At 35.5% G+C, this 144,179-nt stretch overlaps 1 protein-coding gene across 2 annotated transcripts; it reads right to left on the bottom strand.

The window, feature by feature from the left end:
- Window positions 1–24,393: 24,393 nt before the first annotated feature.
- MSR1 (macrophage scavenger receptor 1) lies at window positions 24,394–89,431 on the bottom strand. 2 transcript variants are annotated; one of them, XM_063077460.1, is made up of 9 exons: window positions 89,329–89,431; window positions 86,840–86,953; window positions 80,853–81,262; window positions 77,401–77,587; window positions 71,563–71,643; window positions 67,657–67,737; window positions 60,464–60,517; window positions 34,326–34,514; window positions 24,394–24,527 (listed from the first exon to the last, which is right to left on the bottom strand). In XM_063077460.1, exons 1-9 carry the CDS (start codon window positions 89,429–89,431, stop codon window positions 24,394–24,396), a joined length of 1,353 nt encoding a protein of 450 aa, XP_062933530.1. The 2 variants fall into 2 exon arrangements, with proteins under 2 accessions (XP_062933530.1, XP_062933531.1); XM_063077461.1 differs by lacking the exon at window positions 34,326–34,514.
- Between the last annotated feature and the right edge of the window lie 54,748 nt (window positions 89,432–144,179).

The following is a 144,179-nucleotide window of genomic DNA, read 5'->3' as shown; positions in this document are numbered from 1 at the left end:
CAGACGCTGCCTGCATTCCTTGACTCAGGGCTCCCTTGCTCTGTCTTCAAATCTAGCAGCACAGGTTGAGCCCTTGTGTCACTCCGACCTCCTTCTACCTCCCTCTCCAACTTTTAAGGACCTTTGTCCTTACATTGAGCTGACAAAGATAATGCGGGTTAGTCTCCCAATTTTAAGGTCAACTGATTAGCAACTTTAATTTCAGCTGCAGCCTTAATTCCCCTTTGCCAGATAACATAACATATTCACAGCATCTGAGAATAGGAATGTGGGCATCTTTGACCATCTTTACTTCTGTCTAAACATTCCAAAATTTCTCTGAATTATTTTTAGGTTCTAAGTCACCTGAGTAAGCATAAACATTACCTGCAAGAAGCATTTTCTACTCCCTGGTTTCAATGGGTATCCTTCTTGTGTCCTCCTATAATAATCTTTGGTGCCCTTAACACTTGCATATATCATACTGAATTTAAGCCAGCCACTTCCTCCTACCTGGAGAATTCTTTCTTTCAAAATTCTTAGTATTCAACTCTTTCAGCAAGCTGTTATGATATGATTCCATTTGCCTATTTTCATTTCAGTAACTCCAGTAGCTCAAACAATTATTTTTTTCTCTTTGTTTTCTAATTTTCTATGATGCTTATGTCTTATATAACTATAAATACAAATATATTAATTTAATATTTTTGATGTCTGAGTTCTTGTGTACCTATTCTACTCACCTTTACTTACCTACTAGTTTTTAAGCTTCTTTAGGAAAAATGCAATTCTAAGTTGTTACTCCATAGTAGTGTATCATACATACTTGCTACCTGTTAGGCACCAAATGCAGGGTGACCACAGTCATGTGCTTCAAAAATACAGTAGTGAGACAGACATAGGATAAATATTCCCACTTCAAAAGAGAGAAATGGTAAGAAAAGAAGGGGTGATTGACCTCTAGCAAGTCAAACTAGCAGGGCAAACTGCATGAGATCTTAAGGCTTGAGAATAACCTTCTTTGACTCAATGCTCTGCCTTCTGGACCCACTGGAGTGACAACATCACCCCAACAGTTCAGTGGGGCCCTGCTCATGCCTCAGCTATGCTGGGTGGGGATACCATCCCCAGGGCTCTTCTGTGAACCCCCACCCTCAAAACTCCAGGCAGCCTATTCTCATGACTTTTATTGGAGACCATCTGACCTGTTGAAACCTTGGCAGTTGCCCTGATAATCTCCAGATCATCTTTGGGGCCCTTCCTCCCTTTTCCTGAAGGATAGTTCATATTTCCAACATTCCTTCATTCTGTCCCATTTTCTGTTTCCTTTAGTCTCAGCTGTCAGTGTTTCTGCTGATATAATCTCATCTCTATTGAAATGGCTGATCAAATCTGGGATTTGCATCTTCCTATAAAATGGGTGGTCTGTCACACCCTTAGTGTTCTTCAAACTCACAATCTCATTTTTATAACATAAACATGCTGAGAATTTTTAAAAATCTTTAAATTCTAATTCCTTTTGGTGGAACAATTCCATATTTAATTCATTTCTCTCTTCTCACATTTTACTACAAGCACTCAGGAAGAACCAAGTCTCTCCTTCAACATTTTGCTTAAAATTTTTCTCAGCTGAACATTTCATTGCTCACAAGGTCTACTTTCCACAAAACACTAAAACACCAACACAATTTAGCCAAATTCTTTGCTATTTTTTAACAAGGATGTTTTTTCTCCATTGTTCAATGACATGTTCCTCTTTTCTGTCTGAGACCTCACCGGAATCACCTTTCTAAGTTCCTTAATGGTAACATTGGCTTCTTCTAGCATGTGACTATAAACTCTTTCAGCATCTACCCATTACTCAGTTCCAAAGCTTCTTTAACATTTTTCAGTATTTGGTATAGTAGCACCTCACATCTTGATATTACTTTCTGTCTTAGTCAGGTGGGGCTGCTGTAAAAGAATACCATAGACTGGCTTAAGCAACATTTATTTATCACAATTGTGGAGGCTGGAACTGGGTTTCAGATCAGCTTGCCAGCATGGTCAGATTCTTGGTTATGGCTCTCTTCCTATGTTACAGATGCTTGTCTTCTTTTTATAGCCTCAAATGGTCAAGAGCGGAGTCATCTATCTTATGTTTCTTTTTATAAGGGCACTAACCCCATTTATGAGGGCTCCACATTCATGATTTAATTATCTCCCAAAGGCCCCCCTTCTTGCCTCCTAATATCATCACATTGGGATTAGGATTTCATCATAGGAATTTGAGGGCAGGGAACACAAACATTCAGTTCATAACACCAGAAGAGTTTCTGATTCCTATAATATCGCTTCTTTGTGGTGTCTTCCAGACTGCAAATAGTAGAAGGAGAGAGAGAGAGAGAAACATTCAGAGGGAGATTTTTATGAACAAGGCTTATGAGTGGTGGATATTATTTCTTCCCACATTCCTTTCGTCAGAACTTGGTAGCATGTCCATATCTATATGAAACTGCATTCCTAGGAGGAAGACAAACAGATTTGGTAAGTGTTATTTTTCTTTACCACAAAAGGAAAGAGATCTGTTCCTATAGTCACACTTCAATTGTAAATAATTTATCACATAAATGCTAACACAGGTAGGGTTTTGTAAAAAAGGAGGTCTGAAGATATCTGGAGAAGTGATAAGTTACTTAAAAAATTTCTCTGTTCTTCTCTTATACTTCTTATAGGGCACATCATAAAGGAATTAAACAGCTGGGACAGGGGAAGGGAATGGCAGAATGGAAAAGGAAGGCTGGAAACAGGCATCGGAAGGATTTCTGACGACATTCTGTTTCTGTACTGCTATGTGTTCTTCCTTCTATACAGAAGATGTAAGGAGTCCAAAATGATTGTTAACATCCATATGATAAAAGTCAATGCTTTCTTTTTTTTTTTTTTAACTTTTATTTTGTCTATATACATTGTGGTTGATTATTGTTGCCCCTTACCAAAACCTCCCTTCCTCCTCCCTCTCCTCCCTCCCCCTCAACGATGTCCTTTCTGTTTGCTTGTCGTATCAACTTCAAGTAATTGTGGTTGTTATATTTTCTTCCCCCGCTGCCCCAGTTTGTGTGTGTGTGTGTGTGTGTGTGTGTGTGTGTGTGTGAATTTATATATTTAATTTAGCTCCCACCAATAAGTGAGAACATGTGGTATTTCTCTTTCTGTGCCTGACTCGTTTCACTTAATACAATTCTCTCAAGGTCCATCCATATTGTTGCAAATGGCAGTATTTCATTCGTTTTTATAGCTGAGTAGTATTCCATTGTGTAGATGTACCACATTTTCCATATCCACTCATCCGATGATGGACATTTGGGCTGGTTCCAACTCTTGTTATTGTAAAGAGTGCTGCGATGAACATTGGGGAACAGGTATACCTTCGACTTGATGATTTCCATTCCTCTGGGTATATTCCCAGCAGTGGGATAGCTGGGTCGTATGGTAGATCTATCTGCAATTGTTTGAGGAAGCTCCATACCATTTTCCATAGAGGCTGCACCATTTTGCAGTCCCACCAGCAATGTATGAGAGTTCCTTTTTCTCTGCAACCTTGCGAGCATTTATCGTTCAGAGTCTTTTGGATTTTAGCCATCCTAACTTGGGTTAGATGGTATCTCAGTGTGGTTTTGATTTGCATTTCCCAGATGCTGAGTGATGTTGAGCATTTTTTCATATGTCTGTTGGCCATTTGTATATCTTCCTTAGAGAAATGCCTACTTAGCTCTTTTGCCCGTTTTTTAATTGGGTTGCTTGTTTTCTTCTTGTAAAGTTGTTTGAGTTCCTTATATATTCTGGATATTAATCCTTTGTCAGATGCATATTTTGCAAATATTTTCTCCCACTCTGTTGGTTGTCTTTTAACTCTGTTAATTGTTTCTTTTGCTGTGCAGAAGCTTTTTAGTTTGATATAATCCCATTTGTTTATTTTTCCTTTGGTTGCCTGTGCTTTTGGGGTCGTATTCATGAAGTCTGTGTCCAGTCCTATTTCCTGAAGTGTTTCTCCTATGTTTTCTTTAAGAAGTTTTATTGTTTCAGGGTGTATATTTAAATCCTTAATCCATTTTGAGTTGATTTTAGTATATGGTGAGAGGTATGGGTCTAGTTTCATTCTCCTACATATGGATATCCAGTTATCCCAGCACCATTTGCTGAAGAGGCCAATGCTTTCTAAATGAAGAAGAAGAATGAAAGTTAAGACCTCCCACGGACAAGTGCTTTTGTAAGCCAGACACTATGGTAAGTGCTCGCTTTCATTAATGCTTTTAACTTTCACAACAACCTTATGAGGTAATTTTAATTAGATCACCTTTACAAAATTGAAATTGAAATTCAAGGTTTCAATGGCTTATCCAACACTACATAGAAAAAACTAGTGGAGCTAGGACTAAGTCCTATGTCAGTTTTACTGCAAAGCCTTGTACTTGTTCTGGTGATATTGGGAACATTGAAGCCATCATACTTTAATGTAATCAATAATATGAATACACACCTCGTTTGGAAAAGAATAAAATGCTATTATCTTAATAAAATTATTTACCTTAAGAAAGAAACTTTTGCATGTTAATAGGTTGTATTTAGTAATAACCAAATTACAAATAGTCTACAAGGTGTATTTCACATGAGGAATTTCTAAGAAAATGAAGAGAAGGATTTGAATACAACAGCAAAGAAAGGAAAGTTTTAGGCAAATTCAACACTTTCTTCACATGAAAGACTTAAAATTTATCAAGAGAAATGTATTGCTCTGGAATAAATAATTTTTATCCGTTTATATATATATTCTGAGATAATATTAAATGACAAAATCTATATAGATTTGTAGGGATCATTTATTAAAATGAATATCTTGACTCTGCTTTATTGCACCTTAAATTACAAAGAGGAGGAATTGAAGGAAATTGGTATACAGTTCCACATGAGCCACATTTGAAAAATGAATCCTTATTAACATATTTAGCCTTGTCTATTCCCCAGAGCAAATTTCAGAATAATTCTTTTAATTTTTTGAAAAGACTTGTTTCTGAGTCAAAAAATAAAAACTATTCATGGCATTTTTTAAAGACAGTAGGAAGACTTTATTCGAGGGAGGCTACTAAGGTGGGGTTTTATAATAGGGAAGAGAAACCAGGCTCAATTCTGGATACAAGGAAAAGTGAGAATTTATAGCTAAGAAGCAAGAGTCGGGATGGGGTTGGGAAGGGTCAGTGGATTAAAAATTACTAAAAGAAAACATCAGAGGAATAGGTATTCTGGCTAAATTGACCTAGCAAGATTTTTGCTGAAGTCAGGCAAGAGTGATCAGACGTCAACTGGGGATGGTGGGTGATGAGGAACCTGATTAGATACGGACAGTGATCAGATTTCAAGGGTGGGAGATTCTGGCTAAACTGACTTAACAGGATTCAGGCGAAAATTGGACAATTCGGAAAAGAACAAGGAAGTTAAATGTCAGTGTCTAGTTGAAAGTGCAGAGGAGCCTGCCAAGGAGAAAATCTTTGCTGTTTATCAATATGATGATAGCAATTCTTGCTTCTTTAACAAAGAGAAAGGTTGTATAATTGTATGGCGTTTCCCATCTGAGTTTACTGAAAAGCCAAAATTCAAAGACATAAAATCTAGGACCAGATCTTCTGAACAAAATTAATTTCGAAGGAGCAGAATATAGATGATCTTTATTACTAGAAATATGTCAAATAAAGCATGACTAGATATTTCAGAGAAGGTTGTAAGTAAAGCCCTTAGTCTAAAGCATAAGACCTCAGGAAAATAAAACCTCATTTGGTTTTTCACTTCCCTGAAAGACTTATAATGTAGGAAAAAGAGAAAAATATGACAGAAAAATTAAAAATCAAAGTGAGTGAGAAACAGAAAGAACATAAATGTTTAACTTAGATTGAAAGACCAGTGGGAGCGCCTAAAAACTGGGATCGCCAGATAAAATATAGAACACTCAGTTAAAACTGAAGTTCATATAAAGAACAAGTTAAGATTTAATATAAGCATGTCCTAAATAAATACTCTGTGGAACATACTAGAAAAATTAGTTATTTATTTTAAATTCAAATTTAACTGGTCATTCCATGTTGTTATTTGCTAAGTTTGGCAACCCTATTAAGAACAGATCCGTAGACTATATCTCATTTTGATTACTACTGTTGAATTCTTATCTCCCATGTTTACATTTTAGTATGATGTTCTCATTTAACCTTCATTTGTAATCATTTATTTCTGACTTCACTTGGCATACAGAATTTTCTGGGTGTTATTGCCACGGGATTAACATTTTTGTAAGCATTTAGTTAAATACTTGAGCTTAGCTGCTTCAAGAAGAGAGCGCATAGTTTTACAATGTGTTATGCACAGATAATGAGTTTTAATGGTGAATGTGTTTATTGAAGGCAAAGAGAGTATTAAATGTGTTCTCATGGGTCAGTGATTACAAATTGAGGAAGGCTTTTCCAAATCCTCCCTTCCCATTCTATTTCATTTCTCCTGTTTTTTCCTTGTCTATTCCTGATTCCTGATCTATCCCTCTCCACCCTTTATTTTCCTCCTACCCCTTATGCTGAGCCAATGATTGGTGCCCCAGTGTACACACCCTGTTGACCTTTTCTGGCTGCTTCTCATTAATGTAAAATGGCCTGCAGTCAAAGCAATCAAGGTCTCCAAAAATGCAAAATTCATGACTACAACTGCTGCTTTTCAGCAGAGGAACTGATTACAATGTCTGTTGGTTTAAAGTGTGGGGGGAGGTCTCCCCTGATCTCAGAAGCTAAGCAGGGTCTGGCCTGGTTAGTACTTGGATGGGAGACTGCCTGGGAATAACAGGTGTTGCAGGCTTAAAAGAAGAGAAAGTGTGGGAGGAGTACACACAGAGAAAAGCATATATGATAAACCTCTTCGAGCTAAGTTTGCTTTTGAACTGTGCCCAGGCCCTTTTACAACAAAGTTTAGCTTGACCAAATGTTTTTTACCTATATGTTACCTGTAGTCTCTGTCTCTACCTCACAATTTCTAATCTCTTTCAACCTCCATCCCTATCACTCTGCTCCAACTACTGCCACCAAGTCAACAAGGATATACTAGGTCCTTGAATCCAAAGGACACACTTTAATTCTTATGTTTTAACCTTCTGCAGTATTTGACCCCATTACCATTCCTCTTTCTCGATACAATCACCTTCAAATACTTTTTCCTTTAAAATTTGTTTTGAAATAATAGAAATTACACAAAAGTTTGAATAATAACGTGAAGAGCCCTATGAGACGGCCACCTTGAGAGTTAACAAATGCAGTTAAACCTCTGTACATCTCCTGACTGTAATCCTCTCCTTCACTCGTTCCCTAAATCCTCAATTTGGTGTTGACGGGGTTCAGGAATCTATCTTTATTTTCTCAACTTGATCATAATTGTATGTATCCTTAAGTAATTTATACTGTTGTTTGAGTTTATTTAAATTTTATATAAATGGAGCTAACCTATGTCTTTATAGCAGCTTTTGTTTCATTGCTACTGTTTTTAAGTCACTACTTAATACTAAGTCAATGTTTGTGAGATTTATTCATGTTGGTATGTATAGCTCTAGATAATTTCTTTTTCAAGTGTATTTATTGTTTAAACATACTGCTGTTGACTGCCCAAAAGATGACCTGAAAAACTTGATCAAGCAGAGCTTATTAGATTTATTGTAGCAAAGGAGAACCCAAACTGACACAGTCTTAAAAGTGTTTCAGAAGGGAAAAAGAAAAGGAGGCTATTTACAGGGTTTTAAGACCATGGCTGGGTGATTTTGAGTTAAACCTTGCAAGGCAGGAAAGAATTTAGGTGTCTGTTGGGAAAATAGAATAATTTGGTCAGGGCCCTCGCCTCAGGTCTGGTTGGGTGTGGTTCAGCATTCATTGTAAGCAAATGTGTGTGTGTGTGTGTGTGTGTGTGTGTAGTTAGTGCACATGCATGCCAATGTATCTTTTTAGTTTTGTTGCTATTCTTGTGTTCTACAGAGAGAGAGAGAGAGAGAGAGGGAGAGAGAGAGAGAGAGGTAGAGGCATTTTAGCGAAGCAGGCAGGCGGGCGTCGGCCTCGTCTGCCCAGCACAGCCATGCTTTCCAACCTACGGCTTCCAAGGACCTTTTGGCCGGTTACCTAGCTTATAGACCTGTGTGAAAGGGGTCTGGTGACCCAGCCTGGCATGTGGAGCATCTGGGGACCCCGCCTGGCCTGTGAAGGGTTTGTGACCCAGTCTGTGAGCAGGATTACCAGTGGGTAAAAGAGCCCGACAACTGGCATGGTTATGGTCGAGTAGCTTTGCAATTGATGTCACGAACAGGATTAAGAGCTAGAAAATTGGCGCTGTGAGCAGGATTCTAGCCACCTTAGCAGTAGCACCACAGGGTTTAACACAGAGAAATGAAATAGTGTTTGAATTTTCACCATAATTTTCTAAAATTCATGTTTTCTGTTGATTGTTTTCATTGTTACTACAAATAATTCTGCAATACCATTTTTAAGATAGAAAGCTAAAAAAGTTTGATGATTATAAGGAGTGAGCATTTTAAAAATTACTAGATAATAATAATTTGTTCTACAAATAGGTTGTTTTAACAAATTCCCACTGGAACCTTAAAATTTCCTTTTTTCTCAACATCCTTGCCAGTACTTGCAACTGTTAGACTTTTTAAATTTCTCTAAAAGTTGAGTGATATTTTATGTGGTTAATTTGCTTTTCTTAGTTACCACTTAATTTGCTCTCTGTCTATTGCCTATTTATACCTTTTGTCAGTTTTCTATTGAGTTATTTGTTTTTTCTATATTGCTTTTAGATTCTATAGTTTTAAGGAAACCAATTATTTTCTGATTGTACGCATTACAAATATTTCAATTTTTTGACTTGTCTTTTCTTTCTCTGTTTTGTATATTTGGATTTTTGTAATATTACTTTAATGTAGTAAAATATTATAGTGTGCATATTTTTGCCCCTTTCAAGAAATATTTTTGTACAGGTAAATCATACAATATTCTCCTGTGCTCCCCCCCCCCATTTGTACAGGTTGGTTTTAAACATTTACATCTTTAATTTGCCAGAAATTGATTTTTGCTTGTGATATAAGTCAGGAACTTTTTCTTTCCATGTATGGATGACTAATTTTCTCAACATAATAATTGAGAACATCTTTTCCAAATTTTTATCATATAGCAAGTTTCCATACATGTGTTGGTTCAGGGTTTAAATTCTAGTCCTTTGCTCTATTTGCCTATTTCAGATTAATACCATCCTTTTAAGTAGTAGAGTGCTGCTGTGGATTGAATGTCCCTCAAAACTCAAAAAAAAAAGCTTGACCCCCATTGTACCAGTGCTAAGAGGGCGGGAAGTTTGATGATGGTATTTGAAAAGTGGGGCCATTAAGAGGCGATTAGAGTGTGAGGACTGTGCCCTTGGGAATGGATTGATCCATTCATGGAGTAAGGGGTGTGGCTCTGAGGGCTTTATAAGGAGAGTGAGTGAGGTTAGCTCTCTCTTGCTTTTGCCGTTCTCACCATGTGATATCCTGCATTGCTATAAAGCCACCACCAAGAAGAAGGCCCCCACCAGATGTGGCCCCTAAACTGTAGACTTCCCATCCTCGAAAACTGTAAGAAATATATTCCTTTTCATCAGAAATCACCCAGTTCTAGATTCTCTGTTATAAGCAACAGAAATGAACTCATATAAGTGTTATGGTATTTTGACACTGGAGAAGCAAATTTCCCCATCCAGTTCTTTCTTCTTTGAAGGTGTCCTGTGTTTTAGTCCCCCCCCCTTTTTTTTTTACTTCCATGTGCTTTTGGAGACAGTGGACGCAGCTTGTTAAGTTCTACTAAATCAAACAAACAAATAAAAACAAACAACAAAGAAATTTGAATATCCTGTTGGCATTTTAATTGGAATTGTATCAACTCTAGATCAATCTAGGAAAAACTGGGATATTTTTGTTATGAAATCCAGTCTTTCTTTTCATAAGCATGGAAGCTCTTGCTACTGGTGTATAGCTTTCTTAATGTGGGGGTGACCACGACCATGCACTTCCCTGATCTCCTACTGTAGAGAGTTCAGATACTGATGAAGGCCCCAGTTGCTGGCCCCTGGATCTATCACCATGTTCAGGCAGCTGATGTGGCATTGTCTCCAGGCTGCTTGGAGCCAGCGATTGAGCACAGCAGGAAACTAATGCAGATCCATTCTTGCTTAATTTGAGTATCCTATGAGAGGTAACTTTGGCTCAAGGATTCTCCAGCAGCCTGGCAGAAACTTTCTTAAAACTGCTTTATGGTCTGAGGCTATTCCTACCCAGCCCTCCTCCCTTGCCCCTTTTCTTCCACAGGTGCCAGGCCTGCCTCACAGTCTAAAGCTCCCCCACTTTCTTCTCTTTATCCTTCAGATGTTTCCTCTAATAAATTTTTTTGCATTTGTAATTATGAGACAGAATAGGGGTAGGCCTGTGATCCAAAGTGACTCCATTTTCCCCACAGAGGACACTTTGTTACTTTTCTACTCCTCAGTCATGAGACCCCCCTGCCCCCAGGGAACATGATTACCCCATAGCCTGCCCTGATAAAATAAACTGAGATAAGAGGGGAACACATATTTGCTGACTTGCAAAAACACTCCCCAAGGCTCCTTTACTGTAATTGTAAAGATAAAGTTACAGATTAACCTTAAGATCCCTCTAAGAATTTTCGTGTGAGCAAAAAGCTTCAAGGTGACTGCTACAGTGACGCTCCTGGGGTGAGAATAATGAACAACACCACCATCTTGGACCTACTGAGCGGATCCCTTTCCCTATGAAAGACCCTCGACAGCTCCCCTTGGGGGTCTAACTTTCCTATAGCTACCCCCGTCATACATATGTCTATCTCCTCTTTTAATAAAGCTTCTGCTTTACTGCTGGGTGCATTGTTCATTTCTATGATTTTGGGACCCAAGAGCCTAATTTGGTAACCATTAAGTCTTGCTGTCTGCTTCCTGGAGCACCCAAACACACCCAATGTCTTCTGAAAGAATTTTATCATTTTCTTCCAAAAGTTATTTTCAGATTTTTGTAGGGCTTTTAAAAAATATTTAAGGTTAAAAATGTCATGACTCTTGATTACTCTTGGGGTAGAGAGATTTAATATAGGAACCAGCATATATCTTTGAGTACTTGCTTAACTCATGCTATTCCCTACCTAAAAGATGTAGAAAAGAAGCAGAAAGAGAAACAATCATAACCGTACTAGGTTAGACTGCCTGTGGATAGATGGAACCGCAGTGGCCATCATCCACCATACTCACATACCTAAGATTTAGGTTGCAGGGGTAACAAAGAGAAAATAGCAGGATGCCTGACTCTGCCTGCAGAAAGGGACCCAGGAACAAGCTCAGCGGAGTCACTCAGCAGGTGAGCTCAGGAATGGCATATAAATGTAGTTCATACCTGGCACTGAGAAAATAGACTTCCAGTACCAGGCTCTTGTCTTCACAACATATTGGCCTCTGGTTTTGGATTTTATCTTTGGGACACGGATCCCGTGGATTATGTCTCTGAGATTTTAGAGGTGGCGCTTCAGCAATACCCAGATACCTAGTCAAGAAACCATTGCAAAGTAACAAAGCATACAAGAGAAAACTAACACGAACCCCTAAGTAACAAAGACCATTTTTAAAAGCTTGGTGGAGAAATATTCAATGAGTTTATTCATAAATCTATAAGGAGAGTCAAGAATGAGTAACTTCCTCTTATAGTCAAAAAAACCTTTAGTCTGAGTATCAACCTAACCGTGAGACAGGATGTTCTGGAAGAACTTCCAGGCAGAAGAAAGGAACGATCGCTTAGACTGAATCGCTGCCTCTGTTAGGTTAAGCTGGGACGCGGCAGTGGTACCAGCTCCTTGGCTCCTGTGTGGTGCTCTGCTGATGGGCTTCCTTCCTGCAAGGCTCAGCAGCTCATCGAGTCCCAGTGCTGAATGGTAGGATGCCAAACTGCTCACCCCACTTCGGGTGATTTAGTTCATCCCACTTGAATTGTGTCCCAACTTTGCAGGCTTCTAGGTGGCCCAGAGTCATCTGTGTTTGTTCCATTTTTAACACCAATTCCAGTTTTCAGCAGGCTCTATCCTCATGCTAGTCCCCTCCCTGCTTCCCCTTTGGTCCAGAAGTCTCACCTCATTATTCATGAGTGAATATCCCTCATGCTGATCACTGGTCTGGTCTTCCAAAGACGGTGACAAAATACAGCACCTAACATTTAGTGAAGCTCCCATGAGCAAGGCCCTCAGATTACCATGGTTCTTTTTGATAACGATTATTACATTAATGTTATAATAAGGCCAGAGAGTATAAGGAAGGTTAAATAATTTGCTTAAGGTTATACATCGAGTAAACTAGCTAAATTATAGAGTCGAGGTTTGAACCCGGGTCTTCTGGACTTCTGATTCTGGGTCCCTTCCATTGTGCTATTTCATGTACCATGGCATGCACTTACATTTCCCACTTCTGTGTTCAACCCACAGTGTGGATAACCTTGTTGCATCATTTCAAGGTGCCTCAGTGCAAAGTGTGTGAATGAACTTTGATAGATCTCTCTCAACCAGCCCTCCCTATGTCACATTCTGCTGTGGCTTGGGAGAGGGGTTATCCTTTGTCCTCCCTGCACTGTCTTATTAACGTATTCTTAGATATTACAAATGCTAGAAAACCAAGAGCTTTCTCCATTCTATAATGTTTCTTCTTATTTCTAGTTCCTTCTATCTATTTTCATTGTATAAAAGCTATTGGCTCTGAGATTCTACCACTTTTATTTAAGAGAACACTCAGCTATAGAACACATTTTACAAATAATTTACTGTATTTTCAACCTGTCTTTTATTTAAGTTGTAAATTGTTTTACATTAGCTTTAGTTTATTAAAATGTGCTGTGAGAAGTCAGACAATGTTCAGGGAGCCCAGTTAATATGCCCTGGCACCAATACTCAGGGAAGGTTATGACTCCTTGGCTAAGCAGATGCTTATGTCATTTTAAGTCTTATTTTAAAGTTCAAAAATAAAATTATTAATGCACAGAGACATCAACATAGTTCTTAGACAAAGGGTATGATAGGAAAGCAATGAGTGATTCTTTATATGAACAAATACTTTTTTGTGGTCCATTAACAATTCTGTGCTTGAGCTAGTAGTTATTCACATTATCTTCTAAATGGAGCATTGTTAAGAAGCACTGGACTGTAAAATTATGTACTACATTATCAGCAGAATAAAGTGATAAAAGAGTTTAACTGCTTTCAAATGATAGCTGGAGAGATACTAAAGGATCAATGAGTTTGGTGCATAAGATGGATAGAGAGTGGGTAAAGAGAGCTCTATCTCTTCTGAATGCTGAATGGGATACATAAAAAGAAATATTTCAATTGGGTCCAAATAATAAGTGATGATACTAGAAATTGGGGTAGAGGAGGTTGTAGTTTTCTTAGTGTCTCTTGAGAAGATCAGGGATACAGTTAGGGTTTACTGGACCACAGGACCAGTCTTGACCAAAAGGGAGAGGGTATTGTCATAGACTAAATAGGACCATAAAACCCCATCCAGTGGGGCAGGGTCCCAGGAAGTCTTCTAGGCTAGCAGGGAACTCCTATGATGACCAGGCACTGAGGCAGACATCCAATAATTTGGTCAGCTAATTTAATAGAGTAACTGAGAAGTCAGTGTTTTGTGGCACAAGGACACTCAGAACTCTCAGGAAATGGGATGGACACCAGGATTATAGCTGCACGAGTGATCTGAGATTGCTCCTGCTTGGTGGGCATTGGGATTGGCCCAACTGAGTCATTAAGTAACAGGGCCTATTTATTTGCTGAAGCCTTCTGAAAAATCTGAATTATCGACTTAGTACATCTAAAACCTGGGTGACTCTCTGTTCATCTCTTATTTATAAGTATATCCTAATCAATTGTGTTTTCCCCCAGAGTACCTAGAGAAATGCTTGCTTGTTTTTAGTTGGTATAAATGTATGGTGGTGTTCTCTCTTTGAAACTAACCTGTAGGATAGGGGAGAATATTATGTTAGGTTCTCAAAACAGGTCCTCTTAGAATGCTGCTTCAGGTAAATGTGTGTTGGTGGATTTAGAGGAGGAAAGTAAGACTTCTCGGCCAAGGACATAGTTAAAAAATAAAATTAAATGAAGATCTGTGATGCACAAGAAATTAACAGGCATTTGGGGGAAAGGTTAGAGCCTGAGAAGAACGAGAAAGAGTTGAGGAAAATGCTGGGAAACGAAGGGGAGTGAGACGGGCCAGTGAGGCACTGCCAGGGGTGAGGCTTCAACAACAGGGTGCCGAACATTTGCTTCTGAGCTGTTTATGTTACTGGGAACTTACCTTTCTCTGAACCCTCAGGCTTTGTGTTTGTGATATTTTGAGCATAATGGAATTTGGGGGGTTTCCACAATGAGGCAATGCAGGAAGAAAAAATAAACATAGTCTTGGATCCCTAAGATGAATCCTGAATTTAATTCACTCAGTAGAAGCAGGAATGGGAATCCCAGTTGACCAAGTAAAACGTCAGTTCTCACTGGTCAGGTCGGTAGAATCCTGGCAAGGCTGAGAGGGACCTAGATTTCCCTCTGCTGGTGGGGAATCCAATGTCAATTTAAAGGATTTGTTCATTTTACACGACATCCAGTTCCAGACCATAACAGCAAAGAGAAATTCTCTACACATCTTATCTTCTCACTTAATTCAGGATGGATCTGGCATTTTAAAAATCCAGATCTTAAAGATCTGCTGACCATTACAAAATCCTTCAAAATAATGAATTCCTTACATTAGCATCCTATTGCATAACTTCCTGTCCTAAAAGTTCATTTAAAAAGATTCTGGGGCTGGGGAGCTAGAATGTCAACACACAAGACTTAAAGTGAATATGTAGAATTCTGTCCTTTCTCCTTGTTACTAAAGCTTTGAATGAAATCTCCATTAGTTTTGTCTTTCACTGCTGAGAAATTCTTTCTAAATGACTTCTTATAGAACGCCAACATTTAAAAATCACCTTTAATTCTTCTAACATTATTTTATTGATTTTTAAAACCAGCCTATAAGTATTTTCATTGTCACCATATACCCATGTGAAAAGACTGATGCTCATGGATTGATACATACAAAGGGTAAACTTGTGCTTGCTGGAACCAGCACCAACCTCACCTCTTCTGGCCATGAGATGGAAAGAACAGGAAGTATTGGCAAGTGAGGGGTGAGTCCTGCTGTCACAGCCTGTGCCAAAAATTCTTTTCCTAAAACTTTCCACACTGCACTTTTTACATACCTTGCTTAAGAACCTCAAAAAAAAATATGGAAATGAAAGCAGTCTCTGTTACTAACAATGCTTGCACGTGGCAATGTCATACATGAATTATACAATAAAGCAAGGTAATTATGCCAAAGTGATTAATCAGAACTATGAAGAAACATAATATTATTAACACATATTAAAAATTCATCCTACACACATGTATAATTTTGTAGTCAGAATTAAACCAAGCCAGATTCACTGTAAAGTCTTAAGGGCAAAATAGAAACAAATTTTCTCTGCCTCTCTTTCATCTTTTCTTCCTAGACTGCAATAATAATAATAATTATAATATCAAATTTAATAATTAGTGTTAGACTGCCCAGCTTACACAGTTTAATATCAGAATCTAATTCTATCACAACAGTGACACTGTGAGATAGAGAGTCAAGGGGTAAATGTCCTATTTTAAAGATGAAAAAACGTTAAGCATAGAAAGTGTCATTGGCTGGCCAACTTCACGCTGCTCATCAGGGGCATTGCTGCGGCTCCCATCCAGATTTTGTGAGCAGCTCTAAGTTGCTCTAGAGCAACAGTGTGACAGAGAATCGCTCTCAGCTAAACCAAGCCCCATTATCAAGCTGGCATTATGTCCAACCAGGCCCTAGAGCCTGCAGATGACCAGCTTTTCCTCTAGTCAGTCACCGGTAGATAGCACCTCCCTTTCTGCAACTTCAGTGCTTCCCAGATGCCTCTTAAATCCAATTAAAAACTCCTGAGCCGGTGTTTTCAACTTCTAGCAATTGGTTTGTTTGTTTTCAGCTCTTAGTGATCTACTCTGTTAAAGTTTTTGTTTTTGTCTTTTTCCTTCCCTATTTTGTGGGATGCCAGCTGTTAAATCCTGTTGCGGCCCTGTTTATAAACACCTCCTCTGTGCCAAACCACATTCTCCTCCTTTAGATCATAAGCACTCCAAAGAGTGGTCCAAGCTTCTTCCTTTTTTCTCGCTTGTTGTCCACTCCTCTGTCACTTTCCACAGTCTGACGGGGACATCGGTGTGCTGTGTCAGATGCTGGCAGGCTGGCTTCATGCGTAACTGGTTTGCATTAAGACCTTGGCAGGCGTTCTTTAGGACTGGCCAGCTTTAGTTGAACAGCTTTTCAATTAAACTCTGGGCCTTTTCTGAAGTGAGAAGGGAAAGTAAAGACACAGTGATATAGGAGAGAACTGATGGAAAGGGAGAGAACTAAGGGGACTGAACCTTTGGAAGGCAGGAGGAGGTCGATTCATCTGGGGAGTGTTGGTGCCAATGCTTCTTGGTCTGAGATTTTTGTCAAGGCTCCATTCAGGATCAGTCTCTGTGAAAATTCCTCTTTCTCTTTCCTTTCTTTTCTTTCTCTGAACCTCTTTGGATGCCTAGAGCTGGCTGACTATACTGGGCAGGACGAGTAACCCCAGGCAGCCTTGGAAATGTCCCCCGTCTTGTTCGTTTATGTTTTTCAGTTTACAAGACACTTCCTTTGCTAAATTAGACTAAGCTGATTCACACAGCATTTTTCTCTCCCTAAAGATCTGTGTAAATAAAAAGTTCAAGCTACACAATGAACGTTCTATTTTAATTTACAAAGCATTATCACATTTTTAACACTAATAAAACTGTGATTTGTGGGTGTTTCAGAGTCATGTCAACATGAAAAGAACATAATCTGGAAAACAAAAGCAACTTTGAAGTGTAGTCATCCCTCAGTACCCATGGGAGATTGCCTCCAGGACCTCCTGCAGATACCAAAATGTGTGGATGTTCAAGTCCCTTGTATAACTTGGCTTAGTATTTGCATATAACCTACACACATCCTCCCATGTACTTCACATTATCTCCAGATCACTTGTAACATCTAATCCAATGTAAATGCTATGTAAATTGTTGTTATGCTGCATTGTTTAGGCAATAATGACAAGTTAAAAAAGCCTATACATGTTCAGTACAATTTTTTTTTCCCAAATATTTTCAATCCATTGTTGGTTGAATCCATGGATGTAGAACCCACAGATATGAAGGGCTGATTTGAATTCAGTATCCTTACTTGGGTTAACACCATCAAATGTGGGAGGGTTAGTAAATATTAAGGACACTTGAAAATTATTAACTTCAGTCTTGTTGGTAATTCATGTTTACCTCTGGTCCTCACAATCCTGAATTAGATAGGTCATATATAATCATTCCCATTTTACATATTAGGAGACTGAGGGTTGGAGGTTAAATGACTTCCCTACAGAACAACCAGCCATCAAGAGGCAGAGCCAGTTCAGAAATATGAGGGTACTTCAAAATGTTTTTTAAAAAGTAGAATTAAAAGATAATATGAGTCTTTCCATGAACTTTTTGAAGACCCCTTCTATAGGTCTTCCCCCTCCTGCTTGGTACACGGACCACATCCCATGACTTGCACATGTATATTAGTCAGACTTTCATGGAGAAGGCACTTGGCAAATAGTGATGCGATGTTTAAGTTTTTATTCTCTACAAGAATAGCATAATCCACAGCTGTATCACAAACATGACAGTTTTTCTCAATGTTAATGATGAGAAAATAATAATTAATATTACCATTACAATTTAAAATGAAAGATATAACACACGGTGTTCTAGCATCAGAAATGCTTGTTCTTTTGGTTCCATGTGAATGCAAGTCAACCCGTGGGATGGAGATCTTCCCCAAGTGTAATCTGAGTACAGAGACACCGGTAGGAAATTTTTATAGGATAGATTTATTTTCTTTACATTTCTTGACTTCCTTACTACCTGAAATATGGATTGGGAATATTTTTAAGTAGGAGGTGAACTTTAAAATTTGAATATTAGGATAAATATAGTTGTCTAATATTGCTATAGACCCAAGAGCCTTTTCCTTCAATTAATTTGTTATCTCATTGCTTCAGTATAAGCTCTTTAAAAATATCACAAACTGACCTACCTTTTAATTCAAAACTTTTGGCCTATAATGAAGAGATGATTAGCAAATTTATTATTCCTTGGAGTTTCTTTTTTCTCCCTCCTTCCCCTCCTTCCTCCTTCCCTCTCTCCCCTCCCCCTCCTTCCTTCCTTCTTTCCTTTACTCTGAACTCTCCCAGTCTATCACCTCCACCCATCTAGTTACTCTGGAAGCTGACTTCAATCTAGGACATGTTAGTTCTTGGGGATCCAGCAGGCCTTGACTTCCCTAATAGGTCCTTATTCAGAATAATAGCTGTGTTTTTACTTTATTCTGCCATTGAAATTTTGGAGTGGGATAATTCATTGCAATTTATGAAAAGAAAAAAAAAAAGAAAAATTTATGTGAGTAATTTTAGCAGTCTTTTTAGGGAAATAATGTAAGCATGAAGCATCAAAGATATTTTTGTGAAAAAAAAGTGAAGTCTTTTACAGGAAGTTTGATTGAACTTATTTGGCCCTAGGGAGGTTCTTAATGGATGATTAACAAATGCATTTCAGTCTTTTTGTTTTTCCTAAAGTTATTCTAGGTATGTAACTCTAAAATTTTTTATTCTGGAGACTCCAAAGAGCTTTAAGGGTCACATTCAATTCTAGAGGTATTAAAAATAATATAGTAATTTCCCTTTTTTCTTTGTATGTGACATTTTTATAGAAAAAACTAAAGAACAATAGTTTAATACTTTAACTCTCTTAAAACCTGGGCTCATGTGTTTCAATCTCAGCATATGTTGCCTTCAGAAAGCACAGTTCAGCAGCCAAAGTAATTAAAAATAATTCTAAACTTGAAGAGACTCTAAATAGCCAGCTCACAGGTGTAATTATTAAATGCCCTATTTTTCCTGTCTATTTTTTTGCTTATGGCTTGAAATCCACAGTAACTCTTCCTTTCTTCCCAGCTCATATGGGGTTCTTTCTTGCCCTTTGCTCTCCTCTCTTTCCATTTCTTTGTTGAGTAAATCAATTTAACATCTATCCTCTTTATGGAAAAAAGGAAAAAAAAGCATTCGCCTTTTCTCTTTGTGCTTTCTGAGCAGATGAAGAACATGGTCCATGATAAACCAGAATAATGTAGGAAGAAGAATGCTGGAAAATGTATTTCTAGCTTAGCTACATGGATGAAAAATAAATCCACCACTGAAGTGAAGGAGTCAAAGAAGATTTGGCCTAGCTGTTGCAGGGTTTTTTGTTTGTTTGGTGCTTTTTGCTTTGCTTGGTAGTGTGAGGGAGGGGTGCTATGGTTTGAATGTGTCTGCCAAAGTTCATGTGTTGGAAATTTAATCCCCAATGCAGTAATGTTAAGAGGTGGGTCCTAATAGGAGGTGATTAGGTTCAGCCCCCTCTCATGCTCTCTTGCCTTTCTGCCTTCTGCCACGGGATGTCACAACAAAAAGGACCTCACTAGATGTGCGCTCCTTGACCTTGGACTTACCAGCCTCCAGAACAGTAAGGAATTAATTTTTCTTTATAAATTACCTAGTCTCATGCGTTCTGTAATAGCAGCACAAAACGGACAAAGTCAAGGGGGAAGCTGAGAAACACTACTACAATAATTATTTTGTAATGTATCACTTGTTCAACTCAGCTTTATACTTTTTGTTTTAACATTTAAAAAAATTTTTTTATTGATTATACAAATTCATGGGGCACAGACCTGACCCTCATCACTTGTTCCCAAGATGTGGTGATCATATCAATACTATCGGCATGCCCACCACCTCAGATTGCAATAATTCCCCTTGTCCCCCACCAAACCTCTACCCAATCCCTCTCCCCACCTCCCCCATTTTAAACAGTTTTTGAAACTCTAGAATTCCTGTGAAGTAGCTACAGTGAGAGTTTATTTATTTGCCCCTCCCCCTGCTGTATGTAAGTCTTGTAATATCTGACCCATAGAATTGCACTTAAGAAACAAAATATATAGAGAGAAGATTACTTGCCCATTAACACCTGTACAAGCCCATGGGAGAATCAAGGCATCATCAGCTTCATATTGTTTTGAGTTAATGTCTAGAGTCCTTTTAACCTAAAGAACTTCCTTTAGCATTTCTTGTAGGGCAGACCTAATGGCAACAAACTCCCTCAGCTTTTGTTTATGTGGGAATGTCTTCATTCTCCTTTATTTTTGAAAGACAATTTGCCAATCATAAAATTCTTAGTTACCAGGGCTTTTCTTTTCTTTTCTTTTCTTTTTTCCTTTTTGTTCTTTCAATATATCATCCAAATGTCTTTTGGCCTCATCATTTCTGATGATAAATCAGTTGTTAATCTTATTGAAAATCCATTGTACATTACAAGTTACTTCTCACTTCCTGCTTTTGAGATTCTCTGTTTTTATATTTTTGGTTTGATTATAATGTGCCTTGGTGTGGGTCTCTGAGTCCATACTACTTGGAGTTTGTTGAGCTTCTCGGACTTGTAGATTTATGTCTTCTGCCAAATTTGGAAATTTTTGCCCATTATTTCTTCAGATTTTTTTCTTGCACTTTATCTCTCTGTTATTTCTGGGATGCTCATAATGTGTCCCGACCCGCGGGATATTCAACACAGACCCTGGAGGGGGGAGTGGGAATTGGATGGGACAAGAGACGCGAGAAATGGAGACAAGACAGTATTCTGATCAAGTCTCATTTATTAGCCAGAAGGTCACAGCTTATATAGACAGCAGGAGGGAATCAGCAGATAAGGAAGTATGCAGATGTTTTCTGGGAAAAATCACAGGGCAAATCGTTCCAGGAAATGGAACATTTCTCAGCTATCTAAAGCAAAGCAGCAGTGATCTACGCCTAGGGCTGTGCAAGCAGTAAGGAGAAAAGGGCAGAAAGGTCACAGCATTTATATCTTTAGTGTCAGAGGGCTATTGGCAGGGCTTCATGACCCTGGGCAGGCTATGACTGGGCTCTTTGGCCCCGGACAATAATGTATATTTTGGCTTACTTGGTGATGTTCCACAGGTCCCTGAGGCTCTTTTTACTTAGGCTCTTCAGTCTTTTTTTCTATCATTCAAATTCAATAATTCCAATTGCTCTATCTTCAAATTCATGTCAAATTCAATGTTGTAATTTCCCAAATAAACTCTCCCCAGCTTTTGCTACTAAGCCTTAAACAGCCTATTTATATTTCAAATGTAATAATTTGCCCCAGACATTTGAGGGTTGTTATTTCATCTTGCAGTGTTTTAAGCAATACCCACTGCTTTTCCAGGCTAAGTTCCAAGTAAAGTAAAATGGAAATGAATGCCTTGCATCAGTACTTCAGGTAGTTTCTCAGACAAATTAGAATAAGCATACACAATCTTTGTAGAGAAGGTCTTCTCTGCTTGCTTTAGAACCAGGGATGAGTGGTCCAAAATGGGAATGCAGGCTGCCATTGCCTCAAGACCAAAATTGCTGCTGCATCCAGGAGGGGTTAGGGTGAGGGCAAGTAAAAATGTCACAGAACTTTCCTGCTGTTTAAAAGTTGCCTTTTTCTTGAACCAGCTGTGAACTCGTGATTCTTTTCCAGAGTCCTGACAAAGTTGGTTCTGACAGTTTTGACTTGTTTTACAATATTTCTGCAAGGGAATGAATGCATGGAGCTGCCTACTTTACTACTTTGGTGATGTTGCTCTCCTTTTGTTTTCCTTTTTGTTTAAGTAAATGTACTAACCAATAACCTATACCTAAAACAAGTTATTTTTTGAGATATTAAAAGTTTAAAAGTAAATTTAAAAAATGACATAAAGTTCTAAATATAAATTACTGTGTAAAGCAAATAGCTAATAAATATCAGAAAGGAATACAGTATTCCATTATGTGATGTGGCCAGAAGACTGATGTGATTAAAGAAAAACACTTAAAAATTTATAACCTAACATTCACTAAAGAACAAGTGGAAAGAAAATGTGTAGTTAAAAAAAAAAAAAGAAGGCCATATTACGGTTATATGCTTGATAAAAAGTCATATCTAGTGCCAAACAGATACTTCTCAAATTTCTATTTTCTATTCCAACGTATTAAAAAATGTCTTAACATAAACATCTCCTAATTATACTTTCTGAGGAAACACTGTTAATTGCCTACCTGACTGACATTTACTTCTCCCTCCTTTCTGCCAGACCTTGATTTTGTTTAGTTAACATGGGTCCTTAAACTTCATGGGCCTTAAGCCTCTCCAACTCTGGAAAGTGAATAATGCTTATTATTGTAACCCAAGGATGGTAAGTTTGTTTTTCTTGACAGTGATTGGTTTGGGTGCAAGCATCACTGCCATTCTGATCACACATGAATTACTGAGGCTTCAAATGTTCCATTTCTCTCTCAATAGTAAATATTATTATATAATTTATAATAGGCACATGCTTCAATACAACACTTTACCTAAGTACAGACTACCAAGATTCTTAAGTTTTGAAAAAAATGAAAGTTTTCACTTGAAATTATTTATTCAGGTAATTAAGGTGAAATATGTTTGCTCTGTAAATGTCAACTGTTATTCTCCATTTTCTACTGCTTTTTTCTTTACTTTTTCTTCTTTTTTAAATGCACATTTTGCATTTATTTTGATGTTACATGGCAGACAAATAAAATGCATTGATTCTGGTCAACTGTTTGTGTGTGTGTGTGTGTGTGTGTGTGTTTACTAAATCACAAACAAAGTTTTGCTTCTTGAAGGAGCTAACACAATTCACCATTCCAAAGTAAATTAATCCCCCAAATTATGTTGGCACCATTAAGTTTTTTTCTAGACTGGACTGAGCTTCGTAGATTATCACTGTTACAAATAGAGTGTTTAGATACTTATTACAGATACAACTATCTATACATAAGTGGGAAATCAGTATCCATGTATGCTATAGCAATGTAATATTCACAGCCCATAGTGACAGATTTCAGACATCTCATGAAGGCCGATAATGTACAGCCAGGGTATGAGATAGTCAGTCTAGATTCAGAATTCATTCTGTTACCCACAAAATTACACTGCCAGAGAAAAACACCTCTATTCAACAGGTAGAAGAATGTAACATGATAAAATTACATTTTCAGTAGGCAATTTCCAATAGTTCCTTATTCCAAAATATGTATGCCTATGGAAGTGAGAGAGTAGTGAGTCTATTACTTGGTTACTTTTTGTACAATGAGACTTCAGCATATAAAAAATGCTTAAGCCTATGCTTTTGCTTATCACTATTAAAGAAAAAACAGTAGGGCAATTCCATAATAGTATTATTTTATAGTCACATGTTCCTATGAGTTGGGCATAGGAAACTTGAAAATTATAATCAGATTAGATTCAACTGGGCTTCAATAGCAACTACTGGTGTTTCTGCCTTCATATGTAGACAACCACTTTCAGGGAACTGTCACTGGGTTCCAAGGTGGCCTTTCACACTCTAGGATATGGCCCTAAAGATGGGATGACTATTGCTAAGAAACTTCTTTTGTCATATTCAGAGTATATTGGGTTTTCTCATACATCCTGTTTTCAAGTAACTTCATGATTCAATAAAACAACTACATTTTTCTATTTGGTCATTTTAGCACATTATCACATAAAATAAGTTCCCTGACCCACCATGGTCAAGACATATCATTAACATTGTTATCTGATATCCAAGTTATTATACATTCAGAGGTCATAATATCTGGATAAGATTTTTTCTTTAAAATGTGTGGATTGGATATTTTGCAAACTAGGCACAAAAGAAATCTTCCCAACTCTCTCATTATTCAGAAAGTAATTACAATCAACTAAATAGCTTATAAGGAAGACAAAAATAGAAGATATCATAAATTGTAGCCAATAATTGGTATGTGTTTCCATTACCACTGGCCTTTGTGATCTAGAAGACGTAAAACTTCATACATTCAATTCAATACATAAATCATTATATTAGAAAATTTCATTTAAAAGCCTAGAGAAGTTAAAATTGTTTAAATACAGACATATAGTAACTAGGAAGGTGTTCAATATGTTTATTCAGTGATTTAAAGATATTCTTTTCTTTGGACAATATTCTTAATCTCTTAAATATTCATTAAACTGATTTTAGTGGAGCAAGGTAACAAAAATCATTTTGCAGCAATGATTTCATAAACGTGAATGAAAATATGATACATTATAAATTGCAAGTGACTCCAGCATCTTCATGGTGTGAACAGGTTCTCACACCCCAATATCTGATCTTGCACTCTTCAATAGATGATTCTCTCCCAAAACAAGATACATCATTCAGCCATATTGGACCAGTACCTGCAATTATCAAATACAACTACATTAGTAATTATAGCTTAATGTTTATGTTTGAGTGAGACAAAGTTATTAATTCATTCACTTATGAAACAAACAAGCATTGATCATTATCTACATGCATGTACTATGCTTTCTATTAGGCTTCAAAAATTAATCCCCTGCCTCAGAAAACTCTGCACTCTGTTAACATGTAAGCAACTAAAATGCAAAGTAATAAGCTCAATAACAAAGGTACACACACAGTTTTAGGAAAGCACAGATTAAAGAATGATTGGTATTCTCTAAGGATTTAAGAAATTAGTTTTAATAATCTAAAAATAAAGAAAATAAGCTTTAATAATAATGGACATATGGTAATTATTTGATGATCTAAGTGTATCTTTACCATCACAAGGTCTTGGGGCATATCTGGAATGTAAGGTATACTGCAGGAAGCAGAATGCGAAAGCATTTTCCTTCCTTTCTTAGTGTTCAGTGTTTCTCAATTTAAATGTGCTTGGTTTACCAGATATATTATGTATTTTTAATTAGACTAACACTAATTCGATCGACAAAAGGCTTACGAACTATCCTGTAAGGAAGCCATGGATTGAGAACATTACTAATTGTAAGCACAAGCAAATAATAAGAAAACATCAGAGCCAACACATTCTCTTTGACTGAGCTTTTCCCCAGACACATTACAAGGAAAAATAACGGCTGTCAGCAGTAGGCTACCTAGCAGATATTTAACCAAAAAAAAAATAAACAAATTAAACCACCACTTTTCAGATAAGGACATCATTTTATCAATGAATAAGAAAACTGTCTTTTGAAAGGAATTCATGCCATGAAAGATAATTTTAAAAAATTAACATTTGGAAAGGTTTTTCTGATACTCTTGAAAGATTTTGTAAGTGTGTCACCTGTAACAGTTTTTCTTCCTTTTACATTTAAGACATATGAAAACAGAGCCTTTGAAAAACTTCTAAATGAATGGTTTCATAGGGTTTTGTTAAATATATAAAATTGCAAGTCTTCTGATGAGTTTTTAAGAACATTTCATGCCATTAAGGAACCCAAGATTTGGTAAATTTCAACAAAAATCTTTACAAAACTGGTGGATGGTAAATAAATATCTTAATACTGTAAGCATAATCAATAATGCATTTCTTAAATTTGGATCAATATATTGTTGAAAGATTCTCTTCCAGTCACAAGAGCTGTATAAACCATATTTAGAAAGAACTCCAACTTAACAAAATTACAATTAGATAGGAGGAATAAGTTCTGATGTTCTATTTCACAGTAGGGTGACTATGGTTAACAGTTAAGTTTTGTATATGACTTCATAATAGCTAGAGGAGAGACTTTTGAATGTTTTAGCAACAAAGAAATGATAAATGCATGAGGTGATGAATACATTAACTACCCTGACCCAATCTACAATATATGTATCAAAATATCAAATTGTATCCCATAAGTATGTACAATTACACTGTGTCAATTAAAATAAATTAAGAAAAAGAAAAGAAATAACTTCAACCTAGCAACAGACCTCTGTGTAGCTATAAAATAAAGTTTCAAATGAAGACTTGATTTTCAAAGAGGCATATAAAATGACATTACTCTCACTGATTTTTCAAATATTCTTTGAGCTTGATAAATAAAATATAACAATATAAGGTTGCTAATATGCATAATTGTAGAGTAGTTGTGCATATCTAAACAAATTAGCAGATATCGGTGGTTTTGTAAATCATAATGTGGATAACACTTGAGCTAATTTTAAAAAAATGGATAGAGGCTTTGCAAATATACAAAAAAAGCATTTCATATAGTAGGAGCAGCATGAAAATGCTTGATGTATTAGAACAATTAACAGTCTCCTGGCAACTAAAACACAAAGTATATTAATGAGGGGAGGAAAACTCATTGTAAAGGTTGGATAGAAAGCTTGGGCTATGTTATAAAAATTCTTGAATTTTATGTTGTGAGTCCCCAAAGTAAATGACATCATCAGATCTATGTTTTAGAACTGTATGTCTAGCAGGAGTGTGGAAATTGGATTGAAGAAGAATAAATCAGTAAGTCAGAAGAATGTTTAATGGGTATATATGTAGACATTTTCTTTAAAGACTCACGTTTTTATTTACTCGTAGATCAAATAGGATATTTTGATTTTCACATATAAAATAAATTGGTACATTTATTTAATTTTTGAATAATCTGTGCCTTCACTAGAAAGATCCAAACATGAAACAAAGTTGTATTTTACTTTGCATTATCAAGGTAATTATAAAATTGTATTTTTCATTTACTGTAATTATATTTACTTTGTCAAAGTCCCAAACAGTACTCAAAAACACAGGCAATAATAGCAATTGTAAATTAGTAAAAGACTACTCCCATGTTAACATGGAAGGAAGCCAAAGCCCTGGGGCATTTATAAATTGTATTTATTACATTTATTGATACATATAAATTGTATGAACGAACAGAAGTGAAACTTTTGGTGAAAGCGGTGGTTCTCATAATTTGGGGAGCACAGAATGCTGTGGCTCTGTGGCCTCTGTACCCAGGGTACTGTGATGCTTTGGCTCTGTATTTTGTAGACCTAGTCACTATATTTAGATTCCTGCTGTGCAGAATTTTTATAATTCAGAAAGAGAATTGAGAGTGAGAATCTTCCCAGTCGCTGCAACACCAGCTGGGCCATCCTAATGGGGCAGCACAGGAGAAAAATTATTTAGCCAATTAATAATTGACATGCAAGCAAACATACTTAGAAACTACAGTAAAGGAATTCATGAATGTTAGGGTAGCAAGGCTGAGGTAATAATGACAAAAATTTAAGTCCATTCTTTCAAGAATTTGATGTTTGCCTGGAAACCTTGAAAGGACTATTGATCTATTACCCTCTTGAATCCTCAAATAACCTTAAAACATTTAAGTGTCATTATTGTGCCATTTTACTGTTAAGGAAACTAAAAATCAGAGAGAATAGGGAAATCTGCCAAGGTCACACGGCATTCTCACCCTGGGTCTGCCCAGAGCTAGTGACTTTAATCAATGATTTACTGCAATCCCCTGCATGATTAGATTCTGTCATTCAGCAAATCTGTTTTGAGTGCCCACATGAGGGAGAAAAACCAAAGTCCGTACTCTCTTGGGTTGACCTCCTAGGGAGGGCTCATGTTCTAGACAGATGAAGTGATTGAAGTCACATATGCAATTAGTGGCAGAGCTGATACTTGCATCTAGAACCTCTGTGATGCCACTTAAAACTTAAAACTTAGTGATATTCACTGGCTACATACATGCCCCAAAAGAGTTACATGAAATATTTTCAAAGATTTGTTGTTTTATTTTTATATTAACAGATCCAAGACTATAGAGCCTAAGGGAAAAATTTATTTAATAACATATTTCCCATCTCTTTCCTATTCGTTTTCTGCTTTAAAAAATTAATGATAAGGTAGCATAATATTCATAAAATTTTAATCCTCATGAAAACCTAACAGATAAAAAACAAATTTGTTTTTATTTCTTTAGATAATAGCTGTTACTCAAGGATTTTTGTTGTTACTGTTGTCTTTAGTTTTTATGTTTTGCCTCTGAACTTTCTATTCAGTGGGAACCTGTGCAAAATTGATGTGCATATTTTAGATATGTTTTTATTCTCCAATCCTACCTCTCTGTCTCTCTCTTTCTATCTCATCCATCTACCTATGCATCTATACATCTATGGTTTTCTTTACAATTTGAGGGCTGTAGGGAGGATGAATTGACTGATTTTGTGTTTCTAAGAACAGAAAATAATAAAGGTGTTGGCCATGGCTTCTGGAATTTTATGAGCTTGGTTTGTGATGCTTGAGAGTATACTTCATAGATGACACTACTTCCTCCTAAACTCTTCAGAATAAAGACCGATATTAATACTTCTTTGGGTAATTTAAGTATCTTTAATTTTATCTTCAGACTACCACCACCTTTACGGGAAAGAAAAGCTAATCAGACTTCATATATTGGCCAGATACATAGTAAAGTGATGAGGTTTGAGATTAGCTGCAAAATAGATAAGCGGAGAAACAAAAATCACGAATGATTAAATAAGTCTGAATGTATTTTAATGATAGTGAAGAAGTCTAGAGGATGTCACCCCGAAATATTGTTGTTATGCTGATTATTTAAAATTAAAGGCACCTGGGGATCAGCAGATGCTGGATGAGGCTTTTCTCTGAAGTTTCCTTTTTTACCCTAAAGACCGGATCTACCAAAGACGAAAACAATTGCCTTCAGTCTTACTGAAATTTCATTAACCAAGGAAGTTTAAACTCAGATCACGGAGGAAGAAACTGAAAATCAAATATCACACCTAAAGCCCAGACAGATATTCTTCCAGGCCATTGTCTGTTCTTTGGGCCCATTATCTCCCCTAAAAATTATTTACTACCCCTCTAAAATTGCCCGTGTCTCACACTTGCCTTTCCCCCATGAAGAAGGGGTTGAAAGCTCCTGAACCTCATTTGGTTATTGGGTTCTCACCTCCTTGTGATGTCCTTCCTGTGCATCTTAATAAATTTGTATGCTTTTTCTCCTGTTAATCTGTCTATTTACAGTTTATTTCAGCATACTTAAAGACTCAAACCTTCAGAGGGAGAGGCAAAGAATCCCTTTGCATGTCCTTTAGTCATGGCTGGGTGACATAAATTTGTATCACTTTTAAAGGGACTTGTGAACAGCTTCTTTGAGAAAAACGTGTTCTGAGTCAAAGCTGGAAATGCCACAGGAATCAGAATAGAGAAGATTGGGTAAGCACAGACTGCAGTTTGGATTCTAGTTTCATGGTTCTGGAGAAACCACTTATGTTTCTTCAATTTTATCATATGCAGAACAAAGGGGGTGGGGCTGAAATAGCTCTAAGATTTCATCTGCCTCTAACATTCTAGGATTCTAAAATCCTGAAGAAGCACACTCTTTAGAAATGAAGTTCTTAAGTATAAAGAACTTAGAAGAATATTCTATCTAGTGGAAATAGAGTAGTATGAGAGCCAGAGTAAGGCCTGAATCTTGACCCTTTCCCCCACCACCACCATAATGGCTACGTAAACTTGGGCAACTTTGGTGACCTCTACTAGTCATACTTATGGTATAAAAGCTGGGGCCATGATATCTATTTCCTACGGGTACTGTGAGCACCAAATGAGATATACAATAAGTGCTTGATAACAACACTATTCCATGCTTAGTGTTGTGTTTGTTACCATAAGCAACAAAACAGATATGTTATGAATTCTATTGGCTCTACATTACCTTCCTTAATACCCACCATCCAAACATTTACATTTTAATACTTCCAATGTGCAGGGAGCAGTATGTAAGAATTTGAATTCTGACAGATTGATATATTTTATTTATCTTTGGGATTATTTTTACTCCCATTCATTAAAAGATAGTTCAGAGGTGCAGATTTATATTTCTTGATTGTCTTCTACTTATTCCTGCATTTTTCGAAAATTCCACTTAGAAAATGGATCATGGAATGTAAAAGTGGTAATAAAAAGCAAAGAATATTCAGCTAAGAATGATTAAATGATGGCATTTATGTTTAAAGGTTTTTTTTTTTTTTTTTTTTGGTTTGGTTTTCAGGTTTGAAGCTTCAACCCTATGAAATTAGGAGAAGATGATATAGCTACTCCAGACCCAGCTTTTACTTCCTCCATCAGCAACCATATAGACTCGGATGGAGTCTCAGATATACCCGGAGGTACCACCATTGTCTGATAAAGCTTATCCACGTTTGCTACAGGGAGACCGCAGGGACCAGAGGTTGCAAAGCCTGGATAGGGAGAGAAAAGTGGTTCCCTCTCCCCTCCCTGCCCCCTGTAATGACAAACACCAAATGCCTCTCAATGCTTCCTCAATTTAACTTGTTTTGTCTACTCAGAAAAAATGAGCAAACGTTCTACTTTATGCAAAAGGTACATCCAAATGAAAGAACCTATTTAAACAAGTGTGCTTTAAGCTTTAGTCCTATAAATCATTTTGCTTGCAGCTGCAAAACTAATTGTTCTTAAAGCTAACAAGGATTATCTCTGGTAAGCCAGGTTTGCTATTTTAAAACCAGAAAAGAAAGGGAGCCTACTGTGTCCAGAAAATTATATTCTTTCTGTAATGAAGAAATTATACAAAGGGGATGAATTTAATTTTTAAAATTTTTGTTTCAACTTTGCTAATTATGTAGAATCTGATTCTTCTTACTTTTCTAAAAGAATAATAAAGAATTCAAACTTTAATGTGCATGTCTCTCTTTCCCTCCCCTACCGATCCACTCATATTTGTAAGTTCTCTTTCTCTATTCTGTATTCCAAATAGCTTTTTCTTTTCCTCCCGAGTGAAACTGTAAATTTAAGGTGGAGGAGTGGAAAAATAAGGAGGAGTTTAAACAGATTTACATAAAAAGATTGTTCACCATGTCTAATCCCAAACCAGATTACAATGTAAGTCTGTTTCTTGAAATACAGTGTCTCATGGAGCAGATCATGTAATTTATTTTTCAAAATTTTGTTCTTTAGATAAATAACCTTGCTTCTATTATTTCTTTCCCCCAGCTCATCTTGCTTTACTATTTTAAAATTCTCATAATCATTCTTCAGTTGTTTGGTGCCAAACTCTAGGCAGAGAGCTGAAACAAGCACTGGGTCAGTACTGAGTGGAGCATGCAATCATGAGAGTTGCTGCACAGTACGCTCCTCCCCTCAAACCATTGTACGGTGCAAATCATACTTAACGTTCTGACCTTTTGAGTATCATCAGTGTCACTATATAATACGCTGATCTGACCCTTCTATCTTTCAAAGAGAGTAGCAAATAAACCTGTAACTATATAGCTCATATTGCTCGTATGGCCTCTAGCAATACTGTGAGTGGGGCTTTGCAGCGGGCACTTTCCACGTGCTAGCTCGCTTAAGAGTCAACAGATCTGCTGGGTTGGTATTATTCTCATTTTATTGGAATGGAAATTGAAACTCATGAGATATAAGTACCAGACCTAAGGTTTCAACTTGCATGTTCTTAGTTGTAAAACTCTTCATCTTTTCAATTCGCTTCACTCGGTGCCCAAAAATGTGAAAGGAAAACCGAGATACTGACACACTATGTTGTTTTATTGTAATAAAACTCTGGGACAATGTATAGAATCACCAACTACCATAAACCATAGCCTCATTAAAAATTGATACTCCGATTACCAAGTAGTCAGTTATGTCAAAAGAACTTGAGACCTGTTTCCACAAAGCTAAGTAAATAATTTCACGTTGAGACTAAACTCAATCTTTTCATTCCTTATTTAAATAGAAAACATTTTCTTGCTAGTACCTCGGGGTACTTATTTCCTTCCTTCCTTACCAGTGCTTTAGACCAGACATTGCTAGCAATATAAGCAGAAGTTAATAAGAGCTTTGAAGAAAGGATATTTTACTTGTGAGACAAGGCCTTAAAGTTAATGCGATCTTAGACAACGCTTTCCAACTGTGTGTTTCTCACCTATGTTCGGAACTTTAATGGAAAAATATCTTTGAAGTCCATGGTAAAGCTTCATACTCGGAGAGGAGCTAAAGTTCGGGTACAATGTCTTGTTTGCTTTTATACCACAGGCTGTATTTTGCCAAAGCTTGTTAGTTTTCCCTGAATTAATGGACATATACCACTGTGGTTCTGAATTTGGTTTTCTCTTTGCAATAGATGAAAGGTTTACCTCATGATATAAGAAGTTAGTAAACTTTACTACTGGGCTTGCTTCTTAAGAAAACAAAGCTAAATGCAGAGTTGTAAGCTACGAAAGAACTTATCTTGATTAAAGGTATTTTAGGGTATTTTTCTTTCTTGGGACTGAGTTAGTTTGCATTGATTAAATGACCTGAACAATTGGCAAACTCTGCATTTTATTTTCAACAAAGGCATACCCTGAGAACCCAAATCATCCAAATACTGTTATTTCTAACACTGAAGAATTTTTAGCCATTTACCAAGTGAATAAGACACCATTGAAGAAAATTGTACATCCTCTATTAGAACTGCAGCTATCCACTTCATAGATGTTAACAGTTATTTGAAATGTTTTATGCAATTGTGTATTTAAAATAAATAGCCTTTCATTCAGTAGACTTTAACTATCGTAGAAACAGATTCTCACCCCATACAACATTGTGAAAACTCAGACTGGCAGCTCAGTTTTGCTAAATGATTAACTGCATCATTCGATTTTCTAGTAACCAAGACTTGGGGGATTTTTTTTTTTTCTTTTTCCTCATCTCTGGGAAAAAGAGAAATCTAGCTATTGACCTTGAAAACATTTCACTTTGGCTGGTAAGTTTTGCAGGTGCAAGAACGATTTTAGGATCATACTTTTCAACATGAGAAAAAAGCTCTGAAGGTGTGATAGAGATGGAAAATTTGGAAACTCCAAAGATGTACTTGGATCTATCTATTTCCTTTGTTTCCTCCTTTCAAACCTTCAATGCACAAGTTAAAAACTGGTGGCCAGGGGCTGGCTCCAGGTTCAGAAACTCTGCACGTTACCACTCTCTGTTGTCTAACATCCAGTCTCTTCATGAAATTAAATCCATCTCTTAAATCTGGTATGGGAATTAAATTAGGTAAAGGAAAAAAGGATATAGATAAGATTATCTGGAAATTCTGCTATTTGATCTCTATAATTTTACATTGAATTTCCTCTCCATTTTGCCAGCTTGCCCATATATATCTGGAATAATAACACTTATGAAATCAAGAAGATTATATCTTTTTTGTTGTCTATATCAACTTCAGAGAAATCAACTATCAGATTTGAACAGTAGGAAATATTGACTAAAATTTCTGTGTGTGTGTGTACGTGTGTGTATAGTGAGAGAGACATATATATGGCTGCCTTTTCCTAATCTCTTTATCATTTGGAATTGAAGCATTTGTATATGTTTAATTATACATAAAACTTATTATAAGATGCCAACTTAGAAAAAAAATAAGACAGTAAAAATTTCATGGGTGTACATTCAAATGTTCTGTACCCTATAAACTCTCTCCCTAGCCCTTTTAGTACCTTCATAGAACAGGTTACTGAGTCATCTAAGTGAACATACAAAAACATATATGCAGCCGGAGAGTTATTCAATGTTTTATTGACCTCAAATAGAGAGAAAAGTAATTTTTCTCTTCCCTTATTTCATGCCATGCTCCTTAAAGGAGGGTAAGCCAGAAGTGGCAGGTGTAGAAACATATGCAATTATTTCTTTCTCTTTCATGGTTTTTCACTGTCCTTTGAGAACACAGGTACACCATCAGGGATGAGTAATATATCTTATTCCCATAGGACCTCATGGTGGGCAAAGGTGGGCACCCTCCTCTCCAGTTCCACAGAAGAGAGAATACAAGTGAGCCTAGGGTATTGCCAGATTCCCACCAGATCCGACTGTGAAAACTCAGCTACCCAGGAGGTGTCACGCCTTGTCAATAACTCGCTTGTCCTGTTTCTCTTGATCTGACTTACCTATCACTCTATTTTCCTCTGTGTCAGTATTCTCCACTGATCGATTGATTCTAATCTAAATTTAAACATTACACATTGTCTGAGAGCAAATGTCATTTGTTTATAATAACCCTTTCTTTTTATTTCTACTTTCCAGGAAAGGCCACTTAAAAAATCCTACACAGAATTCTTTCCTCCTATCTTACATGTTCCTGTCTGTATTTGGTTCTATGTCATTAAAGAATGCCTACATTTCAGTTTTTGAAAAAACAAGATTTTCTTTAAATTACCTTGTCCAAAATAAGCGTTCAGGTAAATCCCTTTAACTCCTTGATATCCCAAACTCTTACAGATGACCTCGCCAACATGCATTCCCCAGTGATCGTCACAAATTGTGCCCCATTGGTCATTGTGCAGTATCTCCACTCTACCCTCATGAGGGCCGCTGCCACCCACTAGTCGAACTCTTTTAGGTTGGTCTGTAAAAAAAAAAAAGCAAGCAAGGGTTAATTATGTATATATTTTTCAAAATCCTTTTTTCTTTTTTAAAAAATCATCTGAGCCCAATTTTTCAGTAAGTTCAATTATTGAATAAATATTAAACTTTCTAGCACCACCTATTGGTAAAGAGTTTAACTACATGCATTGCACTTGTAAAATCTGAAGAGCAAAATCTTTTCTATTTTAAAATATGTATTAGTTATACATTTGGGAACACTTCAAAGATCATGTTCCAATGACTTTAAAATTCAACAGCTACAAGTTTATTAATTTTATATAGATTTTTCATACTATTTAGAAAAGTTTATAACAAAATGATTCAGTATTTTCTTGACACACTAACACAAAAAACACAATTCAGAGACATTCAATCGTATAGAAATTCTATAATATCATAAACACAAAAATAAGCAACCAAATTTCATTTCTTTTACCAAGAGAAACAAAGTTACTATAGCGATAACATTCATTTAGAAATAGCAGGGATATTTCTTGTTATGAGGCCCCTGGATTTTATCCCAAAGTTTTGCATGTGTGTGCTTCAAAAGAATTAATGAGATAAAAAAAATCATACAATTTTTTTCTGCATTTTGAGAAATGACTAAAGCAGTGGACTTTACAAAGAAATAAATTATATATATAATTATTAAAGTAATTTTGTTCAATAATGTCTAACTAATTAAAATTGTCATATATACGATAAACTTTTACAAGTCTAAAATCTTGATCATGCTACAGAGAAATTTACATAAATATAAAATGTCTCTTTCTTACTTTTAAAAACCAATATATACTTTTTGAACCTGGGGACTGATAATAAAACTTTGCAATGAATACTATAAAAACAATTCACTTGGAGTATCAAAATTCTTTAACAAGGCTGTACTATTCCAATAAGTACTTACCATGTGGCTGATGAAAAGAATGAAAAACAGAGACAGAAAATATTTTTTAAAATTTAGTCAGTGCTAAATAAAAATAATAGTCTCTAATAAATCATAAAAGCCAATGACTATAGTTCTATTTAAATATATCCTTCCAAATAGAAGCCTGAGGGACACTATCATATAAAAAAGCAATTTGTAATTATCACAACAAAAATAACTCTAACATGAAAATGGAGTTTTAGGCGATGGGTTTTCAGAGCTCAGTTAATTGACGAGGTACTCAGTAACATTTTTTCCCCCAATTCAAGTAAATTTTGTTGAAACAGTAATAACATGTAAAGAAAATTGACAATGTTCTGTAATACAATGAACTGACTGATTCACTCAGAAACATAAGAAGGTGGCTTGTTAATATATATAATAATTATAATTATTTTCTTGATTCTTCCAAAATATAATTCAGTGCTAAATACTGAATTAATGTAATCAGACCCCAGTGCAGAACGCATTCTTCACCTAATAGGCATAAGTTAAAAACACTTTAAAAAATGAAAATGGTTTGCTATTACAGTATTCAAACTTTCAATTACCCAGTAAAATACCTAGGTGACCCAATCATTCACTGTAATTGCCTAAGAAAATGAGAAAGTATAATCCAAGAATGTATTTTGTAAAGTCTTTAAACATTAAAGTCATGTTATATTTACTAGTGTCAGGCCCAAATATATATCCAAGTCAAATATATATCCAAGCATAATACACTTATCATGCATGCAGTGAAAAAAAAGGCAAATTCAAACCTTTGATTATATGAGCCTGGTTGTCTTATTGCACAAACAAGCATATGTAAGCATTCTCACTGTGCATTCTTTACCTCTTACTCCTCCCAAAATGTCTTTAATGAGCCTTGCTTGTCCTGGAGCAGTAGTTCTCAAACTTTGTCATGCAGCAGAACCACAGAGTACTGGCCCCACACTCAGTTTCTGATTCAGGAGATCTTGAGTGGGGCCAATAATTTGCACTTTTAACAAGTTCCCAGGTGACACTGATGCTGTTAGTCTACGGGCCACACTGAGAGGCACTAACCTAGAAGATTGCCTTGTATATTTAAAAAAGGAGGCATGCTATATCAGGAACAGCTGCTGTTGTTTATACAATTCTTTAATTTCATCTATCACAAAGAGAATGGCTGCCAATTTTTTCCAAACCCCCGATGTTCATGGGATTCTTAGGGGGGATAAGTTCCTGATTCAAATTCTTTAGGGCCAAATTTGTTTTGGGTATGCCTATGCATACCTGTCACCTGAGATATTTTTCAATTACATGAAAAAATGCTCAACATCACTAGTCATGAGAGAAATGCAAATCAAAACCACACTGAGATATCATCTCACGCCAATCAGACTGGCCATTATTAAAAAGACCAAGAACAACAAATGCTGGCCAGGATGCGGAGAAAGGGGAACTCTTCTACACTGTTGGTGGGACTGTGAGTTAGTACAGCCACTGTGGAAAACAGTATGGAGGTTCCTCAAACAACTATGGATAGAACTGCCATACGATCCAGCAATCCCACTCCTGGGCATATACCCAAAGGAATGGAAATCATCATGTCAAAGGGATACGTGCACTCCCGTGTTTATAACAGCTCTATTTTCAATAGCCAAGATATGGAACCAACCTAAGTGTCCATCGACAGATGACTGGATAAGGAAAATGTGGCATATATACACAATGGAATACTACTCGCCATAAAAAAATAATGAAATTCTGCCATTTGCAGCAACATGGATGAGTCTGGAGAAAATTATGTTAAGTGAAATAAGCCACACAAGGAAAGAGAAATACCACGTGTTTTCACTTACAACCGGTGCTAAGGAAGGAAGGAAAGAAAGACCAAAACAATATGTTGAACTTTCAGAGGGGGAAAACAAACCTAAGGACACTAGAGATGGGGGGAAGGTGGCTGGGGGCAGGGGGTGTTGGGGAGGGATAAGTTGGGTAAAGGGCATAAAAAAAATCACAATTTGTAATAATAATGTGCTTATAATAAATAATAAAAAAATACAAAAAATAAATTATGTGGTGATATTGGCACATTTTCTGACTACACAGAATTGCCAAAGAATAACATTGTAAAAAAAAAAAAAAGTTTCAATTGTAAATCAGCTGTTGACAGGTGACCACGCCACACACCGTGCTGATCCTGGACCATCTCGGAACTAATACAGAGGAAAGAGGCGGGTTGACAGACTCATTGAAGAGCTGGCATCACACACCCTTCAACTGCTCTGTTTTGGTGATGGAGAAAGACTCATTTTGTCACCAGCCACAAAGCATTCCACACAGCTCCAATCAGCATTTTCTTTTTAAGACTGCAGATCAGAATTCTATCTGCAGAATTTAGCCAACTTATCATTATATGGATGTCCATGGTTTCTTTGGCATCAAACTAACATTTAGTCAGACAATATTTTTACCATTTGGGAATTTTTTTCTTGTACCTAAAAATTTCAGAAGAAAGTAATTTATGTGTATATATATATGTAATATACACACACACACACACACACACACACACACACACACATTTTTTTCTAGATAGCTATCTTAATTCTCCTCTTAATTTTAATATTGTAGATTTTTTCCATATTCAAATCTGATAAACACAAATAAGCATTAACTGTGTGCCTACTAAATAACTCTCTTATTAATTATTACTTTTAATTGGCAAAAAAACCAGAAACAGAAACCAAGCTAACTTAAACCAAAATGAAGATGATAACGTATGTTAAGGGTCATGGGATGTCCCAAGCCACCCAGGGGTGAGATTATAGTTTGGCATCTAGAACAGCTAAGCCAAGACTCGAATCCACTCAGGACCCTCCTGCTTTTATTTAAGCTCCTCTCTGCAGGTTCCTGGCTATCTTCGTTCTCTAGTCCACATGACAGAACATGTCTTCTAACAGCTCCTAAATTTATATTTTACAGTCCCTTTCTCAGTGACAGTAGTAGTCTCTTTCTCAGTGGTGGACTAACAGTTCTGACATTCTCCCAAATTTATATTTTACAGTTTCTTTCTCAGCCACAGATTCAAAAATATCCAGGGAAGTCCTTCTATGGCTCAGTTTGGGCCAGATGACCATCTATGAACTAAATAGTTTGGGCCAATAGGCAGGGTCACTTGCATGAACATGGCATTCCTGGAGTGAGGGTGGGAAAGCATTTCTTCGTTGAAGAAGAGTTTTGAGCAGACAAGTCCATTCCATAAAGGGTATTTTAATAATCCTGGTGTATTTATGCAATACTAATTATGCTATATGTTTAGTCCTATGTTCTTTTTCATATCTATGACTGTAGATAAAAATTTAGGAGTCAGATAATCTGGATTTTATTTCTGCCTCTGACACTGTTAATACGACATTGGTAAACCATTTAATTTTTGTGGGACCACATATTTCAACTGTTACAAAAAGAAACTAATATCTACTCTTAGTTGAATACATTTAAACACAAATCTCTGTATCAGACACTTTCCTGGTGCTGTGGATTGATTGAATTGTGTCCGCAAAGTGCATGTACTAGAAGCTTAATTCCCTCTGTAACTGCTGAGGGTAGGAAATCCTATTATGGTAATTGAAAGGTGGGGTCTTGAAGAGGTGATTAGATTGCAAGACCATGTCATAGTGAGTGGATTAACAATGGTGATCAAGTGAGTGGTTCTGGGAGCTTTAAAAGAAGAGCACGTGAGAGGTTAGTCTCTCTCTGCTCTACCATTTTCTGCCATGTGAGATCCCTAGGTCACTATCATCATCACCAAGACATTCACCAGCTGTGATCCCTGGACTCTGGCCTTCCCTCTAAAACTGTAGGCAATAAATTTTGTTTCTTAAAAATCACCCAGTTCCAGGAATTTTGTTATAAGCCAACAGAAATGGACGAATACACCTGGGTTCCAGGAATAATTTGACTGAAACATGTATTCTGCCTTCAAGATTCATGAGGTTAGTATGACATTTAGAAGAAATAATGCATTCTTTGTTTGGATATTTTTTGGCTGCAGGCTGGTGTGGGGATCTGAACCCTTGACCTTGGTGTTACATGACTGTACTCTAACCAACTTAGCCAACTGGCGAGTCTTTATAATGCATTTTTAAAAATTTTGTACAAACAAAACATTTTTTGGTTACAACACAGTGCCAGTAACATCAAGGTCAAGGGTTCAGATACTCAAACAAGCCATCCACTGAAAAAAAAGAAAAAAACAAATATAAAGTATAAAGCTTTTATTTTTATAAGTTTTGAAAATTTTGAGGTTTTTATTTTGTGTTAAAAGTAATGGAATGGATATATTATGTCTGTGATATTAATCACCTTTTTATATGTGTGTGTGTATGTTATATATATATTTACTAATTCCCCATTTAATGCTTATCCTTCTCAAAGAGGAGTTATGAACCAACTGTGACGAGAGTCTGCAAATAGACAAGTCCTGTGGTTTCAGTTGGCCTTTGTTATTTCCAAACATGATTTTCTACTGTTTTGGAGGGACTCTTCTAGACCACTGGTGAGCAAACTACAGACTGTGGGCTAATTCCAGCCTGGAATCTCTTTTGTAAGTAAAATTTTATTGGCATAGAGCCATTCCCACAGTTTATGCATTCTCTATGGCTGCTTTTAGGCTACAACATCATAGTTGAATAGTTGTGACAGAGACTGTATGGCATGCAAACCAAATATTTGCTGTCTGGTCCTTTACAGAAAATGGTTGACAATCCCTGGTATAGTTGCAAACACAATAAACTGTAATGATAGAGGATTTCAGTAGGGTATCGCCTGCCAAGTGACTCCTGAAACAAATAAAGCCATGATTAATCTCTGCTCACCTCTCCAGTTTGAGAAATTCTCCACCCCTATGTCCCTTGGTCTTTTTGTTCCAGTTAAATAACTAGTCACATTTTCCAAATAAGCCTCACTCTTCTTTAGTTCTAGGGCTTTGGTCCCTGTCTGGAGTGCTCTCCTCACCTCCTCCCCCTCACTTCTCTACCCTCAATCCCTAGGTTTGCATGGGTTACCATTTTCAAGCTCCTATAGTGCTACTGGCCTATAACAAAGCACTGTAAACTTGTTCATTTTCCCCAAGAGACTGAGAGCCTTGTGATTATCTTTCTAGCCCCTGATGGAATGCATGTTATCAGTAGTCACTTGATGAAGAGTTGGAGTGTGAATGAAAGAATGAATGAATGGTGAGCTCCTCTTGACTGCATTACGTGAGTAGATTAAACTGGAAAATGCTTAAAATACCAAACAACAATTCATATTTTACAAGTCTCTAGAGGAAATACAGTTTCTACATGTAGAAACAGAGAAATCATGAGGGAAAGATTGATTTAACTGGTATAGACATGAGTCCTCTATGGGAAAAACCTACATGGCTGGCTACGAGGCCTTCCAAAGTGGGAAGGTTTGGTGGGTGGGTCTGACCAGAAGCTTTGCACATTCCAAAACCTGATTTTGTTAGCTTAAAGAGACGACCTATCTCTTAGTGGCAGGCTAATATTAAAAATAATCTTGGGACTAAATGTCAATTCAATTTACAATGAAAAGTATAATTGTCTCAAAAACTGGGATATTTGGGCCGAGCCCGTGGCGCACTCGGTAGCGTGCTGCGCTGGGCGCGCGGCGACGCTCCCGCCGCGGGTTCGGATCCTATATAGGAATGACCAGTGCACTCACTGGCTGAGTGCCGGTCACGAAAAAACGACAAAAAAAAAAAAAAAAAAAAAAAAAACTGGGATATTTGAATCTGCTTGACAAGGCCATTTTCTCCCCATGGGTGATCTGTAGGGGAAGCCAAATCACAACCCATGAATTATAGTTTGATTAATTTATTAATTTATGGTGAGACACAGTAGTGAGATTTTTGCCTCTGCGACAGACCAATGCTCTTTAGTTAACATTTTTTTATATATGTTAATACATTCTCCCAGGTTAGGTGATTTGACATATCTCTGCTCTGATTCATTGAATGTTCTTTCTGTAGTTTAACTTTCTAAAGGCAATCTCAGTATTCTTATTTCCTAGTCCTTGGTGGAAGACTCTAGTACTGATGAAATATTTATATTTTTAAGTCTGTATATAAAATTTAAAATGTATATAAAATAGTTTTTACATAGAGAGCCCATTCATATTGCTATTACTATAAGAAATACACAAAAGTAATAGAGCAGATAATAGCAAAAGAAGAAATAGTTTTGTAATCTAATCTGAAGAAATAACTCCAAATATAGTAAAAATTAACAATTTCAGTGGTTTTCTTTGTTTATTTAAGGCTAATTTTTAAAGGTGGAGTTAAGATGAACATATATTAAACATCTCCAAAGATGAATAGTTAAATAAATTATAGTATATATACTTGATGGATAGTTTTAGAAGCATTAAACATAACTGACAGAATTAGCATGTAGGAAATGGGAGAAAAAAAGATGGTAAGGGACTATATTATGATTTAAAATTTTGATTATAATTATGCAAAAAAATTTGCTATGTAACAAGACTGGAAAGAAGTTCCCAAGCATGTTGACAGCATTTTTGCATATAGGACAGAAACTGAGTCTATCATCTTTTTTCTATTTTTTGTAATTAGATTATATTTAAAACTAAGATTAATTTAATTCAAATAAATGGTGGTCTAGATATTCACTAATGTCTGTACTGTTGTAAAGGGTCTATGACTAAAATAAAGCTGAAATTCATCAAATCAAAGTGAAAGAACAAACTCAGAATGATATTATAGTATAATGCTACTTATGTAAAACACACAAACAATGATATTTTTTATGCATACATACCATACATATGTAGTAAGTGCATAAAAACATGAATGGAAGGAAACATACACGCTCCAGAATAAAGGTTTACCCTGGAAAACAAGGGAGGTGGCATGACTGGAGCTTCAACTGTGTTTATAACATTATATTTCTTAAAAAAACAAATTCTTGTAATCAATATGGTAAATGTCAACATCTCAAAAGTCCTGGTGGTGTGTACATGACTATTTATTAGCTATTTACTATAAGTGTTCTTTCTTCTTTCGTTTGTTTGAAATATATTTTATTTACAGAAGGAAACAACACATTCACAGCAATGTTGATGGAGCCATACCTGAGTTTTAAACCAATTATGAAAGTGCATTAGATAGAAGTCTTTCCTTAAAAGTGAGAAAAGAGATATTATGAAGCTACTAAGCTCTATTAGACAGCCAAAATTCTAATCTGAAAAAAGTCAGAGAAGATGTGAAATCAGGGGACTTAGCATTTGTCCATCACTATTATTGAATGGAAGAAAAGAACTGAAGTTAAAAATGACTTTTGAGGGGAGTCATTTCAATTACTATCCCATTGTTTACCTCATGGTCATGTTTTCTTTGTTTTATATTATTTATCGGAGTTAATTCCCTCTAGAAAGGGAATTGATCCTTTATCTAATATAATTTTCTTAAAGAGGTATTTAGCTGTGAAATGCAAAACGTAGACATCACGTCTGGAGAAACAGAATTAAATTCCTCTGGAAAATAAATTCAACAGGTTGATTCTTACTCTGGAAGTTAGAGACAAGAATTTTCACTTTCCTGTTATGTCTAAATCTTCAGCAAGATCCTCTTAGATCTCCAAGTGGAGTTGATGCACTTCTTCAAATGAAGGGAGAGATGTGCTCATTGTTGGAATGAAGTGGAATAGAGGCAGGCCAGCAGCCAGGTGCCCAGGTGTATTAGCTTCCTAGGACTGCCATAACAAATCATCACAGACTGTAAGCTTAAAAGAGGAAGTTATTCTCTCACAGTTCCAGAAGTCTTAAATCAATCTGTCAACAGGGTCATGCTCTCTCTGGAGGCTCTAAGGAGCCTCTTCCTGGTTCCTGGTGGCTCCCAGTAATCCTTGACATTCCTTGACTTGTAGCTGCAACATTCCAACCTCTGCCGTCGTCTTTTTTTTTTTTTCCTGCCTTCATCGTGACGTGGTCTCCCTCCCTGTCTCTGTGCGTCCTCCTTTTCTTATAGACATTAAGGCCCACTCTAATCTAGTATGACCTCATCTTCACTTAATTTTATCTGCAAAGATCTTACTTCCAAAGGTCACATTCTGAGGTTTCAGGTGGACATTAATTTTTGGAAACACTATTAAACCCAAGACCAAAGAGACAGCAAAGATATAATAAGACATAGAAGAATGTAATTTTTCTGTATTTTCATCAAACTGTTGCAGACAAGAGGCCCTGGAATTGCCTTAGAACATAAGTTGGTGTTCAAAAATTTTTATTTCAATATTGAAGAACAAAATGACCCTCAGGATGTAGACTGCAGGCTAACTGAGTAGTAGGTATATTGTTTCCACTGGAAATTAACTAGTTAGTGAAGTCGTTCTTGACCATACTGAACACTCATGGTTCAACTGCTGAACAACTAAAATAAAGATTGAAGATTTGTTGCTTCATAATGAACTATACTAAACTCAGATGATACTGTGTAAGTCTAACTTAATTATGAGTTAAATTACTTCAGTGGATGAAAATTAGAAAGTAGAAGGCCATTATTTCCTATATTTATGTCAGTTTTTGAACTGAATCATCAGATAGGACTTTATTCAGATAGGACTTCTTTTGCTGAAAGAAGTGGTAGACATTTAAGATGAAAGAAGACCTTGGGGTTTAAAAAGCATACTTCCCTAGTTGTATAGACCACCACAGGGGCCTGATCGTTAAGAATAAGTCTACATGGAAGAAAAAACAAAGAAAACTGAAAAGTGAGACAGAAGCAGAGCATGATTATTAGTATGAATTCTCTTCAGAGTATCATGAGCTGTAATGCCGTGTCTACCTCTGGATTTTCAAATTGCCAATTCAATAAGAAGGTCTGCATTTCAAGGAGCATATATATCATTGTCTCTAAGGGATAGTGCTCATATTTTGGGATATTTGCTGTCATTTTAGAGCAGTCTTATTATTTTTAATATTTCATTTCTGAGCCTTAATTTCTAGAGTTGCTTAGAAGGAAAACTTTAAAAATTTTATAAAGAGGAATTTTATTTACCTATTTGTAGGGTATTTAAAATTTTGCTTTTCACTTAAAACCCTGGGACACAAAAATAATCAAGTCATCCATTCAGATGTTAAACAGAGCCTGTTTAGAAAGCTTCCATCATACAATAGCATGAATCACATTACCATTCTTTCTGATTTCTGAAAGTGGAGGCCTCAGCCAGACCTGTAGAAGTCCTTATGTCACTCTTTATAAGCTGTTGAGACATTAATAAGTGATTTAACCTCTTTGAGACCTCATTTGCCCATTTATAAAATAAATATAATAATACCTACCTCCTAGGATTGTGGTTTCAAATGTGACAATATGTGAAAAAGTGAATTTTAAACTGTAAAGTACTATATAAACAGGAGTAATAGAATTATTAATTATATTTTATTCTGAAAGTTGTTTTGAGAGCCTGTGAAATCATAGACTGTGGGGGATTTGAGATGTGGGTCTTGTGGAGAAAAATGTCCTAAATTTGGCCTACTAAAGTTTAATCTGTCCAGTTATTGGCCGGGCTGACAATTCAGTACAGAATTCTCTGACTTTATGAAGAGAAAATAATTTTCCAAAATAACTGAGTGTTTGTACTTTGAATTGGAGTTGGAGTAATTGAAAGACAATATACATCCTCCTTGGCATTGTGTGCTGTATTTTGTTTATGTTCATGACTGCTCAGGTCTCTGCAAGCTGTGATGAGACTGACTTACTGGAACTGGTAGAAGACAATACTGTGTATGATCTTTATTACATCTGCACCGGACAGGACAGGCCGTAATTCATGTCCAACGGTTGTGCCCAGAAGTGTTTAGGGACAGATCACTTGAAGCCTCAAAAATCCAACAAAGAAGGGGTTTCTTCTAGAAACATGGCTTCTATTTATTTAACTTAAACCTTGACCATTTTAGAGTAATCAAAGTAGCTAATTATTTAGAAACAAGAAAAAAAATATGGAATGGCATATTTTGTTTTGGTAATAACATAAAGAAAAACAGAGGGAAAAAAATCCTGTAAGAAAATGGTGTATCTCAACACGTGGGCTCTTAGGTTGAGGTACTAAATGCTTTACTTCAAGACAGAATCCCAATTTTTCCTCATCAGAGAAGGGGCAGGACCAGTGTCATGGAGCAGGAGGCTTCTCTAGACTAGAAGCCAGGAGACCAGGGCTCTAGTCCCAGCTGTGCTACAAACTTGCTTTATTGACCTTGGACATACCATTTTGCCTGTTTGCACTTTAATTTCCTAATCTGTTATGACATCTTCTTTAATTACCTCATAGGACTGCTGTGAGGATTAATTTAGCTCACAAATATATTTTGAAGAGGTTTGAGGGGGAAAATCAGGTTATGGTGCAGCATGTTATCCCTAAGTGATAAAATTTAAAATCAGATAAACCAAGATTAAAACTGCAGACCTACCACATATATACTAGTTGTGTGATTTTACATAGGTTACTTAACTGCTCTAAATCCTTATGGAAAAAACAGCAGAGCGATAGGTTCCTTGTGCGGACCAAGTGAAGGAGGCTCGTTAAGTGCTTCGCAGGCACAGAGGGTTACTCTATATGCTATGGGTATTATTAATACCATCATTTCCTGAAAATTCAAGATTTCTGGCCTAATGATTGGGAATGGGTGATAGCAGGAAAAAGTATTGTCTGTTAAGAAACAGCTTCTCAATGACTTTGTTCTTCAGAATCCCAAGGAGAGTTTTTAGAGATCACACAGATCTGTTCACAACACAAACCCCCTGAAAATCAGAAAATCTGTATGTCAGGTCCAGATATCTCTATATGATAAAAGCCTCAGAGGTCATTCTGATGTTCACCATAGCCTGAGAACAACTTCCAGAACAGCACTGGAATATGGCATGATTACTTAGAGAATTATTAATCTTTCACAATATGGAGAAGTGAACTAATACATTGCTGCCCAATAAGCAAGAATATTTCTAAATATTATCAAACAACATAGTGAGGCTGATCCCCTGTTTCAGTGCCCTGCACCCTGCGCTTGAGCTTCTAAGGGGGTGGTCGATCGTGCCTCACCCCCCATTTGATATTTACCTTCTCTTTTTGGGTGATGAGTACACCCCCTCTCTAGACACAGTAGTTAGTCAGGGGGAAGCTCAGGATCCAAGCAGAGACAAAAAGAGTTTTTCTGAAGGAAGGAAGGTGCTATTCTTTCTCAAGTGTGGCTGCATGTGAAGATAAGGCAGCACAGCAAGAGCCTGCTTGACAATGAATGAAAAATACATAAAGAGAAAGAGACAGAGACAGAGATCAAGTCCAAATGATGTAGTTTGAACTCCTGGATCCTGCCATGCCTGACTCATGCAAAACTCATGCAAAACTCATCTCTTGGAACACTTAATTATGTGAACCAATACATTCTATTTCTTGATTAAACAAGTTTCTGTTACTTTCTACTTATATATATATTGATGATAATTATTTGATGAAGAATGTCAGAAGTGATTGCCCAGGTCATTTTCTTGGTCATTAATCTCATCACTGCTGGTTATTGTCTATTTAAACTGCATTACCCTGGTAATTTTTATTATTTCATGAAGCACTATAATGTAAAAGAAAATCACTGAAATGTGAAAATACAATATTGGCAAGAAACAAATAAAAGTGAAATTGTTCTCATAACTATAAAAACACCAGACTGTCTCAAGTTTATTTTTGGTACAATTTAGGCCCTCCTTAAGAACAAACTGATAGAAAGATAGGCAAGGAAAGCCGAATTCATTCTGTAACAGTTCCAGCCCTGTGTGGCAAAGAGTTAGACATGAGACTGTCTACAGAGACATCAATCCTTGATATCTTCCTGTTATAGACTGAATTGCGTCTCCCCAAAATCCACATGTTGAAATCCCCAATGTGTATTTGGAGATAGGGTCTTTATGGAGGTAATTAAGGTTAAATGAGGTCATAAGGGTGAAACTAATTCAGAAGGACTGGTGTGCTATAGAGAAAAAGACACCAGGAGTGTAGTGCTCATGCAGAAACTTCCATATGAGGTCACACTGAGAAGGCGGCTGTCTGCAAGTCAAGGAGTGAGGCCTTCAGAGAAATCAGCCCTGCTGGCAACTTGATCTTAGACTTCCAATCTCCAGTCTGTGACAAAATAAGTTTCTGTCACTTAAACTACCCAATCTCTGATAATCTGTTTCGACAGCCTAAGCAGACAAATATACTTTCCTTTTTCTTTTTTCACTTATATTTTGTGGTTTTGGTTATTTGCAAATAAAAGGAGAAATAGAGGACTTCAGTGAGTATAAACTTGAAAAGGAAAGCTTTTTCTTTAATTTACAGTTGGGAATTAATACACCATACTGCTATGTTGTGATTGGAACCCATCAGAAACCTCTTTTTCAAAAATAATCACTTGTCACTGAACCATCTACTTTGAAGGCTTAGAAGATTCTTATTAAAAAATTACAAAAGTATTTATTAAGGACCTTTTTGATGCCTCAATACATTAATAATAATTTATTCCTTTGGTTACTCTGTGATTAATATAGTACATGTTCTTTTGGTGCAAAAATAGTATTTCTAGGTGCTGGTAATGTAGTGGGTAACAAGATTAAGTGAGACTATATCAGGAGTGAGTTTGAAGTGGAGGATATTTTGTGATAGAACAGATAGTCATTTTATAATGGACAAATGACTATGTGTAATCCATGTGGAGCTTTTGTGAAAATACTGTGCACAGAAACTGAGTATTTGTATTCAGTTAAGGGGTTTACCTGTCTTTCAGCATTTCTAGGAAATGAAAATTCAGAATGACACAAAATATCATTAGGAAGTAGGGTCATTTAGCTAAAGAATCCACATTAGAATTTCTTTAAATAGCTCCCTAAAATACCTGGGATTCAGGTGTTCTACTTTGAACTGGATCATGCAGCATATGGATAAGAATTTAGGGGGAGCAGAAAATGGGAATAAGAGTAGCACCCCAGGAAAGGATTCAGAGTCTATAGGTTAAGCCCTAATGATGGGATTTCTTGGACACCTCATGTGCAAGCAAGCTAACTGGGTTGTTCCAGGAAATTTGCTCTTGAGATTCACATCATAAGGGCAGCACATTTCCAGAGATGCCATGTTGAGGGGGGCAAGTAATAGGTTGTAAACCTGTACTCAGAAGGTACTTTGATTTGAACAAAATAAATGATCTCATGTTAGTGGAAGGCTAAATTTCTCACTGCAGAATAGGAAGCCAGGATCCTCTTGTGAGGGGCAGGAAAGCCATTTAGTTCTCAGAGGCTGTGCAGGAACAGGTAGTAGTGTGTTGCGTCTTTCTGTTCCATCTGCAATCATGCACATACTGGATGAATTTCAAATTTTGCTAATTCGAAAGACCTGGCTGGAGCTGTATTGATTTTTTTCCTTTGAATGCACTCTATTGAGAGTCAGGCTATGACAGCCCGCAGAAATAAGGACTAAACAGGACAAGCACCAACCACTGGATCCATTACTGATTTAAATCTCTATTTCAATATACAAGACATATTAGCTATACACACTATTAAGAAACATGCTTATTGTGTTAATGGAAGGCTGTATGTTTTTAGCAACAATTTGTGGAATCAAGGAATGCTTTAAACACCAGATAGCTGTCAAGAATGAGCAGCATTTGTCAAAATTACCTAGAGCCATCACTGCTCAGGTATACTCTGTTCTGCTAACTTATACCTAGTGCTACTGAGAAAAGCACATTGTGGAGTTAGTTAAAAAAGAGACACAACAAAAGAAGAGAGACATCAGCTAAATGATACTGAAAAATGTTGAAACAGAGCCAGTGACTGAAGTAGAAATAGGATATTAACAGGTATCTCTTCCCCTGGTGCACATAAGTAACTCTCAATAGTGGTAATGGGAGCTTTGCAAACATTCCAGGAAGACTATGTTTATGAGTAATATACCTAGGGGAGAGCCGGGAGGCAATAGCTGGAGTACTTACGAAGGTGGAAACATAAACAAATAAAGATTTATTGAGAATGTCTTTTTGGAATTTGATCTACTATAAGAATTTTTATCTTTTTAGGGTCTTCAGATTATTAGGCCCATTCTAGAAAATCAGATTGCTCATTATAAACCTCTTTCTCTCTCTTCTTCCTTCCTCTCTCTCTTTCTCCCCCACACCCTCCACACTACATATTTGTGGTATTTATGTATAAAAATACATTAAACTAGCATGGGAGTATGGAATGGAGTCATAGGAACTTTGGAGTTTGCTAGACCTAGCTTTGAGTTTCTGCTCTTCCATTTATTAGCAATAAGCCTCAGTTTCTAATCCACAAAATGGGGATAATAGTAGTACTTACCCCAAAGGCTCTTCTGAGGATTTAGATGTGATAATGCATTAGTACCTGGTGTACAGCAAGTGTTTGCTAAATGTTCATTATAATTATTTAGTGATTGGAGTAAAAGGCTTTACTTTGATTATTTGAGTGCTTTGAAAAAGACCAGAATTCATTTAAGATTGAGCTGTCTTCAGTAGAAATCAAATCCGAGATAAATGGATTTCTCATATGATTGTATGAATCTCAAAATAAGATACTCAAAATTCACATCCTACTTATAGTCTCATTGGGCATGAGCCAAGCACAGTAAAAAATACTAACAAAGCACACATTAGTAATTGGAATATTTAGGACAGAGCTTCAGACAGTGTTTAATTGTATGATAGGAATTTCTTTGAGTGATTGAAACAATTACCCTTCCATGTTAGGTGAGAACATATCAGACAATCCATTGTGACTAGATTAGAGCTTAGTGCAGGCTTTTTTTCTCTTCATTATACATTATGAAAGTTGATAGAATTTATGCATTTGGACTAGGCATCAGCTTCTATTTTTGACTAAAGAGACAATACTTTCTCTTCTAATTTGAAAGTCTGGTTTAGTATTTCACATTTAATCTATATTTAGTCTGGGATGTCAGATGACTTGTGAACTGAATCCCCTGGAACTGTCTCCCAGGATTTCTGGGATCAGGGCCATTCTGTGGCCAATGTGGACCAAGGCCTGCTGGCACAAGAAGAGAGTCTCTCATGCTCTACCTGACCTCCAGTGCAGAGTGGAACAAAAAGTCCTATCAAATTGAACCATGCATAAAGAAATCCAACTTATCTCTACATATTTGCCTTAATTGGCTATTCCATGTTGCTAGTTCATTAACATTGAGCACGATTTGGATGACTGGATGATTCCCTGCCCCTTGCCACCTCTCCCTGTCTTTTCCTGGAGATTTTGGTGTCCCATAAACACAGAACCAGAGCACCACTGACAACTCCACTTTGTTTCAACCCTTCTCCGAACTTTCTCACCAGCAGTGTGTTTGGCTCGTGCTTCATCCTCAGAGCCTGGACTTTGTTTTATCAGTCTGACATTTTGTTCTGACCTCTGTTGACAGCTTCTAGCCTCTGGCTTGCACTCTGTTTAGTAGTTCCTTTTATTTAAAACTAATGCTCTTCTTTTTGGCTCAAACTCCTTGATTTGCGATCTGGTCACATTTGCATTGCTCCATCTAATAAAAAATCTTATCTTTTTCTCTAGCATCTCTCTTTGTGTCCACAACATTTATTTGGCTTCTTGCATTTCCATTTTGCATTCACTCCTATTCTGATCACAGACTTGAAATGGCTGCATTATAGCAGCGAGGATCAGCAGTTCTAGTTAAGAGAGACCACTGTGAACTGTACCTTCCATCTTTATAGCACTTTATGATTTCACAGAGCATCTTCACACACACAATATCTTTGTTTGACCCTCACAACAACCCTGTGAGGTAAGTGTTTACATGTCCATTATATAGGGGTGGGAATAGAAATGGTGAGATACACATAAGCATACGAGTACCACATATAATTTACTAGAACCTTAATGGTGTGAACCCTGGGACTGTGTGTTAAAACTTGAAAGAAAGAAGAGTTGTGAAAATGTAGTCTGTTAATCAGTAAAGAGACACTAAAAAATAATATGGAATCCACATTTTCCCTGTTCTTTTTTTGTCTGCCTTTTCTTGCCTTTTTCTCCTTCCTCATTTTCTTCCTTTTCCTCACCTACACAAAATATCTGCAGTTCTACTAAAATATTTTTTTTCCCTCCAGGATCCATAATGAATACTTAAAGCATAATATACAGAAAGCTTTTTAGAATAAAAAATTATCAGCATTATTTTTTTCATGATCAGAATGTTTTTGTTTGTAATGGTCAGGTAATTTAAGGAAACTGGCTTTGTTTTGGGTACAAATGTGTTAAATAAATAGTCCAAGTTCCACTTGACCTGACTTTAAAACTTGAAAAAACAGTATTCTGTAATTTGGAGAGTAAGAAGATAGAAAGGTAAACTAAGCAAATCAAAACCATTAAAAAAAATATTGTAAGGAATTCAAATATCACCTCCAAACACCTATATAGCCCTGTTCTTCCCCCAGTATAGATCTGATTTATTGTAATTGCCTCTTTATTTGTCTATGTCTCTCAGGGACAATTAGATGTGTACGGCCAGAGACAACATCTATCTTATTAACTGTTATGTCTAGCTCCAGGAAGTGTACAATGAATATATGCTAATTGAATTAATAAATTAATGATTGAATGAGTGGATTTTCTTCTGTGTCATCCTTATCCCTGGTTAAGAATAATGTTTTGAATGTAAAGAGCCCACATATCATCAGTATCCATGAGATTTTTACTAGAACCTAGTTGATTAAATTGGGTTAAGCAAGACCCTAGGTGAGTGGGCATAGAGGCTCCTGGTCCGGCACTTGAGGACTGGATGGAGCATCCAGTCAGTACATGGGAGGTGTCCAGGCCAGGGGTGCTGGGAGGTAGGGGTCATAATGGAGTAGTTAGAGTAGAAAGAGGGCAGAGCATGGGAATAGAGGCCCCAACAGCACCAAAGACCGGGACAGGAAGCCACGTAGAAGCCGGGCCGACTCGGGAACCAAGGTTGTTTGGAGGAGCCACAGAGGGATCTTGGAAGTCTGTTGTGCTGATGACTTGTCCAGAGGTGAAGGGCCTTTTTACTGCAGAGGGTGTCCTGCCCAGCCCACCTGATCTTAAAAGGGCCCCGCCCTAATATGATCAGGGAGTTGTACTGCTCCTGACACATATATAAAAGAGGAAATCAATGATTATTTTTATTATATTTAAATCATGAATAAAAATTATTAAAAATGTATATTAAAATAATTCAATATAATGTAGGTAATTAGGCATTTCAATGCAGCATAAGTTGGTACAACCTTTTTGGAGTCATTTGCAAGAATTCATCAAATTGAAAAATGTATATAACCATTGAGCCATTGATTCTACTTCTAGCAAATTCTCTATTAAAAAGTATCCCCACAAGGCACAGAAGGCAAGACCAGCATTGCCATGACTGAGGAGGCTCAGGCAGGGAAAAACCCTGTCCCTGCCTGCACAGAAGGCAGAAGCCAGCACCACCATGACAAGGGAGGCCCTGTACCTCTTCTATGTAGGTGGTCCACAACAACCACCCTCACAGCTTCTACTGCTGCAAAGATATCTTGCCACCATGGTAGCAGCCATGACAACTATGCAGGAGGCTTGGCACATATTTGACTATATTGACACAAGGAGAGTCACCAGAAGAGCTGGGAAAAATAAGAGAAAGTCTTTCTCCTCCAAGTCCACTCCAGAGGAATAGAAAAAGCAACTGATCTACCAGATGACCAGAAACCAATGTAGAGATACTAGAAATATGAAAAAACAAGAAAATATGACACTGCCAAAGTAATATAGTAATTCTCAAGTACCAGACCCTATAGAAAAGGAAACCCTTGAAATGACTGAAAAGGAATTCTGAGTAACAATCTTGAGGAAACTCAGTGAGATAAGAGAAGACCCAGACGACACAATGAAAAGAGAAAAAATATACAGGACATGAAGCAGGGAATATGCAAGAAGAGATCGATACCTTAAAAAAGAATGTAGCAGAACTCCTCGAAATGAAGGACTCATTCAATGAAATGAAAAACACAACCAAAGTGTAAATAGCAGATTATAGCAAGCAGAAGAAAAATTTCTGATCTCTAAGATGGTCTTATGAAATAACTCAGGTGGACAAAAAAAGGAAAAAAGAATTTTTAAAAAATGAAGAAAGTCTAAGAGAGCTAGCAGACAACCTAAAGTGCACAAACATCTGAATCATGGGTGGTCCAGAAGGGGAGGAGAAAGGTAAAGGCATTGAAAACCTATTAAATGAAATAATAATGGGAAATTTCCCAGGTGTAGGAAGAGACACAGAACTTTCAGATCCAGAAAGCACAAAGATACCCAAACAGATTCAATCCAAAAAATCCTCCCTGAGACCAACATTATAGTCAAACTGGCAAAGCTCAAAAACAAAGAGAGAATCCTAAAAGCAGCAAGAGAAAACCACTGAGTCACTTATAAGGGATTCCCCATCAGATTAACAGCACACTTCTCAAATGAAATTCTACAGGCCAGAAGAAAATGAAATGACATATTCAAAATACTAAAAAAAAAAAACTCTGCCAACCAAGAATACTATACACAGCAAGACTGTCCTTTAGAAATGAGGGAGAAATAGTGTATTTTTCAGACAAACAAAAACTGTGGGAGTTCATCACACACAACTAACCCTGTAAGAAATTCTTCATCTGGAATCCAAAAAATAGTAATCACTACCATGAATACATAATAAAGGACAAAACCCACTGGTAAAATGCAAATACAAAAAAAAAAAAAAAAGAAAAGAAAAGAAAAAAAGAAAAGAAAAGAAAGGAAAAAGAAACTAAATCTTACTAGCTCTAAAAAAAATATTGAAGACAAATAATAAAAGGTTAAAAAATGAATAATAGATATTTAAGATATCTATACAAAAAGCAATAAAATGCCAGAAGCAAGACAATACCTCTCAATAACAACCCTAAATGTAAATGAATTAAACTAACCACTCAAAAGACACAGACTGACAGATTGGATTAACAGCTAGACCCAACTATATGCTGTCTTCAAGAGACTCACCTCCCCTCTAAAGATGCACACAGACTAATAGTGATGGGATGGAAAAATATATACCACTCAAATGGAAACCCAAAATGAACAGGAGTAACTATTCTTATATTGGATAAAATAGGCTTTAAACCAAAAACCATAAAAAGAAACAAAGAAGTCAGTATGTAATGATTAAGGGGTAAATCAAGCAAGAAGACATAACAATCATAAATATATATGTACCCAATGCCAGAGCACTGAGATATATAAAGAAAATACTACTAGACATAAAGAAAGAGATAGACCCCAATATGGTTATAGTGGGGGACCTGAACATCATTCTCTCTGCACTGGACAGATCATCCAGGCAACAAGTCAACAGAGAAACACAGTATTTAGACTATTGTTTAGACCAGTTGGAGATGGCAGATATCTACAGAACATTTCATCTAACAGCTACAAAATATACATTGTTCTCATAAGCACGTGAAACATTCCCCCAGATAGAACACATGTTAGGTCACAAATCAAGTCTCAACAAATTTTTTAAAAAGTTGAAGTCACGGGCCGAGCCTGTGGCGCACTTGGGAGGGTGCTGCGCTGGGAGCGCGGCGACGCTCCCAGTGGCCGCGGGTTCGGATCCTATATAGGAATGGCCGGTACACTCACTGGCTGAGTGCCGGTCACGAAAAAGAAAAAAAAAAAAAAAAAAAAAAAGTTGAAGTCATTTCAAATATCTTTTCAAACCACAACAGATTAAAAGTAGAAATCAATAACAAGTGACAGTCAGGACATTATACAAATACACGGAAATTAAAAAACAGGCTCCTGAATGACCTATTGGTCCAGGAAGAAATTAAACAGGAAAGCAAAAAGTTTCTTGAAACCAATGAAAATGAAGACACATCATACCAACCTGTGGGATACTACAAAAGCAGTACTAAGAGGAAAGCTTACTGCAATAAACTGTTACACCAAATGAATGGAAAGATTTAAAATAAATGAACTAATACCTCAAAGAACTGAGGAAAAGAGCAATCCAGTCCCCAAGTTAGTAGATGGAAAGAAATAATTAAGATCAGAGCATAACTAAATGATATACACACATAAAAAATGATACAAAAGATCAAGGAAACAAAAAGATGGTCTGTTAAGATGATAGACAAACAGACAAACAAATAGCTAGGTTAACAAAACAAAAGAAGAGAGAAGAACCAAATTACAAAAATCAGAAATGAAAAAGGAGACATTATAACTGATACCATAGAAATACAACAAATCATTAGAGACTATTACAGACAAATATATGCCAACAAATTAAAAAATCTGGAGGAAGTAGGTAAATTTCTGGAAACATACAAACTACCAAGACTGAACCAAGAAGAAATAGAAAACCTGAACAGACAAATAGCAAGCAATGACATTGAAGCAGTAATCAGCAGTCCCCCCCGCCCCCAAAAATGAACAGCCCGGGTCTAGATGGCTTTACTGCTGAATTCTACCAAACCTTTAAAGAGGAATTAATACCAATTCTCTTCAAACTGTTCCAAAGAACTTGAAACAGAGGCCATTCTCCCAAACTCATTCTATGAGGCCAGCATCACCCTGATACCAAAACCAAAGGTACAACAAACAAAGAAAACTACAGGCCAATGTCTCTGATGGACATAGACACAAAAATCCTCAACAAATCCCAGCCATCAGAATATGGAAACATATCAAAAAAATTACACACCATGATCAATTGGGGTTCATCCCAGAGATGCATGGATAGTTAAACACAGGCAAATCAATAAATGTGATTACCACATAAACAAAATCAAGTACAAAAACCATGATTATCTCAATAGATGCAGAAAAAGCATTAAACAAAATTTAACATCTTTTTATGACAAAGACTCCTAGCAAATTAACTACAGAAAGAAAATATCTCAACATAGTAAAAGACAAATAGGACAAACCCACTGCCAATATCATTCTGGGAACAAGAGAAGGATGCCCACTCTCACCACTCCTATTTAAAATAGTATTGGAAGTACTAGCCAGAGCAATCAGGCAAGAGAAAGAAATATAGGGCATCCAGATGGGAAAAGATGAAATCAAACTGCCCCTATTTGCAGATGACATGATCCTATATACAGAAAAATCTAACGACTCTACCAAAAAACTCTTAGAGCTGATTAACAATTTCAGTACAAAATTAACATCCCCAAATCAATAGCATTTGTATACTCCAATAACAAACTGGCAGAAAAAGAAATCAAGAGAACAAACCCATTTACAGTAGTCATCAAAAAATTAAAATACCCATGAATAAATTTAACCAAGCAGTTGAAAGACCTCTACAAAGAGAACTACAAATCACCACCAAAAAAAATTTTAAAAGACAAAAAAAGGTAGGAAGATATTTCATGCTCTTGGATTGACAGAATTAACATTGTGAAAATGTCCATACTACCCAAAGGGATCAACAGATTCAATGCAGTCACCAGCAATACACCAATGACATTCTCACAGAAATAGAAAAAACAATCCTAACATTCATATGGAAAAACAAAAGACCCCCAAATAGCCAAAGCAATCCTGAGCAAAACAATAAAGCCAGAGGAATAACACTACCTGACTTCAAATTATACTACAAAGCTATAGTAACAAAAACAGCATGGTACCAGTACAAAAATAGACATTTGGACGAATGGAGCAGAAGAATAGAGAACCCAGAAATCAACCCCACATACTTAAAGCCAACTGATGTTTGAGAAAGGCACCAAGAATATACACTGGGGAAAAGACTGCCTCTTCAGTAAATAATACTGGGAGAATTGGACATCCATATGTAGAAGAATGAAACTAGACCTGTACCTCTCACCATATACAAAATCAACTCAAAATGGATTAAAGATTTTATAAGTATAAGACTTGAAACTGTAAAACTACTAAAGGAAAATATAAGGCAAACACTTCAGGAAGTAGGACTGGTCAAAAACTTTATGAATATGACTCCAAAAGCACAAGCAACAAAAGAAAAAATAAATGACATTATATCAAACTATAAAGCTTCTGAACAGCAAAGGAAACAATCAACAGGGTGAAAAGACAGCCTACAGGATGGGAGAAAATATTTGCAACCTGTACATCTGACAAGGGATTAATATCCAGAATATACAAGGAACTCAAACAACTACACAGTAAAAAACAAATAACCCTATTAAAAAATGGGCAAAGGAGTGGAATAGACATTTTTTCAAAGGAAGACAAATAAATGGCCAACAGGTTCTTGAAAAAATGTTGAACATCACTAATTATCAGGAAACTGCAAATTAAAACCACTTTGAGATATCATCTCACACAAGTTAGACTGGCTATAACCAAAAATACTAAGAACAACTAATGCTAGTGAGGATGCAAAGTAAGGGGAGCTCTTCTGCACTGTTGGTGGGACTGTAAATTAGTACAGCCACTACGGAAAACAGTATGGAGGTTTCTCAAACAACTACAGATAGAACCGCCATAAGATCTAGCAATCCCACTTCTGGCTATACACCCAAAAGAATGGAAATCATCCTGCCAAAGGGATACATGCACTCCTATGTTCAAAGCAGGTCTATTTACAATAGCCAAGATATGGAAACAACCTAACTGTCCACGGATGGACAACTGAATAGGGAAAGTGTGGTATATATACTCTATGGAATATTACTCAGCCATAAAAAAAGAATGAAATTCTGCCATTCACTGCCATATGGATGAGCTTGGAAAAAATTATGTTAAGTGAAATAATCCAGGCACAGAGGGAAAAATTTTGCGTATCCTCACTCATAAGTGAGAGCTAAGAGAGAAGGAAGGAAAGACAGAACACAGTGGTGTGTTGGATTTGCATAGGGACAGAAAAGACCTAGGGTCACGGGGTGTGGGTGGAGGGTGGTTGGGGATAGGATGGATGGGGACACGGGGAATAATTGCAATTTGAGGTGGTGGGCTTGTTGATGGTTCTGATCTGATCATCACATCTTGGGCACAGGCTGACGGTCACCTCTGTGCCCCATGAATATGTACATCAATAAAAATTAAAAGGGAAAAAAAGGTATTCCCACAAGATCACATATGAGAATGTTGAATGTAGCATTATTTATTAAAACCAGACAAAAGCAAATAAACATCATTAAAGTCAGGACTAGGAGACTGAATGACTATGTTATGATAATTATGATATAGCTGTAAAATATAGTAATGTGTAGCCATTGAGAAAAAAGAGGTGGAGCAATATGAAATGATATAAACAGATAACTGGCATATTAACTTAAAACAAGGAAAAAAAGAACACACTATATTAGATGTACATGCACATTATTCTTTGTCTCTTTTTGAAATATTGCGGAGTTGTTATACATTCTCCATGGGGAAGGCACAGAGGGGAATCTGGAGGCTATATACACTAATGCACAGAAACACCTTTCTTATTGCTTTCTCAAAGAAAGCATGTGTATAAACTCCAAAACAGTCATGAAAATATCTGTAACCAAAACATTTCTGAACATATCTGAAAAAAATGTTCAAAGCATTTGATAACCTCAGGTAACAGAAGTCAGTGTGAATGCTCAGCTTACAGACTAAAAAAGAAAGAAGTTCCTTATTTGCCAAACTTGATTTAGAGTTGATGCTTAGAAGCTCAGAAAAAGCCTCAGGAAAAGGAGATAAAGAAGAACAAAAGATAAAGTAAAGGGAGAGAGAAAGATAAAAATAAGCATAAAGATAGGGAAGAGAAAGTTACAAGAGGAGCTTAACTGAGAAGAATTGGCGTGAAAAGGAGACAGGGGACTAATTGGAGTAAAAAGTACAGTGCAGGCAAAATTGACTAGATTAAAGAATAAATGGACACAATAATAGTTGTAGGTAACATTAAAGAACTCTGAGAGGATACACAATACACTCACTACATTAAACTTTGAAAACATCATGGTTACACCACACCCTAATGCCTTGTATTCACAATGACAGCCCTGTGTTGTCTAAATGTGGCATCTGTACACACTACAATTATTTTTGCCAAGGCAGAGAAATTGCTATTGTATCTTTTTAAACAATGATAGCAACTAAAAACTGCTCGATTTTGATATACCGAAGTATTTACCATAATCTATCTAAAACCAATCCTTGGTGAGTAAAGATTACAACTGCTATGTCTGCACCATCTGTTCCCACAGACACACATGCATCTCACAGGTAGCTCCTCCTGGGAATTCAAGGGGAGGCACCTTTTATTCTGAGGAGTCAAGTGGGGATTTCTCATTTGTCTTCATAACTTTTCATTGTATCAGCGTGGATTCAGCCTAGACATACAACCATTGGCTTATTGACTTAACGGCATGGCAAATCACAGACATCTCATCTTATATTTAGTTTTGAAGATCCAATTTAGAGATTCTCTGCATTGCAGCATGAGGTCAGCATTTCATTGGCAAAAATCCCTGTTGTCAAATCTATTTAGGACATGGAATACAATACCACTCTTTCAGGTTTTTAGTAAAATAAAACAAAATTAAAAACAGCGGCCATCAGAGAATCTGTCAGGTTCTTAGGTTGCCCACATTCCTACATGTAAGGTTTCAGTTAATGTTAGTGGGTAAGGAGGCTGTAATTGTTTCTATTCAGAAGTTTGATTTTGCCCTCAGTGGGTAGAAATTAACTTGATAATTGAACTAATTTCTATGCGGAATTTTTGGAAAATAGTGCTCATCCCACACAAAAAATAGAAATGGATAAGGAAGACTGAAAGAATTGTATAATTTAATCTATTTGTTTTACTCCAGCTACCATATGTTATTTGTAGAGAACTGTGGTTGGCGTCCATAGGATCTCTGCGATCAATGCTGAAGTGTCAACATTTAGCTCAAGTCCAGACCACTATTATCACAACCTTATTCCAAAAATGCACCCCCAAAACAAGAAACTGCAAACTTACTTAATAAGCTTCCACTCCCTCTTTCCCCCTTCTGGCCTTTTTGTCCAGGATTTCCTTTGAAAAAAGAAAACAAAATATTTTTTTAAAACCAGGGCAATTCACAATACTTGCTTTAAATGGAGACAGGACATCACTAGGTAATCTAAAATATCAATGTATAACAATATACAGACACTGAAATATAACAATGTTGAGAATAATAATGATAGCTATCACTTGTGAAGTCCTATTACGAACCTGGCATTGTGCTGTCTCAAATTATTTAAAAGGGCATTAAATGTCCCATTTTTCTAAAAGAGGCAAAGCTGATGTGTAAGTGGTTTGTTTTGTGTTTATTCACCCTCCTCTCCTGCTCTTCCTTTTACTCTACCTTCCTCCCACCCCTAGGAAGCCCAGTGTCTTCCATCTCACTGGAAACCTTCCTCTTCTATTCCACTACAACTTATCTATATCGCTTTCCATTTCTTTATGGTGGGAGCACCCCAGAGACTGGGCTGTGAATGAATTTCTGGGAGTGCTGAGATTCTGATGACCTCAGTCTTAGGGGAAGGTGGGAAGGTCTGTGGGACATTCAAACCTCGAGGCTGGGTCACTTTTGGTTTTGAGAAACCTCATGCATTTACACAGGATGGTGGTACAAATATTATCATTTTATATGAGGATCAGGGTTTCGAATTGATGTGGAAACACTACTAGACCTTGGTCTTTGCTAATGGATTGCTACGTCGCCCACAGTTCCATTTATTTAGAGGGGTTTCCAGGAGATGTTCTTTTAGTACCAACAAGAGATTTTAATGGTGACAATTTCATCTCACGAGAGTGGTGCTGTTCTTGCTTATTAATTCTTCCAACAGCCATCAGGTACTTATGTGCAAGTGACTACTTTCTTGGCATAAATGTAGGACTGATCCTACTGCTTTCTGTCTCTAAGTCGAAGTCTTTGTTAATGTTCTTGATTCCTCCCCCCCAACAAAATCCAGAACCTCCACCCTTTCATCTAAGAATTGAGAGGACGTAGTTTAAAAATCATGAACTTTGGAATTATTATAATTTTGAAACCTTTGGCTTTAATTATTTTGCACTGCCACTCACTAGGTATGTGGCTCAGGACAAGTCTTTAAGACTCTCTGAGCCAAAGGTTAGTCTTCTATAAAATGAAAAAATAATGCATTTCATTTGACTTGCATTGAAAATTAGCAACAAAGTTCACAAAGCACCATGTCCATAAGAGGTGCATGTAAGAGATGGTGGCTCTTATTATGTCTGTTTCTCATCTCCCAAAGCTTGGCTAGAATCTGCTCTCTGCAATTTCATTCTCAGTGAATGAGAGAGAACTTTTAAAAAAAATCTAAGTTCACTTTTATTTTATTTTATTTTTATTTATCAATATACAATGTAGTTGATTTTCATGTCCCTTTACCAATTCCTCTTTCTCCCTCCCTCTCCCCCCTCCCCCTCCATCAACATCATATCTGTTCACTTGTCTTAACAAGTTCAAGGAATTGTTGTGATTGTTGTGTCTTCTTCCCCCTCCTCCCCCCCACCATTTGTATATTTATTTACTGATTGATTTTTAACTCCCACAAATAAGTGAGAACATGCAGTATTTCTCTTTATGTGCCTGACATTTCACTTAATATAATTTTTTCTAAGTCAATCCATGTTGCTGCAAATGGTAGTATTTCATTGTTTTTTTATAGCAGAATAGTATTCCATTGTGTAGATATACCACAGTTTTCTTATCCAGTCAACCAATGATGGACATTTGGGCTGGTTCCAACTCTTGGCTATTGTAAATAGAGCAGCAATAAACATTGGAGTACAGGTATCCCTTCAACATGATGATTTCCATTCCCAGCAGTGGAATAGCTGAGTCATATGTTAGATCTATTTGTAATTGTTTGAGGAACCTCCAAACCATTTTCCATAAAGGCTGCACTATTTTGCAGTCCCACCAACAACCTATGAGAGTTCCTTTTTCCTCCACAACTTCGCCAGCATTTATCATTCACAGTCTTTTGGATTTTAGCCATCCTAACTGGGGTGAGAGGGTAGCTCAGTGTGGTTTTGACTTGCATTTCCCAAATGCTGAGTGATGTTGAGCATTTTTTCATGTGTCTGTTGGCCATTCGTATATCTTCCTTTGAGAAACGCCTATTGAGAACCTTTGCCCATTTTTTAATTGGGTTACTTGTTTTTTTGTTGTAAAGTTGGTTGAGGAACTCAGTGTTAATATGTATTTATTTACCTATTTTTGGTTTCTCTAGTTTACTTTGTCTTCATTTGTGTTTTGTTTTGAACATTTGCTCTTATGTACCTTTTATAGAAGACTTTTGGCTCCTAATTTACCAAATTAAAAAAACATAATATATTAATGAGTAGCATGAGACTTGGGGCACTCAAAAAGTATAATTTTCCAACTGAAATTTTTTTTGAAGATTTAACAAAATGCCAACCATTCATTATCAGAGTATTATAAAGAGAATTTCTAAGTTGCTAGTTGTTTTGCATAATGTGATTATACTTTATATCATTATATTCACTTTTTAATTGTGTGTGAGTCATTTCATGTATTCTTAAATTGGCAAAAATCATTTAGTTAGTATAAAGTACCCAAAACCTTTCTGATTTTTTTGATGGTATCCCTTTATGAGGTATAATACCAAATTTTCAGTTTGCTCGAGAGGAAAAGCTTAAGAAATTAAAAAAAAAACGATAAGGGAGAGTTAAAACAAGGTGTAATTGATCATTTCCATTTCCTTTAAGAGAAGAAAATATAATAAACATGCTTAATTTCATCATTTCAGCATTAATTTCACAATTAGAAAAGAGAAAGAGACTGAATTATTCTTGGAAGTCTTTTCACACAGTGATTTGTCTTGGATATTTGAGACTAGAAATGCTCAATTCAGAGCACTGACCCACTTAAGGTCCTTATAGCTCTAGGATCCTACAAGCATAAAATTAGTTTTATTTTTTATTTTGTTTTTTTTTTTCTTACACCACTATGACATTTTCTCTTAAAGACGGTAAAACACAACTTTTTATCTTCTTATAATAAATAACAAACAAATGTTTTATATCATTTTAGTATAATTGAGAGATGTCCTCCCAGAGGACACTTAGAAATCTTTTCTCACACTTGAAAATACCAAACACATTCTTTCTAGAGAATAGGAGTGTATTGCTCCTTTAGAATGACATCTTTGGTTAAAAATGAGCCCAAGGGCTTGGACAAAACCTGGAGTTAACCCTCTCCTGTCACACACATTACTCTTTAATCAAAAATAACATATTTCTGAAAGCCATTGAAAAATGAGAAGTAGATGGTAAGTAGTATACTGACATTCTAACTGTAAAGAATGTTAGAGGAGGTGTTTCAATGACATAACTATTTTGAGCATTTTTAGTGCCGCTTCTATGATGCAGGACATTTTCACGTGCATGCCTGAATTAGCCCAGACAAACTTTTGGTAGGAAGGTGTGGCCCCTCCTCTCTTTTTTAGCTATTTCAGTTTAAATTGTGACCATTCTCCCTCAAAAGCTTAATACTTCTCTGAATTCTTCACCTTCCACCTTCTCATTGACCTTACACTATCTTTTTACCCTCCAACCTCCTCTCTATTTTATTTTCCCATCAGCATTTACATAGTATTCAAATCTCTCCTTCAAAGGAAAACAAATCAAATGAAAAAGCAAAACAAACAAAAGCTCATTTCTTTCTCCATCTCTGCATAAGGAGAGAGTTGGCTCTGCCCCTATCTGCAGTCCCCACCACCTACCTGTTCTGGCTCTGAGCACACCTGGATCTGGTTTCCACCCCACCCTGCCCCACAGGAACTGCTTTAAACAGAGGTAACATCCCCAAATCAACAAATGCACAGAGCTTTCGGGAAACTTTGCATGACGTGAACACCTTTTGAAACTCCCTCTGCCTTTGGCTTCTTTCACACCACATTGTTACTCCCGCTGCTTCTGTTCAAACTGCTGCTCTGCTCTTACCCCTCAGCCTGTAGTACTGGAACTACTTAAAGCTGATCCTAGCCCCCCTCTCTTTTTACCTCCTTCTCACTCTCAACCTAAGAAATCCTTTTAAAATCCTATTAAAATGTTCCAGTGAACATTTATCTGATCATAGCTGCAACTTGCTCTTTCTATCTCTGGCCTCTCCTCTGAACTCCAGACCTATATATTCAATTATCTATGGATAACTCCATGAATGGCACAGAGAAAATGTTCAGTAAATGTTTGTTGAATAAATAAATGAATCATTTTTGGTCTGTAGTTTTAGATACTCCTAAAAATGACCATAACTCATCCTTAAGGAAAAATCATCACTTTGAATTGCCTCTGAGAGGCTGACTGGACAGAAGTACATTATTTGCATGCTGGATGGTCTTTTTTTTTTTTTTTAAACAAAGTTAATACAGAGTCTTCTAGAGATTCTGAAGACATGTAAGATTATACACTTCAGTTAAATTTCTGAAGTAAATACAGTATGTCAGATCTTATTGTAAATGTTCTACTTTATAGATATGCTTTGCACGGAGAACGTACACATTCTTCCCTTCCCCTTGTCATGTTTGTATATCTTATCAGTGAAGGTCTGTGTGTCATGCACCTCTCATTTTCCTGTATCCAACATTGTGCCCTCTCTATGCAGTGTACACTTACTCTGTGTAGAAGGAAGGGGGTGGGGTGGGGAAGACAAGAGGAGCAGGAGAGAAAATAAACATGGGATGCTCTTTCTTGAACTTTTTGCCTTCTTAACATTCCTAAAATTTCTGCTACTTTTACCATTTTTAGGTAGACTTTCTAGAAAGACACATTAGTAACTCTGTTTAAGTCAGATCTTATAGTGATATCCAGATTTAAAGTTAATGAACTACAAAAAACGAGTATATGACGTAATGCATATGTAGCCCACAGTATATACATATTTCAAAACAACATGTTGTACATAATAAATATACACAAGTTTGTCCATAAATAAATAAAAACAATTCTCATGATTTAGTGTAAAAAGGAAGTTACAAACACATCGGATCATAAAGAGTCCAAAACAAAATCATACCATGATTTTGCCAGGGATACTAAATGACCACTATTATTTGAGATAGATCACAGGCTGATACACTATTCTAAATTTAAACTTAGAGTATAGATAAAATATTTTATCTCACTTCACAGAATTATTTTGAATTATCTTGGAATTTATACGTAGCTTCAAAATTGTGTCAAATTTAAGATTTTTAAAAATATTTATCTATTAGAGACAAATCACCCATATGGGAAATTCAGCAATTCCTGAATGTAGATAACTTCAAACAAATTAGCAAATGTGAACGCTTTTTTCCATTTTGCCAAAAGAGGCTGATTAAAGCTAGACAGTTTTGGGCCGAGCCCGTGGCACACTCGGGAGAGTGCGGCGCTGGGAGCGCGGTAACGCTCCCGCCACGGGTTCGGATCCTACATAGGAATGACCGGTGCACTCACTGACTGAGTGCCGGTCACAAAAAAGACAAAAAAAAAAAAAGCTAGACAGTTTTAGAGAGGCTGATACATAGATACACCACCCAGTTCAGGTAATCAGGTCTCTAGTGGAGACTAATTACAGATTCCTTATTTGTGGCTAGCTGATTTTTCTCCAAGCCTGATTGACATTGACACAGTTCATAAACACTGTTATTATCAGCAATACTGCAACATACCTATAATGATTGCTAAAATCCAGAACACTGACACCACCAAATGCTGGTGAGCATGTGGAACAACAGGAATCCTCATTCATTGCTGGTGGGAATGCAAAATGGTAGAGTCCCTTTGGAAAACATTTTAGCAGTAAACGTAGTTTACCATGTGACCCAGCAATTGTACTTCTAGGTAAACTATTTTACATACAAAAACTTGCACATAAAGGCGTATAGCAACTTTATTCATAATTTCCAAAACTTGGAAACAACCAGAATGTCCTTCAGTAGGGGAATGGATAAACAAATTGTGTTAAACCCATAAAATGGAATGTTATTGAGAAATAAAAAGAATTTATCAATCCGGCCAGGAAAAGACGTGGAGGAACCCAAAATACATAATGCTAAATGAAAGAAGCCAGTCGGAAAAAACTACATACTATAAGATTCCAACTATATGACATGCTGGAAAAGGCAAAACTATGGAGACAGTAAAAAGATCAATGATTGCCAGGGGTTTGTGGGAATGGAGGTGAGAGGGTTGGTGATGAGTAGGTAGACCATAGGTGATCTTTAGGGCATTGAAACTATTCCGTATAATGCCATAATGATGGATGCATGACATTATACACTTGCCAAAACCCATAAAATATGTAACACGAGTGGCCTTTAATGTGAACTATGGATTTTAGTTAATAATAGTGTGTCCGTATAGGTTCATTAATTGTTACAAATGTACCACACTAATGCAAGATACTAATAATAAGGGAAACTGTGTGTGGGTGGTATACGGGAACTCTCTGTACTTTCTGCACAATTTTTCTATAAACCTAAACTGCTCTAAGAAATAAGATCCATTAAAAAATACCTCAGCATCCTATTTTCTTGATAATAATTCACTTTGAAATTAGGAAATAAAACGCCTTCCCCCTTCTAAAATTGCTATGCAAAGTTCACAATTCAAGCTTAAGCTACTGGCATAACCAATGAAAATAATATTATCATGTGAGCAAATGTTGATATTTAGAGTGCTGAACAATGTTGATTATTCAGCATGAATAAATAGTAGCGGGTAGCTTATTTCGCATAGTATAGGATTTCAGGCCTACCTGTATTTTGCTAACTGTAACTTAACAGGATTTGGACTGTTGTGGTTAAAGTGGTATTTATACCTTGTTTATTTGTTTTTCTTTGCCTGTCTTTCCTCTCTTTTTTGTCCAAAGGTAGATACCATTCTTCACAATGATTTATGATTGTGTAGAGTTTATAAATCCTGTGTTCATTTGTTTTGAACTATTTTCCTTCGAGACATAGAAACTTTCTTCAGGTGGATAGAAATAAGTTTCAAAATGCTTTAGGCCACAAAATAAACTGCATGTGAATGCTACCATTCACACTATGATGAATATATTTTTGTTATCCAAGAATTTGAAAAAAAATCTATGATCTGTTGTTTCTTTTACATAATTAAAAAAAAAAAAAAACTGCACATGATCACAATACCTGGCCTTCCTGCTGGTCCTATGGCTCCTCGACTTCCAGGGAAGCCAACTGCTCCCCGATCACCTTTAAGACCTGGAGGACCTAGATGGTTAATGAAGAAAAAAAAAGTGGGTAATAATTCACTTTGCATATAGATTTGAGAGTGTGATGGAAGAATCTAGTTTCATAAATGAATATAAAACAGATGAATCTACAAATGGAGTAATCTTATCTTTCCTAAAATTTCATGTGTGCCATTGAAAGGCAATATAAGCAATAAACATAAACGTTAGTACATTTAGTACATTGCATATATTCAGTAAATAACATATTGTTAGCAGAAATAAAAGCACATGAGAAAAAATAAATCTTAGAGTTTTAACCACAAGGCTTCTGTAGTCAATCAGAAGTTGTCAAATAACAGAATTTTGCTGCAGCTGAAATGGTAACTTTGAAATGTATAAGCTGAAAATTGAATTCTTAAAATTTGCCTTTGAAAAAGGACAACTTACACAATAAAAAGTATCAGAGTATTTATAAAAAGTTGGTGTCCTAGTTCTGGAATATATAACTTTATCTCTCATGAACCTGTTTTTCCATATTCCATATGTAAAACATATTCTATATTCCATATGTAATCCCGAGTAATGTAAATATATATATATACACACACACAAATACATACACACATACAATACACAGATTTACTACATACACAAATCTAAGGTTTTACATGCTTAAATGAAAACTGAAAATGGCCATTTTTTTCCTTTTTACCCCATATCTCTGTGGTGACCACAAAAACTGCATATAAAAGCAAATGTTATATTCTTATGAAATGAAATATTTCATCCTGGAGTTCAAAGGTTTAAGATAAACTATTGTAAAATAGCTGAATTGTCTTATTTTATCTTCTTTTAAGTGTCATTATCATACCACAAAGATCCCATTCATTCAATTTTTGGTTGACTTCTTGAGAAGAAACATTCTAAAAATTGATTATACATCTTTTTACAATATCAACCTTTTAGAAGATCACCCTTAGTTTGCAAGTTTCAGGAGACAAGGATTATACATATTTAATTCATCAAATTTTTTTTCTTGAGATTCATTCTTATAGGCACCTAAAATTAGGCTAACAGTCCTCTAAAAAAATGTTCAATTTAAGAAGTATATTATTCTAAAAAGTTAAGAAATATTATTCAACCCAATGTAAAATTTTGATTCCAACAAAAACCAAGCAGATGTTCAAAGCAAAATAATTATAAATTATGTTTACAAATATAGTAGAGGCAGGACATTTCAACTCAATGTAATTGCTCAGTTTATACTATTGTACTTCAGAGTATATATTAGCTGGAATTCATAGTATACAGCTCCAAAAAGACCTAACATCTGTTCTCAGGACAAACTGATAGATTAATACTTAGACCTCCTTTCACTGTACTTGTATTAGCAAAGTAGTCAGGCCTCTGCACTTGGAGCGATTGAGATCTGTCACTCAAATTTACAAATAAAAACACTGACACTATTCTCTCACTTAAAAAAAAATTTAAAACATTCTCCCAGTCTTTACAGAATGTCACTCACAAATGACTCCCATTTTTACTATTTTCTCTATTAATTCAACAAATACTTATTGAGCACACATCTTGTGCTAGTCTTTGTACATTCCTGGAGTTAAAAATGACCTTATCCAAACAGATCTTCCAGTGTGGAGAAACAGTAAGGAGACAGATGGTGAGATAGGCAACAAATACATAAAGAAGGCAATTCTGGTAGTTATAACTTTAGAAAAACTGGGAAATGTAATAGACAATGGCTTGGGCCTGCTTTAGAGACGGGATGAGAAATGGCCTCTCCTATGATGGGCTGTCAAGCACAGTACAGTGACAGAATGCAGGTGATCAACTACTAATTGTGGCACATTTTCAAGGGGTAAACAAATAAATCCATAAATGAAGCACATAGCAATCAGTTGATCATTAGCCCTCTATTAGGGGAGATGTTTACCAGACTCTACAAAGCCTATAGAATTATGAGACTTGTTTGTTTAAAGATGTTTGAAAATGTGGCCTCTAAATGTGGCACCACTGTTGAATTTTATTCTAGGAGACCAGATTATCTTAGCCCCTTGTAAGTGGCAATTGGCTATTTTTCTACAATAATCTGTGGCAAAGGGAAAGGATTTGGCACCTGTTACTTACTCACAGGCAGTATAAGTACAATTATACAGAATCTCAGCCATGAAATGTTAGAGTTCCAAGAGACCTTAGACATCATTCCATCCAAGTCTATTATTTTCTGGAGGCAGGACCATAAGACCAGAGAGATCAAATCTCTTGTGTAAGGCTGGACTGATCATTGTCCTCTTATCCTAGGTTCCCCACATTCTGTTCAGCCTTCTTTCTGTGGTCTAGAAGACAAGTGTGGACTCTACAGCCATGCCCACCTGGCCTCACATACTAGCTCTGCCACGTACCAGCTGCTGACTGACCTCAAGCAAGTCATTTAATCTCCCTGCACATCTGTACATTGGATGCATTATTCATCTCTGCGTCATCAGTTTTTTTGTGGAAAAATTGAATTAAAAGATAATATGAATCCTTCCACGAACGTTTTAAAGACCCCTCACATATACATATATACATGAGCAAGGTGTCTTCAAAAAGTTCATGGAAATATTCATATTGCCTTCTACTTATATTTTTTCATGAACTTTTTGAAGTACCCGTGTGTGTGTGTGTGTGTGTGTGTGTGTGTGTGTGTGTGGTCTTTAAAAACACTTCTAAAATCTTTTTTTCGGTTTTTTTGGTGGCTGGCAGGTAAAGGGATCTGAACCCTTGATCTTGGTGTTATAACACCACACTCTGACAAACTGAGCTACCCAGCCAACCCTAAAATCTTTTTTAATGTAAACTTTATAATTATTTTTTAAGCATAAGGATGTAAAGGCCAGGCAGGTGTCAAATTCGTACTTTTTATTTAAAAAAATCGTTTTTCTGATGTAACCTCGGTTAGTAAATACATTGATCAGAAAGACCATCTCATATAATCAAAAGACAAAAAAAAAAAAAAAGGATGAAATACATGGTATTTAGACTTTTTTGGCAGCACAGTTATAATTAGATCATGCCTACTTTCAAACAGCATGCAGGGGATTTGATTTCTAGCCAAGAGTAACATGATAATCATGCTATTGTTACTGTCTTTTTTATTTTTTTAAGAGCAAAGATAAGTTCATGCTCTTTCTCCTTTTCTGTCTTCTATTATCTCCTTTCAAAATATTGCTTTCAAGACTACAACATTGACAGAGGAAAATAATATGAAACAATTTTGCTCTATGTAAAATGCAGACTGGCTGACAGCAAAAGGCATCTATATTTTAGTCAATATTTGCATTTAGATTTTGGGAGTTTCAATAGATACATTCAGTGAAGGACGACACCCATATAAGAAATATAATCCAATTTGCCCTTGACTCATATTAATGCATTCTTCTTTGGTATCTTAAAAAGCAGATAACTTGCAAATGTATTCAATGCAAAGATGAGGTTTGTATTTTCCTTCATATGTGACAAAAAGCTGGGTTTGCCATACAGTGTTTGCAGACTATGTTATAGACAACACTCCTGAGGCTCAAGAATAACTCCATGTGGTGACTCTGGCTAAAGCATTTAATTTTCTTCAAAAATCAAGGGTCAATGTTTACCATTCAGCATATTATATGATTAGGCTGCTAGAGTACTTAATACCCCCCTCCCTCACACACACACACACACACACACACACACACACACACACACACACACACACACACACACACACACACACACACATGCACGCGCACGCGCACGCGCACACGTGCACGTAGATGTGTATTACCTAGCTTCATAGCACATGATTAAATAGTTACTATTACCATACCTTTCGGACCTGGTAAGCCTCGTGGACCACTTTCTCCAGTGGGACCTCTATCTCCTTTTTCACCTGGGGGCCCAGGAGGACCTTTAAAAAAAACACAATGACTGGTCATAGTTGCAGAGCATAAGTAAAATGAATTTGTCAAGACAGCTATGTAAGGAAATCTAAAGTGTTTTATCATGGAGGGCTACTCTGCTATTGAGTAGTATAATGCCCTATACTGATAAGAATGACATAGCCCTAGATAAAAAAAACAAAAAACAAACAAACAAACAAAACTATTCATTTATTAAATATTTATGTGTGCCTAACAGTCTTCTAGTTTCTAAGAACCTGGGGTCAGAGAAAAAATACAACATTGGCACAAAGCCACATTAGTATTGTGCATATACTCGTCAGATTTCACTATATTGAGCTCGATACTGTGTGAAAAGTGTATAAGGAAGGACTTATAAGACATTTGGATACCCTCAAGGGAAACAAAAATCCACACATGGTAAATAACCAAAAAGCATACTGTTAGAACTGACCATAAACTCAGATATTTGTCAGAGAGATGGAGACCAGCCTGAGTGGCAGGGGTGGACGAGGACTTTAATGAGGGAGTAGGACAGGAGGGTATTTTGAAGAATGGGTTGAATGAGAAAAAAGAGAATTCTGGGGAAATGAGAGAGACGTGGGGAAAGGCAGGAAGGTGAGAATGAGCAGTGGAGTCCTTTTTCAAGTAAAATCCCTAGATGCGTACAGATATTATAAAATAAGTAGAATCCCTAGATGGGTACAGGTATTATAAAATAAGATGGGGAGAGCTTGCAGGGAAAATTTTGAGCGCTTAGCTTCACCATTTCCCAGGTGGCTCCTGAGGGCTGAGGTTGAACAACATTAGTTTAGTCATTTGAACTTTCTGCGTCCAGCAAAACAGATAACTCGTGATCACCTCTTGAGAATGACTGCGCTGAGTACCTCTTTAGAACTTCAAGGTAATCCTACCAGCATTCCCTCTTCCACATGGACTGCACAGGACAAGTATTCTTCCCTTCATTTAAAGCAGATGCTTAATTGTCTTTCAACTCCAAAAGGAAGAAACAAACATAGACATACTACAGAATAGTGAAATAGCAACGTTTTAAAAGGGGCACTTTCAATTGCGAGGGTTTGGGCACATACACAGCCCAAGGACAGCCAAGGACTGAAAGAGTCAATTTGCTGCCTGAATTTTGTTGAGCAAATTAAAGGGAAGCAAATCCACAGTGTTGAAAGATGGTGTTTTGAGAAAAAGTGCATAAACACAGACTTTGACTTAGTAATTAGAGATCTAAAGCAATACACAGACATTTCAGCAAAAACTAGAATGATTGAGACCAGAAACGAGGGACACACAGATTAGGTCAAGGCTTTTTAGCCTTGAGATTGAATCTTGCCATTTCTTTGGTAAGTAAGAAACGGAATTCTTTCGTAATTACTGACCCTCCTTTCTATTATTTTGCATGTAACTATGGAAACTATACAGCTTTCATTTTGGGGAATTAGTTCAGTCACAGCAAACGTACCTGTGTTGTTTTATAAAATTTGGAGTTAAAGATCCTTCTCTGTGTATTTATATATATATAAAAATACAAATAACTGGTGTCTGAATCTTAGAGTAAGAAAACCAGGTAAAGGCTTGCCTTAAATATTTCTAATTAAGTGTGTTGAGTGTTACATTTTTATTCGTCTTCTATTCTTCATGTAACAATTACCTTACCTATTAGAAGTTTCATTTTTATATCTTGTTATATCTCTTTCACTGCCTCCAACAAAATGTGGGAAGGATCTCAATAAATGTTCTAAGTGCCTTTTAGATACTTTGGGGGGATGAAATTAAACAGATTATATATATCACTGTACAATTAGCTTCTGGTGTAGACCTTCTGAGAACATTATCAACATAATGCTATCCAGCTGCCTTCCAGGCTGGTCTCCACCTCATCCCCGTTAGAGTTGTAGGTCACGTCCTCTTCATCCTACAGCTGGACTATTGCTAGAGTTTTTTTTATCTGGTCTGAATGAATTTTGTCTATTTCACCCTCCTATTTCTTTTGGTGTTGGCTTTTTCTTTCTTTCTTTCTTTCTTTTTTTTTTTTCAAATAAGAGTCTGTTTTATGTCTCCATCAACTGGAAAGAAATGTAGTAATCTATTCTGCCACGTTATGGAACAAAAGAATGAAGAACTTTAAGTCAGGAGACTTAGCGCCTATTGCAGTCACCTTTGTTCTTAGTTACTATTTAGCCTTTTCAAGCTCCTGTTTCATAATCATATCAATAACTGCCTCTGTGCATCAGTAAATGGACATAATGTTACTTGTCTGCTCCCTTGCTGACGTATGTCAGAGGAAACTGGATTACTATTGGCCAAAATGAATAATTTGCTTTAGTTCAAGAAGCCATAAGAGTCCACACTGTTTTCCCTCATCTTTAATATCTTCTAATTACAAAGTTACAGGAATAATTCATAAATGCTATGGCAATAAACTGCTATAAACAGTTACCTCTATAAAATACCTGAATTCTATTTTGCTTCCCCTAAGATTATTTTTTAGAAAAAGAAAAACTAAGGTTTCTACATAGCCACAAGAAATGTACTGATTTACAATACTTCGTAATCAGAAATATGATAGATCAAAAATACCCAGATTACTGGAAAAGCAAGCCCAGGCATATCACATTATTTAAAATCCTCAGATGATAACATAGTACTAATAATATCTGCCTAAATTTCCAGAGCTCTGCTCATCCATGTCCTATTCATTATGATAATTATCATAATTAATTTTCTACTTCTTTTTCAATCTTGCCTCATATTCAGATTATCATAAAAATATGCCAAATATTCTAGACTATTGCTACTTAAACCTCTATCCGCCCCCCCCCCCAGTTTTCATAATCACTGATTTAGATAAGTATGTGGAAAAATAGAATTAAAAGATAATACGAATCTTTCCATGAACTTTTAAAGTACCCTCATATTTACGGAGTATCAGAGAGTGAGTTTTGCAACATCTTAAAGCTAGTTGGGTAAAATCAGAACTAGAACACCTCCTTCCTGACATCCTATGCTATACTATTCCAAACCTAATTGACTTCATTTTTGGCCATCAGTTCTTCCATTTTTTCCTGAGCTAATTTTTCCCTTTACATAGTGGCTAAAGACACAATCCATTTCAAAAATCCCAAATAATTGTGCAGAACTCCAAATCCAAATTTCATCAATTGCTTGTTTTTTCCTCTTCCCTACGATAAAGATAAAATATCTTTTTTGGTGCTTTTAGATCCAGGAAAGCAAATATCTCTTCAAATCTTCCAAATAAACATCATATTATCTTTTCTCAGCACTGAGTCATATCACATGATACTTCTCTTAACTTCCTCAAATGTTTACCCCTTGGTTGCTTTAAATTGTGTAATCCCCAACTCTCCACCAAACTCTACTTCACCATTTCAACAATGAAATTGCATTTAGTCCTTTCAACTCTAGTTATTGCAATTACTTGAGAAATGTATTAGAAATATTTATTTAGTTTATTTGCATTATTATTTAGCAATAGTAAAGATGAGGAAAGGGGAAACACAGAGTATTGATCCTGATCCTACAGCCAACACATGAGAAAGCACTCATTAGTTTATTCAATATGTTTCTCTTGGGTTATAGTTTAATAAATATTTATTAAAAATTTATTTCATGGCTATGTGCTACAAGGAATATAAAGACCAGACCCTCATTTTAAGAAACTTGTGTCCAGAAGTGTTAACATTTTACTAGAAGACACTATGAAAAACTCTTAAGTATGACTATCAGATTAAGACTTCTTTTGTGAGAGAATGACATTCAGTATCAAATGTATGACTATCATATTAAGACTTCTTTTGTGAGAGAATGACATTCAGTATCAAATAAGATATATATGTCAGCCGGGCATTACTACTGGTAGAACCAGAGAAGGCTTTATGCAATATCTTAGATGGACACTGAATGATAGATAAGATATCTTCTACAAGTAGAAGAAGTGTATTATTTCAATTGAAGAAAAAGGCATGAGGCAGGATGTGGAAAGTACTAGGTATGTTAGAATTATAGTCAAATTGATTGAAATATTTGGTATATTGAAATATTTGGGGCAAGGGAGGGAATGAAGCATCCAAAAGTAGTTGAGACACATTGTAAAAGATCTTGAGTACAACAGAGAGAAATGTATGTCTAGTGAGAGGCAGTAGAGATGCTCTTTGCAATCTAGGGTTTCCCTTTAGGAAGGCTGCATTCTAACAAGAGTGTAGAAAGGGTTATAGTCTGGAAGCTTGAGGCAGGGAACAATTTCAGCAGTCTGACACAGTAGTGGTAAGAACAGTCCATACCAGAATATGAATAAGTGACGAGGGAATAGAGAAAACAGAACATAACAACTGATGGTGGTCTTGAGAGATGTAATAAAAATAATTTAAATGTCCAGACTGGAAAACTGAAAGAGCGATTCTGCCATTACCAAGTGTAACTTGATAAGAGGGAAGTGCTTGGGTCACTTATTCACTTATGACACCTATATAATTGCTCACTCACTATATTCCAGATATTCTAACAGGTGTTGGGTATGCAAAGGTAAACAAGAGAGACAAGAATCAATCTCACAGAACTCACATTCTAGTGGAGAAGATATATGATGAAGAAATAAGCAAATGTGTATATAAAATAACTTCATATAGTGGTAATTATGAGGAAGTTAAAGCAAACAGTGGTATGGAGAGATGGGGAGTGAAAATGAGCATGGGGGAGGTTGAGGGGGAAATACTCTCTAAAAAAGGTGGTTTTAAGTAGAGACAAGGAGTGGAGATGTAAGAGAAGAAAATTTTAAGAGGAAAGAAAGTCGTCTAGTGCTCGTTACGGGGGCTGTCAAGTTAACTCAGTTGGTTAGAATGTGGTACGGATAACACCAAGGTTCGGGGGTTCGATCCCATCCCTGTACCAAGCAGCCTCCAAAAAAAGTAAGTTTGCAAAATGTTTTTGGTAACTTTGGTGGAAAGAAAAATTGAAGAAAAGAAAAATTTCCATCAATCCAAAGTGGCAAAAAAGGAAAGAAAAAGAAACATCAATCAAAGTGGGGGAAAACAGCACAAAATAAGATGGTAGAAGTAAATACACTGAAAAGAGATGGTCAGGTTTCATTAAAAAGTAAAAATGTTAAGTGTTTACTACAAGAGACAAACTGAAAGGTAAACAATATCAAAAGGTCGAAAGTAAAATATAGGAAAATAGCTACAAAAAAAATAACTGAAAGCTACTAAAAATATATATGATATATATTAATTAAAAAATCAGTAAGATTCAACTCATCATGTCTTACTAACAGGAACTGAAGAAGAAATTGACCAATCCATCCTTATTTTGGAGAGGTCCAAAGACCATTCTCATTAATAATTCAGCCATGTAAGAAGTAAGAAAGAATCAGAAATTTTTGAAAAACAGAATTAACCAGCTTGATTTATGGGCATATAGAGAATTTTGTACTTACAGAAAAGTTGTATTTGTCTTTAGTAATTACAGAATATGTTCAACAATCAGAGACTCATTAGATCTTAAGAGATATTTCATTTGTTTATACCCTTCAATGTAGAGAATGCTGGGCTACTTGTTATCTCATCACGTCTTGATCTGATCTTAAGATTCCTTCCTCCAGGTATTTGTAATGAATGTATGCTCAAAACTGATTATTTCAAACCATAGGATTTAAAATGCCAGATCTCTGTGTAAATTTCAGTAGATGTACATTTAAAATACATAATATTTTCTGGAGGAGTGATGAGACACTTTACCTTGAATTAGAGTGATATTTCTCAATGTCTGAGAGTGTTCCCAATCTTTCAGCCTTAGATCATTAGTGATGTTGTTCAATACTTTCACTTCTCCTCTTATTTCCTGATCCAAATGCACGTGTTCTTCTTTCACAGACTTAATTTCTGCTGATGCATTGTGCACACGCTCCTTCAATTCACTGATTTCCTGTGAAATATAAGTGAGCATCCATAGCTTTTGTTACACATGTAATTATCAAGCATTCAAGTTCAAGAAGGCCTGGAAATTCAGGTTTTTAAAAAACATATAATATTACAGGAATTTTATGGAATAGAACATGGAAATTAGAAAACTTAAAATAATAATTCTTTGATTGTGAAGCATTTCCTCTTTTGACTGAAAGTCTGAATTTTCACACTCCAAGCCCCACCCCCCAATAACAATAATAATCAATTAAATATATCTAAGGTATGCTTCTATTCCCAAATATATAGATGTTGGAATGCTCAAAATAAAATAAAATTTAAAACTTGTCATGTGGTTTTTAATTTACTGAAGTGAAATTTCTTCATATTCTATTTAGAGTGGTAACAAATTCCAGTTCTTACATACAAAATTGTTTTATAGCTATAACCAAATTTTAGAATCTTAATTCTCAGGGATAATGAATGTTAAGGATAGATTTCTAATTCAATAAAATCTCAAACTAGCATATTAATAATACTTTCAATTTTTGTCACCTCTATATTTGAGGCTTCGTTATTATTTTGCTTTTTAAGCATGTACATATGTTATGTGTATTTTTATGAGAAGGGAAAGTGGATTCGATTAAAAAAAAAAAAATCCTATACAGCATCCATGCACAACCTCTGCGCTCCACCACCAGTGGCTCTGCTGGGAATAGGCATTTAATTTTGCAGTCCTGCAGTCCTTTCTATGAACAATGGAGATAAATTCTACCCCATCTTCCATTTGGTACCAATGTTCTTCCTTTTTTCTTTCAAATTAAAATGTCTATAACCAAATTTTAATGTCTTAATTCTCAGTGGTAATGAACATCAAGGACAGATTTCCATATTCTATAAAATCTCTGTTTGGTCTTTGCTTGATAAGTATTATGTTGGTATTACTTATAAGCCTTTTCCTCAAACAGCACTTACTGATTCGGGCATTCATTTCATTTACTTATTCCTGTACTGGATTAAGGATTCCAAAAGCAGTCAAATTATTCAAGCAATGGGGATGAGAGTCCCGATGCTGCTTTTCTGTGTGTGCATACATGTACACATAGGCAAACACACATACATACGCTGACACTGACATAGTTTCTAAATCACTACAAGGGACTACTGTTGTCAAAAGAATATACAGCTTCGAACGTTCCACCAATCCCTTGTACCTCATTTTCTAATGCTGGAACTCCCTTCAAAACCTAAGTGCAATCTTATCCAAACTTAAACAGACTACCGATCACCACATTTTGATTATTTTATTAATTATTACTTCAAACAGGTCCAAAATTTCTACTGCCTTCCATTGGTTATGCAGGGTCAATGACATTCTATGGTCTCTGCTGGATTTGGCACACTATGGATACCAAACATGTCTTTCTTCTTCCATCTTATCCATTTTCTCTCTCTCCCACTCCATCTCATGGCCCCCCTGACTCTGTTTCTACATAAAGTAGTATTTTTTCCCTCCCTTTTTCCCTCCAACTTAATCAGAGGCTACTCCTATAACTAACATTTTAGCCTCCTCTCTCTCCCACACTCCCCAAGCCTATGGACAGTTTCTTCTTTGTGCATTTTCTCTAACCTTCCCATAGTCCAAGTCCTTGATATCCCAATACCATTTGATATGCGTAGTTACTCATTATCAATGTGGAAACAGTGATAGATTTTGAAAGTGATATGGCACAGAAACAGAATATCAAAATTGGTGTAGAGATGAGGTTCACCAGCAGAATCACCACCTTTAAACCGTAATGTCATTGTCTTCTGGCACCTTAAGCACAAGACCATGTAAAAATTCAAAAGTTCTGAATGATTGAACCCCATAAGTAATAAATATGTGGGATATTTTTCCTTAACCTGTTTAGTCTATTCTCTAGTCAATAGTTTAGTTGGTTTTCATGTGATGCTATAACTTTGGAGGCTTGTCTTTGTTCTATAAGTGATGACCATTTAAAAGAAAAATCACAATGTGTAATATTGTATCTATACAGAAAACAACCTCATTAACTAAGAATGGGTCTATTCAAGTAAAATCTCCTCCAGAGACACCAGCATTGCTTAGCAAATGATGGAAATTTTATAGGCTTCACGTTAGTTAGGGGTCTTAGTTATTTTATAATATAAAAATTATTTTTCACATGAGAAGTGAAGTTTTAGTCAAATGTTTTTCATGGAAAGAAACAATTCTAATTACTCAGTAAAAATTGCAATTTTTAAATAAGTTATTTGCTGCTTAAATTCTTTCTCATCAACACAGAAGATCTGAACCAGGGTTGGCTACAGAACAGTCTAGGGCAGAGGTCAGAAACTCATGGTCGTTTGGTCAAATTCAACCCACAGTCTGTTTTTGTAAATAAATATTTATTGCATCATCACTTTGCTTACAGGTCTACATATTGTCTCTGCCTGCTTTTGCACTACAGTGGAAGCGCTAAATAGTTATAACAGAGACCATACGATCCCCAAAGCCTAAAATGTTTCCATCTGGCCCTTTACAAAGAAACTTTGCTGACAATTGGTGTAGAGTACGTTTTGCTCTCTTGACTGTAGTATAAAGGGATATCTGATCATTCTACGGCTTGATCGTAACAATGCTTTTCTTATTGCTATATTTCTCAGTGTTTAATGAATATCACGGTTGGCATAGTAGTAGACAACTTAATGTGTATTTGATCCTATGATGATAATAACTGCACATTATGATCCCATGATGATCTTGTAATGATAGAATGTATACATTATTCAAAATGTAATTATTTGTACACATAAAAATTTATGTATACTACTTGAGAGCAGCAAATAAGTTATTTTAAAATTTAGACTTTGTAGGATATTTGTGTAAATAAAATTTCCATTCCTTTGGTGATGAAGAAATACTGGGTCTGTTGTAAAAATTCACAAATGCAGAGTGCCCACCTCTCAAGACCTACTAAGATAACCTAAGAATCATACTTGGTTTAGAGAGTTTAACAAGGCACTTTAATAATATTTAAAACATTAAAATACCTTAAGAGAGTCTATATCCAATGGGAAAAAAAATTCCCCCTTTTTCTGGGAGTCTGGGGAAGGCACTAGGTAAAACCATTGGAAACCTTTTGCTAAGATTGCCAGAAGAATCAGGGTAAATAGGATGATGCTGAAACAGTGTTTGCCACCTTTGCTTTCCTGGACTGCCTAAGGAGATAGGATCTGGATGGATTCAATTCCAGCATGTGAACTTCCAATGCAAAAATTCTTACCTCTTGTTGTTTCAATGTATTCTCTTGGATTTTGCCATTTAGCGTTTCTACATTGAGCTGCAAATCAAGCAATGTGGTATTCAGACTTGTTAAGGACTTGGCGATTTCCTCTATTGCATTCTCATGTCCCTGGACTGAGGAAACCAAGGTGCTTAGCTGGAGAAGAACATCATCAAATCTTTGACCAGTTGTCACAGTGAAATTCTGGAAATGCTCCAAATCTGGGAGATGGGCCTCAGTCTCTGAAATATATCGAATTCTCTTCTCCATGTTCCTCACGTGTTCCATAACATCTTGAAGTCTCATTTCGTCTTCACTGTCATTTCCTTTTCCCGTGAGACTTTGAGATACAGAATTCGTGTTAATTGAATCAACTGTGGAATTCTTTGTTTCCCACTTCAGGAGGTGAGCTGCGTATTTAAGTAAAAATAAACCACATCATGGCTTGTCTATTTAAATGCATACACCATTTCATGCCACATCATTCTATTCTATTTATTTAATTCCATTCCATTCCAACATTTTGAATGCGAGCCTAAGGTAAGTATTTCATTATACAATGTGTAAACCACACTAAGTATTTTGCTGAGAAACACAGTGTACCTTTGCCACTTTACCTTAGAATTTATTCCAGGATTACATCATTCTTTCTGAATTCTGCTTATATGAATCTTCCTGGCCATTGAATTTGCCAGTTAGAGAAAATTTTATAAATTATAAAATGCACCGTATGCTACTCCACAGGACTATTGTTAGGATAAAATGAGATAATGCTTAATATAGTTTCGAAAGTAAGAATCTCAAATATGTAAGCTACTGTGATGATGACCAGAATAACATATAGTGAAAGCAGAAGTAGTACTGTCATTCACTGTACAGATAAATTGTTGGCTCCTCTCCTTGTCTTAGCACTTAAGCTAGCAAAGAACTGTCATTTTCAACTCGCAGTGGGTGGAGCAGAAATTTGGGCAAATGAATTTTTTCATCTTAAAAATATGTTTATAAGACTCCTCTCTACCTATTATAAAATATATATTCATAGCAGAAAATTTAGCAAATAGGAATAATAAGAAAAAAATAATTTATCATAAATCTCACCAACCTGGGTTAAACTCTAACGTTTTGATGTATGTATATCAAATCTGGCTGTTTCCACTATTGTATTATTACAATAATAAAAGAAGGATTCTTTTTTATATTTAATTTGGAAACTACTCTTAATTTAATGCTATATCATTAATACTTTTTTCATGTTATTTAATATTTTTCTACAAAAATCATTGAATAACTACATTGTATTCTGTGTCTGGATTTCCCAGATTTATTTAAACAAACATCTACATTTAATTTGCTTCTGTTTTCAGTAACAGGTTCAATATTTTGATGAACAATTTTGTGATTATTTCCTGACGAAAAAAATTCTATTAAATGGTATTTCGGGAACATATTGAGCTGCTAATTTTCAAACAGGCATATGTTTTCTAAACAACCTAATTATGTTTCTGAAATGATCTAAAACAGTATGTTTTACAGTTTCAAAAACAATGAAAAACATAAACATTAAATTTGCAGATAAAAATAATGCATAATTATACACGACGAATAAAGTGTTTAACACCATTTTATCATTAATCAGTGGTGGTTGAGATTTTGTTATTTTTCCATATATCTATATATACATTTGATCTACATACATCAATCACATTTGTATTAGGTTGAATGCATAAGATTTGCATTACTTGACAATTACGGAGCAATAAAAAGAGTAACTTCATATGGTCTAGAAATATGTCTTTATATACAGCTACACCTGAATCTGTTGGTTTTCTTAATAAAAATAATATGGTAATAGTACCAGCTTTACAGATTTTTGAGGGTCAACTGAGATAACACATGAAAAACATTGAGTTCTATCCCTAACTTAGGATACCAGTTATATAAACGACAGCTTGGCATTTACACAGGACCAGGCTGCCTGACTCTGGAATCTAGTTCCACCTCCTCACTTACCAGTGGGGTTACTCTGGGCAAATTACTTATCTTCTCCTTGCTTAGGTTTCCTCAAACAGGTAAAAGTAATAATTACCTCAGCAGTGGTGTTGAGCGCGAATGAAATAAAGCATGTGACTCCCATACAAACACTCAATTCAACTCCAAAGTGCCTTACACATCAAGATATTATCTTAGTTATAGAGTCCACTGTATTCAGTACCCTTCTTTCAAGAAGCTGTTCGATGACAGTGGCTATTGTAGCTGTTACTATATTGAAAATAAGTATTATGCTATACATGCAATTAAATTTCAATTAAAAAATGCATTATTTCATATTTTCCCCAGCTGTATTTTTTAATATTAGTGTATTTGAATTAATGAAATATGTGTGATAACATTTTGATGTGATGTACAACAGAGACCATATTGAGTGTCTGTTATTCTATATTTCTTAATTTATCAGTAAATTAGACATAAAACCATATTTCTCATCACATTTATTAAATTCCGTGTGGGGAGCAAGTTTTGGATGGCTACTCATTCGTGCATTCATCAATACTTTGATTTATTTATTAAGAACCTACTGTGTGTAAACCACTGAGTAACTATGGGAATAAGAAACTTATTGGGAATAGATTTTGACTTAAATAATCAGAAACCCAAATAAACAATTTTTTCAAAATTATTTCTTAAAGTTTTCTCTTTATTATGATTACTGCTTTTTAGGTAGCAGTTGAGAATCTAGATTCTGGAGTAAAACTGCCTGGGTTAGTAATTCTGGCTCTGTCCTTTATAAGCTGTTACATTAGACAAATTACTTAATCTGTTAATGCTTCTATTTCACCATCTGTATAAATGGAGTACTAACAGACAGTGTTTAAATAATTAAGCGAACTATTTGTAAAGTGCTTAGACCAACTCCTGGCACATGATAAACATTGACAAGTTTCAGGTTTTTTTGCTATTGATATTTTGGATTCAATAACTGTAACTTAGCATCTGTATACCCAATATTGGTTAACTATGCAGAATTAATACTGTGTAGTATAAAAATATTTCCGGAGTTGGATGTTCCGATGAGCACAGTAGTCTCTGTGCTTTATTTTGCTGGGCACATTGCTCTAATTTCTCAACCAAATATTTTTACTTTCACTGGAAACAAATTTAATTTCATACGAGTAAAGTGAATATTTTTCACAATATGGAAAAAGAAGACCTAATTTGACAAAAGCCATGTGGCCAACAGTTTTTATTCTGAGAAGTTAAACATGTGTTGACAGTAAAGGTTACATTTTGCTCACAGATTTAAAAACACAACGTTGCTTTTTCCCTCCAACCCTAAATGAAAACTTGTTTAACCCTTACTTTAAAAAAAGTTTAACTCTTTACCATATAGCAACATAAAAAATGCCAGAATTCATACTTTCGAAAGTTTATTTCTTTTATTTTTGTTAAGGATATGGCATTTTGCGGCTCTCCATTTCAAATGTGAAAGAATATAAACATTCATGTCCTGTGCCAAGACCCAGAGACAGGGTTAGATTTAATTTTATGGACCATGTTTACTCTTTCATGTTGGTAGTTTCTTTTCCTACCCAAAGTGTTTATTATTTTGTGCTAAAGAATTTTTAGAATTTCAGTAACAATTTGTATATGTTAATCCTAGATTATTGTCTTGAGACAGTATTATGTGGTTAGGCTGTGACAATGATTCAGCAGCTTCTTTAAGAAAAGGTAGCAAATGGAGTGAACTTTATAATTAAGAAAATATCTTTTAATATATAATGCACTTTAAATTTTGGTTTGTTTGTTTTTGGCAGCTGGCCAGTACAAGGATCAAACCCTGGATGCTGGTGTTATCAGCACAATGGCACTTTGAATTTAAATAGTTTTTATGTATGATATTTTATTTCACTCATCAATTCATATTTGCCAAAACAGAGTAACTTCTATCATTCTGTATATCTTCTATCATTTTAGGGATACATTTTGTCTATATTTGTAATTTTTTGATATCAGGTGGAGATTTGTATTGCATTTTTGTTCCTTTTTGAAAAATGTTCTGATCTACAAACTAATTAAAGCTGCAAATGGGTTATCAATTGTTTATTATTAGTGCATGATGGACACAGTGAGTTCTGTTCCAAATTCTGATCAATTTGGTACTGATGTGAACTTATAAGACATTTTCAGTTTCCTGTCAATCTTATTAGGTACCATTGTAGTTTTAGTAAATAAATTACTTCAAATCAATCATTGTCAGCTCTAGAACAAAGGTGTTGGCTTTGTAGGATTTTCTAATAGTCCAGGAATTTTGAACTTGGTTAGAATCCTGATTTCTTTTCAGACTTCTCTCTGCGTTATACATGGGCTTATCAAAGCTGCCATCCAGGGGCTGGCTCTGTAAGCCATGGTTTGTATAAAAGTGCTGAGATTTACCCAAATTCTAAGTGGCTTATATATAGTTAATGATCTCAACCAATGAAACATCCTTCAGTCATGCATTTCAAACTACAGATAAGCAAATGTGTAAACAACATACAGCCAATCTCCGTTCCTCAGGAAGTTGATTATTTAACGCCAGACACATATCAGGTCCTTTTACTAAGATGGCTGCAGTGTTTCTTTGTTTGGTTTGGTTGTTATGGTTGCATCTTTGTTTCTCTTTGTTTTTAATGGTGAAAATAGGAGTTAATGTCTACCTCTGGAAAATATGTTTCTGTGGTAACTCTGTTCTATTGCCTTTTTGATTGGCCAGCCGTATTTTGCTACAAAAACCCAATTTCACTGGGAGACTGTAGACCATAGAGGTTAGGATTCAGAAGTCATGGAAGGGAGCTCCACTATTTTCTGTGTTGATAATGAGGATGATTATAGTAGCTGTTCAGAGAGTAACTGTAAGATCGTATTAAGATAATCTGTGGAAAGTTTATAGCCCAGTACCGAACATGGTAAATACTCAAAAATGATAGCTACTGTTATTGCTGTTTTCAATGTCTTTTCTTTCTTAGTAAAATTTTGGCTCTATCTTGTAATATTCCCTTAGATTGCCCCTTAGCAGAGGAAGTTGGCCTTGTATTTAGGAGTATTGTCTTGTCAAGCTGATTAGTATGCACATAAAAACCTATCTTATTCCCAGTGTATATCTGATTAGAGCATATGGCCAGAAAGTTTAGAAAGAGCTACAAGGCATAGAAATTCAAATGCCAATCAAAATCCTTCAATTTCATCAAAAATGCCACTGAGGGGAATAATATTTACTTGTTTGAGTTATATGCATGCCATTCAGCCTTGTGAAAATGCCCAAATCTATCCCCCATTCAAGTCAGACTCTCCAAAGAAATATTAACCTGGAGAACACGTTAAGCTCAAGTAACTTGTCCTAATTTTTTTTTTCTTTGAGAGGATGCTCTCAGTTTATTTTAAAAGATATTTTAAACAACAGCCCTATGAAACACGTGACCATATAAACTGTAAGGATATTACTGAGTTGTAGGCCATTATTTTACAAAGTCTCCTCTCTTCGAAAACTCACAAGAATATTTTTGTCAATACTATAAGTAGAAGAGCTTCTCCTGAACAACAGGCTTGTATTTATACTATAGGCACTGTTAATGTAAATGATCATGTTTATGTCTGCACCTTGGCAGCTAGGATACTTATGAAATTTGTGGCCTGCTGCTAGAAGTATATAGGACTTTAGAGGATATTACATTTTTGAAATGGTCTAATCCTTTCCATCTTACTTTCATATATCTATATTTTTATCTTACTCTCTTTTTTCCACTCTCTTTTTTTTAATTAAAAAAATCTATTTGTTTCCAGTTAACTTTGCAGAATTTATTTTTTAATTTAATAAATTTGAAGAACCCTTTGTCATATGAAGTTTTCTTCATCAATCTTCAATATACAAAAGACTAAATGCTTCTTTTTTGCTCTTACAATGAGTAATTCACAGGGTAAACTGCTACGTTCAAAATTCTGGAATACTATACCTGCCATTATTCCAGTGATAGGTATGAGAACTGCAAATACAAGAAGATAAAGGGCAATCAGGGCAGCTTTGAAGGACTTCAGTTTCTCCTGAAGGGTAGGGCCATTTTTAGGATCTGAAAAAACAAAAGCCCAACCTATTGTTAGAAAACTTGATCTTCTCGCTTATTTAAAATTTTCGTAATCTCCAATTATAGGACAGTACTTCAAAAAGTTTGTGGAAAAATAGAATTAAAAGATAATATGAATCTTCCTATGAACTTCTTGAAGACTCCCCGTATTCTTACTACCAAGCCTACTGAAATAGCAAAGGGGAAAGAAAAAATAGGTCATTTATCCAGTAGAAAGAAAATGGACAGTCACAGGAAAAGTCAATGCGGGTACTACTATGGACATTTGATTTACTTATCCTTTCACTAAACATTCATGAAAAAGTTCTACCCTCTTCAAGTTGTGATTGTCTCTCTTTTTGGAATTAGATGGTATATTTTCATATTGAAACTGACATATGCAAACATAAATTTTATTCTATGCATTTCACATGGAAATATATTTTGTGTGAAAATAAAATTTCTCAAGTAAATATATAATTATGAATTTTTCCTATTTTTAACAGTTACAGAAATATTTATTTTCAATGACTATTATGCAAAATTAATTTTCTTTACCAGTTCCAACTCAATAGTTTTGTATTTAGGTACCTCTTATGATTTAAATATAATGTGAAAATATCACCAAAAAATGAAATTAACAAGGTTATTTACATTTTGACTAAACTTTGAAATGGAACAATGAAGCCCATCCTCGGGATATTTTGAAACATGTTAATAACAATCACCTTTTAGTCTTATGAATTTATAAAGAACAGTGATTCATATAACGACATGCTAATTGTGGTAGAGGAAAATCGGTGTAGAGGGAAAACTTAGTACCGTAAATGAGGAAGTCCTTTCCTTGAATAGGTGAATAAAATGTACATTAAAAATTTATTTTTTATGGCCATTGCTTTTACTGCTCAATAACAACTTCAGGTTTCAAACTCATGAATTAAAAACAAAATTTAGACATTGTTCAGTAATGCTTTATACAAGATTGTGAGGAAAAGAAGAGAAAATATTTTAAAAGTAAAGAAAAAAAAAAAAAGAAGGAAAAAGATAAGAAAATTGAAGGAAAATGAAAAAGAACAACCCACAATACAAGCAAGATAAGATATTCCGTTTGTCAAGTTGAGTAAGCCTGAAATTTAATATCTAATTTACAATCACAAATTCTGTGTATTCTGTTTTTCAAGTAGCTCTCAAATGTTTCTGTTGTCTTCTCTGCTCCCAAAGCCTCTGCACCCCCTACTCGATCTCTCATCATCTGTCTCTAGCAGCTTTTACTATATCTTTTTTACCTGTGTCTCACTGGTACCACATCCTCTCACCATCCTTTGCCCAGCACACAAGATCCACCAGGCCCAGGGTTGTGGTCTACATTCCAGGTTTGCCTATGCAAGAGCTCATATTTGATCCTTTAACTTTGCATAGGCTGCTTCCTCTAGCTGAAATGTTTCTCTGACTGCCCTTTCCCAACCTCATCCCCTTGGTGATGTTTATTCATCTTTCAGGGCTTAGTAGAACTGCAAGCAGTTCTGTCCCACTACCTTAAATGAGCCTGTCCAGATACAGCTGAATACTACTACTTCTGAGCTCTTGTCATAAACTACAAACATCTGCTTCAGCATTGCTGTGGGTTGAATTGTGTCCCCCAAAAAGACATGTTGATATCCTCACCCCAAGCACCTGTGAAGGTGACGGTATTTGGAAATAGGATCTTTGCAGATGTAATCAAGTTAAGATCATACTGGACAAGGGTGGTCTCTAATGCAATAATTAGATGTCTTTATAAGTGAAAAAACACATAATTACACAGGGAAGGAGGCCACGCGAAGAAAGAGACAGAGATTGGAGGGATACAGCTACAAGCCAAGGAACGCTAAGAACTGCCAGGAGCCACCAGAAGCTAGGAAAAGGTGTGGAAGGATTCTTCCCCAGAGCCTTCAAAAAGGTGCACAGACCTCCTGACACATTGATTTCAGACTTCTGGACTTCAGAACTATGAGAAAATCAATGTCTGTTGTTTTAAGCCACTCAATTTATGGCAATTTGTTACAGCAGCTCTAGGAAACAAATACAAGCACCAACCACCCACATTTTCAAACACTAGTGCTTGGACCATGGTGCTAGGACCAGGACCTAGTACTGTGGCTGGGCAGTCAGAGGACTCAGTCAATACTGAGGACTAATTTAATTGCATACAATGCCTCCTTCAATTTCAGCTTATTTTCTTCTCAAGAGAGAAGATCTATTTATCAAGTAAGTGTTATTTTAACATCTATATACATTTAAGGTAAGTCTCAAGCCTATAATTTTTATATAAAAATTTTACTTTGGTACATGGAAATAACTTTTAGAAAACCTCGATGGGCACCCCATCCCCTTTGACTCACTCATAGGAAGCAAGGCTGTCATTGAGCGTGCATCGAATTTCACATATTCAGAACAGCTATCGGTGTCCTCCTCTTGATCAGGAAAGCTAGCCAACTGCTCCATACTTCTATCAAACACCTGAAAAAATACATTGATTACACAGGAAATCACTAGGGACCTTTTGTATAATGCTTCAAATTGAAACTTATAATTAAAATTCAGTTTTGGCAAAAAAAAACCCCAAGTACAGTTAATTAGTTAAATTTATCTGTTACTGATAGCAATGCATTAAACTTACCCATAAATTTTAATTTTAATATAAGAAGACAGATTTATGTGGAACCTAAATACATATCTGTGTTTGTAGATGTGTGATTTTTGAGTGTGAGGAGAGAGGTAGCTTTTCTTTCTTAGCTAAAAAAATATTTTCCAAGTGACAGAAAATAACCATTTAGCTGAAAAGAAAAAATAATTTCCCTTAGAACAAATAGTTATGCACATTTGGAACAAATATTTCTTGTTATCTTTTATCAGAGGTTCTGGATTGAATATTTTATTTATTTTTATTTTTTTTAAAACATGACAGGTAAGGGGATCTTAACCCTTGACTTGGTGTTGTCAGCACCATGTTCCCCCAAGTGAGCTAACCGGCCATCCCTATATAGGGATTTGAACCTGTGGCCTTGGTGTTATCAGCACCACACTCTCCCAAGTGAGCCACGGGCCAGCCCTTGGATCAAATATTTTAAACATGGCTTCATGAGCTAGTTTTTCTCTGCCAAGGCATCTGTTAATCATTTTAGAAGGATAAAACAGTCTTGTCACTAGATTAGGAACCACAGGAAAAACTTAGTTTTTTTTTTTTTTTTCTCTTTCTTTTTCGTTGTTTCTTTTCAGGGCTTTTCTCATTACACATTGGCAGCAACATAAATATATCCTTGTATCTTTTTAAGCACAATCTATATTCTATGACACCATGTATGCCTATGTCTCTTTAACATGTATCAGAATCATTTGAAATCTTGACAGATCTCACCCCCAGAGTTTCTGATATCTGGGGTGGGGGTTGAGAATTTGTAATTCCAGCAAGTTCTCTAGAGATAGTGCTGTTGCTGGTCTGAGAACCACATTTTTAAGAACATTTTCTTTTTCGTTCTTTCTTTTTGTTGTTGTTGTTGTTGTGTGCAACATGATTTTATTTATTTAATTTTAATTTATCATTATACAATGTAGTTGATTTTCATGTCCCTTAACCAATTCCTCTTTTCTCCCTCCCTCTCCGCCTCCCCCATCAACATCATATCTGTTCATTTGTCCTAACAAGTTTTAAGAACATTTTCTACGAAAAGAAATTGTGTTTCTTTTTGTGTGTCTTTTTCGTTGTTCATTGATTGATACATTTAGCATAAAACTAACATCTTTTGATCATTTCTGATTTCCTCTAATGTTGAGTTATGTATTTATCACAGCACGGTTTTAACTGACTTGGCTGGCAGCTCCAGGACACTAAACTCAAATCCAATCCAGGAAATGAAGAGCAATTATTCATATGCAGACATTCATCCTGCTTTGGGGAGAGACAGTGACACAGAAGGATATGACCCAACTCCTGTCAATAGATTTTTAAAATATTACTAGGGAGATTCTCTTTTTGGCAGTTTCCAATGACAATCTTTTTACATGCATCATTTCTGAGAATTGGTTTCCATAAATCCTATGTTGATCCGTCCAAGGACTGTGTTCTTTAAAGAATTTGACCACTGTGGGGGAAGGCGATGGAGTGGGGTGGATATAAGGCCTAATCCTCTTTCTACTCAGGCAGAGAAAAAGCAAAAGAAAGAAACAATTATCTGGGAAAATTGACTCTTGTAAGAAATCAAATTGGATCATTCAGATCCAGACTCTCCTTCCATTTCCTCTCTTTTAATTTACTCTATTGTTAGATTTGGATAACAGGTTTACTCACCAAGCAAAACAAATGAACAAGTAAACAATTAAAAAACTGAGATGACAATAAAGCTTAGCTAAATTCATTTTGAAGTTATAGTTCAAAGCAATTGGGACTGTGTGGTCAAGGCTGTTAACTTTGAACTCAGTTTGTGAAAGATGGGCTCACAAAGCATAAGGACATGTACTCCTGGGGTGTACAGAAATCTTTTCCTTTCAGGCTGCCTACCTGCCCCTTCTCCACATTTGACTACAGCTCCGGTCCTCATGTTTGAGATATTCTGACTCTGCTTTTATTTAATTACAAAACAAACTTCTCAGATTCTCTTACAATCAAGAATGTTTATGCAAAAAAGTAAAACCTTTTGAATTTGATAAAGATCTCTAGACTGTGAGTTATGGAAGGGCAGGGATCATGTCTGCTTTTGTCCACATTGTGTCACCAGAGCCTAACGCAGCCTGGAACATTAACATACTTAATATTTGATGAATGAATGATCTCATTTGTTTCTGACATTAGTCTTATATATCAGTTTGTTTTAGTTTTTTATCTTTCCTCTCTAGTCTACATTCTCACTCTTTAGATAGCTTCCTTGAATCTGAAACTAATCTGAGGCCTGGATGACTGTTATGCTGTTGGGACACTTTCTCTCACTGTAGCCTGTTCCCTAATCAGCATTTGTTTTCATTCTGTCAGTCCCAAGTGGCGGCAGCCCACAGCAGTTCTCAAGGAAACATTGCCAGTCTTTTGGTTGTGATAATTCTTTTTCATTTAGGGCTGTCTCCTGGTTGTCACCCTCTAAATGTCAATAATGTCTCATAATCATTGTGTCGCTAATCCTCCTGCAACCCCCCTCCTGCCATAAAAACCTCTTCCATAAGTATTTCCAGACACCCAGCCCTCTTTGAGAACCATCGCTCAACATGCATCCTAAATGTGGATGAAAAGACAGGAGCTGCAGCACTCTGCAATATTTGCCTTGAGCCATCTGACCGCTAACACACCTTTAATGAACATTTGTTTTCAGGAAAAAAGAGGTATCTTCATGAGCTTCAGCAATCATACAGACTCCTCAATTTGTTTTGAAGGATATCTCTCAAATCCCTCCCTGTGTTGTTAGCCCTTTAAATGCATATATTACAGATCATTACGAAAGCCTACATGCGTGGTTCTTACAATAAAATTTAAATATTTTGTCATTTTAAAGAGAAGAGAAAATGGCAATTGCAGAAGGATGATCCAGTGATCTAATCTTGGCCTCAATAAAGTAACATAAATGTTATTTTTATCCAAATACTTGCTCAGTCATGATATCAGGTCATTTTATCAATTTATTACGTTAAGCACTGTGCAAGTCAACAAGATGCCAAGATTAATGTGTGTGGAATATTCTCAAACACTGAAGATCTTATGCACTAATTCGGAAGAGTGAAATCTTTATAAACAATCACCTGACAGTGTGATATATACACATATGAGGTACCAGCACAGTGCAGACAAGAGTGGTTAACTCTTTGGGGAAAGTGGGTAGTCAAGTAGGAACACAGAAAAGGTGATACTTTATTGGAGTGTTAAAAATGAGTTGAACTTTGTGGCGAGAAGATTACTCCAGGATAGAAAATACCATGTTAAAAGGGATGCAGGGTGAGCAGCATGGGGACTTAGAGTGGATCAGAGTCATGGAAGCAGGACTTCTGGGTGTGAGGCCAGCAGAAGAGTCTGGAAAGGCAGGTAGCTGGTAGTATCCTGCCCATCAATTTCTTCTTTCAATTTTTGATCTCACAAATCTATCTGGCTTTTGCAACCTATTCAAAATATAATACTGTAGTCACTACCTATACAAATGAGGTAAAACATCATTTCTTCGCTTTGGCATTAGAGACCTAGATTAATATGACTAGTGACATAACATATATTATCTATTAAACATTTTGTTTTTAATCCTTCCACCCTGAAATAAAGATGAAGCTCAAATTTTGTTTTTCTTTAAGCCTCTAAGCTTTGATTTTTTTTTCTTTTCTTTTCTTTTCTTTTTTGATAGCCGGCTGGTGTAGGGATCTGAACCCTTGACCTTGTTATACCACCACACTCTAACCAACTGAGCTAACTGGCCAACCTTTTGATCTATTTTTTTCTGGCTTAAAGAGGTGATAATAAATATTTTGTGGATTAGCATATTTTAAACTGTGGTTTCTTTGCACAGACATTAAAACTTTGTAAAAGAAAACTCTCTGGTTGATGTTTATAAGTGGTTTAACTTAATTGATCACATTTGGTCTTATTATACCCTTGGCAGGGGTAGGGTGCTGGAAGGGAGATGATCACTAAATTCTCCGAGTGGGATGATGAATAAAAAATACGCCCCTCTGGCTCCTCTACTGCACCATGGGAAGTTCTGTTTGTTTTCTCAGGCAATGTACAGCAGGGGTTGTTTTATCATAAACTGCATGAAATATTGGTATATATTTTTTCCATAAAAAAAAGATTAAGTTAATCATAGTGTTGTCATCGAATTGCTGGCATTGTCTGTTGTTAGTTTCTTTTGTTCTTCGTCTGCATTGTCTTTCTGGAAATCTCATTTATCTCATGGCTTGAACTACTACCTATATGCTGACCGAGCCATATATCCAGCTTAGATCTCAGGGGTTTTTGTTTTGTTTTGTCTTGTTTTAATGCAACTAATGACAATGGTACATTTTCTGCATCAACCTAATGTTCTTTTTCTAAGATATTCAATGTTGTCATATCATCTATTTAGATATCCCTTTATATCATCTATTGATTATTACAATCAATTGTTATTATCACCTACTTATTGTGTAGTGGAGAATACATAACACAGTCAGGCACATGCTAGCAAAGCACAGTCACTTAAATCAGAAGACAAAGCTTTGTGACCACCCTCACTTACAAGACCCACAGCAATCCTGACTTCCTGGGATCCCTTCCTTCCACTCTATCCCAAGTTTTGAATTTCAGCTCATTTTTATCTTCCTCAATTGGCATTTGGGTAGACAATTAAGATAAACATCCAAGAGCATTAAGATAAAGGAGGAAATTAAAAGCACTGACATACAAGCACCAAAACAGAGCACTTTAACAAAGAATAGGAGAAAAAAATCAATGAGTAGAAAATATTTTTTCAGGAAAAATATATGAGAGACATATACTTGAGAACAAACATATATAGTGGGTGAGTAATAGAAGAGAGCCCAGTACTAAAGACAAGGAAGAACTTTTTGACCCAATGAGAGGAAAACAAGAAGTGGTCAGGGTCGTGGAATAGAAAAAGATTCTCAAGGCATGCAAGGACATCCATAGCCTGCTGCGAGAAATGCAAGAGGCAGACGCAGACTCGTGAGAGATCAGTAAGTAAGTAAACACGTGAAAATGAAAGGTCTTGGGTGCATACTAGAAATCTGGTCATGTTTGTGCTTTTCTGTTGAGAGGAGAGATACTGATGATTGCATTAAGATAGTATATTGAGGGGAGTTTTATTTTTTCCTAGGTATTCCTCCTCATCTCCCCAGTCTCTGACATGGGAGTGTGCCAGGGCTCAGTTCTTGTCTTTTCTCTCTCTCTGTTCACTCCCTCGGCTGATCTCACTAGCCTCCTTGCTTTAAATAACAATCTGCTTTAAATAACAATCTATAAGGCTGAGGCCTTTTCCATCTTTATCTCTTGCCCAGACCTCCCCTAACTCCAGACTTGTATATGCAACTGCTTAACATGTCCTCTTAGATTTCTAATATGACTTTGCCTCAAAGTCATTTATTATTAGAATTACCAGATTATTTCTTCCTCATTTTTTAAATAACATGAAGTACATACACATGTGAGGCCTGCTAGCAGCTAGTGAACAACTCACACTGTTCGAGTGTGCCTTTAAAAGTCATTTCCAAAGTTATGAGGAAAAGTCATTTCACATGAAGTTACTTTTCCTACCAAATGTCAATGCACTGAAAAAGGATTGTGAAATTGTTTGAGTTTATATAATCTACTGAAAGTACATTCTCATGAGAAGTGAAAGACATTTCTGTAATATCAGCTTTTTATAAAGTGAGTGAAAAGTTTACAGAACTACCAAGTGAAAGAAAACGTATTTTTAACTTCTTGGTTATCTGCTACCTGACTGCTTTTTTAAAAGATCGTACAAATTTATAGATATTCCAGTCAAATATCTGGAATATATTCAAAAATATATTTTGAAAATATCAAAAAGCATGGCAGTTTTAAACCAAATTCATCGCCATTTGGGTCATAATATTTCTTTTATAATCATTTAGATTCTGATAAGAGTTAAATGATACTTCAAGGTGGCTTTTATTTTCATTGTTTATTCTTAGTGTAGAAGAGATATTTTTATCTAATTGTTATTTATATTTCTTCTAGGGTTAGTGCTTGTGCATATCCAGTGCTTGTACCTCTCCAGGGGAGCTTTCTTTTTGTATGTATGTGTGTGTGTGAATAAGCTCTTCATATGTAATAAATATTTACCATATGTCTTTTCATATTTGATGTATATTCTTGCTTCTAAGACTATTCCCTATTTATATTTGTCATCATATTAATAAGGTCAATTTCATCTTTAAGATTTGGGGTAAATGGTAGTCTTGTAACCTTTCTTATTACTTAAAAATAAAAATTTTGTTTTTTGTAAGAACACTTGAAAATATGTATAAAATGTATTTGTGAAATCCACAGCTTTCAGCTTAAGGAATCTGCCTATAAGAGGGATTCTAGTAGGAAATGGAAACTTCCGTGCTCTGCCTGATTCCTTGGGATTTAAGGAGAAAGAACATCGATTTTTGAATCTGAAATCTAGATCTGAGTATTGGCTGTGCCATTATCTAGCTGTGTGACCTTACACAAATACTTTAACTTCTTTGAATTGCAGTTTCTTTATAGATGTAAAATATGATTACTCTATCAAACAATTGTTATGAGGATTAAAAATAATTTTCATAAATTACCTGGTACACCGAAAACCGTCACTAGCAAATGGATCACCATTATTTTAAAGCACTATTTTTTTTTTTTTAGTAGCTCTTTTTATGTTATTCTCACAGAAAACTCCAGGAGGTATACAGTAGTAATTTTTTGAATTTCACAGGTTAGGAAATCAAGACCTAAAATATTTAAGTAACTAGTCAATGTTACACAGTTAGGGTGGGGGAGTTGGGATTTGAATGCAGGCAGGCAGTGTCCTTACAGAATATCAGCTCCTAACCACTGCATACAACTCCCAGTCACTGCATAACACAGTCACAATCTCAGTTCTGTGACTTTTCCATCACTATTTTCACATGGCCAGTGAGAATACCAACCCCCATTTATAACTGTGTAAACCTTACCCATTCTTCAAGATGAATCTAAATTCTAACATTTCCATGAAGATTCTTTTTTTGACAGTTCTTTCTCTCCTTGAAGTAATTTTGGCCTCTCTTACATTTCCGTAGATATCTACAGCATTTTCATGCTACTTTAAGTGCTCAAATTGTATTATGCTTATTTGGGTCTATACCTTAGATCATGAACTTTCTGAAAGCAGAAACTGTATTTTATTCTTTGTATCCTTCCCATATCTGGTTGAATGAACTACGTATAGTAGATGCCCAGACAAAATTTGCTATATGAGCAAGTAAAGATAGTAAAAGGTATTAGGCTAAAGCCAAAAGTGTTATCTGAAAAGTAAGGAAAGGAGAATAACTTAAACATGTTAAATTATACTTTGAATAAAGACAATATTTTTAACAAAATCTGCACAATTATGTGACAAAAATATCTTGCCATTTCAAGCTACAAAGTATTTAGTGTATTTCCTGTATATTTATACACATATATACATTTTCTACTCATGGAAAACTCAGCAGAAATCTCTATTTTTTATTCTTGAAAACAATCAAACCAAATTATCAGTGATAGAATAAAATATTCTACTAGGTACTATTCACCATTTATATACATATCTATCAAATATCCCTCTCTCACACACACACAGAGTAGGTACATACTATCAATAGAAGCAATTTTGGAAAAACGCATTAAAATAAACTGCTTTTACCGTTGGTCCTGAAGAAGGCAGTGAGGATTTATCCACTTCCTTCTCTTTGTATGTGAGACCTGAAATCTTTATTTCATAGTATTTCAGTATCTGGTACATGGAGAAAGGAAATGACACTTGTGTGTGTTGAAAATCTTTCTTAACAACGTGTTTCAATAGCACGCTCGTCAGTGCCCAAGTTTGCAAAATCTAAATTTGTCAGACAACTCATTTCTCTTCCCATTGAGGCCATTCAAAAAAAAAAAAAAAAAAAAATGAGAGAGAAGTAAAAAGAAACAGAAACAAGGGTTATGGGAATAGGGCATATGATTTACAGCAGATTGATCTTTCCCTTTCTATAAGTTATGTATGCCTTCACTGAATTCCATTATCTCTTCTTTCATGCTACATAATGTTGAGGAAAGACTCCATGTTTAAGTGATTTGTTTTTCTTAATCTTTTTTCCTATACCCCAACCCCTAGCCTCAAACACAAAACACATGAAAGGATCGGAAAAGCAATAATCTAACAATGCGCACTTCAGCTCTTTCTGTACTGATGTTAGCACTGTCTATCTTTTGAGCACCTAACAAGCTGTTTATTTCCCTAGGAATATAGTGGAGGGAAGGGTTGCCTTACCTTCTGCAACCCTCTCAGAGTTTTATATATTTCATCTCATTTATTTACTCACACTCAACAAGTTAAAATATTCAACATTGCATTAATGAGCTGGTTTATTTTTATTTTTAGTTGACACATATGGATGGTACATGTTTATGGGATACAGAGTTATACTTTATTCCAAGTATACAATGTGTGATGATCAAATTAGGGTAATTAGCTTATTTGTCACCACTAACATTTATCATTTCTTTGTGATGACAGCATTTGAGCTCCTCTAATTTATAATGAGCCAATTTTGACAACTAACACTTCTGGGAGAAGGTGTTCAGTTTATATTCCATAGACATTTCCTGGGGCTCTAAACAGGAAGGATCATATTTCCTGCCAAAAGATGGCCAAAATTGCCATCTCTCCGAAGACAAAATTCCTCTTAGAAAAATTACAGAAACAGTGCACTGCCTTTGAGAGACACAGAGTAACAGTATCACCCAGCCATTCGTAAGGGAACCATGAAAAGGCTAATAGTAATAGTAACAAGGGCATGAAAGCAAGCGCCACAAGTTCTAGCTGGGCCGCTTAGACAAGAAGTGGAATTACAAGTCGATCCAGGCTGAGCCAGCATGAAGGCCATTAGGTTATTCCTTAAACCACAGAGGTTTATCATCAAATGCTTAGTGTAAAGGAACTGGAGGCTAACATCAAAACTCACTGCTGTAAACTCATTTCCTTTATAAATATTTGTGCTAGCACATGCATCTCATATTGGAATGTGGTCCTTTCCTGTCTTTACAAAATCTGGAGTTTAACAACCCCTTCATATATGGTTATATTTGGGTACCTCTGTCAACACTAGCTGATTAGGCAAGCCAGACTCTGAGAATAAAAACTAAGACACCAGCTTTCCAAGATTCTGTCTAATGGGGTTTCTTTCTGTTGGAGTAGGCTCTATTTCTAGTATGTCTCTCTAATATGGTTATGTATCCATCTGCATTTCCACAATGTGAACCACTTCCCTATTGGCTTACTTCCACATTCTTCAGCCAATCTAATTGTTCATTTAAAAAATCTCTCTTCTTTTAGATAAATTAAAATTTAAAAAATCTGCAAAAAATAAAAATAAATCTAAAGAAAAAAAAATCTCTCCATCTCTACATATATAAATATGTACTATACATATATATTTATGTATTTATATATAGGACATATGTATGTGAACATATTATATATTATATTGTATAATATTATGTATTAGGTCTTACTATCTGTAAAACACTTTACCAGATAACCAGGTAGAATTTCAAGCCAATGATTAATTGAAAAGCAGAGGGAATGTTTAAGGGGTTGAAACTTTACATTTATTATTTCATTTGATTTCACAGCAACTTTGCCAGGTCATTTTCCCGATTAAGAAATTGTGGCTTAGAGATATTAAGTAAGCTTCTCCAGATCACAGAGCTATGAGTCATTAGAGCTGGTTGTCTATCCCAGTCTGATTTTAAAACTTGGCAAAATACACATTCTTCTTAATGTGGGGTCAGTGTATGTATTACAAGGGGTTTATGAATTCTCCATAAGAAATGTTATATAGAAAACAAACCACAGACATGGGCACATTACAGATCATCTGACTAGTTGCCTTGCTATTAGCTACTGCAGTGGAATCCCAGTGACATCATTTTTGTTGCTTACGGATATATGTGTTAATAGTGAAGACTAGATAAGATTATGCCCAGTGTTCAAATAAAAGTTCACAATCAAATAGAGAAATAAGTTGGAAGAATTGAGTCGAATATCCTAGGGCTCATGGTGGTAGAGGCATGCTGAAATCAAAGGAAGATTTAATATTTTACACTCATTAAGAGATAATTATGTACATCTCTGATTTCGATAGGTCATTGGTCACTAGGTATATGGCAGATATATATTATATGATAAATTTGCAAAGATAATATTTTTCACATTCTAAATTCAAAGCAATGGAATATTGCTGCAATGGACACAAGTCTCCACGTGAACATAATGCATTTATAGAACTATCAAAACATATCTCATCAAAGTTGATATTGAAAAATGCCTCCTGGCAGAGTTTTTGTTTGATTATTATAAGTAGAAAAAAAGAGAAAAACTTGAGGTTATCAGTAGCATTTCATATAGCCTTATGTGGACAGAAGTTTCTTACATAAGTTTTATCGAAATCCAAATATACATATAGTAGGAGAATTAAACAGCATCTTCCTCATATTAAGCCTATTGCAATATTTTGTTTCAATCACACAATCTTAAAATCGATATTATTATTTAAGATTGTAGTATTTTTGTAGGATTTTTGAATTGAATTCACACATGCATTACATTTCAAAAATTGGTTAAGAACTATAGACTTAATGGAATTTAGATCTAAAATTATATTTCTATATTTTAACAACACAAAATTATAATAAAATAATACATCAACACTCAGTGCAGTGGAGGAACCTATATACTTATTTTCCTTTGAGAAACACCACACTTTACCATACTGTCAATTTATAAAAGAAAGTGCATGGAAGACTTCTAGTTCCAGCTTCGACATCTAAAGAGCTTGGGAGTCATTGCTCATGTCCCTACACCAAGAAAAAAGCTTAGCAAACTTCAAGTCAATGACTTTTCTTGAACCCATCAGAGAATTGATGTCTCAGGGAAAAATTACCACCCTGAAATCTGAAGAGAGAGTCGAATACAGAGAATCTCAGCTGAGATCAGTTTACCTGGAGCAGAAGCTACCGGAGCCACAAACTGGTAGGAACTCTTAAATGGTAATTTTGATGAATTGCAAGAGGCCGAGTGTGGACCAGCATGAGAGTGAGAGACTCCTGGAGGCTGCAGTATTAGGAGATCCTATCCCCCAAACATTCATGGGCTTTACCTCCAGGAATCCCGCCAGTCTCTCACAGTATAGAGCCAAGAAAAATCACCTGATGTCTCTGGCAGAGGGAATGGGAGAGTAACCATTCTAAAATACACCTAGAACATTGTCCATAACAAAAGATCTACTCTCCAGTGAAAAGCCCTTACCAGAGCCTTATCTTACGTAGGCAGCTAAAGGGCACTTAACTCTAGTTCCCTCTAGCCTTCCAGTCTAACTTAATAGGGGAAAAGAAAAAAAAAAAAAAAAAAAAAGGCCAAGAAACACTTGTGAAGGTCACAGTCCAGGAATATGGGCCCACTACAAGTCAGGGATTTAATTATAAGATTATAGAACTTTCCCCCTCCCCCATACCTTATCAACAGAGCTCCAGTATGATAACAGTGGATTACAGATAAAAGAACTGCAAAGTTTTGTTTTAAGGGAAGTTGGTAGGGAAACCCAAAGACAATAGAGGAGACAAAAACTAGACCTGTAGAGAAAATTTTAGCTTCTGACAGCTATATCCACAGCAAATGTTAAACACGATCCAACGCCGGCCTGATTAATATAAAATATCACATTAAGAGTCCAGTAAGTACATCGCAGACCCTAAAAGTCACACACTCCTTGGACAATTAGGGAAGTAGAGTGGGTAAAGTATACACAAAATACTAGTGACTAATTTCCTTGCAAGCTCAGCTGTTTCCCAAAAGCAACATTAACAGTTCATCCTTTCCTCGTGATTATGTCTTACTAAAAAGACATAAAAATGCAAGAAAAAAAGTGAATGTGAGCTAATTTTTATGTGCTATTTTAAAGACATTGCATTGAGTTTAGGGAAGTATAGCTTCAGAATTATGGGTGAAAGACCCACGCAGTTTAAATAAGTTTAAAAGTTGTAAAAGTGTCAATTAACTTGAGCCTAAGCAAAATGCATTAAGCAAATTCTTACCCAGAGGTCTCTAAAATCATTATGGGATGTCAGCCTAGGGGCTCAAAAACAGAATAAGACTTATACTATAACCAGGTGGATTGTGGCAAGCTGGCAATTGTACATGCTCCATATACTTTTATTCTCACAGCAAAATCTCTTTATTTTGAAATAAGTGAATTTAAAGGCTCTTCAATAAATTATCTAGGGCCAGCTGGCCAGTGACAGAGTGCGAACTAGAATGTATGTTCTTATGATGTTCTGTCTACTAAACCACATGGGTCACGTAGCCTTCATGAAGATACATAATTCCTTGTTCTATACATCTCCATTTCCACCCATAACATCTCCAAAAGCAACTGCTGATAATTTCCAGGAGTGTCTGCAAAGTTCAGTTCTGCCATTTGCTATCTGATCTGCCTCAATTAGCAAGTAAAACTGATTTCTCTTTTGCCCCTGCCAAATCTCTTGAGAGCACCACTTGTTGGCAAATTTGAACCAGGAACCATTCAGGGAAGATGATGACAATTGTAAAAATCATTGATAGAAACACTTCATTCAAACCCCTGCACTAAGAGACGTCACTAAACTGTAACAATGCTCTAGCAGCCACATGTGCGACTAACAAGGCCACATTCCTGGGGAAAAAACCAGCAAAGGGCTCCTTTTTGAGTTGCTGTCAGGAAAAGCTCAGGGCTGTCAACAGAATTTACTGATCATTCTAGCCAACATGTGACAACAGGTCCCTGACCTCCCTTTCTTAGAGTATTTTCTAGAAAGGGCTTACAATTTTGAATCCCTTCTCTGTGTGTTTGAGATGTATATATATCTCCTACAACTCAGGAGTGTCTCTCTCAGGGATCTGAAAGCCTTTTCTTTGAAATGTAGTGATCAGGAAGGATAGGGTCTCCGTCTCCTGGTCTCTGTGGGAGGATAGAATTTTTCTCATTTATCACTCCAGATCTACCCCCTCACCTATCTCTCCCCTTCTCTTTTCCCCAGGAGGCTGACCTTTTTGCACTGAGTCAAATGGCTCTGTTGACCTCTGGCTGTTGATTAGATTTGGCAAATGGGAAGCCTAGCTGGAGGCTTGCAAAAGGAAGGAGAGTAAATCCTCTTTATTAATTGCCTAAAAGCAAAATAAATATTTGTGGTCCAGAAATATTTAGTCACCTCTTAAGGAGCCACTTGACCGATCTAAGCAAAAAATTTCTAGGTCTAGTGAGTAAAAACCTGTCATTATTGTGGGGTTTCACAACATCTTAGTTCCAGAACTATGCCAGTTCAAAAATCCACTATTTCTTGAGTGATGGGCCCCTTGAGAAACAACCCAGCAGCTTGGTGATAGGACCTGTGGTGGGTGGAATAAAGCCCTCCCCACAAGGATGTCTGCATCCTAATTCCCAGAACATTATATTATAGGAAAAAGGGAAATTAAGGTTACACATAGAATTATGATTACATTGGACTTGCTAAACTGACATTAAAATAGGAAGGTTATTCTGGATTACCTGAGGGAGTCCAATGTAATCACCAGAATGCTTAACAATGGAAGAGGAAGGCACAAGAAGAGAGTCAGAGAAAATGATGGGATGAGGGAAGAATGACCAGAGAGATGCAAGGTTGTTGGCTTTGATGATGGAGAAAGCAGGCCACAGGCCAAAGAAAGTGGCTGGTCTCTAGAAGCTGGAAAAGGCAAGAAAATGGATTTTCCCTAGAGCATCCAGAAAATAACCCAGCCATACTGACAACTTGATTTTAGGTCAGTGAGATCCATGTTGAACATCTAACTTATAGAACTGTAAGATAATATATTTGTGTTCTTTTAGGCCACTTTGTGCTAATTTGTGCTTTTTTGTTATAGCAGCAGCAGGAATCTAATACAGAATTATATTGGTTTGCTTGGGTGCCATAACAAAAAAGAAAAAGTAACCACAAACCGGGTGGCTTACAAAATAGAAATTTATTTCTCACAGTTCTGGAGGTGAGAAGTCCAGGAACAAGGTGTCTTACGGTGGAAGGATGCCACCCTCTGGATGCCATTGAAACTCCCACTCCCTACCAGGATTGCAATCCAAAAGCAATACTGCATCTCAGAGAACTAGTGAGATCAGGACAACAATCAAATACTAATACTGCGAAGGTGTGATTCTGAGGGAAGGATAGGTGAATAAAACTCTCAAAATGGGAAAGAGTATGAAAACATTCGTTTCCTGTATGAATGCCCACCAGAGGGCATTCATGGTGGAGGTCCAGTAATCTAGCTGATGACATGATCTATCTGCTGAACGTTGTCAGCCTCTTCCCCCAGCCACTAGATATGCAGAGTGGCCATGCAGCAGAGGTGGAAGTGATTTGTGGGCTGAACAACGTGCACTTCCTCTCAACAAGACTGATCTAGGCAGTAAAACTGATACTGCCCAGATCAATATGTCAATAACAGAAACCTGATACTGCCCAGTCGTCTGGTGGCATGTTGATTACACTTGACCTCCTCCAGAGAGGCATGTTTAATCTTCACTGGAAGAACACCTGATGTACATGTGGACTTGCCTCTCCTGCCTGCAGTGCTTCCCCCAGCATCACAATCAGCAGATAACACTTAATCTCTTATTCCACAATGAGGCACACCTCACAATATTGCTTCTGACCAAGGAGCATGTTTTATAGGTGGTTCCAAATTGGAAGGCTTCCAGAATAAGTTCTGATCTGTTGAGTTTGGAAAGGGGCACATCACTAAATCAATCACTCTCCTCTACAGGTGGGATTTTGTGAGAACGTCAACTCCCTCCCGTACAAAAACTGGATAGCTGAACTGGGAGAAGAAATATGTCGCAGAAGAGAGGTAGTGACAGGAAAATGCCTCAGCATTAATTTTCTGTCCTCCTAAATTTCATATATATCATAGCACTGTTTGATTCTTCATTTATTTGTCCTAATGTTCAAACAGAATGATAAGGGCATGCATATTTTTAGTATATTTTAAAATTAAAATGCTGATAATAATACCTCACAATTATATATTCCTTAGCACACAGATTGTTGCTTTTACATTCACTGTCATTGTATTTTATCTCACAAATGGTAGACCCTTAATACATTTTTTCATTGAAAAGAAATTGAAAGAATCATTGCATAAGTTATTTCATTCCATTCCTTACAATGACTTTATATTCTGGGCAGAATATTATCCCCATTTAAAACTGAAACCAAGGCTTAGAAAAGAACTTCCTTAGCCAAGATGACGATGATGGTGAAGGACTGGGTTTCAGTTAGAACCCAAATTGTTTGTCATTTGATCCTCCTCTCCAACACTCTGTTATCTGTGGATACAATGGTGATGACTGAAGTGGGCCACTGTCTTTTGACTGAACAACATTAGAGACCCTTACAGCTTTTGGTAAATTCTCCACTGTGAGTGCCTTTTGGGGGAGGCAGAATTCACTTGCCACCACAAGGCTGACAGCTCCAGGAGCTCTCTCTCCCTGCCCGGTGATAACTGCAGTGCAGGCTGTGATGTGGGGCAAGCCAATAATTTCATCCTTCTTGGGTTTTTTGAGTTAAAAAAAAAATATGTGTATATATATAAAGATGTTAGGATAGGTAAGAAATGATTCATAGCAATGCCTGGAATGGGAGTCTAGAGGAAGATGTATTATCAAACACCTGTTGTTTGAAAGAGGCTTTGGGCTTGTATGCTTAGCATTCTTCGCTTTGTGTGTGCTCTTTTCTCCAGCTGGGTTCTGTACTGATTCCATGAGGAGCCTCACAGTCTTCCAGTAAATTTTTTTGCGCTTACATTAGCTAGAGTTCTTACTACTGCAATGGTGATGACACTTGATGGAACCAAAGAGAAGCTGGTATGGAGGAACCAGGTGGTCTGAAGAATACCTACTACTTTTCTCTGACTAATCACCATTGTCCAGGACTACTTCTTCCTTTATTTTTTCTTTTCCAATTCAGTTATTATAGCTGAAAGTTTAATAGTTTGCACTATTCCAATAGCAACTTTATATGTGGCATGCTATCTCTACCAAACCATGGGCAGTATGAATAAACAAATTCTTACATGAAAATGGGGCGTGTTATATTTCTCCTCATTAGATATGTAATATGGGCATGAGATAAGCTTTGTGATCTTTAGTAATGATCCGTTTTCAAGTATTCACTTAATTCTTAGAGGTAAACATCCTCATTTACCAAATCTATATTAAAAAGAAGATTTAGACCTTCCTTAATTAGGCTCAGATGATTGTGCAGATCTGATGGAGCCCTGTGGCTCTCTGCAGGACAAGGATGTCATCTAAAAAGCACCCAACAAAGGCAAACAATGAGTATGATAATGAGGATGAAGGAAATGGCAACTTTTCATCATCAGACAAAGTGCAGGATTCCCCACAAAGGACAAAAGGCAACACTATCTGTTCAAAGAAGAGGATGTTTCAGAAAAATGAGAAAATGGAACTAACATAAACTGCCCAGGACTGCATTTTTTCTGTGCAATATAGATGGCAATTGCAATATTTAATCCTGAACCTTCTATTATTTAGAGATGAATACAAATTATCTTAAGAAAATTCCTCTGCAAGGCAAAAGCTTTTTGAAAATTTAAATGTGTTCTTTCCCATCTGTTATAATGCTTACAATGAATTTACATAGTACTTCACATGGTGTCACCTTAACCAAAGAGAACACTCTGGCCATTTTTGCATCATATGGAAGTGATTTTTGTTTGTTTATTTTTTAGTTTAATTTTGTTTTACTGTGGTAGAAACTGGCATATCAAATATTTCTAGCCTGTCTTTAAAACCTATAGCCAAACACTGTATTTCTTATATTTAAAAATTTCTACTACCTAAGGCAGATTAAGGAAAATTGTTAAAAAATTGGTTACAGACATTATTATATTTACATCTGGAAATAAACCCCTTGCATCTAAATCACTTGCTACATTCATACAAAATAGGAAAAAACGAGCAAAGTAGGACCTCTGATGATAGAGTATAAATCAGATGGTAACAAATTATTGCAGTAAAGAAACACAGTGTTATTTATTTAAGAAACACACTATAAAATCCACAATGTCTTCCAGAAACCAAATATTTTTACCTTTTTATGATAATTTACTCCTTATTAAACACAAGATTTTTTTTTCTTAATAGCATGGAAGAGAAAGTATGGCCTCTAGTACCAGTTTTTGAATCCTGCCCCTGGAACTTACTCACTGTGTGACATTAGGCAAGTTACTTAAGCTGTTTTTCAAAAGTAAAATGAGGATTAAAAAAGGGAACTATTAGAATTGAATAAGTTTATATTTTTAAAGCACATATAGCAGTGCTTGGCATCTACTGTACCCCCATAAGTGTATTGTTAAATTGTAAACAGTAATTGAAATGTTAAAATTTAAAAATGTAAAACTAACATTGAGTCCTCTTTATTAATATTCATATTTTTTTCCTAAAAGAGCAATCTCTTAGGAAATATTAACCAATCAACAAGATTCTTTCATCTTCAATAACTGATTGTTTGAGATTAAGCATTGGCATACTATTTTACCCAGTACACTGAATTGAAGAGTTCACTTTGATAGAAACAGGATGGGTAGTTATATTTTCTATGCTCTTATTTACTTGTCTCCTAGTAGAATTCTTTTGTCCTTCACAATTCAGCAATTTAAATGATGACTTAAACCTCGTAATTGTTGGAAAGATTCTTGTCATGTATGTTATTGTAATTGATTTACTTATGCAGTCTACATCTGCAAGCAGCCCAGTGATGACCACCAAGCCACCACAGGAAGCACCCTGGACTCCTGAGCTGGGGTGGTGGGAGGACCAAGGATCTCAGCCACACACCCCCAAAGTCCACACCAAGACCAGCAATGACCTCTGAGCTACTGCCAGAAATGCCAGTGCTTCTGAGCCAGGGCAGTGGTGGGCTGCGGGCTTCAGCCACATCCCTCTGACATCTGCATCCAGCTCAGTAATGACCTACCCACCACTGGAAGCCCCTTGGTCTCCACCGCCAGAATGAGGGGGATGCCACAGGCCTCGACCAAGCCCCTCCTCCTTCCTACTCCTCCTACCCTATTTTCTTCCCCCTTCTCCTCTCTCCCTACCCCCCACTTGCTCCACAACAAAATTTTAGAATGCAAAAAAATAATAATATAAATAAATAAATAAATAAATAGATAGATAGATAGATAGATAAATAGATAGATAGATAAAAATAACATCATGGTAAAAATCACAGATTCTAGAGCCAAGCTATCTGGCTTCAAATCCTGCATTCATCACTTATTAGCTATGTGACTTTGGGCCAACTTATTTAACCTCACTGTGCCTCAGTTTTCCTCACTCGTAAAACAAGGATAAAAGAGTAGGATAGGTTTGTTGTGAAAATTAAATGAGTTCATGGCTATGCTTTCCCATAGTGGGCCATCATAATGTTAATTATCATTATTGGTATTAGCATAATAATTCTTGTTATGATGTCATTATATTTTTATTTTTGGTGTCCATTTCTGGGCCTTTGAAAAGCATATATGCTGTATTTTTTGGTAGATGTCAACTTCTTTGACATTGCCTGTATTTCAAAAATATACTTATCGAGTATCTATTACTAGTTCAACACCTTAATTGAGGTTCAATTACTAGTTAACTACCTCAATAGAGGTGGGTAAAATAAATATAAAAATAAAAACACCCTTGCATTTAAGTTTTAAATCTAGAAGGGACATTGTTAGTACTCACCAGTAGTAGATTCCTCTTTCCTTCCTGGGTATTTGAGAGATCACAATTTCTAGATCACTTGTGGGTCCATGTGACTATTATGACCAATTTAAAAAATATTTTAAAAAGTAATGTGAATCACTTTTGGATTAAGACAATGGACAGTGTCAGTTCAGGCATACTAAATCTTAAAATTACAAAAATTATTCAATATTGGATTACACATTATAAGGAAAAGGACATGATTTCAAAAATAACATGCCATAACAGACAAAAAACATAATATATTTAAATTAGTATTGAATAATACCATTTCTTAGAGTGATTACATTGTCTCATTTTAAATAAAACAGAATACCTTAACATTTTAGAGAATTTCACAAACTCTAATTAATAATAGTTTACACAATTCCAAATAAAATGAGTTCTATAGAACTCACAGAAGTGTTTTGAAACATCTTTAGAATGGAATCAACTTTATGATATTCATAGATTCTGTGAAAAATAATGCCTTTTGGTTCATAAATCACATGCACTCAAATCACATTTTCTGTTATTTACTAAAACAAAAGAAAAATTGTGAAAATGTTGTAGGTGTATCTATCATGGAACTTAATAAGAAAAATTAATTTTATTCTAAAAAATACATTTAAATTTTTCAAAACATTTGAATCAAATATTCCTTAAAACCAGAATTACCATATCCTCATCAGTAAACTATGGCCTACTGCCTGTTCTTATAAATAAAGTTTTATTGGAATACATCTATGTCCCTTTTTTTAAACACACTGCCTATGGCTGTTTTACAATATCAGATTGGGTATTTGCAGCAGAGCATGTATTCCCCACAAAGCTTAAAATATTTACTATCTGACCTTTTCAGGAAAAGTTTTTTCAACCCTTGCTCATAGAGTTAAGAATTTCTATTAGTTTATCAGTTTTTAAAAATTTTGAATTTTTACTCAGAGTTCAGTGCCCTGAAACAGAAACCTTCATTCTTTAAAATATTGAGGAGTTTTAAGCAGAAAGGAATTCAGGGAATAAAGCATCCATAAAATTTCTGGAGCGACTGAAGGAGCCAGTTCTGGGCTAGGGCTCATGGAGTGTCTTCCAGAAAAAATTGGAAATGACCTACCAGAGGACCGACAACCTCTGAAGGATCCATTGGAGGGCTCTGAGCCCAAAGAAGCAGGCTCAGTCTTCTGCCCCTTCAACAGCTTCTCTCACCCAGGGAGCTGACGAATGTAACCCTTCTCCAGAATTGTGCTGCAGGAAAGTAGGACAGCTTCATGCATCTGCTGGCCAGTGGCAATGGCCAAGGACCCTAGGAAGATGGCCTCTACCTCACTTCTGCCTTCTAATTTGCAAAAGAGTTATTCTAATTAGGTAATTTGCCCTCAAGCTCAATCTGCAAGGGAGTCTGGAAAATATGAAAGAAACGTAGTTTTTTGTTTATTTTTTGCTTTTAATCTCTCCATCTAGAAGAAAGATGGAATGGACAGACATTGAGTGAGCCAATACAGAGAATCCACCTGATATCTTAAGAAAACAAATAATTATACTCAATTATGCTATTTTTTTCAGTATGAGTAAGATACAGAACGAATACCTAAAACTACACATACCCATACACACACACACACACACACACACACACACACACAAATACATACATATCTACATACATAAATGGTGAAATACTAACACTCTATCATTAGAGATAATGATAGTCTATCAGAATGACAACCACATTTTGTGGTTAACATATTGGTGTTTTTCAATTAACATGTTGCTTTTAGCTCACAACAGATTAAAATATAAGAGCAAAGGAGAATTTATGAGAACTTAAATTATCCCAGGTCTTCCTGACACTTTTAGCTGCCCTTTTCCTTTTTTTTTTTTCCCTTACCTTATATCTTTTCAGTACCACCACCATTGAAAATTGTACATTTCCATTGCATTAATTATTTTTATTCTTTTATAATTGAATGAAAGCAAATACAACAAAAAATTTATTTTTAATTAAAAAAAATTTTATTTCAATATTTACTTGTACATATTTATGAGGTATAGTGTGCTGTTTCAATACCTGTATATACTGCACAAACAGCAAAATATTTATAATGGCTGCTCCTATGCAGTGAATTTATGGCTGGTTTTCATGTATCTTTCAACATTCTGAAGGAAAATGTAAGTTTAATCAAGTTGTTTATATAGATGAGAGATTTCACCGGGTTAAGAAAATCTAAATTGTTAGTTACCAAAGGTGTTTTCAGGAAGTATTATACCAATTTGCCTTTCCATTAGCAATTAATGAAAGTAAATACCTATGTCCTCAAACCGTTATTGCTCTGAAGTTTGTTCTGTTAATTTTGACTTTATTAAATTAATAAATGAGTTTTTTTTACTAATGTGTTTATAGGTTTAATTGATTGTAGGTGAAGTTAACCTAATTTTCTCAGTGCATTAGTCATGTATTTATTTTATAAATTGCTTGCCCATCACATAATCTCTTTAATTGAGGTTTCTTTTTCTCAGTCCTCATCAATTTTATGAGAATCTGTATACTGACAACAATGACTCTTTATACTTTACAGTTATAATTATTTCCTTTTTTCTTTTGCATTTAGGTTAGGTCTATCATGTTTTCTTATAATACGATTTTTTAAAAAAAATTATGTAGTCCAATCTATCAATCTTTTACAGTTTTATTTCTCACCTTTTTGAAATAACAGAATATTTTAATTTTCCTCCTCCCAGGCTTTGTGCTATTTTTAAAATAATTTTTCTACAAATGTTATATATCATATATAATATTATTATTTTTGCTTTAAAAAATGTTTTTTTAAAGAGATTTTTAAAAATGAGAAACAGATATGTAATATTTACTCATATATTTATCATTTACAGTGCTCTTGCTTCCTTTTTGCAGCTCCAGTATTCTACCTGGTATCATTTTCTTTCTGCTGAAAGAACTTTGTTTATTATTTCTCATAGTGATGATCCTCTGGCAACGAACCCTCCCTTAAAGAAAGGAAAAGAAGTAAGAAGTGTAAGAACTAAAATGGAAAATATAAATCTATCATTATTTGCACTTGACATGATCATCTACAGAAGAAAAACAATGTGATGGGTAGCAAAATGATAAAAACTAATAAAAAAAAGTTGCAACTTTTAAAATCAATAACATTTACCTCTCCCAACAGTAACTGATTCAAAAACAGTTGTACTTCTGGCAGTGAAATCTCTCAGACTCCTCTTTTATTTCACCCTATTTTTCGAAAGACTTTTTTTTCCTGGGAGTAGAATTATAAGGTGTCACCTTTCTCTTCCAGTACTTCAAACATGGCACACCACTGATTTTTGGCTTCCATAGCTTCTGAGGAGAAGTTTGTCATTATTCTTATTTTTTTTCCCCTCCTAACAAACTGTCTCATTTTTTTCAGTACTTACTTAGATTATAATGTGCCATGGTGTGGTTTTCTCCATTTTTTTCTGCTGAAAGTCTGTTGAAATTTTTAGATTTGTACATTTATAGTTTTCATAAAATTTGCATAACTTTTTGGAATGTTAAACATGGAAGATATAGGGAAGACCCAAATCAAACATCTAGAGATGAAAAACATGTAAATAATATCTGAAATAAAAAATACGTGGGCTGGGATTTCTAGTATATTACAGACTGAAGAAGAAAAGATGACTGAACTTGAAGATACAGCAATAGAAACTTCCAAAATGAAATACAAAATGAAAAAAAGACTGCCTTTTTAAGGTGACGGATCTTTCCAAGCTGAGTATCATATAAACAATGTTTTAGTAAAGACAATAAAAAAACAAAACAGAGTGGGAGAAACTACTTGTAACATACCTAATGTGAAAAAGCCTGGTATCTAGACAATATGAAATATTCCTCAAAATAATTACCTAGTACATAGAAGATAAGATAATTTAGCAATGTTGCTTCTAAGAATGTATCTCAGAGAAATTCTTGCCCAGGTACACCAAGAAATAAGTGCCATAATCTCTCAAAGACATGTTGCTCATAACAGCCCCAACTGGAAACAATCCAAATGCCCATTAAGAATAGAATTAATAGGTATTGCAGTGCATTGGTTCTCAAACCCTTTCATCTTGGAAACCTTTTATACTCTTACAAATTATTGAGGACCCCAAAGATCTTCCTTTATGTGAGTTATGGACGTCAATATTTATCATATCAGAAATTTAAATTGAAGGCTTAACAAAAACATTCACTTAAAATCATAATAAAGCCCTCGCATATTATCAACAATAATGTATCTTGGGGAAAATAAGTGTGTATTCCACACAGAAAAGATTTGCAATGTTTTTAAAAAAAAAATTTAAGCAAATCTCTTTTTAAAAAATAAATGTTATTGTGTATATTTAAGATATACAACATGATGTTATGGGATACATATAGATAATCAAATTGTTACTAGAGTGAAACAAATTAATATATCCATCATCTCACGGTTACCCATTTTTTTTTGTCTTTGTGACAAAAGCAACTAAAATCTACTTATTTAGCAGAAATCCCTAAAATAGTATAATTTTGTTAACTATGGTCCTCATGTTGTATTAGATCTGTACACTTTTTCACCTACATATCTGCTACTTTGTTTCCTCTGACCAGCATCTCCCCCCACCCCACCCCTGTTAACCACTGTTTTATTTTCTATCTCTTTATACTCCTTTTTTTTTTTTTTTAGATTCCACACATAGCTAAGATCATGCAATATTTTTCTTTGTGTCTGGCTTATTTTACTTAGCATAATGTCCTCCATAAAGTGGCAAATGGCAGTATCTTCTTTTTAAAGGCTGAATAATTATCCATTGAATATATATGTATATACACACATGCACGTGTACACACACACACACGTACATAGACATCACATATTCTTTATCCATTTGTCCATTGATGAACACTTTGGTTGTTTCCATACCTTTGCTATTTTGAACATATGTTGCAATGAACATAGGAGTGCAGGTTTCTTTACAAGGTGATGATTTCATTTCCTTTGGGAATAACCCAGGAGAGAGATTTGCTGGGTCTTATGGTAGTTCTATTTTTAATTTTTTTAGGAACCTCCCTACTGTTTTTCATAATGGCTGTACCAATGTACATCCCCACTCATAGTAATATAAGGGCTCTCTTTCTTTGTACCTTTGCCAACATTTGTTTCCCTGGACTTATTGATAATAGCTATCCCAATGGATTTGAGGTGATATCTCACAGTGACATTGATTTGCACTTCTCTGATGATTAGTGATGTTAAGCACCTTTCATATACCTGTTGGTCATTTTTCTCTCTTCTTTGGAGAAATGTCTATTCAATTCTTCTGCCCATTTTTTAAGCAGGTATTTGTTTTTCTGCTACTGGATTTTATAAGTTCATTATAAATTTTGGATATTAACCTCTATCAGATACATGGTTTGCAAATATTGTCCTCACTCTGTAGGCTGCCATTTCATTTTGTTGATTGTTTCCTTTGCTGTGCAGAAGCAATGTAGTTTGATGTGGTCCCATTTATTTATTTTTGTTTTGTAGCCTGAGCTTTTTGAGTGATATCCAAACAACATTGCTCAGGCCAATATCAAGGAGATTTTCCCCCTGCATTCACTTCTAGGAGTTTCATAGTTATGTTTAAGTCTTTTATCCATTTTGAGTAGATTTTTGTGTATGGCGCAAGATAAGGGTCCAATTATTCTTTTGTATGTGGAAACTATTGCCATTGCTCTACTTCTTTTCAAATCTCTTTAATGTCTGACTCATTAGAAGGTAGACAGATTCTCAAACCAGCTTCTGCATTCAATTGAGGTAATATGTTCCATGAATTGAAGACTATGGAAAAAAAAAATCTTGTCTCATACAGATGAGTGGTTGAAGAAGAGAGAACTATTTTAATGGATATTCTTTGTTAATAGTACACCAAAATTTAATAAGTGGTGGTTTCTTAAAGTTTAGTTGCAATGTGGAATCTACTGCCATGTTAATAAACTTTTTAAACTGTTACATTAAAACCATTCACCTGTCTGTACTCTGAATGGACCTTTTACTCTGCTTGATTTTGTAACATCATGCAGGATCATTTGGAAAATATTAGTTTATTATTTTTTAAGTCACATTATTTAAATAATAACAGTAGTATAAATAACAGTATTTTTAAAAAAATCACACTCTTTAATATCACTAGTAATCTCATTAGCAAGGTTATTAAATACCTGGAATCTGTCAAGTTGACATCATTGGCAACAAATATTGGCCATAGTCATTGTTATGGACTGAATGTTTGTGTCCCCCCCAAATTTGTATGTCGAAATTGTAACCTCCAATGTGATGATATTACGAGGTGGAGCTTTGGGGAGGTAATTAGGTCATGATAGTGTAGCCTTTATAAAAGGATTAGTGCCCTTGTAAGAAGAGACACAAGAGCCTGGTTTCTCTCTTTGCTCTCTGTGATGAGAGGATACAACGAGAAGACGGCCATCTGCAAACCAGGAAGAGGGCCCTCACGAGACACTAGACCCGCCAGTGCCTTGATTTTGAAATTCCCAGCCTCCAGAACTGTAAGAAATAAATTTCTGTTGTTTAAGCCATCCAGTGTATGGTATATTTGTTATAGCAGCTCAATCAGACTAAGACACTTGCTTTGTTCTTTTTGAGAAAATGTCTGTCAAATTCTCAAGTCTGAATAATTACAATGTGTCTATCAGTTATTCTTTCAAGTAAAATCACATCTCATGAAAAAGTCACCAGTTTATCTCACAATTCAATCCCACAAGTGGTTTTCTTTCATATTTTGGTATATTACAGGGTGCCTCATGCATTCTTCTCATTTTATTTTTAATTTAATAGGATGCTTTAACAAGTGTACTTGAACTTTGAGATTTCATTTTAAAAATTAGTGGTTTTTAGGGCTTCATTAAGAATGTTTCAGTGTTACTGGCAGGGTTGTTTTCTTCTGAGAGAAATGGAAGGCTAAATTTTGTTGTCACTGCATTGATTCATGTTAAGAAGCCAACAGTGTTACCTGCTTGTGAGTTTTCAACATCCATGCAAGTGAAACACAGTGAAAAAGTCAAATAGCATTACACTATTAACGTGAAAATAGATCCGACTTTGTGGACCTACTGAAAGGGATCTGAAAACCCAGGGGATCAGGAAACCACACTTCGAGGACTACTGTTTTGGTTCATTATTATAATGAGATAATACTCAGCAATCGAGATGGGCAAAATAAAGATGTAGAAAACAGAAGAGATCAATCTATCATTAAAAAAAATTAAACAATATTTAAATAATACACAAAGTATGATTTTAATCATATAAAGTTCTGAAACAGGTGAAACTGAACTCTTGTTCAGGTTTGCATGCATATGGTGAAACCATATAGACAATGAAATGCATGCTCATCACAAAAGTCATACTAGTGATTATCTCTGGGGGAGGGATAGAGTTACGATTGGAAAGTGGTGGATGATGGGCTTCTGGGAGGCCAGAAGTGATCTATTTCTGGATTTGACGGGTGGTTCCATAGATGTTCATTTTGTAATAATTTATTAAACTGTACATATCCTTTTATTTACTTTTCTGTATATGTATACATCAAAATTGAGTAACAAAATTGACAAGTTAGCATTTATTTCAGTTTTTTGTATTTCTTCTCCAATCTCTATTGGCAAAGAGGATGAGTCTATCTTTTCTTCTCCAGTTATTAGTCAAATCTCCCACTACCCCTCATTAACTGGCTTATTCTTTCCCTACTGATTCTATGAGCCTTGCAAGAAAGGACTGTTTAGGTCTTTTATAACTCTTCTCTCTTCCATATCCATGTGTAATCCTGATTGTATATGGAGTAAAATTTCTTATAGTTATGATGCTTAATTTACTTCATTTTGAGTTTTTTTGCCTGGAGAGTTATTGCTTAATTTATTTTATCTATTCTGCTGTGTAATTCTCATGTTTGAGAATGTTTACTTTTAAACTCTTCTCTAGTGATTGAATCTAAAGATCAAGAGAAGGCTGGCCAGCTCAAGAACAGGAACAGTAGACTCTTGGTATTTGATGTTTGACTATTTGAAAATGACCTAAAGTTTCAAACTATGCAATAATTTGCAAATTAGCTGAGGCACAAATTTGGATGGCACATGCTGTGAGGTTGGTGTGCGGGAACATCAATTAGCTAATGAGGAAGCCTAGTGGATTACACACAATCATCAATGCAACATCATCAACGTGACTCTGTTTTTCAGTTATACATGCAGGAACTTCTAAATTTATTCATCGTCTCATTCAACAGGAGCCCTGAAAAGAATATAATCAACTGGTGCTGATAAGGAAAAGAGATTCATGATACATAAAATTAAAAACTTAGATAACAGTGCAAAAATTATTGTAATGAATATTAAACTCACAAATACTAATTAAAGATAAAAGATTGATGTAAAGATTGTTTTTGCTGTGGATTTCTAATTGTTAGTAATCTTCATACAATCCACCTGGGCCTTACTGCTAGAAATGAGAAGTTTTATTTTAGAGAATATAAACAGTGAGAATTCCTAGGTGATCTTAGTGGGTTTAAATTCAAGCCTAGCCTCGTGGTTTTTGATCCTATTTAGATACTGTAAGATTTATGAGAGTAGAAACTGGACCTTGCAGTTTTGGTAACTCTGTTTTACTTTTGCGCAGTAATAGATCTGGAATGTATTAAATTGAACTAAACATTATCTGAGCTTATGTAAGCAATCTAAACAATTAGCGTACACAAATTGGTTTCCAGATATTAATGACATCCATTAGTTGATTTGTTCATGCATGCAGTAATAACTGCATTCACTCAACAACGTTTGTGAGGATCAAATCAGAAAACACAGAAAGGCCCTTTGCAAGCTTAAATAGTACACAAATATTATGTTATTATTTTTATAAGTATTTCTATATAATTCATACATGTGTGGTTATTGCCAGATAAGTTGACACAGGGAACATAGTCAATTTGGTCAGAGCAAACCATGACCAGTTATTGACTCTGACGTAATAGGTAGAATATCTCAGTTGAGGACAGAATATGGAAGAAGAGAAGTAAGGATCTAGACATCCTGAGTTGGAGAACATTTGGCTCAGAAATACAGCTGTGAGAAGAATGCAATAATTAAATTTTGAAAGGGCTGCTATGAGGATTCAGGAAAGGAATCATCAAAATATTAAGAGGAAAATAAAAGTTTTCAGAGATGCATTGCTTGCTGTGAAGAAGTCAGATATTGTTCTTTTTTAGTGAGTCAGGTAATAATGGTTCTCTGATATTCATTGAAAACCTTTTCTGGATCTATAAAAAAGCCATTTACTAGTTTCTTTAATATTTTATCACTATAGGATCTATAGTGTGTATATATATATATTTATATATATATAAATATATTCTAAATGAAGAAAAGAAGTGAATTAAATATCTTGTTTAAAATCACATATTTAAAATTATATCTGATTAACTACTTGGTAATATTTTGATACTAAAATTTCAGCTGATGCTGAGAATAAAAGCTCAACTAGAACTACTGAGCTGTCAAGTTAAGAGAGAATTTCAATGTTAATAGATCAGGAAGTAAGAAAAAAGGGTTATCATTACTATGAAGTAACATCTGTATCAGAGTTGAAGCTGGTAAACTATTTTGTCTTTGTAAAAAAAGGAATGCTCTCGTTATTTTAAATTTCTATTGAACACCAACTAGTGTATGTTAATATTCATAAAGTTATCAGGTAAATATTTTTTAAAACTTTTCTGTGTTTAAATGTAAATTGAATCAAACCACATCAAAATTTATGTCCTATCATAAACCGTAAGTGGAGCTTATAAATATGAGAATGTATTTTGTACTCTTGTTAGATCTCAAAGTATAGAAATAAAATATGTCTAAGAAAATTATTTTAATAGTTAATCCAATCTTTTAGTTTTCATCATTTCATTTTTTTCTGCAATCCATATTTGAATTATATTGATTTCTTCTATATTTGTTGCCTGATGAATGTAGTAATCTCAAATCTTACTAGAGTAGAGTATAAATGTAACAAACTAAAAAAAAAGTTGCTGACTTTGAACTTGGAAGTAAGAAAGTTAGCATCTGTGCATTCTACAGTCGACATAATGATGTGCATCACTATTAGAAACAAATATAAATTTTCTTAAGTCAGAATGTGAATAGTAACCAGATTTGGCATGCACATGAATCTAAGCATATGCATGGACAGGTGGGGAACACAGTTGAATCATCTATAAATAAAACATCCATATAATATTGACATTATAGGTACAAATTTTCTTTCTTTCCAGGTGGGATAAAGAATTGTTTTACAATGATTACTAAATTTAGTAGCATGACTGTCAGCATTGTTTAAGATATAGAAAAGTCAAATTTGGAATAAAGGGAAAAGTGAATACTTTCTCATAATATAACAGTAAATAAATTGGTCTTCTCAAGATTAGTTATTTTTATTTCAACTACTCCTAAGCCTAAATAATATAGTTGTCCTCTAACTGCAGTATCACTTTCCGAGTTCTTATTTAAGTCTTAAAGGTTGAAAAACTTCTAAATTGCCTCTTTCACACTTAACTACTGCCTTTCAAAGATTTAGGACATCTGTGTAACTTAACTATATTTGCATGTGAGTTACTCTAATTTGGATATACCATTGATAAATAATTGCAGTGTTGTGATTAAAAAAAAACCCTCACAATTCAAATGTAAATATTCTAGATATATATGAGGAAAAGTTTTGAAATATGAGGGGTCTTCAAAAAGTTCATGAAAAAATGTGAATTATGAATAAACTATGCATAGACTTAAAAAACATTTTGCAACAAAATAAACTTGTATTAACTCATTATAACATGTCTGAACAGAATCTAGTTTGAAGCACTAAGAAAGATATGACACCAGTTTGAAAACAGTCCCTCTCAGAGCAACACGCATTCTGCTCAATTTAATGTAAGAGCAAACATCAAATTGACAGCAAAGCTTGGGTGAAAGGATGATGAAATCATTGATGCTTTACAAAAAGTTTATGGGGACAGTGCCCCAAAGAAATCGGCAGTTTGCAAATGGGTAACTTGGTTTAAGGAGCAATGAGATGATTGAAGATGAAGCCCACAGCAGCAGACCATCCACAGCAGTTTTTTGGAGAAAATTAATCTTGTTTGTGCCCTAATTGAAGAGGACAGATGATTAATAGCAGATACAATAGCCTATGTCATAGGCATCTCAATTGGTTCAGTTTAAACAATTCTGACTGAAGAATTACAGATGAGCAAACTTTCTGCTCTATGGTGGCCAAAACTGTTGTGCCTAGATCAGCTGCAGACAAGAGCAGGAATTTCAATGGAAATTTTAAGTGTGTGGGATCAAGATTCTGCAGCATTTCCTAGAAGAATTGTAACAGGAGATGAAACGTGGCTTTACCAGTAAGATCTTGAAGATAAGGCACAATGAAATCAATGACTACCAAGACGTGAAAGTGGTCCAGTCAAAGCAAAAGTGGATCAGTCTAGAGCAAAGGTCATGGCAACAGTTTTTTGATATGCACAAGCCATTTTTCTTGTTCAGTTTCTGAAAGGACAAAGAATGATAACATCTGCTTATTATGAGAATGTTTTGACAAAGTTTGTCAAAGCTTTAGCAGAAAAAAGCCCAGGAAAGCTTCACCACAGAGTCCTTCTCTTGCCATGACAATGCTCCTGCTTATTCCTCTCATCAAAGGGCAATTTTTTGAGAGTTTCTATGGCAAATCCTTAGGCATCCACCTGACAGTCCTGATTTGGCTCCTTCTGATTTCTTTTTGTTTCCTAATCTTAAAAAATCTTTAAAGGGCACCTCTTTTTCTTCAGTTCATTATATAAAAAAGATTGCATCGACATGGTTATTTAACCCAGGACCCTCAGCTCTACAGAAATGGAAAAAAATGGCTGGTATCATTGCTTACAAAAAATCTTGAACTGGATGGAGCTTATGTTGAGAAATAAAGGTTATATTTTATATTTTTATTTTTTAATTCAATTTTTCCATGAACTTTTTGAAGTCCACTCATATAATTCCGTAATATTTCAGAGGATGGATCTTCATTTAAAAATGTTTGACAGACGATATGCAACACACCTTAGTATTGGATAGTTGGAATTGAGAATGAAAAAATTTGTCAAACGCTTTCCTAAGACCAATCACAAGTTCTTTTACCTTTGAAGACAATCTGGTCCTTGGTCTTTTTCTTTTTTTTTTTAATTGAAAGAAATGGTTTAATGACTTAATAAATTCACTGAAGCAGGCCTGACTATCAGAGGGCACTTCATACCTATTTTTTTTTTCTTTTACTTATCAATATATATTGTAGTTGATTTTCATGCTCCTTTGTCTTTTCCTCTCCACTTCCTCCCCTCCCCCCCATCATATCTGTTCACTTGACTTAAACAGTTCAAGGAATTTTTGTGGTAATTCTGTCTTCTTACCCTCTCCCTTGATTTGTTTGTGTGTTTATTTATTTATTAATTTTTAGCTCCCACAAATAAGTGAGAACATGTGGTATTTCTCTTTCTGTGCCTGACTTGTTTCACTTAATATAATTTTCTCTAAGGTCATCCATTTTGTCATGAATGGTAGTATTTCATTCTTTTTTATAGCAGAGTAGTATTCAGTCCTTGGTCTTTTAATTGTCTTCAATTTATTAGTATCTACCATTCCTGACTATTCAGGAGAAAAAGTCTACTAGTTAGCATGACTTGATCACAGTTTTTTTTTCATTTTTTTTCATTTTTTTTTTTTTGACATAACTTCGTAACTCCTACTCCTGGGCTGCTAGGGCCAGTAAAGGACACATTAAGACACTGCAGAGGGCTGCCCAACTTGACTGAGTCCTCATAACCTGTCAATCTTTTTACTTGTTATTGTATCCCTTCAGTATCTAATCTAGGCTTTTGATAATCTCTTCAAGCTCCTATCAAACTCCCCTTCCCTTTACACTTAGCAAAATATCTAATTTCATGCCTTCCTGAGAAAATTGGGATAAAAAGCTTGACATTTCTCCTCTTTTAAGCCCAACATACACACTTACCTACATGTGTTTCTGTTAGACTTGCCCCTAGCACCAGAGGGTGAGTTTATTCCTACAAAATTTGCTGTTCAAAAATAATATTTTGACCTCTGCACTGAATTTTATCCCTTTCTACAGCCTCAGAATATTTCCCAATCAATTGTGCTCCCTCTTTTCTGTTTTTTCAACCTTTCCATTCTTCCAGAACCTTCTCCTTTGTCTATAAAAATGATTTAATAAAAGCAAGTAAACAAGCAACTATTTAAAAATTAAAATTTCCCTTCAGCTGACATCCTTCTCTCTCTATTGCTCTATCTCTTCTTTCCTTTTCATTCTCACCATCACCTGATTCCTCAGCCAACTGTAATGCAGCTTCATCCCCATCAGAGAAAGTGCTCTACTGTCTCCAATGAGCTTTTGATGGCTCTTTAAAAATTTCTTCTCACTTGCCTTCTGTTTTTGCTCTTCTACCATTGACCATTCTTTCTCAGTCAATTTCACAATCTATGTTTTGTTTTACTTCTTATGAAATGCAAATTCAGTGATTCCATGATTTTTGCAAGTATTTATATAAAAGCAGACCTAGTCCATCTCTCTAGATTCAGAGTTTAACTACACTTACTTTCTTGTAGGGATATCGTTTAGCTCTATGAATTTAAAAGCCATCCATATGCTGACTTCCAAAGCCATACAGTTACATGTGAATATCCAATGCTACTGGACAGCTTTACTTGGATGAAAGCTTTACTTGTGATTTTATTTATATTTCTAACATAATGTGTCCAAAATATTTCTACTCCTTCTTCCAAAAAAATCTTCATTCTTTCTTATTTTCCTAGATCAGTAAATGTTGTCATTCTTCATCCAATTGTTCTCGCAGAATACTGAAATCATTTTCATATTTCAAAGCAAAGAGAGAAAATATTAATGTTAGAGAAAGAAGTTAGTCCTTTACCATTAAATATGCCCTTAACTATAGTTTTTTCTCTTTTTTTCTTCCTCGTAATTACCCTCTATTAACTTAAGAAAATCATTCCTTTCTATTCTAATTTTGCTGAACATTTTTATAGAAAAATGTGTTGAGTTTTATCAAAAGTTTTCTCTGCATTTATTTATATCAACATATGGTTTTTCTCTTTCAGTCTGTTAATCTTGTGAATTACACTGTCTGCTTTTTGAAATTTAAATCAAACTTGCATTTGTAGGATCAACTCCATGAGTCACGATGCATTATCCTATTTATGTATATATCTGGATTAAATTTGCTAATATTTTGTTGAGGATTTTTGTGACAAGATTTATGAAGAATATTAATCTGTAGTTTACTTTTCTTGTAATGTGGGTTTACTTCATAGAATGAGGTGGCAAGTGTCTTCTCCTTTGGTATTTTCTGGCAGTAGTAGTATAGATTGGTATATTTCTTCCTAAAATGTCTGACAGAATTCAATAATGTAGATACCTATAAGGGACAGCCTTTGTGAGAAAGCTTTTAACTACAAATTAAATATCATTAAAAGTGCAGAGGATTTTCAGGTTATGTTTTTTTTCTGGTGTGAGCCTTGCTAACTTGTGTCTTTCATAAAATTTATCTACTTTTATCTAAGCTTTTAAATATATTGTCGTAATATTCTCTAATTACATTTTAAAGTCTTTGGGATTTCCGATGATGTCTTCTCTCTCATTGATGCTTTGTTTGAGGAAAGTGGAGTTGGTTTGGTCAGGCCTCCTGGCCTCATATCCAGCTGGGTATGATTCAGCACATCCTTTGTAAACAGGTTGAGTCGGAGTAGAGTTAGTGCGTATGCGCACTCGTGTACCCCTTGGCTCCTTGCTGCTTTTTTGTACTCTTGGGTATGGTAGGCAGGGGCTCTGAACTACTGGTGGGCAGAGCTCGTGTCTAAGGATAAAGCGTGTCGACTTTGCCAGCGGCTGCTTATCTGACTCAGGACCTGCCCAGGACTGGGTAGAGGGATCTGTGATCCAGCCCACATTTTGTTTTCCCTTTTTGTACAGACTAGTCTGGCTAGGGCATTAGAACAGGCTTTGGGTTTGATTGATTTCCTCTACTGTTTTTCTGTTTTCAATTTCATTGACTTTTAGTCTTATCTTCACTACTTTTTTCTTTTACATTTTTTGGGTTATGTTGGCTCTTTTCTTCCTAACCTTTAATGTCACAAATTTATCTCTAAGAAAATTCATCTACAGTTTTTTGATGTTTGTGTTTTCATTTTTACTCAGTTCAACGTATTTTCTGATTTCCCATATAATAGTCTCTTTGACCTATGGGTTATGCAAAAGTATGCTGTTAATTTCCAAATATTTGGAAATTTTGGTGATATCTTTCTGTTTTGTTTGTTTTTAAATTTGATTTCGTCATCATCAGAAAACATGTTATTTTGATTTCAATACTTTCACTTTTTTTGTTTTGTTTTGTTTTGTTTTGTGACTGGTAAGGGGATTGCAACCCTTGGCTTGGTGTCATCCGCACTGTGCTCAGCCAGTGAACGCACCAGCCATCCCTATATAGGATCCAAACCTGTGGTGGGAGTGCCACTGCACTCCCAGCACCGCACTCTCCTGAGTGAGCCACAGGGTCAGCCATCAATACTTTCACATTTATTGAGACTTGTTTAATAGCCCCAAGTATGATCTATCTTGGTACATCATCTGTGTGTATTTTAAAAGAATGTATATTCTGCTGTCATTGGGTGAAGTCTTGCATAGATGTCAACTAGGTCCAGTTGCTTGATTATTTGTTTGAATGTTCCTACCAATTTTCTGCATACTTCTTTCAATTATTGAAAAGGGAATCTTTCAATTATTGAAAGGGGAATATTGAAATCTCCATCCATATTTGTAGATTTGCCTATTTCCTTTTTCAGGTATATATTAGTGTAGCCAGTGTGCATATATATGTGTGTTTGTTTACACTGACATGGCAAATTGTTTTCTATCCTTTAACTTTTAACCTAATAATGTCTTGTACAGGCAATTTTCACACTGGATAGTTCTTATATGAGTAATTTTTGATTACCACAGTTTAGCTAAATAATAACACTTCCTTAACAACATGGTTAAAATTTCAGTTATTATGGTGGTATAGTTTGAATATCCCTTCAAAAACTAATGTTGGTATTTAATTGTCATTGTAACAGTATTAAGAAGTGGGGCCTTTAAGAGGTGATTAGGCCATGAGGGCTCTTCCTCATCAAGGGATTAATGCCACTATTATCTTGAAAGCAGGTTAGTTATCTCAGGAATGGGTTTCTGATAAAAAAGACAAGTTAGGCCCATTTCCCTCCTGTCTTTCACGCTCACTTTCACCTTCTGTCCCTCTGCCATGGATGACCCTCCCAGATGCCAGTGCAATGTGCTTAGACTTTCCAGCCTCCAGAGCCCTGAGCCAAAAAACTCTTCTCTGTATAGATTACCCAATCTGTGGTATTCTGCTAAAGCAACAAAAAACAGACTAAGACACATGGCATAGTCACTGTAAGTAATTTCATAAAGAACAACTGTAATGCCAGCTCTTTAGTCCACAAATCACTGCATTGAATAACAGATTTGTACTTTTTTCAAAGTCTTTCATTGATTGGTCACTGCACATCTGTTATTAATTTCATGCACAGACAGCAAAATATGTAGTTATATTGCCTCCTTGTCTCCCAGTGATACATCCACATGTCATTTTACAAAAATGGATATCAAAAGAGGAAACTGTCTAAGAAAGATAAAATTGCAGCAAGGAAAAAAGTGATAACACTAGAAGTGAAATTCAAGTAGAATGTAAATGGAGTTATAGAACAAATAACTGAGTGTGGGAATATTGGAACTGCCATTATTCAAGAGACTCTAGATATGCCACTACAGGGACACAGTGAAGGCAAGCAATGAGATTAGCAAAGTGGTTATAATGAAAATAATTAACATGTTCTAGAGGAACTGATGCTGGCAAAACTTCACATTAAAATCTCCCAGGGATATTTCACAACTTAAAAGCAAAAAATAAAATAAAATTTTAAAAGCAGACTTAGAAAACAGAATGACAAAATGCCAAGGCATAAAAAAATGCTTCCTTTATATTTAAATTATACAATAAAAAGAAGGAAAACACTATTCAAACTGCTTCTGATTTCTTTTACTGAGAAGTAAAACACTTAAATCCTCAATGTTCCTAATGTTTTAAATTACTGTATATTAAACTACTATTTTTTTAAAAAATTTTCCTATATGTTTATAACTGACAGCAAAAGAATTTTTATTGTTTGTTTTTTTTTTTTTTTTTTTTTTTTTGTTTGTTTTTGTTTTTGTTTTTTTTTTTAAAGATGACCAGTAAGGGGATCTTAACCCTTGACTTGGTGTTGTCAGCACCACGCTCACCCAGTGAGCAACCGGCCATCCATATATGGGATCCGAACCCGTGGCCTTGGTGTTATCAGCACCGCACTCTCCCGAGTGAGCCACGGGCCGGCCCAGAATTTTTATTGTTTGGACAAAACATTTTACACTTAATGGAACAAGTTTGCTTATCATGTTTTCAACCTGCATGATCATTATCACAGTCCCACACTACCATCAAAAGTGAGGTCTGCCTACATTTAAAGTGAGTGTTTCTATAAGAGAATAAAATACTTTTCTTTAAGCCAATTGGCAGTCTATGCACTGTACAAAAATGTAACAGTAATTAAGTGCTAATAACTAAACTCTACATGAGGAAAAAATGCTATTTATAGATAATTTCCTTCTAAAACATCAGAGTGATAGGAAAAAACTCTAAATACATTGTTCTGTCTGATTAGACTGACAGCAAGATGGTATCATTATAAAAGTTGCGATCTGAGATAGCATGGTCAAGAAACTAAATAAGAACACATCATTTTTAAAATCAAATAAATCATAATTAAATTAAAATGATGCAGATTTAATGATATACTTACTGAAAGACATGATGAATAGATATTCTCATGGGACAGTTCTCTAAAATAATTGTAATTGAAATTCTTTGGCCTAGTTAAGTTGGTTTGCTTAGTCTGTTTTTACTTTGTGAGTTCCTTTTATCTATAAGCAAGATCAATATTGACAGTTTCCCATGGTACCACTACAGCATTTGCTCAACATTTTGCAAATGTGTGTACATAGATTAAAAGACAAAAGTCAGGTTTTAATTCCCTAGCTTATGAGGTTGCTTTGCCCCTAGGCTACCTTTGTGACATGGAATCGTCTGGCTCTGATTTCTACTCAGTTATTAATATTTTTTCAGGCTACTCCTTCCTATCTGAGGATTTCTTACACATTGTGCCAACTCCTTTACAAAATCAGTTTCCTTGCTATGTAAACATTCGAAGTGGACTCAAAGTTCACACATCAACTATTTAAAGTTTTTTATTTTCATTGCTTGTTTTAAAAACTCATATGTTAGTAAAAATATGATTACAAGAATGGATTCTGGCTCCCACCCTGACTTAGTCCATTTGGGCTGCTATAACAAAATACTTTAGACTGGGTAATATATAAACAACAGAAACTTATTGCTCCCAGTTCTGGAGGTACAGAAGTCCAAGATCAAGGAGCCAGCAGATTTGGTGTCTGGTGAGGGCTCTGTGTTCATAGACAGCACCTTCTCACTGCGGCCTTATATGATGAAAGAGGCCAGCAAGCTCATCCAGGCCTCTTTTATAAGGGGACTAATCCCATACTTGAGGGCTCTGCTCTTATCACTTCCAACAGGCCCCACTTCTCAATGTCCCCACTTTCAAAGTTAGGTTTTAGCTTGTGAATTTTTTTTTTACACCAACATTCAGACTATAGCACCTCTCCACCTTCCACAGTTCTGGGATTCTTAAGGTAATGGGAGATGAGAAATTTAACTTAAGAAAAGGGACTAAAATAGGAAAAGGGGAGGTCAGCAATCATTTCTTAGTTGTCCCTTTATGCCCTCTCTTGTTTTGGAAGTTATATATTCTATTTTTCTTATTTTGGTAGTAACCATTAATGTTTAAATTAATGCTACACTGTGTATTTTTCTAGAAAATTTTCTATTTTTAATTTCACTATCATACTGCCAAACAAGACAAAGATAATGGCATTCTTTAATTACCTATTTACCTTTTCCTTCTTGTAATGTTTGTATAAAATTTAAAGTAAAATTATTTTTAATATAAAAATAAAAACATAAATAGTATAAATATAAATGTATTTTATGATTTATACTTTATTTGATCTATATTTATGTGCTCTGATTTGTATTTTATATAATATTATTGCTCATACTTCTTGCGTTGTACCTCCTTTGTCTAGATTTACTTTCTTTTTTTTGGATTTACCTTTCTTATTGCTAAAAGCACATACTCTGAATGTTCTGGTGAATTACTTTTTCTTAAATCTGTCAATGGCTTGCTCACAATCACTTTTGAATAATAGTCTATAAGGATATATAGGGTAATTCTAACAAAATGTATTTTCTGTTAATTTATGGGCTAAGTTAATCTATTGTATCCTAGCTTTTAAAAAAAAATTTGGCAGCTAGCTGGTAAGGAGAACTGAACCAGCCAGCCCTATATTTTAGCTTTAGTTACTGTTAATAATGTGCTGTCTTTTAAGAATCAAGGTGTTTGTTTGTTTTGTAATCACACTTGTCCTTGGTAGCTCTTAATTATCCTTTTTTTTTTTTTCTTGATGATATGTGTCTGGGTATGACTTTTATTTTTCCTTCTCATTACTTGGTGTGTTCTTGCAATAGTCACATCTTTCCTTCTGGAAATCTCTAACTTCAGCTCTTCAATACTGCTCTCTGTTCCTAGAACTATTCTTGGACTTATATTGCAGCCTCTAAGTCTGTCCTCCATATAATATTAGTGCTTTTTTTTCATATTTATCTATCTCCTTAAATAAGTAATGTCAACGTGAAAAAAGAACCTGAAGAACTGACAAAATATCAGAGAATTTATTTGAGTCAATATACATGACTGCAGCACAGGAAGACAAATTCAAGAGGACTTGAAGCATGTGTTCTGAACTGCAAGCCAGGTTTCAGTATTTTTTATAATCACAGAGAAAGGGAGTAGAAAGGGAAGAGAAGACACAGGCCCTTAACCAGTACATCAGGTGTGTCACTGTTTGCTTAGTATCATATGGCTAATTATTGGTTCTTCCATACATCCTGTTGATAACTGTCACAAGATGGTTTTCAGCATTCCTGAGTTAATTGATCATTTCCTTTTGCAACAGCAAGTCTAGCTTCTGAGTTGAAATGGTCTTAAGGCAAACTTTTCAGGATGTGTGGATAGGGCTTCTGGCCCATTCCAGAACTCTCAAGGCGTTAGAAATGTAGCTGACCTCAGTCAGAGCAGATTTCTGGTTTTACAGTATGGAATAAATGAACAAATACATAGAGCTATAACTAGGATTTTGTTTTTATATTTTCTTTTTATGAGTATTATTCTTTCCCTTATCTTTCTGAAGATTTAAAGCATATTTACTTTTAAGTTATTTGGCATGGTACTTTTTAAACATTTTCATTTCAAATAAATTTACCTTTTTATTGCTGATTTTGTGTCTTCTTTGATGTTAGTTTTCCTCACATGATTAGTAACTTTAGTTTGAAAGTTTACTTTGGAATATTATTCCTCTCTCTTTCTACTCATTCCTTCTGTTGTGAAATCTCATGATTGCCTCCAAGCAATCTAGAAAGTAAAGTCTAAAATCAGATCCTTTGCTAGGCTCCCAACTGCAGTGACAAAGGATTCATTTATTTGGGTGTGATTTGATTTAGCTCCTTTCTGAGGTGTTTCCTTTGCTTTTATCATTCACTGCAGTTAATGAGCTCTGTGGAGTCACAGCCTGGGCAGCGGTTCCAGTCTTTTTGAGGTTTACTTTACATGAGTGGAGTTCTACCTCAACCTTCAGTTTCAAATAGTAGCAAAGTCTGGCTGTTGTATTCTACTAATCTAAACCTTATCCCCACTACTCACTGCCAAATTCTTCAGGCTATTTCTGGGGTCAGAGTCCGACAGACCAGCGACTCCTCTCCTCGATGTCTCTCATATTTTTTCATATGTACATATTTGTGTCCTCCTGTGTTAGTCCAGGTTATGGAGAAGCAGACGCCAAGACAGGATAAGTTGTACAAAAAAATGTATTAGAAAAATACTTGTAAGAAAAAATTGGAAGGGGGCCAAGAGAGACTAGGAGAGAGACCCCAGAGAAGGAGACAGAGAAGAAAGGTTGTATGGAGGCATCTTAGACTTCAGTGATGTTCTGAAGAAGGTTAAACATCAAGCCAAATATGCATGTCAGAGATGTCCTGTGTCTTCCAGGAGCAACGTGCCCTGGTATCACTGACATTAGCTGGGAGCAGCCGATAAGTTGTGCGGGCTCAGTGTGGACACTTGGATTTCCTGACAGAAGAAGAAAGGTACCTGATGAGAAATAGTATCATGATACTGGTTATATAGTCACAGAAAAATCAGGGTAGAACTGTCATCATTGGTTAGCCGGGCTTACTTAGTAATGAAAGAGTAGAACAACAGTCTCTGATCTTTTCTAATGTTCTGGAACACTGCGGAGAATAATCTGCTGGTAGTTATTTAGAAAAGCTTAAGCAAGATCCAAATGTTTTGCTTCTTCCTTTACTAAATAAACTGCTTTCTTTCTGGAGTAGAATGACCATCATTGCCTGTAACAGAAAAGTTGCTTCTAACTGATCCCAAAGGGCATTTGACAGCTTTGCACAAAAGCTGTCCTGGCTGACATTCACCAATATTCCAAGTGAGGAGTAGAATCATTCTGTGTGGGTAGTACTACTGCTGTTTGACAAAAAAAATTGATTTGAAAATGTTTGCCTAAAAATGAGTTAAGAAATAAAGATCCAAGGAGCCAATGGCAGCCCCCTCTGCTAGGAAGCAGGAGCACACCAAAAATACCACTTCTGCATGGGTGGCCCAACCATAGCCACCACCTCAGCCATGGCTGCTGTGAAAGCAGTGGATGCCAAAGCAGTAGCCACAGCTACTGTGCAGGTGGCCCACCAGACACTTGACTGCACTGTACAAGGAGAGTCACCAGTGGAGACTGGAAAAAGAAGAGGACGTCTCTCTCCCCAGAGCCCACTCCAGAGTAATAGAAGAAGCAACCGCTCTACTAGATGATGAGACATCAACATAGAGATACTAGAAATACAGAAACCCAAGAAAATATGACACGCTTGAAAGAATATGGTAATTCTCAAATACCCAACCCTATAGAGTAAGAAACCCTTGAAATGAATGAAAAGGAATTATGAGCAACAATCTTAAGGAAACTCACTGAGATACAAGAATACTCAATTAGAAAACATAATGAAACAAGAAAAAAAATCCAGGATATGAAAGAGGAATTTTACAAAGAGATTAATACCTTCAAAAATAATGTAGCAGAACTCATGGAACTGAAAGATTCATTCCATGAAAAAAAAAAAAATACAACCAATAGCTTAAGCAGAAGACTAGAACAAACAGAAGAAAGAATTTATAATCTTGAAGATAGTCTTTTTGAAATAATACAGGCAGACAAAAAAAAAAAAGGAAAAAAGAATTTTAAAGAATGAAGAAAATGTAAAAAATCTGGCAGACAGCCTTAAGTACACAAACATTCGAATCATTTCTGTTCCAGAAGGGGAGGAAAAAGGGAAAGGCATGGAAAACCTATTTGATGAAATAATAATGGAAAACTTCTCAGGTATAGGGAGAGACATGGACCTTCAGGAAGCTCAAAGATTTCAAACAGATTCAGCCCAAAAGGATTTTCTCCAAGACACATTATGGTCAAACTGGCAAAGCTCAAAGACAGAGAGAATCTTAAAAGAAGCAATATAAAAGCATCAAGTCACCTATAAGGGAGCCCTTATCAGACTAACAGCAGACTTCTCAACAGAAACTCTATAGGCCAGAAGAAAATGGGATGAAAAACTCAACATACTAAATTAAAAACAACTGCCGGCCAAGAGTACTATACCCAGCAAGGCTATTCTTCAAAAATGAGAGAAAAATAGTGTATTTTCCAGAAAAACAAAACCTGCATAGTTCACTAGCACATGACCAGACCTACAAAAAATCATCAAGGAAGTCCTGCATCTAAAATTTGAGAAGCCATAATCGCTACCATGAATACACAAGAAAAAACAAAACCCACTGGTAGAACAAAAATGCAAATGAGAAAGAAAAAGAAACTAAATTTTGCGATCACAAAAAAACATAATGACAACGTAGTAATGCCCCTGCTTTATTTCCAATTTTAGTAATTTTGGTCTTCTCTTTTTTTTCTTGGTCAGTCTTGATAAAGGTTTACAAATTTTGTTGATCTTTTTAAAGAATCAACTTTTGGTTTTGTCATTTTTCTCTATTGTTTTGTGTCTCTATTTCATCTGTTGTAATCTTCGTTATTTCCTTGTTATATTTGCTTTTGGTTTAGTTTGCTTTTCTTTTTCTATTTTCTTAGGGTAGCAGTTCACATTACTGATTTGAGATTTTTCTTATTTTTAATATGTGTTTTAAGTATAAATTTTCTCTAAGCACTGCATGAGCCCTGTATCCTATAAATTTTGATATGTTGTGCTTTGATTTTGTTCTCAAAATACTCTCTAATTTCCATGTTATATTTCTTTGTACCCATTGTTTATTTAGAAGAGTGTTGTTTAATTTCCGCACATTTGTGAATTTTGTAAATTTTCTCCATTATTGTAGTCAGAGAACATATTATCTAAGATATTAGTCTTTTAAATGTATTAAGACTTGTTTTGTGTCAATAAATAAATAAATACAAAAATAAAATTTAAAAAAAAATTAAAAGTCAAGAAAGAAATAAAGATCCCAAATCTTGGTGTTCAGGTAGGCCTCCAAAAATGAGTAAGAGTTTTATTTTTGAAAATAATAGGAAATGTAAAATATTTTAAGGCAAATAATTGAAAATGTAATAACTGTAGAAAGATAAAATACTATTGCCATGTTATCTATAATATGCTACATATATTATAAGTAATACAATTACTGATATTATATGAAAACTAGTAAGACTATAATTGACGTGTAAAAATTCTCTATAATTATGTAAAGAACAAATGAGTTACATATATTTTATGTTCTGAAAGTTATACAAGAATATTATAGATAATTTGAAAATTTATAAATTAAAAATTAACTTTCATTCTCTTAGATATAAATTTTATTAATATGTTGGGATATTTCCTCCCAGTCATTGCTTTTTAGTTTATACAATATTTATTATTTAATTAAGATCATAGCGTGGGTAAATGTTTTATTGCTTTTTTTTTTTTTTTTTTTTTTTTTTTTTTGTCGTTTTTTCGTGACCGGCGCTCAGCCAGTGAGTGCACTGGTCATTCCTATATAGGATCCGAACCCGCGGCGGGAGCGTCGCCGCGCTCCCAGCGCAGCACTCTACCGAGTGCGCCACGGGCTCGGCCCGTTTTATTGCTTTTTTAAATTTCATTTTTTACTATGAACATATTTTCACATCTTTAAATAGTCTTAGATAAAACATTTTTATTGGCTGCCTGTTATGCTAGTGTTTTTATTGACTTTTTTAATGTTCCTCTATTTGTTATACATTGATTATTTTCAGTTTAAATATTGTAACTAGCTCTTCAATAAAAATTTTTACATATAAATTTGTACACATATCCCTAATTGTTTTTCTAGGACAGAATCTTAAAGGTGGTATTCTTGGTTAAAACCTATGGACCAAGTGTCATATGCCATTACTTCAGCTTTACTGTTTTCATTAGAAGTGGGTCTCTAGGTATAGTCCACAATCAAGGGCAGGAACTTTAGGCTGGACCTCTTGAGGGAACACACAGCAGAGGATTTGTGACTTTATTTTAAAACCATCAGAGACAGGTATGAACTGCTCAACAGCTGGTTAGAAAATGATGTGGCAATTTGATTGACAAGTTGCACCAAGATTTCATGAAATGAGAAAAAAATATGAAATAAAATGTTGCCACTAAGGAAAGGAAGAAGGGCTTCTGGATGGCAAAATGCACCATGCCCACTTTTCAAAAATAAAATAAAATACTACTTTATTTTGCTATATTAACACCTGCTTTTATCTTTATTACTTTTTCTCCCCTTTTTGATATGCTTTTGGCCTGCTAGTAATTCCCTTTCTGAAAATTTCTTTATTCTTGAATTGCACAATCCTCTCTCCAACTTTTGTTAAATAATACCCTTCCCTTTTGTGTGTGTGATTTTAATATTTTTGTGAAATTTTCTTTAAAGAAAAATCCTTTCAAAAATTTTATAAATCTGCTATTTAGACTGAAGTGTACTTTCATGTACTTACTAGACTCGAGTGCCTATTGGCTGTTTGATTGATTCTGCATGAAAACCATTAGTGTGTTGTGTTAAAAACAAAGAATCAAGTAAAAGTGAATGATAATGTAATTTTATAGAAAATGACAATATTGTATAGGATTATATACTTTGTATATTCCCTTCCCATTATCATCAAGAGCAAATAATTGGTAATTGAGAGAACTAATTTGGAAGAATGAACAGATCCAAGGAGGTAGAAGAATCTGGATTTACTCCATATTTTTATTAAAATGGAATAATTTTACTCTGTTATTTCTTCATCTGATTCAAAACTGGATATTTATCCATTTTTTAGTTTTAAGAAAATATAGTTTATATTAAGAATAAATGAATAAATCTAAGCAAATGAGTATGTTCTACACATTACTGAGGCCCGACAACTGAGCCACATTTCCTGTCTGTAGAATGCTGAATTCTGACTGACATGAAATCAAGATCAGAAAATATTTTTGGTTCTATTAATGTAGACACATTAAAAATAAGTCTCATTGAATTCAACAGAAGATACAGCAGCATTTGAAATAATAAGGGTTATTTTTCAAGGGTAATTAAAAGCTTAACTAGTAGTCCATTAAGTTTGATCTTAGTAGTCCTGACTGACACACTCTGGCCTCAGTGGCCTTTTAGGGCACTGGGGAAAGGACCTGCTACCCTCCCGGTGCTTGGGAGTCCGTGTTGTGATGCTTACCGGCCCATACAATGCTCTAACAATATTGAACAAAGGAACGAGGTGGTGTTAAGGGAGTCTGGGTGTCTTCATTACTGGATTCGTCACTGTGGAACCTCTTGGTAAGTACAGGAGAATCATAATCTTTTCACCTCATTCAATAGCATTTTCTGCTGGGCATCTTGCCACCATGTCTAACAAAGGTGAAGGTTCTCCTGGGCTCAGTCTCATGATTCTCCTAGTTGATGGGCATGAACTGGGAGCAGAACATATCGTAGTTTTCAGGAGTAATACTGATTAAATTTCAGGGTCAAGAGTAGGCAGTAAGTTCAGACCTCTCACCTCCCTTTCTTGCCTAAATTTTTATCATTGAAGCAAAGAGATACTCCTATCCTTTCCCTATATGCTAATCAAGTAAACTTTGATTAATTCCCCTTCAAATCTCCTTATTGTAATCCAGATATATTTGCTAGGACTGAAGCTGAAAGAAGCCAAGCACGTGCTAAAATCTACCCCATAATCTATAATACTTTTATATTTCTTTATTTTTTATATCTAGTGTAGTACTTTGAAGCATCTTATTAGGAAAAAATGTATTATAAAGTCTTCTTCTAACCTCTCGATGGTGTTCAGTTTAAACTCTAAGAACTTGATAAAAAATAGAAACAGTGTATCTATAAGCATCAGTTTCCTCATCTTTAAAATAGAGGTAACAATACCAGTCCATTAGGATTTGGGGAGGATTTCATGAGACCCTTTCCGATAGAGAGCTTAGCACACTTCTTGGTTAGTAAATCCTTATTAATGCCTGATGCTGGGGGTAGAAAGAAGATCAGGGGAGAAAGCCAGCATTAATAGGCTCATATGGATTCTGATCACAGGAAAACTCAGTTAATTTCATCCCAGTCTCTAGACTGAAGAGCAAGTTTTCCCAGAACCAGTTTCTTACAGAAGAACATTTTGTGGAGGTTTTAATTCAACCTCCCAGTACATTTGATCATTCATATCAGTATTATCAACCCAATTTACTGTACCAACTACACAAATATTATGACAAAAAGCAATTGCATTATGAATTAGAATAAGATTGTTAGAAAATTAGTTTTAAATATAATAACATTTTTTCAACTTTCCAACAAATGTAGTCCTTGCACATATAAAAACTGTTGTCATGGATTAGGGTATAAATCAAAAGTGAAATCTCAGCTAATTCCAAATCTGTTATGGGAGGAGCCACATATGTTATTTTATGGTGTAAGGTTGTACTGATATGGGTTCCCAATGTACCTTTTCTTTAAGTAATTCCCCATTCTCCCCACTGGTAAAATCCTAGTTAAGTTTAATAGATTTCCAGTTCCAACTAACTGAGCTATCAGGTACATACAGCTTTTGTTTAGGAGTGGGGCCTTAGAGGACACCTATGTAAATTACATTCTCCAATTATGAATTCTCACAGGCTAGGAGGACCATAACTCTCCTTTAAAATCATTCCCTGTGCTTCTGTTGCCATGATTCCAGGCTACTTCTCTTGTGCAGATGCAGCAGTATTAAAATTATTCCAAGTGTTTCTTCAGAAGGTATTGCTAGTGTAATTGTATGTAACATATAAATGACTGCAGATTGAAACCTCTTAAATCAGCTGGGGCACCTGCTAGACCTTCAGTTCAAAACAAATGAGGTGGTTTCTGCAGGCAATTGGCTTCACACTTAGGGACATCAGTAAACACAGCTAAGAGATAATATCATTTTGTTGCTCTTATCTCTCATGAGGCATCAATGTGATGTAGGCATTTCCTTACTGAGTTATGATTTATCAGTTTCCTTTCCAAGAATCGTCACTTCTTTTTTCCATTTGTTGGTAACTTTCACCCAAAGCCTCTAAGGGAGGGCCATCAGATTCCGTCAACTGACCCACAGAGCTGGCAGCACTATGACTCTGGCCTTCGCTTTCCTGTATTCCATTCTCAGTCATGTGGAGTAGTGTTGGATAAATACAAGTGTTTAGAATGCCTCATCTCCTGGGCTGCAGAGAGGCAGAAACCATTAATCCTGGCTTACAGAGGTGAGAATACCCCCTTAGGAATTGGGATAGTAAAATTTCAAGGTAGTGTTATGGGTAATATTTAGCAGCCAATATTTCATCAGGAGCTCATAAATCCAATCCAGATGCTGGCACTACAGAATAAGGCAGAGAAAAAAAAAAAATTAGGAGTAGGAAAGAAATTTATGTAGGTTCCTGCGTCATCTCCCATCTGCTCTTCCTAATTTCACACAATATTTCAATGATGTAACCAAGTGTGATCCCTCTTTATTTCTATGCATATTAAGTTTTAAGACAAATTCAATTACAGAAGGCATCCTTCAGTCTGTTCTTACCCCAACATTTTAGTAAGTAGATGTTTCAACTGTCTATTCCAATTTTGAACCAATTCACCTCTTTGTGGATGGAAAAGTATATGATAAGTGTATTCTATGTGATGCTATAACCTATTCTACGTGATGCTTCTTAGACCATTGTAATATTGTGCCTACAGTACAACTCTTTACATGATCAGATGATAAATAAGCCACAGGTCCAAACCGAATATTTTCTGTAGCAGATTTCTTAGAAAGTTAGAACTTTGATTCAGTTACTAGACATGCAAATCGAAATTAAGAATGAAGATTGACTCCTGTCAAGACTCATGGATATTTGCACAGATATGTAGGTAATATGCAGTGCATTCCATCTTCTAGCTATGGCCAGTCCAGATCCATTCAGCAGTATCCCATAGTTTTAGTTTCTGACAGTCTTGTTGACATGTAGAAGCTCTGTTAGTCACATTTCAAGGTTCTGTGAATGATAGTGCGAGGCATCCTTACTGTGCATTTTTTTTTTTTTTTCATTTTTGCATTGTTTGAATGCCTCCATGTCAGTACTGTGATACAAACTGTTGACCCTGGTATTACAACAATATGATCCAACCAGTGAGATAACTGGCCAGCCCTAATATCCAATCATCCTGTATACGAAAAGGTCACCGCCAAAAAATAAACAAAGGCATCTATTTGTTGTTATTACTGCTGTTTTAAATTTATGATAGCTATCTTAACAATGTTAACGAGGCATAATTGACCTACAGCAGCCTATCAATATGTAAAGTATAAAACGTTTGATTTGTATGTATCCATGAAACTATCACCACAGTCAACATAAACAACATACCCATCATTCTTCAGAACGGCCTCATGTCCCTTTGAAGTCTTTCCCTCCTGCCCTTTTCCATATCTCCTCTCCAGTTACCAGGTGATGGAGTTTGGGTGTGTTGGCCCCTCCAAAACTCACATGGAATTTTGATCTCCAATGTGGCAGTGTTGGAAAGTGATTGAGTCCTGGGGGCAGATCCCTCATGAATGGATTAAAGCTCTCCCTGGGGGAGGGGGGATAAATGAGTGAGTTCTCGCTCTATTAGTTCCCACGAGAACTGATTGTTTAAAGGACCCTGGCACCTTCTCTCTCTCTTGCTTCCTCTCGCCATGTGATCTGCTCATACCCACCGGCTGCTGCCACTTTCCACCATGAGTAGAAGCAGCCTGAGGCCCGTGCAAGATGCAACCATCGCAGAATCATAAGCCAGATAAACCTCTCTTCTTTATAAATTACCCATTCTCAGGTATTTCTGTTATAGCAACACAAAACAGACTAAAACACCAGGTAACAGTGAACTGCTTCCTGTGACCAAATTTGGTTTACATTTTATAGAATTTTATTTTATATAAATGGAATCATATATAGTATATGCTTTTCTGTCAGGTTTATTGTGCTTAGCATAATTTTTTGAGTTTCATCTATGTTCAAGAATATTGTAGATCTTCTTGGCTCTTTATTGTTATAATTTTGGGGAAAATTAAGTCTATTAATACTTTAACTGAAATTACATTAAATCTATAGATCAATTGTAAAGAATTAATACCTTGAAAATACTATGCTTTTCTATCAGTAAACATTGTACGTGTCTCCATTTATTTAGGACTTATTTGGTGTCTTTAGGTCAAATTTTAATTTTCTCCACAGATAATTGCATGTTTCTCATTAGATTTATTCCTAAGTAACATCTGAGTTTTTCTTACTGTAAATAAAATCTTTGGTATAGCATTTATAACTCTGTTTGCTGTGCATAGAAATAAATTTATTTTAATATATTGAATTCATATCCAAAAATTAACTTAATGTTTTGTTGGTTCTACCTTCTTGGGTTTTCTATATTAAAAGTTATTACTTGTGAATAATGACAATTTTGTTGCTTTAAAAAATAAGTTGGACTATATACATTTATCCTGTTTAATTGGGCTGTTAACTTTCACAACTGCAATGCTAAATACAAGTATTTATAGAGGGCACCCTTGTTCGTTTCAGCTGTTAAAGGGTATGCTTTTAAACATTTAAAACATTTTTAAACATTTTACAATTGAATACGTTTTCTCTGAGTCTTTTATAGATGTCTGATAAGTTTAAGGAGGTTTAACTTTGTGTCTAGTTTGCCAAGGGTCATTATAAATGTGTAAAATTTTATAAAATGCTATTCTTCTGGGTCTATTGAGATACTAATAAGATTTGTCACTTTAATTTTTAATTTGATTAATTAGTTCAATGGAATTTCTCATGATGAGCAACCTTGCAATCCTAGAGTAAACCAAAATTTTTTCTTAATAACTTATTTTGTTTATCATTAGTTTGCTGAATTAGTTTGCTAATTTCTGGGGGTGGTAAATGAGTCTTAGATGTGACAACAAAAGGATGATCCATGAAATAAATTGTTGGACTGGACTTCATCTAAACTGGAAATGTATGCTCTTTGAAAGATACTGTTTGGAAAATAAAAAGACAAGCTAGAGTGGGAAGAAGCACAGAGAAGACTACTAATAGGACATTGTTCATTATAGCAGAAAACAATCAAAAAATTAAAAAATAAATCCAAATATACAGCAATAGTAGAATGAATAACTGAAATGGGTCTATTGATTTAATGGCTTACTATGAGAAGAAAAAAATAATAAAAAGGGCTAGTCAACATAAACCAATTTCAGGAACATGTTGAGCAAAAAAAAAAAAGCTAATTATAAATGAGTATGTATATGATTAGATTCCATTTATAAAAATTTTAAAAACTGGAAAAAGTATTTTATTTTTGGAGATACTGATAAAATCATAGAGTAAAGCAGGTGAATTATTAACACAGAATTCAGGATCATGACTGGATAAATTTTACACTACGAGCTAGAAGACCACAAGAGAGTTTAAAAAAACTAGTGATACTCTATTTTGTTTTCATTAACAGATTTTATTTCTTGGAGCAGTTACAAGTTTACATAATATTGAGCAGAAAATACAAAGAGTTCTTTTAAAACCCCTCACCTTGTCCCCCACCCCAGTTTCACCTAAGATATTAATATATCTCACACTAGTGAGGTACAATTGTTGCAATTGATTAGCCAGTTTTTACTATTATTAACTAGAGTTCATAGTTTACATTAGGTTTCACTCTTTATGTTGTACACTTTATGAGTTTTGACAATATACAATGATGTACCCATTATTACTATGTTATACAGAATAGTTTTACTGCCCTAAAAATTCCCTGTGCTCCCCTATTCATCTCTTTCTCCTTTCCCCCAATCCCTGGCAACCTCTGATCTTTCTATGCTTCTGTAGTTTTGCTGTTTCCAGAATATCATATAATTAGAATCATACAGTATGTAGCCTTTTGAGATTGGCTTTTCTTACTTAGCAATATATGTTTATATTTCCTCCATGTCTTTTTGTGGCTTGATAGCTCATTTATTTTTATCACTGAATAATAATTTATTGCTTGAGTATACTGCAGTTTGTTTATACATTGACCTATTGAAGGATATCTTGGTTGCTTCAAGTTTTGGACATTACAGATAATTGATTTTTTTAGGTCTGTATTTGGCATATAGATAATTTATTATTGTTACTTAAACTCTATTATATGAATTATTACATGTTCATTATATATTTCATAGTTTATGTAATAAAATAAATTATCCATTGTTAACAATACAGCATATGTCTCTATGTGCATATACATGCTTACATATGTGTCTATATATGCTAGGCAATTGTTGATAAAATATATATGTATGTATATATGTTGTGTGTATACATTTGTTGACATGCAATATTTTTATGGCATATTGTTAGAGAAAAAAGCCTGTATAATAGCAATTATGATTTTGTAGATATATAGCTACAGAGAGAGAGAACAGACAGATAGATAAGTAGATAATATCTGAAATTATTTTCACCCAGATGTTTACAATATTTGTCTTGGGTGGTAGATTTAGAATGATTTTAACTTTCTTTTTGCTTCTTTTATTTTTAGGGTAAATTTCCATCATTAATATTGTCCTTTACACTTGGAAATAAAATTTAAGTTATTTTTATAAAAATATTGAAACATAAATAGAAGTTAAAATGAGAAAGTAGAGGAGAATCTTAAATGGACAAAAATTAGAAGACCAAAATAACACCTTAACTTACAAGTTGAATATTAAATGTTGAAGGAGGATAAAAATTCCAGAAAAAAGTAAATACTTTTATGTATAAAAACAGTATACATAGAATATATGTAATATATAAATAATAAAATATTAATAATAAATTGCATTGTTTCCATGAAGTCCTTCTGTTAAATAGTCAAAACCTGCAAAAAGATGTCAGACAGGTGAATCCTGTTTACCAGATCTAAAGTGGGTGGCTCTGCTCCCTGATAAACTGAAGAACTTTTTTGGTTTGTGATTAGAAAACCAAAACAAAACCCCGTGAATGGATTTTTAAAGGAACTTGATGTCAAATCTTCATACATTTACTATGCCACCGATAAGAGAATTTTTATGAGGTTTAGTTAGCAAATGAATTTTTATAATTCATGTAGATATGAAAGACCATATATTAAAACAGACAAGGTAACTCTGGGAATAGATAAAGGGCAAAGGAGTGAAACAATCTGAGCAATGGAATAATTTAGGAAAAGGCAGTTGATGTTAAAATTAGAACTTTGTAATAGAAGTGTTATGGGTTGAGTTGTCCTAACCCCAGGACTAAGAGTGTGACCTCATTTAGAGATGAGGTCTTTACAGAGGTTATCAAGTTTAAATGAGGTCCGTAGGGTAACTTCTAATTTAATATGACTGGCATCCTCATAAAAAGGGGAAATTTGGATACAGACACACAGAGAGAGGGCAATGTGATGGTTTACAAAGAGAAGGTGGCTATCGACAGGCCAAGGAGGGAGGCCTGGAACAGATTTGTCCCTCTTAGCCCTCAGCAGGAACCAGTCCTGCCAGCATCTTGATTTTGGACTTCTGGCTTCCAGCACTGTGAGGGAATAACTTTTTGTTATTTAAGATACTCAGTGTGTGGTACTCTGTTGTGGCAGCCTTGTCAAACGAATATAGCAAATATAAAAATTTACCTGGAAGTTTTAAATGATACAGAGTTTTTTACATAATAAAATATGTATGGAATGATCAGATAAAAAAATAAATTAAAATCATGAAAGATAAAAAAAAAAACTTTCACCAGTTCTCAGTCATACACAGTGCTCAAAAACGAAGCTACCAAATATTTTGATATTTTTGAAATATATTATTTTACTTCTTATGTATTCCTCTGAAATATGCAGGCCACTATTCAAAAAGAAATTCAGAAACTCCACTAGATAGAAGGATACATATTATCCATAACTAATATTCCTTACATAGGTGAAGCATTTTGAGAAAAAAAAATATAGCATTCAATAAGTTGAGCAAACATTAAGAAAAAGAGTACATACCCAAGGGCAACTAAATCCAAAAGTAATATCCTCCTGAGAAAGCAGTAAAACTATTTTTGCTTTAAAAATCTTAGCACATTATGTGCCTTTTCGTATTTCTGCTGCCTCCCCTCAGGATATATCTTCTTAATAAACTATAACAGATAGCATTAAATGTGTACTAGAGATCTTCAGCAGGCTTCTTTGCATTTCTAAAGTTAAGTAATGATATTTCAAATGTATATTGAGTTGCACACTAAACAATTTTTAAAAATATCTATTCACATGTATGTGTGTGTATATCCTCAGTCAAGACAAAGACAACAAAACACTGAGAACTAAAAGGAAAACAAACAAAGAAACCCACAACCCATATTCAGAGTAACTTCAATGGAAAAAACAGAGCTGAAATCATTTAGCTATGTATAGTTTCATTTCCTGAAATACGGCAGAAGAGTCCCATATCCTTAATCTCACCTCAATGTGACAATTTCAACTCAGCATTTATTTACCAAGCAAGTTCAATGGCAGATTCTGAACCTCCACCAACACAGCCTCCGTTGTCTGGAATTAGAAACAAGTCCAGTGCAGAAGAAATGACAAGACATTCATATAAAATCATCTTAAAATAAATAAGATAGTTTCATATATGCATGATTTCTGTGCAGATCATCAGATATGCTACCAAGTGACTGGGGGGTACTAATGTGTGGGTGGAAAGCAGTTTTTGAAAGGAGGATCAGGTATGATATCTCTGAAGAGGTGTTTTTATAGTTGAAACCTGGGTTTTGTGACAGTTTGGGAGAAGAACCTCCAGACTGAGGAAACTCACATACCAAGGCACTGAGGTAGGAACAAGCTTGGTATGTCAAAGGGCAGAAAGACCAGGGTGTCTGGAGAGTGGTCAGCAAATGGTAACATAGTAGAACCGGAGATCGGGAAAGGCCAACAAAATGATGGCCAAGGGCCTGGATTCATGCATTAGAAAGCCATTGGGAAGTTTAAATAAGGGAATGGCATTTCCTGATTTATGTTTTTAAGATATCATTTGGGTGCTCTGAAAAGGATGATTGTAAAGGGAAAAATACAGTAATAGAGATCAGTTAGAACACTGTCTTCATCACTGCTGTACTTTCAGTGGTTAGCATGTGTAGTGGATTGAATTATGTCCCCTCAAAAGTCCCTGGAGCTTGAACTGTGTCCCCTAAGTTTTATGTATTAGAAACTTAGCCCCCACTAAATGGTAATTGAAAGGTGGAGCCTTGAAGAGGTGATTGGATTGTAGGACTATGCTGTAGTGAATGGATTAATAATGGTGGTCAGGGGCATGGTTCTGAGGGCTTTAAAGAAGAGAGTCTCTCTCTTGCTCTCTCTCTGCTTCCACCATCTTGCAATGTGAGACCTCTGGGTCACTGTTGCCACCACCAGATAGACTTTGGACTTCCCAGCCTCAGAAACTGTAAGCAATAAATTTCGTTTTCTTTGTAAATCCCCCAGTTCCAGATATTTTGTTAAAAGCAACAGAAACAACAAGTGCTCAGTATTTATTAAATGGCTACAAGAATGACTTACTGGATTGCAAATGGTATGATATATCAGGAGTTTGTGGAATTACATGTTTAAGAATGAATAGTATTTCTAAATATATCAGTTCTATATATTTCTTTGTTACGTAAGTAGCAGAACAACTTTGGAGATGTGGAATAGTGATTTGAGCTATGTCAATTAACATTCATTTTGGTAAAAACATCCAAAAGG

The sequence above is a fragment of the Cynocephalus volans genome, chromosome 13 (genome assembly GCF_027409185.1).
Source record: "Cynocephalus volans isolate mCynVol1 chromosome 13, mCynVol1.pri, whole genome shotgun sequence".
Taxonomy (NCBI): Eukaryota; Metazoa; Chordata; class Mammalia; order Dermoptera; family Cynocephalidae; genus Cynocephalus; species Cynocephalus volans.
This window is presented reverse-complemented; position numbering and strand designations above follow the sequence as displayed.

Coding starts and splice junctions, on each gene's coding strand:
- MSR1 (XM_063077460.1), bottom strand. CDS start 89,431: ATGGAGCAGTTGGCTAGCTTTCCTGATCAAGAGGAGGACACCGATAGC. Junction 81,263..86,839: donor TATCACTGGAATAATGGCAG/GTATAGTATTCC, acceptor TTAAATACGCAG/CTCACCTCCTGAAGTGGGAA. Junction 67,738..71,562: donor AGGCTTACCAGGTCCGAAAG/GTATGGTAATAG, acceptor TTAACCATCTAG/GTCCTCCAGGTCTTAAAGGT.